We start from the raw sequence: 143482 nt of genomic DNA on the forward strand, positions 1-143482 counted from the left end.
ATAGAAAAACGCGATATTTTTGGCATTGATTTTCAATTTCAATTTTATTTATTCATATATATGTACATTAAAAAATTGAATATCTTAATTCATACATATAGAAATATATAAAATAATTAAGTAAAATTAGGTATATGTAAAAAAAACACCTAAGTATACATAATATCCATAGAATAATATGTTAAAAAAGTAAGAGAATCTTGTAACGAAAAACCCCCTCAGAGACGTGGAAAATGTCAATGTCCAAAGTAATATTGTTCTACATAGAGATAGCCCTTCTAACAGGCATACTCATTGGCAGGTTGGTCCTGTATATTGGAATGTGAAGCAGTCTATGCTGACGCTGTCTAAGGTAATTATCCGGAACATTAAAGCTAATGCTCCGCATAATTTCAGGGTTGTCAATAATACCGCGCAAAAATCGAAAGAAGTGCGTTGTTAAATACACATTCCTTCTAGTCTTCAAACTGCTATAACCAAGCATACCCTATATAGATAGTTGTGACGTCAAGATTCGTGACGATGTTCCATAAAAATTTGAATGGGTTGGCACAAAGTTGAAAAATAACATGAATCGTGACGTTTTAAGGGGCGTTGACGATGCAATGACCGTTTTTGCGGGAATTCAAAATTATTAATTTAAAAATATTTTTTTATTGGACAGTATTTTATTGACCCTTATTTCATTAAAAATCTAATCAAAACTTTACTATATTTCCCTGTTTCAGGGTATCACAATAATTTGTCACATAAAGTTATTTATTTATTTGACAATCGTAGTCTGCATTACCTTACGGGTGGTTGTTTACCCTTTCAAGTATTGCGGACTGTAAATATAAGATAGTAGTTAGTGAATAGAAAGCAACATATTATAACAGAGATGAAGAACATTTTTCAGAAGGGAATATAGAAGTCTAGGCATCCACAGGCCTTATGACCTGGCATTGCCTGGTTTGGGTGGCCACTTTACACATTGTGTAACATTCACCATTCTGCCTATATTTGAACATCTATATTCCTTTGATTCTTCCATCTTTTGACGTTTGTGAAGTTAAGTGCTGAAACCTTTATTGTTCATCTGATTTATATGTTTTACCTACATTTGGCGAAGAGACGAAAAGCTGGCAGATAGATTCCAAAGAATTCCAAGTTCTGTGACGAATTGACTAAGCTACACATTGTCGACATTGGGGCATAAAAAAATATTAAATCTTCTCTTAGAAGATTTGACAAATAGCAGATTTTAACTTCTGGTGACACGGTTGGAAACATGAATAGAAATTGACTGCAACGAAGGTGGGACATCACTTATAGCATTAAGTATTTTGAAAATGCACATACGGTCCATCTCCGTTTTACTTTAAATTCATCTAAAAATCATGTTTTGTTATTAATTCTTTTTTAAGGGTCTTTATGCGAGTCACCCCGCGGCCATGGCAGAATATTTCATTATATTGATAATATCCCAAGTAACAAATTGCTGGTATTCAACATTTATTGTGCCGGCAACAATGATCAGAAATTCCACATTCCGGTAAAGATCGAGAGCGCTACCGCCACACCCCGTAATTTGGATCCTAACCTCAATCGTAAATCCAAAAAGGCATCCATCATAGATTCCTCCGCAAAATAGGATACACCACAACTAATTACAAGAATTATTGCGGAGAACAACCCTTAGGGCCACGAGAACTTTAACTACCTCTAGATAATTTTTTATCGACTGTAATTTGGTAAATTCGGACCTTTGTTGCGAATAATATGCTGTTCTGTCGTCCAATTAATTTTGGAGATTAGTGTTTCTCAACGTGCGGCTCAATTTTTAGAAGAGGATATTTGAGGGTATTAGAAGAAAATTTAGAAATCTCCACCAAAAACGGAAAATTTGTTATCGATGCTCAAATGAATCATACATAAAAACCTACCTACCTAAATAATAGCGTAATTCAAAACCGTCTATACATCTTGCAAAAAAATATTTCAATTATACTACTTGATACCGCAAACTTAGCTTTCTCCATTGATTTGGTGAAGCATAATTAGAAATCTTACAATTCTTTTTTAAAAGTTTTTCGCAAATATCTCATTAACTCCTTCAATGGAGATTTTTAAGTTTACTTCTTATCCCCTCATTTAAACTAATGTTAGTAAATTTTCGTATATAACCACTTATCGTCTTTTTATGTCCTAATTTCGAGACGTACGAGTCTCTTCGTCAGGGCAATCACTACACAAACATGCAAATACTAAAATACACTTTCACCTTTTCCGAAGTATACATGGTATTAACGGAAAAATACATAAATTACATGCACAGTTATAGGGGAATGCAATCACCACCGCGTCCGAACATGCAATAAACATTAGATTAATGATATTCAGTGGTATGTTGAAGAATGGATGCCAATCTTACCAAATACTAATAAACATGTTTTTTACACTAAAAACAATATTTGATAATTATTAATAATCTGTAAAGATAAAAGTCATACATTTGACAACTCGGGGGTGTACTAACTACAATGCAACACGTGTCCATCGATGTATATTTTAAAGACGTCACGTAGCTTTAAAATTCACATCAAAGAACACATGAGACATTAAAATTTTTTTTTTCCAGAGTTCGCTAATCATCTCACAAATTCAAATCACGATTTTAATAAGGACGCAGGAGTAAAAAATTACTATTCAAATACTAAAAATGGAACAATGTTTGATTATGTCCAAATGCTTGCAGACTGGCTGGATTTCCTCCCTAGGAAGTTATTCACATTTAAATTTATTGTTTTCAGGCGTTGCCTGGTAGATGATTTGGTTCAGCCGGATGAATCTGACCCACGTGATAAAGGTTTCAGCTCTTTTACTTCACAAAAGTCAACAGATGGAAGAGTATAGGAAATGGGGATGTTCAAACATGGGCAGAATGGTGAATGTTACACAGTGTGTAAAGTGGCCACTTAAACCAGCCAATGACAGGTCATTAGCCCTGTAATTGCCTAGACTTTCATATTTCCTTCTCAAAAATGTTTTCCCTCTCTGTTAAAATAAAACTAAAAATGGACTTAAATGAAATAACATAGAAGTGTTTCATACTGAAAAAGCTTTCAAAAATAATAATCTCCAATAAATAATCTTTTTTTTTTTCAATATAGCCCCCTTTTTAAAAAAAAATTAACCAATCATGTAATTTTTGACCTCCCAGCCTCCTCTTACCAAATATCATTAACGTGTCTAATTTAGTACTTCCCTAAACAATGTTAACATCATCTCTTAAAGTGCCGATAACTATATACTTTTTAACTTCACAATACTAAATGGCTAAAATATTTCAATTAGCTAACGAAATTTCTCTGTAGAAAATCATTTATTTGTACTTTTGCAATTTTTGTATTATTTTTTTATACATAATAATGTTCTTTCACTGGGGTCCCGTGCGGAGGGAAACATTTTACATTATAATGAAACATGCCTTAAATTAGTTATTTAACATAGTTTAAATAATAAGAAAATAAAAACGTAATTAATCTAATTAACCTTATAATCATCGTTAACATAATAAGCAATGTAAACTAAAATAATCATAAAAAACAAAATAAATTCATATAGTCTTGAAGACAAAATCTCTTAATCAGGACACAAATTTTTACCTATTTGACTAGATCCACTCATCGATCCGTGCGCAACCCACCTCCACTATCCATTCCTTAAAAGCAATTTTGTATTGTGATTATTTATTGTAATTATTTATTCATTTAAATCCTTTTATAAAAAAAAAAGTACTTTGGCGGACTTATTGCCTAAAGCATATCTTCCAGGCAGCCAAAAAACAAGCTGGTAAGAAAAAGAGTAATTAATAAATATTATGTACGGGTACAAGCTTTATCTGCGCACTTAAAAATTGCTCTAATTAGCTCTCCAACTATGTAGATATATTTGCATTTTTTAATTTTGTGTAAATTTTATCAAAAAAAAAAATCTGGCAAGTCAGATTTTTGGTTGGCTGAAATAAGATGAATTATCCCGCTAAAATGCATCAAATAATAATAAAAAAATATAAATAATAGGTTCACACTACAATCTACTTAGTTTGATGGCCTCATAACTGGTTTCTAACCCCCACATACTTAAATTTCACAGCACATGTAAATAATGTATACTTTTTAAAAACCATACCAGTCCGACAAAGTCGCGAGAACGTTGAAACTGGTTATTGGTCCATCAAACTAAATCGATAAAATTGTCAGCCTGTGATTTATTAAATTTCACATTCATTTAAAAGTAATGGCCGTTTTGTATTTCATTTAACTTTATCATCAAAAAGCATGTTAAAATACAAATACATTCAGTCTTATATTCTGTTTTTTTGCCATTTCATAATGATTTTAAAAGCATTGTGTTGAATGACACAAACGAGTTTGAGAAACACAGGTGTAGATGGAAATAAGGCTTGCAATTAGGTGTTTACCAAACTAAATAAAAGGCCGTGGTATATGACAGGTTCACAATTGGCACTTGTAAACCGCCCCCGGCCTTGTCAGGTTCACTAAAGCTCAAGGTATAAAACCTCGTTTGTTCCGATTACAGTAATTTATTTTACAAAGAGCCAATTAAATTTTTACAGAAATGTGCTTTCGGTCGTAAATGGGATAGTTCAAAATGAATGCTTTTATACGAGTTTAATCATTTACACTTACTAATGTATGGTCTTGATAAATCATATTTAAAAACCCACGATTAACGATTATTAAACTAAAATATCTTGGATAATAATATTTAAGCATTTTATTTTTCAGACTTTGTAATTTTTTTAAATTAAAGTGGGATTTATCCTGTCGAAATACAATAAAACATCTTGCTTTTAAAACCTTAAATGTGACAAACCGACAATTTTTCAAAAGAGCTTTTAAACTGAATACCACTGTTTAAATTTGTTGCAATGGATAGAAAAAACATTTTTGGGAAGGGAATATAAATGTCTAGGCATTTATTTTTTAATCATCTATATGGTGTCCTCCCTAGTGTAGTGACACTCGACATACACGAAAGGTATGGGTTCGATTCCCGGGGAGATCATAAAAATTAAATGTAATTTTTCTCAGGCCTGGGTGTACTGCGTTGTAATTCACTACTATAATTGGACACCAAAGCCTGTTCAGGTGCAAAAAAAAAATATATATATTTTTTTTTTTCATGTGAAATTATCAATGTTTTATTGTAATGGAAAATTTTGATTGAAAAAATTAATCAAATTGAAATAATAGCTTTATATTCTAAACCAGACGTTGCAAAATCCTTGGATTTTACTATCAATATGAAACCCCGAATTACAAAAAGATAGCTGCTGTTTGTAATAATCAAAACTTATCGGTAATTCTGACAAAGAAAGCGTCCATTGCGGGATTAACACATTTTTGCAATATTGTCATCATGTCAGCCTCATATTGATCTTAATTCGCACCGATACGTTAAGCATATTAAAGCTTACATCGTTTTTAGTTCATTTGCGTGTTTTTTGGTTAACACATCGACGCATTCTAGAAAAAGCGTAAGTTTAAACTCACTAAACTATTTTTTCAGTACACCATCCAATTATTCTGCAGAGTATAAGATGTCGAAGTTTGAGCATAACACACGGTTAGTAAAGCAGTGCCCACCTACCTGCATTTAGGAAACAAACTTTTTAATTTGTGAATCCTGTTTTTGAACTACGAAATATTGGTTTTATTACATCCAAAATCTATTCAATGGTATTTTTTTTCATATCACAATATTGAAAATATGTAGGTACGTACGTTACACGATCTTTGCTTCTGGTTATTCATACACCCACATCACCTCAGAATTAGACGATGTTTACTTCTTTAAACGAATTTACCACATGTTAAAAAAGGTTGGAAAAAAGTACATAAAGGTACCCTTTAAATTATTAATTTCTAAATTGTTCACCCTTATTTTATAATTTCGACTTTAGTATATTATTTAAAAATAATTATGGACACGTGCCAAAACCTTTTTTTATTGCATTTTAGAATTGCTTCCAAAACTGAGATAAATACAGGTATGGCACGACCCAATATCTTTCAATATATTGTTAATCGGTCAAAATATAAATTTTATAGGTTACCTACATCTTTAAAAAAAATATTTTTTGTACACTTATCCGCGCCATTAAATACATAGGACAGTTGATACAGTGGTACATTAATGTTAAAGTTAAGTTTTATTAATTTATTCTGCATGTGTGAAGTATGACTACTAAATCTGAAAAAAATATTTTTTTGGTGAAGATATAGTTGTCGGAGAAAGTCCAGAGAATGGCAACGAAAATGGTAAATTTTCTAAGGAATAAAACATATGACAACCGCTTCAGATAGCTTGGTTTGAGTTCACTGGAAGAACGGAGGAGGCGCCGGCGTGGTGGCTTGATCGAAACGTTCAAAATTTTAACTGAGTAATATTATATACCGAATTTAAACTCAATGTTCTCAGATGTCATTTATTAAAATTAAACAATACCTCTTTCACATCCAACCCCAGGAAAAACTTTCTGACTAACCGAGTTGTAGAGCAATGGAATGGCCTTCTCGGGAAAGTTATTAGTGCATGCTCAGTTAATGCATTCAAAGTGGATCAAACAACTTTTGAGAAGCGCAGACGAGGCCAAAACATTTTGGAAGCATGAAACGCCTACATATGAACTAACTGGGGCTCTCTCGGGGCATGGATGCATGAGGGAATATCTGCATCGCTTTGGGCTGCGAGACGATAGTCGCTGCCCATGTGATGGCATCACTAAGCAGACTGTAGAACATCTTCTAATATACTGCCCAATGTTTGATGGGCCGAGATGGGATCTTGAATGCAAACTAAACACTCGGACAGCTGCGACAAATAGCCTAGCTGAGCTTCTGAACTGTAATGATACACGAAGAGAGACGGTTCGATTCATTACGGGGACGATCAAGCAGGCTAAGTTATTTAATGGTGGTATTTAGTTCCTTTTTTTTGTGTCCAACCTTTACGACAATTTTTTTATTATTTGTTAATGTAATATTTCAATTGTTATTTTATTTATTATGATTCTGCTTTTATTTTTAGTTTTGTTATCGTTGGTAAAAAAAATTTTAAAAAGTAAACTGAATATAACTTCAAGATTAATATATAAAACCTTGCATATAACTTCTTCCTCCAACCAACTGATAAAATAAAGGTGTTATTAAGATTATTTAAGCTTTCATATTGATCCAAAAAACGTATTATTTATAAAATCTTATTGTAGCATTATTTTTCTTTTTCATTATTACCTAGCTAAATACTAGTCACTTTATGTTTATGTTGGATTATTCTCAATTTTAATTTGCTATATTTATATTTAGATAACATAAGATTTTCTCACTTTAATTGTTATCTTTTATTTGTCGTCTTAGATTTGTATGTTTCTTTTTTACTTTTCTGTAGTTTTTAAAAATTAAAAAATTAAAATTTACTAGTTGTAATTATTTAGTTGAATTTTCATATTATATATTATATAATGAATTGTTCACTGTTGTGATTATTTCTGTAAAACTTTTTATTATAAAAGGTTCTTTGAACCGTTGATATATAAATAAATAACCTTCGATAGAGTCCCTGTCCGTAGAACTTGTCAATCTGTACTCTTTGACATTCCTAACTCAATGACTAAATATGAAAAATAGCACTCTTTGAAGAATAAAGATGACCTATAATTACAGTTTTATTGACATCAAAATATTACGCCGTAAATACCTATTGTTTATCAGATCTGTTAAAATCATTTTAAATTTATCTCATGCTTAACTTTCAACTTTTAATTTTGACTTTTAATTTTATCTTTCAATTTTAACTTTTTAATTTTAATTCTTAATTGTTACTTTTGATTTTAACTTTTTATTTTAATTTAAATTTTTAAGTTCAACTCTTAATTTATACTTATTCATATGCTCATCTACTACCTGCATCGAATGAATTATTGTTGGTTGTGAATTTTTACTAAGAAATATAAATATTCATGAAAGCTGAGAGAGAGGAGAGAAAAGAAAAGTTGGAACTATACAATGGCTTTTCCCTTTTATTGTATTTTGTGTATTTAAAACACAATGTATTGTAAAGAAAAAAATCGTTTGTCTAAAAGTTGCTAGACCAACCAAGTCTAACCAAGAAGCATTTTTATAAGAATTCCAGAACATATTTATTCCTTCGTTTCCACTTTGGAAACAAATTCCACACAGTTTTTTTTTACTTAAGATATACCTCGTTGTCGAAAGACTGAGAACGTTGAGTTCATAATACAGTTTATTAAATTAATGCATTTTTTAATTTTTCCATTTCAAAACTTCAGCTATCTTCAAATAAGGATAAATCCTCCTTCCGAACGACTTAGACTACCTAGAGGCAATCAGACAATACATTTTTTCAACACAATTAGACGGTTTTTAATTTTCATGTGAATGGAATTTAATTGGTAAAAGTATACAGAAAACTACATTAAAAGCTTCAATCTGAACTTGAAAACGTATTTTAAAGATTATTTTTTAAAAAACGGTAAAATTAGGTGATTCTTCCCACATTCTCATAATATTTAGAGTAATAAAATAAGTAACAGGTAAAAAGATACTACATTTTCTAAAAGTACACTCCATCAGTGACAGTTTTTTTTATTTTATTTATTATTAGTATTTATTATTATTATTTATTTGATCATATCTTTACATAAAACTATAAATTTATACACAATTGCTTTGCCTGTCAAACTATTTTAAAAAATATAAAAACAGTAATTAATACATTAGTAGGTAATTCTTTTTTGTGTTTTGATCCCATATTTGTGGTAATATACTCATGTGTCTGTGTCAACCAATTGCTCCTCCCGTCTCAACACAGAATTTTTAGTCCCATGGAGTTAATACTTATGTCTCAAATAATGTGTAATAAACTTTATTATTACATTTATGTTAATAAATAAATAGAAAAACATAAATAAAAGTAGTCGACGTAGTTAAAATATATTAAAAACATATCAAAATACATTTCAAAGCGGATGTTTATAAACCTCATAAAATACGTAAAAACAAAAAACATACCAAAAGACAAAGTAAAAAAATACATTTAAAGAAAAAAACATATCTTAATAAAAACGTAGTAAAAACAAAAAATACATAATAAAATATGTTTATAGTAAAAAACATATTTTAAAAATATGGTAAAAACACAGTGAGAATTAATTGAGGATCTTCGAAAATTCAATCAATAAAAAACTATTTAACATTTTTTTACTAAACGTTAATCAATAAAACACTACCATAAACATTGGGTTATAAAATGATAATAAATGTAAATCAATAGAAGGGCTTGTTTGCCGTTAGAATGCGACATGGTCAAATAAAACATCTTTTAAATCGATAAATATTTTTTTGTTTACTCAATTAAAGGTATTTAAAAAAGACATTATTTTCTCATATCAGAAATTAGCTTAATTAGTATTATCTTTCGCATAATTTCTCGATGTTGACGTGTGCGCACGAGGTTTAGATTTTTGCTGAAAATCTACATAATAATCGGTCAGTCACGATTTTAAAAAAACGTATCGTTATAATGTTCAAGGAAACATTATTAATAACACACAACACTCTACATATTAATAGGCAAGATGATCAGTTTTACGTTTCAGATTTAGCTTCCCACTTGTTTAAAGAGGTCGGTTACGATGAAATCCTGTCGTTGATCAATATAAAGAAGTGGTCAAAACTAAAAATATACATCTTTTTTATTTAAACAGGTTAACATTTAGGTACATCTCGAATCTGACCCAGAGCAATACTTTATTTTGTTTTTACGAAAAAACTTGTCAAAACATTACTCATAAAAATAAAATTAAAACCCTGGTCGGAAGAAACTCGGGATTCTACCGGTTAACATTTTAATTTATATTGTTTATTTATTTGTTTAATATTTTAAATATATTATTAATATCTATACGTATTAAACAAACAGAGCATATTATCATGCTGTGTCCGTCTACCACGATTCTTGGACCTTGATATACGGTGACCATCATTTTGAAAACATTTTGTGGAGACAAAATATCGATATTAAAATAGATAAACAAAACACGCCTTTTGTTATCCGATGTCAAAAAAATCTATGTTTAAAATTCATTAATCCAAATTCAACAAACTACGATCCCATTTGATTTTATTAACATGAAATTAGTCTTTCTTTCAAGTACAATTTATATTGAATCAAAATCTGAATTTGTTGATTCTATTAGAAAAATCCTCATTCATATATTTTATCTACATATTATTCGTTGTTTTTATTTCTTATAATACCATTATTTTATTTTTATATTTATTACCTATTACAGATAGCTCCTAGCCAAAAATACTGACAGTGCATTTATTTACATTTCTTAATATGTATTTTAGTCTTTAGGATAGTATTATTATTTAATAAACAATTAGTTAAGCATGGTGTCAAAAACGAGCGATATATGCAATAACAGCCCACGCATCGGAATGCCATATCCAATATTGCTTTTGTTGAAATACATTTTTTTTAAATTTTCTATATTACTAATAAATTCACGAACAGTGTATACTTGTAATGCCGTATTAAATAGACTTCATGAACTCGGCAATAGTTATTCCCACGTATCTGATATATTAAGTGTAGGGTATTGTTCCTATAGAACAAACCTTTTAAACTTTTTTAAAGATGGTGAATGGTAATTATATTTATTTATTCATGCATTTCATAATATATAAATGTATACAGTTTTTTGTTCACTTTGCCTAGCTGTGTGAAACAGTACTTATGATTTTCTTGTTGTTTTACTGTAGAATGTTTTATTATTTAAACTTTCTACTGAATATGCTGAATAATTGTTAGGTTAATTTTTAAAATATAAATCTTGTATAATTTTTGGTTTAATTTTTTTTAAATAAATCTTGGGTATAAGGTAATTCATGTTTTTAAAAATATATATAGTAAGTCAAATATATTAATATTTTTAATGTTTGTAAAAGGCAGATTTGCCGTTTATATTTATAAAAATAAAAAAATGAATAAATAAAATACATATTTAATATTTATAACGTTTCCCATTAAGTGAAAGAAAAAAACAATTCTTTTGTACACAATGGAGAGTGACATCTTACAATATTTTTTTTATTTTGTTTTTAATACTCATACTGTTTAAGTTAATGTATAATGTATCGCTATTTTACCGACTATAATTTTTAATATTACGAGGTCGGGAATGAAAAAGAAGTGGGATCATTTAAGGAGTTTGGAATAAATCGATCGTCCCAAGGACACCAGAACTAATGGTCACCCCACAACTAGCGCCACACCGCGGCGGTGCGTGTCCCCAGTAAAGGGTTCCGCCGACGTGTCGATGGTGCGCTTTAATTCATTCCATACCGTGAATTATTGTCGCCCTATACATTACCACACTTGTTCACAAACAACAAATCCATTTGAAAGATTTTTATATTCACTCACCATTATACATTTTTAAATTAATACTTTATCCGATAAAAAATAGTGCGATCCGTCACTCTAAAAGCAAAATTTAGTCGTGGAAATGAGACACGAAAAACAGTGCGTCGCTGCTGTACCCTGCTAGGTTAATTTTAGTCATTGAATTTTTAAAAAAAAGCTTTTTTTGCTCAGAAGAAGCTTTTTTATCGCATGGAGAGTATTTAATATTTTGGAAGCGTGCATTAAGCTCTATCTAATTTCTGGAGAGGAGTTCCGTAGGTACTGGATTTTCCTTGGGGATTTTAGTTAGAAACTCCTTGATTTTTTAAAAATGATTTATGTTGCTAATTTAAATAAATTACTGTCATTGTTTTTCTAAAATTATCTGGGTACTATTGTATTGAAATTTTATAGTATACGAGTATTATTAATCTCAACTCAACACAGCACACGTGTCCTAAGAAGGCTATAAATTTATTCAACGCCTTATACCTTTTACAAGTGGCCACTTTACACACTGTAACATTCCTCATTCTGTCTTTTTTTGAACATCCAAATTTTTTTAATTCTTCCGTCTGTTGAATTTTGTGAATTTAAAGAGCCGAAACCTTTAAAGCGACCGCTTAAGCCAGCTAACACAAGGAAAAAGTCTTGTAAATGCTTAGAATTCCATATTTCCTTTCATAAATATTTTCCATCTCTCTTGTGAAAAATCAATCTTAATAAGGATTTTTTATTAAGAGCTTTAAATAATTTCTTTTATTTTTTCTTGTTATGAGCACACTGAATTTGCGCCTATGTTCGAAGCTTAGAGTATGTGTACGAGACGCGTTTCCGCCTCGTATAAAGAATTGTGAGACTGTAAAAATCTCGGCAAGGCGCTGGTATTCTACTGCGAGCTGCGATAGGTATCAGTAGCCCGTAGGTATGAATATTTATTCCAAATACTGTCGGCTGACAGTGGCGGCTAGCAGGTTGTAAATCCGCTTCTGGATTCAGCTGAGTCCAGGAAAGATGCAGTGAAGATCTGAAGACGAAGTGGCGAAGTAATCGGGCAGAGTAGAGTTAAAAGAGAGTGTTTACTGTTTTCGATCGATGTCTTTATTTCTCACATGTGCACATATTTATACAAGATTACAAAATCTGACCCTACGGTTAACTTAGGTATGGGAATGGTGCCGGCCCCCCACTCCTGTCAAGTATTCTCCCGAGCGGCCAACGTAAATAGGCGCCCCCTAGCCAACGTATAAGCCCCGACCCCCGCCTCCGTCCCTCCATTGCACAATCGAGCGCCGACTAGAGCGGACGTGAAAGGGCCGCTAGCTTGACACGCTCCGCTCAATTCGTCCTTTATACGGCAGCGGCCGGTTAGGCACGGAATTAGCCTCGCAGACTCATACATACTAGGTTATATATTAAATACAAGTAAAATAATAATTGAAACATTTATACTAACATACAATAATAAAATAAAGGACTATGACGTCGGCTACAGTATGTATATACTCTAAGGTTCGAAGTGAATTCAGTTGTCATAAAAAGGCGCGCAAAACCGTTCACGTTCTTTATCTGCAAATTCTCTCATCAGTTAAAAGTTCCTTAGTGTTAAACGATCATTGGCCCACGCGAAGTAAGCCACTATTTTAATTCATTTAATTATGTCAGTAAATTATATTTTTTTTTTTTTCAAATCCCACTTCGCTGGTTTATCTTAGAGAGCCCTTTCAACCTTTATCACAGCATGGGCTATCTCTTTGTTCTAGTAACTAGAGAGCCCTTTCAATACCCATTCATCGCTTTTATTTGTTTGCCTCTTTTTTCACAGTAGTAGCTGCTCAATTCTGGAATAATATACCCACTAATCTCAAAAACAGACAGGGTAGATTATTTAGTATTTAAATCGCGTAAAATGTCACTTCCTTAATATTATATTTTTTTCTTTCCTTCCTATTTCCTTCCCTCTTTACCCCTCTTCTCTCAATAGTACAGTGTACATATTTAGTCAATTTTCTTTTTTTTTTTTTAAATATGTATGTATGTCATATCAATGTTTTGTTTTATAATAATAATATAACGATATACCTACAACATGTTAATATACCACTGATTTTCTCAAATTGAACAGTTTGGGTAGGTAGGAAGAAATTACCTTAAGGTAATATGCCCACCTTATGTATATGTATGTAAACTGTTTATATGTATAAGTTTTTTAACAAACTAAATAAAAATAAATTAAATAAACATTAAGAATTCAAAACAAAACGATCGGTTCGTTTATTTTAGCAAAAGCATACATTACACATTCCAGCAAACTCCACAGAATATGAAACCCAGTTCTTATCCATAATAATTTCGGCTTAAAATATTGTTTATTTTGTTGACAATCAAATCCTAGTGAATGCTCGTTTAGTGTGGACATATTGTTCGCAGCAACATATCATAACGCATTCAACGTCTTTTAGACATCTTGCCAACCCTTTCGACACCGATGATAAATATTATAAAATTTATAATTTATTTTCCTTATTAAAATTGTTAGAACAACTTGACTTTGCCCATTTTTAAGTAAGCCACCCGCGGGGTCAACCGGTGTAGTGGTCCATTTTCTAATTTCAATGGAACGATTTTAAACGCGCAGCCGATAGGAGTCCTGACATGCGATGCTTGTTAGTGAAAGATAATATTTTAAATAATTTATTGAATTTTTTCACCGAATTAATGCCATTTATTAATGCATTTTACATCAGCTAGAAAACAAATTAGAAATCTCCTTATTATAAATTCAAATAACATGCGTTTTGCCCAGTTCTTTTAATCTTGCTGAGCCGGATATAATAAGGAAGTTTGGCCATACGGGAAATTGGTTGCAAAAATATATTCTTACGCACGGTAAAAGTTAAAGCAATAAATTATACAGAAAAGTTTTTTAAAAATGTAGGAAAAAAAATTTCCTACATTTCGTTCTTCCGAATCAACAATGGGTAAGAGAGTTGTAATAAATTTCCGGTTTACTTTAAGTCAACTGCCAAATCGGCAGAGCTCATCGAGAAGAAAGAGAAGAGAACTCGAGACGTCACACGCGAAATAATTTCAAAAATACAAAACAAAAATGTGATTTTTCTCAAGCCTGGGTGTTATGTGATTCACAACTGTAATTGGGCTTCCTGACCTGTTGTAGCAATATATATATATATATATATTACAAAGGATTCACAAATAAACACGATGTAAAATTGCAATTTTCAAAAGGTTTTTCAAAAACTTGCATTGAAACCAGGGCTCGTATTAAAATGGGGAGTTTACATTTATCTTCAATTTTGTCTACAAATTATCCTTTTTTTCACAATAATTAATAATCCAATACAAATTAAAGTGTTGTGATAATTTTCGTACAGTAATTTTATTCTCATTGTAGTTTTGATATTTTTTTGCGTGATCGTATTTATTATTCTTGTGTTGAAAATATGAGAATTCGTTCCAGTTTTCATATCAAATAAATGAGACCTTTGTCATACTTTTACACGGGAAACATAAAACTTCATGGAACAATGACCCTTAAGGACTAAAGCGCTTTTACATAATACATCAAAGGACATAATAAACTTCTACTTGAATTCGTGGGGAGGTATACCCAAGACGATATTTAATGATACATGTATAAAGTTTTGTAGTATTTTTTTTTTATTATTTAATGAAATAATATTTGGAACTATATTTTCTAATATATGTTTTTTTCGTGACATAAACATTTTAATTTTGTGGTTATTCCGTTTTTTCTAAAAATATTTATATATAAATGCACAATGCACTGTTAAGAGTTTCTTTTCTTTAGTGTGTTCAAATCTTTTTAGACAAGCACTAGATTGAAACCCCAAAGAGTTTATCAAGATGAATAGATAATTCAACCGAAAACAAAATGTTTTTGATATACCTTTCGAGTTTTTTGTGCAAGATAATATTCTTTTTTGCACTACTAGACCCAATTACTGTGGTAGATTAAATCACAAAACACCAAGCCTTGAGAAAATAATATTTATTCTAATCTCGTCTGGAATCAAATTTGGAGCCCCGTACAAGATACAAGTCTTAGCTTTGTCTTTAATATTTTAAATCATAGTAAAATGTAATTTTATCAAAGATAAAAAGTAAACAAAGTTATTTCTAAACACAAGATAACCCTACTTCAGAAACATGCATACCACCAAATACGCAAAACAGATAAATCTTCCAAATTTGTTGAAAACATTTTTGAATAGGGAATTTGGAAGTCTAGGCATTTACAGGGCTTATGACCTGTCAGTTTTTTATTGGCTTGTTTAAGTGGCCACATACATTTTCTCAACTCTTCCACCTGTTGACTTTTGTAAGGTTAACGAATCGATAAATCTTTGATAACTATCTGGGTTAGCAACTAAAAATTTCGTAGAAAGTACCATTTTCAACTGACATCTATATATTTTTAAAGTGTACGCAATTTTGTCATTGAACTAGAATCTTAAATGAGTATTTCTGAGATAAAAAAAATCACGAAAAAATAAAACGAGTAGGGATAATTCCACCCCGTGGTATAATAGTTCTAAACAAGGCAGGCAAACGCGTCAACTATACGCTAAGATCAAAATGAAATAATGATTTAAAAAGGCTGAAATATTTTATTGTTCCAAGATTCGTATTTTAATGTGATGTTAAAATTTCGTCTTCAAAGGAAAATTGAGGTTTCGTATGGAAAATATATGTTCACATTTTTTCCTCTTAAAATTTTAATTACACGTTACCGATGAAGATACTTAGACATTTAATACAAATATATGCATTTTTGCTCATAAATATCAATATTTGTTTATACCGTCTCAATATGTATCGATGAAGATAGCATTCATAATCGCGGCCCTGGACTGGAGTCTGATGTGCAGGAATGCTCACGTTACCTTCAGATGATCAAGATATCATTTGATTTACCAATGCAATGCCCTAAGCACCATAGGAAGCGCATCATGATGATTTTTTTATCAATATAATATGGCGCTAAACTGTAATGAGCTGAAGTGTTTTTCGTAGTAAAAAAAATAGTATTCCTCCCCGGGTTAGAAAGACAATATATTATTGAAAATAGGCGTTCAAAAAATATGAAAAATGTGATCTTATGAAGGATTTGTCAAAACCCTTGTTGTTCCTTTATGGTATTTGAATACCCCACGTGATGGCTGTCATCTTCCCTTATGTCAAGTTCCTATTTTAGGGAATAAGTGAGGCAAACGGAAGGTACAGCCTTATGTCCATGTTATATGCTATAAAGGTGTGTTTGGGGGCTTGACGAGAAAGCTAGGAAGAGCTTTAAAGACAAAGCTACAGGGGATGTACATGGTTAAGAAATGTAATAAAAAAATTTGTACAAATATAGTAAAAAAATAATTTTTAAACTCGAAAATACATAGTAAAAATAAAATACATAATAAAAATAAAATACGTTGTAAAAGACATAGTAAAAATACATGAAAAAACTCAGTAAATATGTAGTAAAAAACAAAAATATAGCAAAAAACATAGTAAAAGACATAGCAAAAAATGTATGAAAAAATTGTATTTAAAACAACATAGTAAAACGAAGGCACTTAGTAAAAGATGTTATGAATAATGAAATTGTCTAATAATAAAATCATTTCAAAGGGGCAATGCAATACTTTCCTTTTTTATATGTATAATATATATTTTTAGGCGCATCTGGGCGGGTATAATAGCATTAAATAAATTTATTTCTTATTAACTTTGCCGTTTAATTTGAGAAAATACATCGTGAATGTGACCTTATGTACTGCAATAATTTACAAATAAAATAAATATAATTTTTAAAATAACAATAGATAAAAAAAAACAATTATTTGTAAAAAAAAAACCCAAAGTCTACAATATAGTATGTGAGTGGGGGGGGGGGGGGTAAATGTGTAAAGAAAAGGAAAAATTATAATTTTGGAATAGTAATAATATGTCAACCGTGATTTCAATGTGAACGACGTAGAGGCGTCTCTGGCATTAGAAAAAGGATTGTTACACAATGATTTTTATTCTTCTATCCCAATAGCTTTTTTCTACGTCCGCCCGGACACAGTGCGTAGCTTGGAAAAAACCGAAATAAGAAACGCTTTAAAAGTATGGATTTACATCATTTGTTAACCTAGGGATAAATTATATAAGTCTAATATTATTCATGTTCAAATCATTAACATAAATGGCACTGAATTGGCAAACCAATCGTAGGATATCTTGATAATTTTTATTACATGAAGGTAAGATGATCCGTCTTTCGCTTCAGGTACCAGTTTAGGTGCTATGAAATATTATCGTGTAAAAACATATTTTTAAATAAATATTTAATGTCAACCATGTTGGGAATCGAACCCGAGACCTTTTTCATGGTAGGCAACGCGCTGACCACTACACCACGAGGCAGACAAATGTTAGTTAATACTTACCTGACATATATTTTACCTGACGAACAAGAGCGTGTAAACTTGGGCACCCTGACAAATTCGCAATAGTGGAACACTTTATAGACACCGTTCATTTTTTCACCTTCGAACCAAAAATTTAACATAATTTAACGTAATTACGGTGCGCGAATAATAAAAGAGGCAATTGAAATACACAGACACCTAAATAACATAAACAAAGACGACGGGTTGAAATTAAACTCAACGTGGTTCCCCGCACTACATACTACAAAAACAAATAGAAATGTGCCTACTGCTGACTGCAACACGGTACAAATTGCTAGTACTTAAACACATGATTTTTTCTACAAAACACACAGTTTACCCTAGAGATGGCTCCTGCAATGGTATCCGAAACGTCGGAATTAACTTTTGCTCTGACAAGAGTCAATTTTTTTTAAAATATAATTATTGCACGTTAGTGATAGCTTCTAGTAGCACAGTATATTTCCTATCAGACTGTTGGTTTCATATTTATATATATATAAGGTATTTGGTGAATTTTTAATGGTAGTGTAGTTGTGTCCTGAAGAAGAGACGGGTTCGCCTCGAAACTGATAGGCATATAAAAATCGTGTAAATAGTATATACAAATATTTATTATGTATTTTTTTTTGTTTACTTTTCCATTTTTGTTTGCTATCATTTTGATGGTCACAAAAACCACGGAATATCTCATTTAAATCAATGAAAACCATCCCAAATTCTGGTTGTCTATAACGTAGACTCTAGGCGATGCATAAAGTACATTAGGAAACATCTCTTTACAATTTGATTTTCAGTCCTGAAAGAGGTGGCCAATGTTCTCGGTATGGTAAATGAAAGCATGAAAGGATCTGCTGCTGAAAGATCTCGTCCTGAAAAGGCTATTTTTATATTCAGGTTGCTTTTCTCGGCTTCATTATATAAGGGACTCTTCACTCGCTCGGGGCACTGAAAAGCCACCCCAACATGAAAGAATTTTCATCTTAACATGATGAATATGTTAAACAATGAGATGGAAAAGTAACATGTTATATACGTTCATGTTATTTATTCCATCCCTCGCCCGGAAACATAAATCTTGAAACATATTTATTTACACGTGTATTACCAGTAGGAAAATAAAAAAACATAATTTATTTTTTCCCTTTCCGCACTCAATAGTGCATGGGGCAGTGCGTTGATACACCAGATGCAACGTATTTCTATCATCGTTACATGATGTTAAGGTGATTAGTGTTACACTTCAGATGCCAGTCGAGAGACAGTGAAATACTGTAGTGAATCACCTTGAAAATAAATATTTTACTTTAACCCTGCAAGAAATCTTACACGTGACTTCAATTATTGTAACTGACCGTTTCCACCAATTTCAGCTTCGACCAAAAATTGAACGAAACTTCGGCTCAGTCGAGATCAGCGGCCTGAATGTGTCGGATTACGTTCGTCTGTACTCAGGTGCATCTTATGGCTCGTGATTCTGGGTGATATATTTCTGACATTCCTTTATAGTTAATAAGTTAATAAACGTTATATGAATAACGTAAGAACGAACCAAAAAGCGCTAAAAAACTAATTTACTCATTATACGTCTTTTATTTCAAACTTACTTCGAATGAATTCGTAACGCCTAATTTTTGGCGTTTTGAATTGACTTTTTACTTATTCAAATAAGTTTCGGTTTCATTTATGGCCGAAACTAGAAGAAAAGCCAAAATTCGGTTTAGGCGGAAATCTTGTTTCGGTCGGTCCCTATTTAATTATTTTTGGCGGACATGCCAACCATTTCATTACGAAGCTGAATTATTTTCACTTAATTTCCTTGTCAGGATACGAACCTTTGAGTAGCCATCAAATCGTGGAAAACAATCGTCTACCGTTTATAACAGATTATCGATATGCACCGTATTTTTTATGTCAATTTAGTGCCTTATGAAAATGGTGCGGATAAAGATATGATGGTGGTTATGATGATTTTGGCAGTTTTTGACTACTTAGATAGAAAATAAATTTAACTAAAGAGATTAATATATTCAATCTGTGCCTCATGTTTGAGAATGGTGATCACGCCTGACTCCAGACATGTCATGACATATCGTTCTCCATCTGGAACGGTTTTGTGCTCTTCTGTAGGCATTTGTCAGTGATAATTCTGATATTTCGGTGACTAAGCCTCTCCATCTTGTCAGTTGACGTCTACGCGACCTTGTCCTTTCGACACTTCCCAGGAGGATAGTTTTCTCCAAACTATCAGAGTTCCCACTGGAATTCGTCCAAAAAACTGCAGGATTCTTTTCTCGCACATGGATGTTAGTCTGTTTCTTATGTCTCGTTCCCGGAGTATGAATATATTTACACGTCTGGCTGACCACAGCATCCGCAGCTACGATTTTTTTTTCATATTCTCTGTGTCTAACGCTCTACATCGTACATGAACACTTGAGAAATCCAAGACCTTCACCAGTCTCTTTTTGGTATTAATAGTTTACTGGGATTCTCCCAAATCTTCATCAGCCGACTCATAGCAATTTTGCACAGTTTATATACATACACGAGTAAAGGCGGGCATATTGCCCTCAGGCTATTTCATCCTACCTACACAAACCGTAAGGTTCAAGTAAATAAGTAGTACATGAACACATTGTAGGTATATTAGAATACTTGTTTTAATTATAAAACGACGAAATTAACTAAGTATCTTTCTTACTAATGAACACAGGAGGGGGTGAAAATGTGAACGAAAGAAGTAGGAGAAAGTAAAAACTCAAACAGCAACATTTTAAACGTGATTTAAGGGACGTCTCTGACAGAGAGTAGATTGCTCCATAATCGAGCAACTGCTAACTTAACTAAAGCAAAGAGGACACAAAAAAAAACAGAGTGGTGAATAGGTATTGAAAATAATTTATTAGAAAATGGCTTAAAAACTTAAATATTCAAATTGATGATAAGAAAGTAAATATTTATTGTACGTTTCGAAAATATGTGCGTGAATACACTCATTCAAACATACAAATATACATACATACACACGTACATTCATACATATACAATACATATATCGAATCTCTGGTTTTCCCATAAATTATCACGTTTTGCTTTGGTATTCGTAAAAACATCCCTTTTCAACTCTTATTTTAGATAATTTGTCTAATATTGCCCTTCTGTTCCAAGCAGACATGGACCGTAGATAAGCCTCAGTGTCTGAAAGCCTTTCTGCTCCCCCCTCCCCTCCCGCGCCATTTCAACTACCTCCAACCAACCCTGCCACCTCCAACCCACACCCAAGTCCACCCAATCTTCACCCGAAATCGCAAACTGTTTGCACGAACCACACTTCAAGATGTGTTTGAATGCCATGTCTTTAAAGAAAGGAAAACGGTCACGATAAGAATAAACTTTTAAAATAGTTTTTTAAACATTTCCTATCCTTCAAAAGCTGTTCTTTTTTGCGGGTGTCTTTATTAGATAATAGTAAGAGTTAGGGTATGTTCTTGTAATCATTTGAAACCTTAATACTTTTGTGTGTTTTTTTTTCAATTACAAATGAAATGTTAGTTAATGATTTGGATAATGTAATGTATGTGAAAGTTTAGTGCAATGTAGAGTATTTAAAATTTAATTTAAATTTTTCACGTGTCAATCAAATGTTTTTCTCTACAATTTTCTTCAATAAGATTTAAAATAAATATTTTTTTTATCGGCCTCGTGGTGGTCAGCGCTAATTCCTACCATGCAGGAGCTCTCCGGTTTAATTCCTGACATGGCTGATATGAAATATTTATTTAAAAGGGTGTTTTCACACTAGAATATTTCATAGTCTCTGAACTGGCACTTGAAGCGCAAGACTGATCATCTTACATTTATCTAACAAAAAAATAATCAAGATGCCCTCCGATTAGTGTACCGACGCAGTACCTTATGCACCATTAGGTGCAGAAAGGGAATGATGATGATAATTAGTTTCTTTTAAACTGTTTACTTTATTGCATGGGGAAGAATATAAATATTGTCATTAATATTTGAAAAACGTAAGAACTTGCATCTGCATATCGCACCCCATTAAAGGTGCCATAAGGAAAAACGGTGTTTTTAGTTAAGTATGACATTGTTTTGTTATATATATAAGATAATTAAAGCTGTTGGTTATCCAAATAAATAAAATAAATTAAATTAAATAAAACAGAATTTGGAAAGGTAAGGCTCTTTTTCCGGGATAATTAATTATGAAAAAAATGCACACATGGCATAGAGAGTGGATATCAGTTAAGTACTGGAAATATAGGGATAATTTAATATTAATGAAAACCATTTAAGATTGCATAAAACAGTAGAATTTTTACATTAAACAGGTTCCTTTATATTTTGAAGTTTTTTTTAATGTCCAAGTGGTTTGAAAACTTAAAAACTTAATTTATCCAAACTACCTATTTTAACATTCATCCATTATGGATATAATCCTGTACCCTTTACGAGATATTAATCTAGGATCTTTTATAATTCGTCAAGACTGCCATTTAATACGAGATGTTACAGTCATAACGTCATATTTATTAACTGTCAAAATTTACAATTAAAGATATTTAATTAGTAATTGTTTTTATAGAATGTATTTTACAAAATAAATATATTGTTTTATGTTGATCTGTGTTCAAAATTTGCTAATGTCAAAATCATCAAAGTATCGTATTTTTCGGACCATAAGACGCACTTTTTTGCACTGAAAATTCAACCAAAAATTTGAGTGCGTCTTTTGGTCCGATACGTCTTATCGTCCGCAAAAAAGGGTATTTTTTTTTCAGTTCGACGCATTTAGATGGGGGTGCGATAGTTACACCAAAGTTTAAGTAGGTGCTCTTATTTGTATTAATTTATGTTTCTTTTGTTTCCGCAACGTATTACGTGGTCACCGTATCCTATATCCCTAGAATGTGGAAACTCTAACACCCTTCGCTCGGGTCGGGCGACCCGTTGTGACGTCAATACCCTCCCCCCTCCTCCACCCTGTCATACCCCCTCCCTCTTCTCCAGACTCCAACACAGACACGCCCTGGATATTTAGTCAAAGGATCCTAGACTTACGTGATCTGAGGATAACGAAAATAAACGGGTATAATATATAAAATAATAATCCAAACAAACATACGCATACAACAAAAATTTTAGTATTTATCGTGTGAAAAGGGGGTATTTTTGTATTTAATTTATTATTATTTTTACACAGATTATTTATTCACTACTACTTAGATTCGGGAGGAACGGTATCTCTTATATGTTTAAAGGAGCTGTCGCTCCCAAAATTACAGTGTAATGTATAAATTTTTTGCATGATCGGGTAAACAAGCATACAACCCACAAGTTCCCGATACAGAAGGCACAAAACGGTTAGCAACAGATTTAGTAAAAAAATATATTTATTTTTGAATGACTATCTGGATTTTTTAAAAGTTCCATATTTTTGAAAAACATTACATGTTTTCATATCACTTTTACATTTTATATTAACAAAAAACAATAACAAAGTTGTTTTATGTGATAACATGAAAATTAAAGCTAATTTTTACGAAGTTGACACAAAATTCATTGACAATAATGATTTTCATTTTTATAACTCAGAAATTACAATTTTTTTTCAGAAAGCGATTCTAAATTATAAAGGACTTTTAAATCTTGGAATCAACAAAGCTTCTGATCTGTTATTGGCTGATTTACTTAATCATATCAGATATATTTAGTGTAGGGTATTGTTCATATAGAACAAACCTTTTGAACTTTTTCAAAGATGGTGTTTGGTAATTATATTTATTTATTCACGCATTTCATAATATATACAGTTTTTTGTTCACTTTGCCCAGCTGTATGAAACAGTACTTATGATTTTATTGTTGTATTACTGTAGAATGTTTTATTATTTAAACTTTTTCCTGAATATGCTGTATAATTTTTATGTTTTTTTTTCATAAATCTTGGGTATAAAGAAATTTGCGTTTAAAAAAAATAAAAAATATACTAACCCAAATATGTTAGTATTTTAAATGTTTGTAAAAGGCAGACTTGCCGTTTATGTTAGTAAAATAAAATAAATAAAATCACTTAAAACATTGTATAAAATTTAATATGACACTGTCTACGTTTAGACATCATCACATTTTTTAAAAGTACAACTGCAAAACCACAACCAACCGAGTTAAGGTTCTACGGTAATGTCGCTAACTAACAGATTAGAGGTCCAAGGTTCGAACCTCACTCTATGAAGATCTGAGGTGTCATTTTTTTTGATAATTAGGTATTTTAACATTTTTTCTGTCACTCTTGCAAATGCTTCCCCGGTACTGTGCAAAAAAGACAACTGCACGTCGGACTAATTATGGCAGACTAAAATCGACGTTTCCTTTTCCAGTTTTGCGCACCTGAAAACTGAACCGATTTTGTTTTTTTTTTTGAGAAAAAGTATAAGAATGAAATTTTCTGTGTCGTTATTTTTTTTGTTTTTCAGAACACTTTATGATATATGTTCATCGTACGTCCAAAAAAGGAAGATAAAACTAGGCGCTTTTATGGGTTTTTGGATTCTTCTAACTCCCACAAGAAACAATTTATCAAAAAAGTAGCAAAATGGAAACACGCCAATAGTAAATATCTAAAATATGTAAAAAAAAAAAACATTCCTCTGAAGCCATAATCTAGGGAGAAAATGCGGAAATACGTTTGTAAAAAGAAAAGTCAGACTGAGTTTCCTCTTAATTACCATTTTCAAGCGTTCTTGTAAACGATTTTTGAAAATGGCCTCAATAGAATAAATTTTATAAAAATGGTACGAACCTAAACAGTTTTCATTTTTTTTTTAAGGAATTATAAATGTACCTGAAATACACTGTTTGGAAAAAAAGCACATGGAATTATTAACATATTACAACAGAGATAAAGAATATTGAAGAGAAGTTAATATAGAAGTCTAGGCATCTACAGGGCTTATGACCTGTCAAAGGCTGGTTGAAGTGGCCACTTAACACTGTGTAACATTTACCATTCTGCCTATATTTGAACATCTATATTCTTTCAATTCTTTCATCTGTTGATGTTTGTGAAGTTAAAGAGCTGAAACGTTTATTAAAACCTTTATGTTCTTCATCTCTGTTGTAATATGTTAATATAAACAGCTTCCCGGGGAGTTGAATCCAGTCCTTGTCTACAAAAATTTAGACAAACTCAAAATATTGTTGTTTATATGGAATTATTGTATATTTGAAAACATCTATATTTATTTTCCAACATTTATACTTTCTCCTTCAAAGTAATCACGATCGGAATATTGCCAGCGTTTCTTTAGATAATAGAAACATTTCTTAACTCTTGTGTGGCTGTGATGTCACACTAGTCGACATAGGACACAAGATTTGATATATCTCTCTTATTTTTTTAAATGATGAATTCGTATTTTTTGTAATCTTCAAATGGACGTTTTCACACCCGATTTGGAAAGTAAAATTTGTATCACTATGCTATATGTAAATACAACAAATATTTAACCTTGCTACGCGAAGCATGAATGTCCGCTAATTCAGCAACACATATATACAGATACCTTATACAAGACAGAGCACGAAGATAGAAGTCATAACTAGGAAGACTGAGACGCTGTTCTGCGGTGGGTGTCATCTAAAACAGATTTAGTCTTCAGTCGGTTAATGACAATGATGGGGGACGCACGCGCGTAACATGAGCGGCGTATTTGTGATTTTCAATTTATTTTGCTGTAACAGGATTAAATTATATGTTTATTCCCATAAATTACTGAAAAAGAGTTATTTAACAGTAGTCAACATGTTTCCCATTTTTTTTCAAATGTCTGAACTTTAGAATATTCCGTCTTTTACTAGTGGTAACACGATGTTACATCATCGCGCGCAAAGGGATTATTTACCACAGTCTTTTAAGAGTTAAACACACTTATACATACGGCCTCTGTTCTTTCAGCAATTCGGTCTTTATCTCCACTTTCCTTTCATTTCCTTGGTCTTCATTTTTACAGTCCTCTTTGCCTTTGAGAAGAGGAAAAAGACACAAAAAACCTAGTCCGGAAAATTCGCCGATCACACCAAAATGCGTCTCACTAATAACCAACTACGCGTCCAAAATGGTCGTAAAGTGACAGATTAATTATAAACGTGTATTCCTATCCTCGCTAGGGCCCAAAACAGCCAAATCCTGAGTTTTGACAATAGTTGTCTCAGAAGAATTTTGGGCGTGCGGTGGTTTAACTTTGTAAGGAATGAAGTGAATAGAGAACAGACGTAGCAAACTCCCTTGACAACTGTCAACAAGCAGAGCCAATACGTTTAGCTTGAGCATGTGCTGCGGATGCCTCCTGAGAGCCTTAACCGCGCTTGCCTACTTTACAAGGCATCAGGTTCTCGACGTCCTGGACGTTCGCTGCTGACTGTTCGTCGGCAGTTCGTGTCAGAACTATGAGACGCGAACCTGATTTAGGGGGATGCACAGGAGCTGCCAGCCGAAAGAGATGCTTGGAGGATCATCGTGGGCACTATATGCTCTATTTAGGGAGTGGACATGGAATTATGTTACCAATCTAGGAAAAAAATAGGTTATTACAAATATTTAAATTCTAAATTTAAATTTTCCGGATATTATTTTATCGAACTTCGAGTTTTGCAACTAGGAAACACTTAAAAAAACGTTTTTTCATTAATCATAATCGTCTTGTCATACTTATCAAATTGTTACCAATATATACAGGAATGCTATATTTGTTTAGATTTTTATCGTTTACTTTTTGTGCTGATACATGTTCACTAATTTTCCAGACTAGTTCTTTGCTCAATGTATTATTATTGTGTTTTCTTTATATTTATTGTATTTTAAATTATAAATTCCACTCGTCGATGCGCTTTGTAGCTGCAAGACTTTTTGTGATGTTAGCTATCAGACTATATAAATCATATTATTTTAATGTTATCAACTATCAAATATCTGTATTTTGTAAATGAGGTCTAGAATTTCAACCGTCCATGCGCTCAGTAGCTGCAAGACTTGTTGTAATCTAACTTCCATTTATTTTTATTTTTTTAATATTTATTTTTATTTTTTTAATATTTATTTTTATTTTTATATATTTCGTTTTTTAAAATATCACTTAAAATCTAAACTTCATCGTCAAATATAATAAAAATAAAAAATGTAAATAGGGGCTAGATTTCTTACTGCCCATGCGCTCTGTAGCTGCAAGACGTGCTAGGATATTTATTTATTGTACAGCGCCCTTGAGGTCATTTTCACAAAAATGGCGCTATATAAATTATCCAAACATATTTATGTATGTACATTTGTTTACATCTCTGGAGACAAGTATTAGATTTGACCTTCTTGGGATATTATCTAGTATCTAGTCAGACAGATCTCTACAAAGACGAAGAAGTTCTCAGAAGTGGAAGCACATTCGTACGTATTATGTTACAAACGTGCTTTCTGTGTGTAAAAAGAAAAGAAATTCAATTTGAAATCAGAAACGAGATTCGAGAACGTATTTTCAATTTCACGTCATCCAGAAACAAAATGGCAGAAACACGTTCGTTTCGTGTTCTGGAAGTAAAAATGGCGGGTAATTTAAACTGAGAATGATGTCCGTCCCATACAGGTGGTAAAACAAGAGAATCCGAAATCACGATATAGAACTCAGTTAAGGAGAACAATAATACAATTGCCCGTTTATCAAATAATGTTGTCAGATTTTAAAAATATTAAAATGAAAATCTTTGTACCTACGCGTAATTAGAAATATGCGTGTTCATTTCGAATTTTCTAAAATTTCCCCCTGGAATAATATAATATTTTTCAAGTTATAAATACTATATTAATAAAAAAATATTGTATTTTTTACATATATTATTCCAATTCAAATACATTCACATAAGTTTTACATATTTTTTTTAATTTTCCACGTATATTTTAATAATAATTTAATCTTTCTAGCAGTTTGACCTTTCACACGCAGTAAAAGCCATACTGTGTTTCAGTATTTAGTAGGGTTTTTTTATTTTTTTAAACATTTTTATACGCAGCCTCTTACCCATTCTAACCCATTCTTATATACGCACATGCACCTTTACTCTTTATTTCCACTCTCACAACCTGTTTAACATCTAACAATTATTTATTTATTTATGTTTTGCATCTCATCAGGCCAGGAGGCCCAATTATTATAGAGCTTAATACAGTATAAAACACCCACGCTTGCGAAAAATAACTTTTTTTGTTTTCTTACCGGGAACCGAACACAGAATCATCCGTATGTGAGTCAAGCATCTTAGCCATTACAACACGAAGGCCTCCAATGCTTTGCTTATTTTATTTTATTTCAATTTAATCCCAAAGAAATAAATGAAATAAATTAATCGTTGTTAATGTTTTATAATAAAAGTAATTAATTAATGTAAAAAAATAATTTTTCAAAATAAAATTCATATTCGATTTTAGTAAATCAATTCGTCAGATAGTTAAGTAGTCAATTATAATAGTGTTTTTAATCAATCGTGTGAGATTATTTCTTTTATGATTATTCATCAATATTAAGAACTCTTTTGGTAACGTAATTAAGATTATAACAATGGGCAAAGCTACGCAAAAAAATAAACAAATAGGTAAACTATCAATTCACAGACCAATTCATTAATAAATTCATTTTAATATTTGTTCATAACCACTTAACGTTTTTTTTTATATCTATCGACTTCGCGACGTACCCGTCTCTTTGTCAGGACTGTAATTACATTAAACATGCAAATCCTACTTTTCACCTTCACCAAAATAGTTGCTCAAAAATAATAATATTTTCAATTGAATAAAAACTGACACCATTTTTAAGTAATTCTTCCATGGAATATTAATCAAATTTTTTTAAAAAGAGGAATTTCAAAAACATTCACTATTTTCAATGGCGTGAGAGATGCTAAGAAATAAACAGACGTAAATATACGAATTCATTATTTGTGTTGTGAATATGAAGTCCAGCAATGACTGATCCGATAAACCTGTCATTTGTTGGTTTAATTGATAATTTTACATACAATATAACGTAATAACCACTAGGTCATTGTTTAGACCTTTCATCTGCCTTTTTATATTTGTTTAGCTAAAACTTCTGAACAAATCTAATTTGCACAAATTGCAATTGCAAAACAGGCCTCCACACTCCGATAGCCTTCATACTCGTTATAGGCGAGATGCATCTGCCAATATAGCGCTTTATAATAAATGTGAGGTTCCCGAGGAGTCACGAAGTGCAGGCACGTTTCAGTAGCTGCCAATTCCCGGCTACCGCTACCAGGAGCACAGGATTCGCCTGGGACGAGATTGCGCGCCTAGCGCCTAGAACAAGGTCGGCTAAGAATCCTGACCGCTAATCTTTGTATCAGATTCACTGATATTCTTTATGCTCGTCATGCCCTGGTAGATACTCCGCTACATTAGCTTGCAAAAAAATTATCGAGGATTATCTCAACAGAGACTGCGATTTATACACAAAAATATGGCGTTAGTTGCTTTTGTAAACTCTCATGTGATTTTCAAAAAAATAATCGCCCCTAAAACTACAACACGATCTCCACTCGATTACCTTTTTCGGGATTTTTTCCTGAAAGTAACTAAAACACTCTTCTAGGTTTTCGTTCTATTTCACATTAGGTACAGAGTTATGCAATAACGACTTAAATACTGACTGTAGCTCAATCACCAATACCCATTGACGTGCTTAAAAACCTGCTTAGCATTCAAGCGATCACAACGAACAATAATGAACATGCCTAAGTTATCGCAGTCATAAGTCAACGCGTGTGTAATCTCTAAGTCAACGCTTGTGTCGGTTTGTTTTTTGTTTTTCTTGTAAATAAATACAGTTCATTGGTGAAAAATAGGCGTTTACTATAAAAAATAATATATTGCGTTTGCAAAAAAGTATATATTATATTAGTAGTAGTAGTATCTGCTACAAAAAAGAGAAAATTAAATTACAATTACTATGGCGACGGCTTTTCTTGACATTTGGCTTGCCAACCGCCGGCTTGAGGCAACAAAAAGTATGATAAATAATAAATAAAAATGGCAGTTTTCGAATATTTTCCATATTAACACCGGTGAAATTCGAATATGTAAATATTTTCACATTTAATATTAGATGTTCACGGATGTTGCATTGTGATAGCGAATACGATAAACAACCGGGGTGCGAAATTGTTATCTTTATATGGCACGTTGATAGTTATTTGTGATTGAGCTACTGGTTTGAATGTTTAATGTCTGATAAATACGAAGTTGCCATTTTATAATGCCATTCTTTCAAAATCGCGCTATTAATTTAAACTAAACTTAGGTTTTATTGGTAATCATCTGAAGACAAATATATTTTTTTTAAATTTGATTATTTAAAGATAATACATTCAATAAAAAAGTGATCGAAGGAAAGTTTTTAATTTTTTGTTTTTCAAAAGAAATACAAGCATTTAAAGTCACACAAACTTTGTGATATTAATCTTAAATTAAAGGTTAAATTATGACTTCATCATTAAAATAAATTCACTAATATATCCTATGAATAGTTTAAATTTCAAGAAGTGTATCTGCCAGTCGAAAGTTAATTATATTTTAGCTACACAAAACTTCTAATTTCAATTATATCAGGAACTCCTCAGAAAATTATTGTTATAATCGAATATTAATTTGTGAAAAAAAAGGCAAAATAGTATTATTTCTTTATATTTTATCAGATTACAGACCTAAGATGTAATTTTCATTATGTTTTTAATGTAGTGTAGGACAGGTGATACTAAGGTATTCTCTAAAGAGTAATAATACGCCACTGGTTAATAGAGCCCATACCGACAAGAATTACTCTATAAAAATCAACTACGAAGTTAACTACAGTTTACAAGAATACAACGGGCTGTAGGTACTCAGGTTGAGAAAGGCAAGCGCAAATCGAAACCATCCGTTACACGTTTTTTTGTTAAACTAAAAACCAAACCAAAAATTTGGTACGTTTTTGTTCTACGCTATAGATTTAAAGGGATTCTTTAGAGAATTATTACTCCGAGGATTATGCATTATTCTTTCGAACAAAACAATGCATTAAACCTTTTAATACTACTAAAGTTTACATAGATACTTTTGGAGTATTACAATATTTGTATTTCCGTTACCTCCAGTTTTCCATACCGCAATTTTCCCAAATGCAACCTAATCCACCTTCCGTACCAAATGTAACATCATGCACTAAACTTGACCTGCGAACCCTTTAGTTTGCTCGAGGGCTGGGGAGGATTATCTCCCTGCGGATGTTTACTTGTTGAGACAGGAGTGACTCGACCGATCAACCCCTATTCCATTCCCACATCCCTTTCAATATTGAACTACGTATCTTTACTTTAAAACGGGCACCTCCATAAGATGAATGCCTGAAAATTGCAGAAATATACCCATAATAGTGTATGCCAAGTACTCTGTTTGCTGTACAAAATTTTAGAAATAATGTCGGCTTCTTTTCCTACTACGCCAATATAATGTAATGTATTCTTGTTTATGACTAATTATTAATTAATATATTTACATTAAATGATATATATACTTTTCTATGACAATTTACTGTTATATATTGGGTTTATGTTATAACAAAAAAAGAGACCAGCTCTTGTGCTTGGAGAATGACTTACAATATTACAGCTATTTAGTAATTTGAAGTTATATCATTTCAAAACAAACATGAGAAAAAAGTTTTACGAAATAAAAAGAAAATAATAATACAGAAATACTAATTAAAATGAAATGTTGTTTTTATTCGAGTTCAAAAAATATTTTTTAATTTACTTATTAGTTTTTAGTTCATTGGGGAGATTATTATAATATTTTATTCATTTGAAAACAAACTGTATTGACCATGACTTACTTGGAACTTAGGCATTTAGATGTTATTTTGGTATATATGTGACTTCATCTCAGATCAATTTATTTTTTCTTCCATAGATATTGATATTATTTTATTTTTTGTCATATAGAAATTGTGATTTATTACAAGTTGTTTGTTTTTTTTTTATATATCCCAACTCAGCACAGGACAATGGTTCCATGAAATTTGCAAATAGTTTATTTGGAATCGTTACTAAATCGTGATAACATACATTCTGTTTTCCTTAGAAACCATGTTATATTATTTAAGACATGTTTCATATATATTTTTTTAATTAACTGAGTTTTACTAAATACACGTCCTTATCCTGGCACAGTATTCTTTTGGATATTTACAAAAGTAATAAGAGTTATACAATTATTTATCACATAGAATCGGTAATTTTTAAAACGGAATGTAAAAAAATTCTAGAAAAATTTACCAAAAAAAATGTTTGAGCTTTTTATTTTCATGTTTTTATTTAAACGGGTTGTGGCCTAATAATAAAAACTCAAGTATTTCTCTTTTTTTAACGTAAATGACAGATTAAAAATATTTGGTTCAGCAAAAAAAACATGTTTTTGACAATGTTAAAAAGGTACTTGGTTTTTTAAAATGAAGTTCCAGGTATAGAAATATTTTTAAAGCTTAATCAAATAAAACGTAAAATAAAACAAACCATCAAAGCGATCGGATTTCTTAAGAAATAGTGCAAACGTCCATGGCACAGGGAAAATATTTTTACATAGGACAAAAAAAACACATTAGTCTCATAACCGTGGAAATGCTGTAAAAGCCTTAAGATTTAAGGTTACTGACTTCCGAAGAGGTTGATGATAGCTGACAGGTAGCCAATCTAGTTTGAATTGTTATTTTAGGTCTATTGATTTTTAATGTTCTTTAAAACTTTTAAAATAAATAGTTATTATATTAAATTTATTTAGAATAAAACACTTTGTATTTTTTTACTACATACGAGTTTAATATAATAACACTACTATAAACTTATTATAAACTTCATATTTACACCGGGAAGCGAGATCTGTATGCAAAGATAGAGTGATGTGGCGTTCTATCCTCTCTGCCTACCCTTACGGGTAAACGGCGTGATGGTTTGTTGTTGTTGTTCTAGTTATTATTTACAGCTGATGATGAGTAATTCAGATTAGTAACAAGTAGTAATATTATATAATATTAAACTCGTATGTCGTAAAATATTACAAAGTGTTTTATTTGAAATAAATTCAAAATGTTTTTTCACAAAGCAAATGCTGAAACAATAAATAATATATATATTTCATTATTTTTTTTATTGTGTAATCACATTTGTAATACTAAAATACTTTTTATTGTTTTTCATATATATATATATATATATCATATTGCGTTTTAGACTAGTAAAAAAAACATATTTTTTATTGTCATAGAACAAGGTTACTAAACCTAGTAATAGAGCCAAAGTAACTTCATATTAATTTGACAGTTTTATGTTTGTATAACAAAAAAATACTTAATAAATAATAATACACATTTGATTGTTGTTTTTTCAAATCTGATATTTTTGTACTCTATTTTTCGTTGATTTACCTGAGTCAAGAGTTTTTTGTCATTGTAAAATTGCAATGAATTATAATTTTCACGGTTAGTTAACCTTTAACTGGCTGATTCACTCTCATTGTCCACCTGACAGTGACACAAAGACCACCCGAACATTGGTCGTCCAACAACCAGTAACTAACCCTCTGATCTCAACCCTTAGATCTGTCATTTGTAATAGGAGCACTCGTGTCCAACGGACCCTTTCTGTACATTTCTACCAATAATGGTCTATTGTACGCCTCAATAGAAGTAATGCCCAAATAATTGCTAATCGGTTGGAATATTGAGAATTAGATTTCTGGTAATATTAATAATATTTCCATGGAGATTTATGCATACAAACGTATTATGATGGATCGAATCGGGATCCCACTTATGTTTCATGTTTTTATTTTTTATATAATTTTCTTTATTCATTTCTTATTTTTTTATACAATCAATCATTTTAAATTTGGGCCCATTTTCAACGAGTTAAAAACATCTCAATATTGAAAAATGGGAACTTATTGGAACGGGGTTTGATCCTGGAATCTTTGATCCATAAGTCCGCGACACTAACCACGAGACCCCGACTGGGTTATTAATTATTAAGAAAAATTTATGTAATGGTGTCCCGAAATTCATGCAACCGTATGTTGAATGAATAAAAAATAACAGTTTTTAATAAAAAACCTGTGTTTTGTTTCAAAATTACTTATTGCGTGAATTTTGGGACATCCGTTGTAATCATTATTCTATATTTCAAAAATTTCAAGGCTACACAAGCTTCCTTTCCAAGGTATAATTTACTAAATAATCTTGTTTTATTTTATTTTAATAGTTTCTACTAAATATTAAATGTAAAACACATATGGATAATATTTAGAGATTGTCCAAATTTCTTTAGACAAGGACTGGATCAACCCTCTAGGGAGCTTTTTATATTAACATGTAACAACAGAGACGAAAAACATTTTAAAGAAGGGTAAACAGAAGTCTAGGCATCTACAGGGCTTATGACCTTTCGTTGGCGGGTTTAAACGGTCAACTTACACATTGTGTAACAATCACCATTATGCCGGTGTTTAAATATCCACATTTCTTCAACTCTTTCATCTGTTGACTTTTGTGAAGGAAAATAGCTGAAACCTTCATTTATGTGGGTAAGATTCATTTGGCTTAATTATTTCACTTACTACGAAAACACCTTATATTTATATATTTTTTATACCAGTTGGTTTAATCGACAATATTCTGAGTATGTCAAAATGTTTGTAGACAAGGCTGGATTTCACTCCTTAGGGAGCTATCAAGAATGAAATTTAAATAAAATATTGAAATAGCAGAATAGAGGGTCTTAATGTAAGACTTAATTACTTAATTTAAAGAGCTGAAACATTTATCGTTGTGAAGAGATTCATCTGATCGAATCATTTTTATTATGTCATTGATATTTATCTTATGTTTTCCAAAGACTGAAAAATATTTTAACCAATGAAAAATTAAAAATGGTATATTACGCTTGATTCAATCTTCAATAACATATATGGTATAATGGGATGGGGAGGAGTCTTGGACGTGCATAGTCGCTCAATAGAAATTGCACAGAAAAATATAATTAAGATAATGTACAAAAAACAATAACCACTATTTCCCAGTAATGAATTATATGTAACTATACGTAAAGAGTGGACTCCTTAGTTTAACTTTTTTTTTTTAAGTGCCTGAATTATGTTAACTTAAATAGGGAATCATTTAGTAATAATTCAAATCGTATTTTCAATAGATCCGATAGTGTACTGTCAGTTCCAGGATGCAGAACAAAGTTTGCACAGAGGCACTCCTTACATGTTGGTCCAAGATCCTTCAATCTTCTACCTAAGGAATTACAAAACATAAAAAGTAAGTTTGAGGTCGTGGATTAGCATGAAAGAAACATATAGACACCTTTTTAAAAAAAAAAAATTAAAAAAAATTGCACACTGCAAATAAATCCTGTTTTCGTAATATCAGCAAATGTTAATTTTCTTTGTCTTTTCTTTTTCTTTTCTTTTCTTTTCATGGTCATATCATACCATATTTATATGCTGTAAACGTATCAATCATTAAAAAAGGAATGTCCCACGCTCAGACGCTGAAGTCTTTGTGGACATTTTTTCCAAATTATGTTATAGCTTAACATTTATTTTTTTGAAGTGTGTTTTTGTAATTAAAACTCTATGTAAATATGTATGGTAAAATAAACTTTTTTTTTTAATTCACATACTAGGCAACGACTGAAAACAATTTTAAACTTCTTCTTGGACCAGTTGGTTTGACTACAATATTTTGAGTTTGTTTAAATTTTTGTAGACAAAAGACTGAATTTCACCCCCTAGGAATCACTAGGACTTCTCTAAAATGTTCTCCATCCCTGCTGTAATTTGTTAATCTTTATGACCCCGTAGGGGGTGAAATCCAGATTTTTGTCTACAAACATTTGTACTTACTCAAAATATTGACTATTTTTTTGTTAAATAATAAAGAGTAATACATTATTGAATTATTCGTTGTATTTTTTTATTGTATTCTCTTGTTCCCCTCAACAGGAAAAAAACAGACACAATTTATGTCAACACCCAATATTTTTAAACCTTGAAGCATATCCAAAGTATTTCAATTTAATTATAGGAAATTGAATATTTGTTACAAACTGCCACATAATTATATACTTGGAATGTCTTATGTCTTTACTTGGTGTTGTTTTTAATTAAATAAAAATAATTATATTTTAGTTAGGTTAGTTATCCATTTATTCAAAAGTTATGACCAATATACCATTATTAAAAATAATTACAAAAACTGCTTTTTTACGAGAAAAAGTTTCAGTGAGAAAAATAAATTGGCAACTTTGGTACTTGGTAAGAGAAATCGTCTTTAATTATTTGGACGTACTAAATAATAATGTTACTGAAAATAACACTTTGCTAGGGATCGAACCCAGGACGTCATGAATGGTAGGCAAACAAGCCAACCATTATACAACGAAGCCGAAGTATCTACACTCGATTTCCTTATAAATTATTATTACCTGCGAGCAGCCATCGAATCGAAAACACTCCTCAAGGGTTCTGGTTCTATTTCACACACAGAACTGTATTCTTCATCCGAATGGATACAGAAAAATTAACTTTCACTCGTCATATATTTCAATTATACTTAAACAGTAGAATAATATGTTCAAACAAATAATTTTGCTAATCAATTTTTTGACAAAGGACGCCACCCATATTGTCACGGCTTTTGGAAACACAGGTAGTTTTGTCGCTAAACGGATTAAAAGTAAATCCGTTGTATTCGTTGGATTTACGCACCGTTTGTAACGAAACACGAAATGCCACCCTTATTCTCTGCGGGCGGTCGGCGCCTACGTCACATGACAATATTCATCCCTCAATAGGAGAGAGAGCCCATGCGTAAAAGTGGAAAATAACCGCCGAATTCGGCAAACTTTTGGACACAGTGTGGTGTTTGCAAACTTGATTCTACACGCCTTCTGGCATTTTATAATTCTATGTTTAAAGTAACGTTTTGAAAAAGTTTTAAAAAATGTATTAAAAATTGAGATGCTTACTCCCTGCCTATCTTTACACGAGCATATTTGCTTTATTTTAGCGGTAGGAACGTAAAATCAATGTTTTTATTTAAATATTGATCATAAAACCTATTTTTTATCAAATATAACATAAAATGTAAGAAGAGACTATTTAAAATCATAAATTTGTTTTTAAAGTATTGTATTTTGAGTATGTTTAAATGTTTTTAAACGAAGCTGTGTTCCGCCCCTTGGAAGTTATCACGATTGACATTAATTGCGACAGGAAAATAATATTTTGAAGAAATGACAAGTCATAAGCCCTTTAGTGACCGGCCTTCCATTTTTCCTTCTTCATTTTCCCCTTCTTTGTACATATTTTATGTACATTTAAATAACGTTAGTAATATTTTGATTTTGTTAAATGTTTGTTGACAAATATTTCATTTTACCCCCTAATGAGTTTTTAAGACTAACATATTGCAATAGATATGTAAAACGTATTAAAGAACAAAATATTTTGTCACTTTTACAGGGCTTATGACCCGTCATTTGCTGGTTTATGTGACCTCTTTATACACTGTGTAATTCGTAACTTTTACCTGTATTTGAACACTCATACTTCTTCTCGCCCATATCAATAAAGATTTCAGCTCTTTGACTTTGTGAAAATCAATAGTAAAAGTACATTCCTTCACATACCCGAAATCGTTTTAAAGACCGTGGGTCTTCCTGTTGGTTTCACTCACCCAAAAAAGCAAAGTTTTTTTGTCAATAAACGAGTTGCTCTTATATTTATTTTACAATTGTAGTCTGCATTTATTTGAGGGGTATTTTACCCATCACATAATGCAGACGGTAAATATAAATGGAAGTTTATGAACAGAAAGCAGATAGCTGCTAAACTGCCGATGTGTACAGAAAAATAGATCCATATTATCAGCAGAAACCGTATTCAGCAAGCGAATGGGTGAATTCAGACTTGCATTTGTACGGCTTCTGGGTGCGTAAAACAGTGCGTGAGATCTCGCTCTAGTATAATTATTGGGAACATATAAACTGATCTCTTTCAGTATTTAAATCAGCTTATAGAAATGTTTGTTGAAAAATTTGACGACGAAATTCGAGCGGCATGGAGCTCTCTGGATAATATATAAAATTTAATTTACCAACCATTCTGCATTTTCTCTTAAAGATGAGAATTTCGCAAGTATCGGTTACTATATTGTGGGGTACCCCTGAGAATCTCTTATTTTTCACCCCAATAGATGACAAACTGAGCGAATAATCTGAAGTTCCTACTGTTGGCTAAAACAACAAGTAGAAGTATTAAAAAAATATGCATGTTCAAACGTAGGCAAAATAGTAAATGTTCACATTTTTTAAAGTCGCCTCCTTAACCAGCCAATAATAGGTGATACGTATTGTAAATAACTAGATCTTCCTATTTCCTTCTATAAAATGTTCGTCATCTCTTGTGCAATATATTTCAAAAATATATTTTAATTATTAATGTTTAAAGCGTAACTTTGTGTTCAAACACTTTACTAAATGTTATCAAATATGTGTACATAACCAATTACCGACTTATCTATGTTTACCGGTTTTGAGACGTATCCATCTCTTCGTCAGGACACCAATCAAACTAACGTGCAAAACCCACTATACACCTTCAACATAGTTGTTGCACAAAAATATAAAACCAACATGCCGATTTGTGACGTGCTTCTAGCAGGCAACCCTTACATGCTCTAATTAGTTTTGATGTAAGGGTTTTAAACTAAAAGCTTCTGGTTTTTAATCGGCATGTTGGTTTAATATTAAATTAATTAAAAGTCACTAAGTTGTTCTATACAAATATTTAATAACTTTTAGTTATATTTCATATTTTTAATTTATTTTCAACTACCGCAGTCACTACTAGCCACACTCACCATATCATTACTGGCCACAATTTGGATCGGCCACTATTAACCCGATGCGAGCCTATTACTTTGCGTTGTGGTCGACGCACCTGCAATCAGCCGATGGGTACCGGGTTCACGACACGGAAGGAACCTCCGAAATCGGCGATTACCGACAATTAGCCGAGATTAAGGGGTGAGCGAGGTAAGGAGGAGGCGTGGGAAGAAAGGTGTGCGTGTGTTGAGGGTGGCTGCGATACACCTACACACACCCGCACACACCCGCACACACTCGCACACACCCGCACACACCCGCACCCGAGTCCCGGGAATTATCAGTACGCGATCGCTTTACTTTATTTTCCCAAGATCAAGTTCTCCGGAGATGGAAGGAAGACAATGAGAGCGAGTGATGCAACCTCTTTCGTTAATCAAATCACACGACGACAAACTATTACAGTAAAACTACAACTAATAAAAGAACGATAATATTTAGATTACCAAATGACAACTGGAATATGGAAACCTAGACATTTACAGTGCTTATGACCTGTCATTGGCGGGTTTAAGTGGCCATTTTACACACTGTGTAACATTCACCATTTTGCCTATGTTTGAACATCCATATTTCTTAAATTCCTCCATCTGTTGATTTTAGTGAAGTTGTAGAGCTGAAACCTTTATTGTTGCGAAGAGATTCATCTGACTGAATTATTTCACATACAAGACAACGCCTGAAAACAATTTTCCAATTTTTAAACTTCTTCTTGGACCAGTTGGTTTTATTACAATATTTGAGTTTGTCCAAATGTTTGTAGAAAAAAGACTGGATTTCACCTCTTCGGGAGTCATTAAGATTAACAAATTACAACAGGGATTGAGAATACCTTAAATAAGGGAATATGGAAGTCTAGGCATTTAGAGGGCTTATGACCTGTCATTAGCTGGTTTTAGTGGCCACTTTACACACTGTGTAACATTTACCATTTTGCCTATGTTTGAACATCCATATTTCTTCAATTCCTCCATCTTTTGATTTTAGTGAAGTTGAAGAGCTGAAACCTTTATTGTGTAAATGCCTAGACTTCCCTAGACCATGTAAATGCCTAGACTTCCATATTCCCTTATTTAAGGTATTCTCCATCCCTGTTGTAATTTGTTAATCTTAATGACTCCTGAGGGGGTGAAATCCAGTCTTTGGTCTACAAACATTTGGACAAACTCAAATATTGTAAATATTTAGAATCGGATCAGATACTTTCATAATCAACTATTATGATCGTCTAGAGTACTACGTCACATTTTAAGCTTAGAATTCAGAAGGATTTTAACTGGTTTGATATTCTTGCACAAATTAATATCTAACTTTATAGATGCCCATGATATCCTTGCTTAGATAAACATTAATGTACCTCGCCGTAACTTGCGTACCAATCTTGTCTTTGCTGTGGAAAATTATAAAACTAACATTTAACATTTCTTTCCGCTCTGCCAAGGATCCTCAGAACAGTAAACGAAATCTCACTAAACGGTACTGTCGATGTGTTCCTACAGCAAGGGCAGGCATTTAAGAAGCAAGCGGTGTTATCTCTCCTGACTCGCGATGTCACACTTGCCATTTCCGCCTAGATTATGCTATATACTTACCTTTTGTTAATAATACACTTTGTTGATTTAAGTAGATTTTATGAATGTTTAGATTAAGTATTACTCATTAATGCTAATCTGTTATATAAAAAAAAAAAAACATCCGGATTTATAAGTGCGTGATTTTATTGCTTTTGAAATACTACAGCTAAGAGCAGTGACGGCTTTCCCTAATGTCCATTAGGTCAATGACCCCCAAAATTTGCCACTAATTAAAATAATTTACCTAAAATACATTTTAGATCAATATTATAATATAATTCAATTAGGTTTTATAATATTTTTAATAAAATCATTCATTGAAATATATATAACGACCTATTAATCTTCATGTTTTTATAGGTGTTATCTGGTATACTATTCAGCACGCGCATCGTCAAATGTTCATGCTATGGCGAAGGTCATTTTTGTAACTGTCTCAAAGCTAATGTCTTATTTCTAGATTTTTTCCTGAGAAAGAAAGAGATGAAACGTTCCGTACGTACTGAACATCGGGACATTTCACACAAAATTAATTCGATCGCGGGCATTGTCCCGGGAGATAACAATATGAAACAAGGAAGATAATAATAAGATTGATAATAATAATATGATATTGACATTGCTCTAGACTGGAAGAGATACGATGATAAATGAATTCCTATGTATTTTACACACTTACACAAGGACAAATTCTTAATGGAAAGGATTAACATTAGCTTATATTTTCTCGTCCCTTTTTACAAGATTTGATGAACTTAGTAAATTAATATTACATTGTTTCTTGCACGTGTTCAATTACTAGGTGTTTGTCCTGTTTCGTATGCACTTAACTCATATTGACTGGTAAAATTTAAATCCTGTACATTTTTAGTAATTTGTTTGTGTTTTAAAAGTTAAATTTACTAGTAATTTTTATTTGTGGAATTACAATGACGGCAGTTGAGAGTGAGGGATGTTTTCCGACGCTAAAGCGAATTAAGACCCTTTTAAAAAACTCTATGAGCCAAGATAAAAAGCTAGTCTACTAACTACTAGTCGAGTAGTTTCTTTACACACTTAAACCAGCCAATGACAGGTCATAAGTCCTGTAAATGCCTAGACTCTCATATTCCCTTCTCAAAAATGTTTTCCCTCTCTGTCACAACAAACTTAAATATGAACAACTCCCAAGGGAGAAAATCCAGCCAGTCTGCAAGCATTTGGACATACTCAAAACATTGTCCTTTTACTCTAATTACCGAGTATTTTTGTTTTGCCACTTTTTCACGTGCAAATTGTATTGCTAATCGTGTTTGAATATATTTTGGAAATGTACATAAACGTATAAAATAATTCAATTTAAATCAAGTGAATCCCTTTTCAATTGAGTGTACCCGATTCATATTACACGAGAAATTACATAAAAAATCCAGCGTCGCGCGTCTCGTCCTCTCTCGTCACGTCAGCTCGCAAAAAGCAACGAGAACTTGCACGACCGGACTACCAGGAAAACGTGAAACGCAAAACCAAAGTACAATGCAAAGCAGATCATCGACATCAACAATTTGAAACCAGCGAGTTGCGTTATCCTTTCCCACCAAATGAAACACTGCGTGAAAAAATGACAAAACAACCATCCTTAAAACTGATATTTCACTTCGATTGACAGGAATTGAACCCAGAATCTCAAGCATGGTAGGCGAGCGAACCAACCGCTTATTCTTATTATTAGAGGTGAGGGTCAGTGCTATGCAAGCTCCTGACGTCACTGCGACCTGTGAAGATCTATTGTGGGGTCCCCGTGAATATTTTTTTATTTATGTTTTTTTTCCTTTTTTTGCACTAAAAATAGATGATTGATAACCTTAGATCATAGAATTAAGATTAGATATAATGATTATACACCTCATGTATACTTACTTCATAAAAGAGTTCTGGTACCAACCCTAATGTATGGAAGCGAAGCATGGAGTTGGAAAAAAAGGGACGAAAGTAAACTAAATGCTGTTGAAATGCGATCTCTCAGGCGAATGTGCGGAAAAACAATGTATGATAGGTGCCCTAATGTCGAAATTAGAGCAGAATGCAAGGCTGAGTTAAGCATTATCGACAAAATTAAGAAAGGTCTTTTGCGATGGTTCGGTCATGTGGAGCGAATGAATGATGAAAGAACGGCTAAAAAGATTTATGATGCGAATGTGTCTGGTTGTAGAAGTCGAGGAAGGCCGAGAAAGACATGGCATGATCAAGTACAACAAATTCTTGAAAGTGGTCATGTGAAAAGTCGGAATAATCGACGTGCGTGCATGAGAAGATGTATGAATGTGAAGGAAGCAAAGGAAGTGTGCCAGGACAGAGTGGTGTGGCGTTCTATCCTCTCTGCCTACCCCTCCGGGGAAATGGCGTGATGGTTAGTTAGTTAGTTAGTTATATATACTTACTGTTAACTAATTTTTATTATTTGTTTTTAACAATAATTTGTTAATACCATTTTTTTTATACATATAAGTATTTGTAAATGTGTTTATTTTTTTGTTTAAATTCTTTACAAGATATTTACTATTTGCTTTTAATTCAATTACTTTTCTTATATCCATATTTTTTTTTTCTTTTTTACTATGTAAAGTTTCACTTTTTATTTTACATAGCAGTATACTTTTTTTTGTTTCTACAAGTATACAAAAAAGCGTTGTTTATCTTTTAAATTATTACTTACTATGTTTGTACTTACCTGTATATTTTTTGTAAATGCCCCTTGGGCGTATTGTAAAATTAAATAAATAAATAAATATGGAAACTTCACTGGTGCATCAGAATTAAGTCTAACTGTGTATACTATAAAACTATGTTATTGTACTGAATGTTTCCTCAATAAAAAAAAACGAAAAAAGATCTTCTCCTTCAAGCCCAGGTTTATAAAGAGCCTTGCTACTGTGTGGAAGGCGAGAAGCTACATTTTGCTAAATCTTCCCCTCCAAGCTCAGATCCATAAAGTATCGGGCTATTAGGTACGGGGCAAGATCTTTAATATCCTAAGGTTTATCCAGCGATTCCCCGAGAATAAGGCTCATTTTGTGATGTCAACTATCACATTCGCAAAAATGGAACAAATGTAAAAAAAAAGTTAGTTAATATAATGTTTATAAGTGTTTCCTCATCTGCACTGCAGAACCTACATCTAGAAGTTTCGGAAAGATTTATTCTAGCAAGGTGTTTGTTCAATCTGCAGTGCCCTGGGCGGGCTCTAGTGATAACCCTCACTTGATGAGGCTGAGCCTATTAGGTCAAAAGCAAAACTTTGCAAGTACACTTCTATCAGATCCTTTGCACGGAGCCAACCGCTACCCTATGAGCCAGAATTATTTCTTTCGAATCCCCTTTTCAGGATATTAAGCTAAAAGTAGCCATCGGGTAAAGAATTCTTCTCTCTGCTGCCAGCGTTTAAATTTAGAAGTGTCCATGAAAAGACAAAAATCTCTCTCTCTACTTCTCTCTCTATCTCTCTCTCTCTATCTCTTTCTCTGTCTTTTCCACATCTGCTCTTAAGTGGAACATGTGGACATCACCAATTCCCTCCAGGAGACCCTATCGCCATCCAGTACTATTGCCTCCTTCTACGTCAATCCAGCGCTCTTTAGTTCCGCCGAATAGATTCGAATGATCGTCATCCACGGCCTTCCGGGACGGCATGAGCCCGCAGGTTTAAAGAACAGGCAACTTGGGTTTAGGTTCTCCTGGGGCATGCGTAGCACGCGTTCAAGCCAGGTCCACCGCGGCATCCTCAAGACGCTTGTTATAGGAAGCTGCTGCGTCCGTTCTCGGACTTCAGTGATAAAAATCATTCCGTATAAAACTATTATTAAAACAGTGGTTTCGTACGGGTGGGAAGCGTGGACTCTAACAGCAAAGTCTACTGAGATGCTGCGTAAAAGCCTGGGTTTTCAAAAAAACATTTTATAACTACCTTCCCAAAAATCGAGCCCGGGACCTCAAGCATGGTATGCTAACGCGCCAACCACTTCACAAGAAGTGGACTTTTCTCCACTCAATTTCCTTTTACAGGATTTTACCTGAGTACTGCAATCGAATCAAAAACACTCGTCCAGGATTCTGGTTCTGTTTCACACGCAGACTGGTATTCTTTATCCGCCCGGACACTGGCAATAATTCGTCATCATCATTCCATGTCCGCTTCCTAGTTGGAGCGTATGGTATTCTCAAAGAGCCTCCAGGCATCTTTGTCGGCTACCAGCGCATGTGCGTCCTCCCAAGTCAGGTTAACGTCCCGTCAATAACATTTATCTTCAATTAAAAATTAAAATTATATATATAATATACAATAAAATGTATACATTTTTTTTTAAACTTTTCAATTACCGGTTTTTTGACGAAGATACGTTAATTTTTTATACAAATGCACACGTTATTGTACATAAGTATCGATTTTACTTTCTAGGTAGTCGAATATTAGGCAGCCTTCATGGTGTAGGGTTAAGATGCTTGACTCACACACTGAAGGTTCCGAGTTCGATTCCCGGTGAGAAAACATGCATATTTTTTAATAATGTACAATGTACATGCTTCCACTTTCTATTATGTTAATAATAATAATAATGTTTGGATAATTTATATAGCACCATTTTTGTGAAAATCACCTCGCTGTACAGTAAATAAATATCCCACCACGTCTTGCAGCTACAGAGCGCATGGACGGTTGGGATTCTAGTTCCTCGTCTCCAACTATGATAAATAGGAGCTAGATAACAGCACGTCTTGCAGCTACAGAGCGCATGGACAGTAAGAAATCTAGCCCCTATTTACATTTTTAATTTTTAAAAAATATTTTACAATTGAGAAAAGAGTTTAAGTGATATTTTAAAAAACGAAATAAAAAGCAAATTTATAAAATTAGAAATTAGATAACAAGTTTTGCAGCTACTGAGCGCATGGACGGTTGAAATTCTAGACCCCATTTACTAAATTTAGATATTTGATAGTTGATAACATTTACATAATATGATAGCTAACATCACAAAAAGTCTTGCAGCTACAAAACGCATCGACAAATGGAATTTCAACAACATAAGAATGATTTTAAAAATTAACAATAAAAAATTATAAAAAAACACAATAATAATACATTGAGCAAAGAACTTGTTGTATCCCAACTCAACACAGTGCTCTTGGCCTCATCGATTTAGGGATACGTTATTATTTTTTGTATTTTATATATAATATATTTTTGTATGAATAAATAAATAAAGTAAATAAATAAATACAAAAATCCAATATGATTTTTCTCAAGCCTGAGTGTTCTGTGATGTAATTATCCACTCTAATTGGGCTTTCTAGCCTGTTTTGCAAAATAAAATAAAAAAGATACCTCTGTTAACTTCTGATTATAATTTCCCTTCAGATTCCTCGAAAAGTGAGCAAGCTCGGTTTAAGCTCTCAGGAGGCATTCGCAGTATATGGCCAAGCCAGTCTTATCGCCTTCGCTTGATGACAGTTGTCACCGGAGTTTGCTGCATTCGTGCTCTTATTACTTCATTTCTTAAAAAGTCAAGCAACAGGCAATAAAAGTACAAAACATAAATCAATCAACCCTTACTTTACCGTGTCGTGTGGATTTGTATGACCGGTGTGAAGTCGACCGTACACTTAATATAAGTTCGCTTGATATTCTCCAAGACTTAATTTCTTGTACAGCATCTACTAAATATTCAGTACCTACACCGGGCCTGGTCTCGATAATGGTAATGACGCCTCTCCGTGGGAATATGCAGAGGTCGGCGGTGTAATTAGTAATTAGTTAGTTACGAGATTCACTACTTTGTTTACAATAACAAAAAACAAATCTTATTTCTTGTAATTTCCGTGATGACTATGTTCCTACATGCACACATCTTAATTCTGCACTTCATTAATTAAAACTGTAGTCGGAAGATGAAAAAATTGTAAGCGGTGCTCTTTTTCGTTTGAAATTACTAGGTACTACTCAAATTGCAGCGTATCAGTATTAATTTTATCGCATAGAAGGTAAGGTAATCATTCTTAAGCTGCATGTGCAGATCCAGAGACAATGATTTTACTAGAGGAAGAAATACTGAGAAATTTTCGAAAGAAGGGTGAGTGCCGGAAACAGGGTAGATGTTGCACTAAAATCTTAAGGTGTATACATCTAAAGTTACATCAAACTCATTTGCGACAGAAAAATAGTAACTATACTTTTATATTATAACTTATTATATTCATAGAACTGAAATGGTTCAAAAAATCCAGTATACAATACATTAAAACAATAGCTAACATAATGATATCTATAGTGCAAAAAGCACCACTTGCTTACTTTAGAAGATCGCCGTCTACTATTAGACATGGGTGTGCTTCATGACATACTTAGTAGACGCCTTGATAGTCCGGCTCTTTTGTCGGAGTTATCATTAAATGTCCCCGGCTACCGCACCCGTCACACGTCGAGCTCTCTATTTCATGTGCCAGCAGTTCGCACGAACTATGCTCTCTATAATAAACTCTCCACTTATACGTTTTGCTCGTGAATATAATTTGAACTTTCCCCTTATTGATCCATTTGACTGTAAAAAAATAACATTTAAAATGCGCGTCTTAAAACATACTTTTTTGTCTTATACTTAGTTTCAATCATAAAGTCTTATTTTATCTTATTTTATTTTATTTTATTATTTTTTATCTCTAATTCTTAATATTTTAAATATATTTATATTTTCGACACTTGACACTTGTGCAATATTTACACACATGTCCACCCTCATTCCAATATAACACCCACTCACCCACCCTCTCACACACTTACACTCACACAAACACACTAGTATGTATTGTACGTGTATTTAATGTATTTCTGTGGATATCTGTCATTGGTTATATTCTCTGTATATTTTATTTGTTATAATTTTGTTATATATGTTGAAAGAAGAGTGAATGCGGGCAACAAAATGAGCACTAAGCACAGTAATTTCTAATAAAAATATGTCAATCGAAGCTAAACTGGCAGTGCACAACGGAGTTTTAGTCCCAACACTTATGTATAGAAGTGAAACATGGAACTGGCAGAGACGAGTGTGTGGGAAATCAATGTATGACAGGGTTACGAATGATGAAATCAGGCAAGAGTGTAAATCTGAGTCAAGTATAATTAATAAGATTAGGAAGGGTCTCTGAGATGGTTTGGTCACGTAGAACGAATGGACGACGAAAGAATGGTAAAACAAGTACATATGGCCAAAATTAACGGTAACGTGAGACGAGGACGACCAAGGAAGACGTGGCATGATCAGATAAACCACAATCTTCAGTCTGGTCATTTCAAAAGCGGACAGAACCGAAGGGCATGTATGACAAGATGTATGAATGTGGAAGAAGCTAGGAATGTATGCCAGGATGGACGTGTGTGGCGGTCAATTCTCTCTGCCTACCCTCACGGTGAAATGGCGTGATGGTAGTAGTAGTAGTAACTGTGAATTTATTTCGTAATCTGCTTTTAAGAAGTCAGATAACAATAATATTGTCCAAGTTTTATTATTAAGAAAAAAGTAGAAACACACTACAGGGCTGACACTTTATGATTTCTGAAAATCACTTAGATAATATATTTTTTGTAAAGAGTGTTCGAATCAGTAATGTTTTGACAGAAGTATTATTGTTAAGTATATCAATAGATGAAAACCAATGATTATAATTTGAACAAAAACAATATATATATAATCAATGTATTCTAGCATAGTTGCTTATATCAGAAAGTTGGCATAGGGTCACTCAGATTGATTAGCCACACCTTTGACCCGAAACCACCGTAAATACTCGTATAATAAGGGCAGGTACGTTGGTACACTTCCTTCCTAACTCATAATGTTATCAAGTCTCCTAAAAACAAGCACTACATTATTATTCTTTGTTTTAAATTTAATAAATATTTATTTTTTCGTACCTTCGTAGCTTTTTGTTTGTAATTATTTTTATCTTTCTTGTTTTTCTATCGTCATTAAACATTATTAAATACACATCAAATTCATATAAAACTTAATAAAAACACATAAAACATCTTTTTCCCTATTTTTTTTCCCTCATCAATCCATGCGCATCCCACCTCCATTATCTATTTCTTAATAGCGATTTTATAGTGACAGTATTGACCGATTGTCTTTATGGACAATGGAAATAGAGGACCAATCCTCTTTGACCGAAAGTTGTTTTAATTTTCGGTTGCTTTTGCAGCATCGGGGTAAAATGTCTGGTAACTCTAGTCGTTTTGTTTGGTGTCATGGGAGATATTGAATAATTTCTGTATGCATACATTAGTAAAACTTCTGCTAAAATTTGTTTTCTAGTCATAACCTTAAGTGTTTCATATATGTCGAGGGAGTTCGTACGGACAATTCAGGATATTTTTCATTAAAGCTTTTTATGCAGGGATACGTTGTTTGAGTAATGTGTCATTTGCACAATTATGTTTGGTAAGTATTTGAGATTATGAATTCTTATATTTAATGTAAAAAAGGTAATATATAAATTGTAAAAGAAAAAATAAAATAAAATAAATTATTTTCATTTTATTATCGACTGTTTTTTTTTCGTTTTGTAGTTTTTAGATCCATACATATAAATTATCGTCCCCGTTCAGGCGTCAAGTAAAAGACACTTACTCGAAAAACGCCATTTTAAGAAATCGCAATTCGAATGTTTGTAGATTCAGGAAAAATTTGATTTTCATGTTTCGGGTGTGTTATGTGTTCAACACAAGTCTTCCGGGTATTTTTTATAAATTCCAATTGATAATATTTTCTTTCAGATATATTTTCATATATCTGGAAGGCTTTTAATGTGACAGCGTAGGTAAAATTTGGTTTAGAAACTTGCTTGTTTGTAATCTGGACAATGCGAGCCAAAAGAGTTAGTTACGGAAGGAAATATTGCAAATAATGATTAACTTTTGTGGTCAAAAATATGTTACATATAAATAAATATTTTTTAACATCTTTATTGTTAACCTTATTGTTAAACTTTATTGTAACTAAATTCCGAATATTAAATGTATTTGTAAATCGTTGGACAGAGTAGATTCAATTAAATATTTGGGAATTTATATAGATAGGAATTTAAGATGGACTAATCAAATTGATCATATTAAAAATAAATTGAAAAATCAAATTTACTTTTTAAAAACTATAAGAAATATAATAAGCTTAAAAGAACTTGTAAAAATATATTACGCAATAACTCAATCAGTTTTAGAATATAGGATAATTTGATGGGGATATGCAAATGACACACTGATCAAGCAAATAATAATTGCACAAAAAGCTTTAATAAAAATTATCTTAAGAGTCCCAATCAGAACTAGCTCCCTCGGTATATTTGAAAATCTTTATGTAAAATCTATAAAACAACTTTATGTAAAAGCTTTGTTACAATACGCACGTAAACATTATTCTCTACCTTCCGTTATATATACAAGAGTTACTAGATACTCCACCCTGATGCTGCAAAAAAATAAATACAACCTTCGGTCAAAGAGGATTGGCCTACTACTCGGTTAAAGTGTACAATCTACTTCCATTATCCATAAGGACAATTAGTGAGTTCTCACAATATAAAATTGCTATTAAGAAATGGATAGTGGAGGTGGGTTGCACACGGATTGATGAGTGGATCAATACAAATAGGTAAAATGTGTGTACTGTTTATGAAATTTGTTCTATTGATCTTTATAAATTTGTTTTGTTTTTCATGATTATTTTCGTTTTTGATTGTTTATTGTGTTAGTGATAATTAGGTTAATTGGATGAATTGCGTTTTTTTATTGTTGAAACTAATTATTCCGACTTTTAAAATGCTTTTCATCTCATGAGACATTTTGTAAAAATGTAGCTTGCAAATACCATTCTCCGAAGATTTTATACATTCGCATCATTGTCTATGGAAAAATAATTATCTTAATTCTAAACTAAGGGATTTACGTAGGAAAGTACTTATGACTATAGGGAAAATCTCTTTTCTGCATTTGTTCAAAAAACATAAAATAACATAACATAACGTAACATAATCGTAGCAAACGAAACAAACTTAAGTATAGAGAACCATCTAAATTAAGATTTTAATCGAATTTTGCACACCCAGTACTTAACCTAACCGTGACATGACATGTAAAAAATGGCAGTCTTTCTGCGCGCGCATCCACAGAGATCTAAATGGATAAGCATGTTGAATTAACCGTATTTACGGGCTTTATCTTTAGCCAAAACATTAAAACACACACTGCAGTACTAGAGCCCCTTACAAAAAGAAAATAAACACTGGCTTCCCCGCAAAACTCGGAGCAATATAACTGAATCTCTTTTTACGGAAGGCTGTTTTTTGTTTAACGTGTGGCGGTTTTTTCGTGGATTGCGAGCGTGGTTTGAAGATAATGTCTACCGAAGAGCGGAAAACCCACCTCGGGGTAATTGCTGTGTACCAAATACATAATTATTATTTCGAGTTGCCGCCTGAAATTAAGTGCCGCCTTTTTAGAACACGCTAAAACCTAAAAACAAGAGATAACGCACAAGGATTTTCACTCAAACGTTTAAAAATAACAGTGAGTAAGTACTTTTTGAGTCAAACAACATTGACTTAAAGCTCCGCAAGCAAATTGCCAGGACATATGCATGGCAGGGGCGAATCGTCAAAACAAGCGATTACGCACAGCTCACCATTATATTTGACTTTTGATAATAATGTTTTATAGTAACCATGTTTACGGGAAAATAAATTAAATAATTGTTTTATATAATAAAACACCACCACCGTTTATATCTTCCTATAAAAAAACATCTATGAAGTGCGCTCAGCGCCCAGCCTTTTCTCAGTGAACGATGAAACCAGCCGATTACTTCGGGTCATTCCTTCATACAAAAAGTATACTATATTTCACATCTTCAACCCAAGTCAGCTTTTTAGTACTAAAACAAGATTACAAATTTAATTAGAAGATTCTCTATTTGGAAACTAGTATTTCGAACATTATATCTGAAGGACTATTTTTCTTTGATAGGATACCGTTGACATATCATATATAATGTAATGTAATATAATCACATAGGACATGTGGCGTTCACAGTAGCCGTTTTTGGCATTATTAATTTTAAAAGGAATCGGCCAGTGCTCAGTATTGACAGTTACTGCTGAATGTCATTGTTGTATTTGTTAATAAACTTTTGTGCAAGTATTGTATTAAAATAGTCCAGAATAAAGCTACGTGTATCGCGCGGTTAGTAATAATTGTTGTTTGAGTTGATTTTCACAGAAAAAATATTCATTTATAATTATATTACTAACATATTATGTACTTATATGAAGGTACAAATTAATGAACATTTTTTGTAGATTACCTATAAAATATGTGTTTGGGGCTATTTGATGTACGGCTGTAAGACATGGCGCCTTACCGAAAGAGGTAGAAAAAGACTACAGGCCTTTGAGATGTGGTGCTAAAGAAGAATAATATGAATTTCCTGGAGAGGCAACATCACTAATGACAAGGTTCTCAGTATAATCAAAGAAAGGAGGCACCTGATTAAAACCATCTCAGAAAAGCGAGCCCGTTGGATCGGTCACATTAAGCGCCATAAGGGTCTCCCGCATGACATAATAGAGGAAATGGTAGAGGGGACTAATCACGAAGAACGCCCCCGACGGGAGCATCAGGATCGAGTGTGACAGGACTTGACTGCGCCTCATATGTTAAGCTGAAGAGGGCTGCAGAGATGCGGGACTTTGCTGCAAACTAATTCCTAGGATAAAGACTAAGAAGAATTTGGTAGATCGTCCTAGCAGTGGTGTAGTCCTAAATAAAAAAGTACCGGAGCGCACCGCCACCACTTTGGTGAAGTGGTACTGAAGTGGGAGGGGGGAAGAGGGACACATGTTTAGACTTTTGCCAGTTATAGGCAATGAATACATTTGTTGTTATTTCGAATTGTTTGAAAATACTTAAGTAGATATATTTTTGAAAAGTAATATTTGTTCCTGACCAGAGCCGGAGCGCCACTCCGCTCAGATAAAAAGTGGCGGAGCGCCGCTCCGGTGCGCTCCGGCCCTACTACACCACTGATTCTACTCCAATGTATCTATTTTATTTTCTGAAAGGCAGCACAAGATATGTAGCAAAAATATTAATTTGACTTTGACAGTTCGCCTGAATGACGCATTTTTTATAATAATGTGTAAAGATCATTTTTTTTTTTTTTTTAATAATTCGTACTCTTCTTAATTCCATTTTATTTTTTGCTACTTTTGTGTTAAATAAATGTCTGTCTTTATATTAAAAAATGCACTTCTGTTCTTTCCACTGCAATATATGTATGTATATGTAAAGTATACCCATATATTATTTATTTTATAATAATATATTAGGAATAATCTAAGGTAAAGATTAATAGAACAGAGGTGGAGAACATTTTAGAGAAGGGAATATGGAAGTCTAGGCATTTACAGGGCTTATGACCTCTCAATGGCTGATTTAAGTGGCCACTTTACACACTGTGTAACATTCACGATTTTTCCTATGTTTGACCATCCATATTTCTAGTCATAGTATTTTGTCTACAAACATTTTGACAAACTCAACGTATTGTAAAGTAAAGATTTTTTTTTTTCATATTTTAGATTTTTCTTATTCGTCTTAAAAACATTTTTTTTTTTTTTACTTTTGTATAAAATACATGTCTGTTTTTATATGTATATATGTACGAGTATGTAAAACATGTAAAAGTCTACGAGGGGTTTAAATAAATAAACAAAATAAATAAAATTAAATAAACAGTATATTTTTATATATATATTATTATTGTTTGGACCCCTGTATTTAGTAGCCTTACGTGTTATGTACAAGACTAAGGTACTCGGAAATTCGTTATTTTTTATCTTGGAAATAGGATTTTTGATCACTGATTTTGGTTTATAACCTTTATGAGTCCAATCACCATTGTTGCAAAGTCTAAGAACAATGGCGCGTGATAACTACTTTTAACTACAGCGTGGATATCTGTTAAGGATATTCCATCTTTCCTGCATTCTGCTTCAAGATTATGGCGTTGTAGACTGAAAATAACAGATGTTCGATACTCCATGAAAAAATATCATCGCATGGACAATAGTCATCATTCTTTTATTCAAACCTATATATGTAGGTAACTTCTCATAGCTCGGTGTCCGGTAAAAAATTGGGTTGTTTCGGAAGTACTTAGGTGATGACGACGGAAGTTTGCTGCATCAGCCAGCGTTGGGAATAATATTTTAGTGATTTTACCTGTAGAAGAAGACTAAATATTAAACAGACACGTAATTTCTTTACTGGATACATCTTAGATATAGCTAATATTTCATTACTTTCAACAGTTTTAAGATAAGAGATAGCAAATCACGATACACATGCAATCATGCATGTATGAAGAAGATGTACATATTTCTTTGGTTCACATTTATTTATGTGAAGCTCGTTACCATAGAATCGACAGTAGCTGGCAGTTGTCGAATTTCCAGCTTAAAAAAATATTTATCCACTTATTCCATAAACTGGATTGTTTTTACTTATGAAACGTTATATCTGTTCTGTTTTTCACAGTTGCAATGTAATTAAAGCATTTTTTCAGCACGCACGACGGCATATTTCTGCATAGCATCACGTCTGATTATGATGAGAGTCCGTTAGAGAATGAACGCACGGAAGGCAATTACCCACTAATTGAAGTACTAATTTATTTGCGCTATTAACATGTCTATTTAATTATACGTCATTGACGTGAATATAAAAAAATATATTTGTATTTGAATTTATACATGCTTATCCAGACACAATTATTCATAATATTCCTGAAATCATCAAATTGCCCATAAACATTCAGCATTTTACTCTACATAGGTTAATTAATGTTCCACTATATGATACTAATTTTAAATAAAAACTTAATACAAGAAAACAGATTTCTAATAATAATAACTGCATATGTTAATATTAACAGCTCTCTAGAGGGTTAAATCCAGTCCTCGTCTACAAAAATTTGGAGAAACTAAAAATATTGTTGATAAATCCACCTGGTCCATGAAGAAGTATAGAAATTGAAAAAAAATATTTAAGACGTTGACTTGTATTGAAGGTGAGATAATTCAATCAGATGAATCTCATCCACATAAATAAAGGTTTCAGCTCTTTAACTTCACAAACATCCACAGATGGAAGAATTGAAGAAATATGAAAGTTCTAATACAGGCAGAATGGTAAATTTTACACGGTGTGTAAAGTAGCCACTTTAACCAGCCAACGACAGGTCATAAGCCCTGTAGATGCCTAGACTTCCATATACCCTTCTTTAAAATGTTCTTAATCTCTGTTATAATATGTTTATATTAACAGCTCCCTGGGGAGTTGAATCCAGTCCTTGTCTACAGATATTTGAACAAACTCAAAATATTGTCAATATGTTTACTTTCTGACCTTTCTCTTGACGCTCAAATTAGTAGAACGATGAGTTCATGCTTCTACCAGCTGAGACAAATTTAATGCATACGCAAAAATTTGCCGGTTGATGCCGCCCGTCAATTAATTAATGCGTTTGTAGTGTCTAGAGTCTATTATTGTAATGGTATCTATGTAGATCTACCAATGAACAAAATGACTCACCTACAATCTGTATTGAATGCTGCAACGAGATTTATTTTCGGAATCTCTAAGTTCAGTCATATCACTCCACTGCTTCGAGAGTTGCACTGGCTGCGTTTTTCACAGAGGGTCAAATACAAACTCTGTTTGCTTATGTATAAATCACTGCGCAGCTCTGCTCCGGAATATCTAATATACATTCCAGATGAACTAGCTGACAGGCGTCTCACGCTTAGATCAGCTACGTCTACGGCGAGAGGAAAAATTATTATACCTCTACGCAAACAGCGCACTAAATTTGGTGAGCGCGCATTTGCGGTCGCAGGCCCTATGGCATGGAATGCTCTCCCAGCAGAAGTGTGAGGCTGTGCAAGTGAAGTGATGTTTCGGAAAAAAACTTAAAACCCACTTGTTCTCTAAATCATTTGAATGAATCCGTAGCATGTGACAACAAAATAAATTGTTTTAATTCAATTACAAATTTAAAAGCTTCAATTAAATTCATATAACTATAGAATCACTATATAAAGCGCCCTTAAGGTATTATATTACGAAAATGGCGCTGCATAAGTTATTTATAATAAAAATAATAACTTTATATTTTAGTAGACACTGTTAAAATTGATTAAGATATAATTCATTGGTAAATTATACCTTAATAAAGAAACTTGGGTAGCTTTAAAACCAGTCGGTATAAAAAAAGTGGATTATTTTGACGATTTGTTAATTTATTGCTTTTTGCATGAAATAGTACAGATTATGTTTATTTATAACCTTTATTATATTCGAGTTCAATAGATGTACCTACCTCAATTCTCAAATAACTAGATACAATTCCACAGTGTATAATAATATCAATAATATCCATTCAGTGTAGTAACGAGATAGTTTCGTGTCACTATTACCAGATCTCAATCATGTCGAACCCTAACCTTTTACTTGAAATCACTTTAGATCAGTAAACGGGATAAAAAAACTGCTCGCAATTTGCACAGCGCAGCGCCATAACTGATCGTGAGCTGTGAATTTTCTTTGTCCACCATTATTAGTCGGCCGTTTCCCGCGCCCGGCGAGCGGCTCCCTGCTCGGATACTGTGATAGTGAATATCTTTGGCAAATTGGAGGGAAAATTACGCGGGAATTGACTTCTGTAACAATCCGATGGAATTAGGTGCTGCCAACAAAAGGATCGGCATTGCATAGAGATGTACCTGCCTCGGTAGGGTACCTGCCCGCTCGTAGTTGCGAGAAGACGGAATACACACCTCGTAAAGGCTCGCGGAACTTGTCTGGTCGAGTAGAACAGTGACGTTTTAATAATCATTCGAATTTCAAACTGTTCATGGCTGAAGTTGCCAATTTATTCGTCAAAAGCTGCACTCCTTGGCATATTAATACACCTAGACATGTCCTGAGCCCTCAAAAACGATGACACTTAATTAATGCCTAAACCCTCAGTCGAAAAACGAACTACTTTGAATGACGTCACAAGTTCTTATGAATCAACCAATCAATTATAGCGTTAACATGAGTTGTGATATATTTCCGGTTTCCGGTTATTATTTGATATTTTACTTTATTTTATTTTATTTATTTGGATAACCAACGGCTATAATTATCTTAAAGTTAAAAAAGATTCTCGAACATAAAATGAATTTAATGTAAATTCAAAAGAAAAGAAAAAATACTATGAATTATTTCGAAAGCAAACGCCGTACGTCTTGCAAATAAATATATGTTAAATGATTTATTTATTACATTAATTTTTTTTAAAGTTTGCCATAAATATGAATTTTGCCTATAATTAAATGAAACAAGAGGCATATGAAGAAGAGGGTTATTTCTTAAAACTTTGGAAGGAACATTGATAGAAAGTTTGCATAGTAGTTCAGGACAGTCGATTGAACCAGAGGCAATTTTTAGTAAATATCTACGGGGTTGTGTTTAAATGTCACAACAACTCATCGAAGAGAACTAGTGACGTCACGAGCGGAGTAATTTCAAAATTACAAAACTTAAAAAAATCATAAATATGAGAATACGATACATAAAAACAAAAAATATTTAAAATTGGCTTAATTTGATAGTCGAACTATAATTTAAAAAAACTACTGAACTTCCTCATTATTTGTGACAACCGGTTTCAGATAAACTAAACAATTTTTAATGTTATTTTTTTTATCAGGAAAAACAACAGATGTTATTTAAAAAATAAAAAAATGTAAAAAATAGTACATACGTACTTTCAGTTTAAAAAAATCACAAATTTAATGAGAGAACATATTACACGATGAAGAAAAAAACATAAAATATTAAATAAGAAAATAAAAAAAAACACTGGAAAAGGGTTGGCGATGAGGAAAAAAGTGGAGGATTGAAGGAGAGGGATTTTTTAAATATAGTTGACCAATTCGAAATTTACTTACGAAAGTTAAATAAACATATTAATTGGTTTAAACATTAAAGATAAATGTTTCTCTTTAGAGTGTTTCAAAAAGTTCTTTTTTAAGTCACAAAATTTAGTAGATATTAAAATGTTAATAAAATTTTGTTTAATGCTTTATTTAGTTCATTGCATAATATGAACTAGTGTACACTTATATTTTAATTACATTAAATTATTTAACTACAAAATTTACCAAGAACATACAATTTTTTTTATTGATTTTAAATATTTTTAGATTCTCGACTTCTTTTTTTTTTTTTAATTTTTGACTCTCGTACAATGAGGTTTGAAACTCCGTTTTTCTACTCATTGATAATACTATGTTTTTTTACTCTTGTTTCATATGTACAGCATTGTTGATTAAATATTAGTTTATTATTTATTTTATTTAACCACTTAACTATTTTATGAATTAAAATTTAAACATGATATTATATTTATTTTTGCACTATTTTTATTACATTACGTTTGTTAACCACCAGGCGAGTGCCAATATTAAAAAAGTAAAGATTGATTGAAGAATAAAAATGTATTTTCCACACCACTGGCACTAGATATCGTAAATTGTAATATCTAGATCTAGTAGGTAACTACTGCAAATTGGAAAATTACTTCGGGACACTGTGAAAGGACTCTAGATTATGACGAAGGTTGGCGAGGTTAGGCAAGGCTGATCGACTGCATGTTCCATGTGTTCTGTGGCTCTGTGAAAATTGATTATCGTCTTAAACCAACCGCTCCGTTATTGCCCGGCAATAAAATTAATTTAATGACTGACATAATACCGAATAACGGAACAACAGAAGACGAGGCGTCTGCAAGGAAACCCGCGGATGCTAACAAACACTTCTTACTACCTTCTTGAGAGATTCTGGCCATCAGCTATTAATTCCCTACGTAATAGTCTTTATATTGGACGCAATAAAATACTATCAATATTACTGGATTATCTGGTTTCGTAGTTACTGGGAAATTATTTTTATGATGGCGTTACGATTCTCAGCTTTCTATATGTATTTGCGTTTTATTCGTTTATTGTAAATATAAATTTACAATCATCACGTTTTATGATTGCATGTATCTGTATAAATATTTAACTGCCTATGTAATTAGTTGACAATCAGTGAGATGAAAGAAATACCTACCTGTTAAAAATACCTATATAATTCATATTATGTGTTCACAAAACCTATCTATCCTTTTTTTTTTCTCAAAAATTTCTCGAACAATACATATCTAGCGGGGTTTAAAATTTCACCGAGGTATTCTGAAACCGCATAACCTTCCTTCACAAAAATCCTGTTAAGTACCTAGTAGATATTTTTATTTTAACATCTTTTCCCTCACCCGGACTGGCATCTAATCTATAAAAGTGAACCACCTTACGAAAAAAAAGCGTAGCTATTCAATACCAAACGCCATTATGCATAATTATGCATAACTATTTATTTTATTTTGTTACTTTTTGAACAAACTAAACAATTAAATGTAACTGAACCCTTTAAACTAGAATCTTTAAAATTTATTCATAAATTAGCCACTGATGTAATTGTAGACGAAGAATTAAAACTTGAAAAAAACTGTAGTAAACATGAACACAAAAATATCATATACAATCTTTTAAAACGAGAAAAGGACAATCGAGACTAATAAACCATGGACTGAAATTATACAATAAACTACCAGACAAAACTAAACAAAAGACTCAGACAACCTATACAAAAGATGTTAACAATATTATTATTAACAGTAGACCGTGAATTTTAAAAATGAAAATATTTTGTTAAATGTATGTAATCCGTAAGGGTTTATCAATGAAATTTAAATTTTAAAAAAAAATTGATAGTGCATATTGCGGTGTTTTAATACCTACTTGTACTAATGACAGCGTATCTTGACATTTTTTAAATGTAAGAAGAGTTTAATCTAACGTAAACGCTTCAAATGACAATCCAATAGAATAAAATTGAGTTTTCTTTAGATGAGTGTCTAATTTGGTTAAAGTGTGACGTGCATTACATATTCTGTAAATTTTGCATTGTCGTAACGTGTCATTTTAAGCACACTGCACCAAATCGGTAAAATCCCGAACATTGGAGAATCGGCATGCGTAGAAAAATTACCCGAATCGAAGACTCTAACCTAACAATGAGTGAAAAACAACCTTTTGAAATAAATTATGCAAGCCGATTTTGTAGTGAATTGAACCTGTTACCCCGCACTTCCAAATATTTGTATTAATACACAAAGCAAATTAAGGAGAACTTTATCAAATCCAATAACATCCCATTATATACATAGGTATTTCAAGATTACGCCTGCTATATAATATGTAGCTGAAAATAAAGACTACGCGTTACTTGTGGGTGTCTAATTTAATAAAGAAATGTATGAATTGTATTATGACGAAATTTTGTCGATCTCCGACCTTTCTTTCTGTGTCGTAATTTCTTTTCTCACAAAGACCTCCCTACTCTAAAAAATAACATAATAACGATCGCTAACGACCCATCTCTAACGACCACCGGCGCGGTGCGGCTAATGCAGTGGTACCAACCAAAGCAAAAATAAATTTGGCATCGTAATTTTGATTGGGTAAATACCTTTCTGCCTTGCCTACGTACTCACGGCTTACAATTTTCAAATAGCAAAATGTAACACAATACATACTGGTTACCAATAATTCAATTTAAGACTGTGGATTCGCGATAAAATCAATTTGCTTAAATCACACTACGATCGTATCTGTTAAATCTGATGATTATCGGCCAATATGTTTTTCAATAATTTCTGAAACTCTAAAAAGAGTAATTGACCAAATCGAAATGGTAGGAAGAAGTCAAAAAAACTTGATTGAATGACATAATCCTTAAATACGGTCTCGAAAAACAAAGTTTAACGATCTCATAACTTAAATAGTTAAAGGATTTTAGCAATTAATTTAATGGGGTTATAGCAATTTACCAGTTCGTCAATGAATTTAGAATGTTAATAAAAATATCCTTAATTACATACGTCTTTAGCAGGATAACATTTACCATCTTAGTTTTTCTATGAATTTCTTTAATTTAAATGCGTGTTAAACAAAAGACGATTAATACAAGTAAATAATCGAAAATCATTTACGCATTAACTATCATTCTTTTTAAATTAAAGTAGGTACCTACAAAAATGCTAAACATTTTCAATGTTTTGTTGAATGCGTGGATTTTTATCCCGAGTGGAGTTTTTTCAGAGGGCTTAAGGAAACATTTTTTGTCAAAAAATGTAATATCATTTTTTTATGTGTCGATAATAGGCGCTATTTTCTTGGCACCTTTCTTGCGTAAAACGGTATTACTAACGACATCTATATTTGAGTAGAGTTACAACTGACACAAGCACTTATTATTTTAGAATTGAACCACTTTGCGAAATTTTAAATAATGTAATTCCTGTGTTATCGACATTACATCAAACGTCAAAACAATGTTTTCAATTTTCAAGTATCTATAGAAGTAAACATTACTATTCGGTGCTTCTAAAACCATTAAAAATAATTTACATTTGAAAAGGTGTTATAAATCACATGATAATTATTTTTTCCACTGAGAATTATTACTTTTTCTTAAGAATGATTAATAGCAATTTCAGTTGGTTCTGTTGTCAGTTAAGTGAGGTTATCTAACAAGCAGAAATATTTTTTGTGAAATGGAAGGTCATTCAAGATCTAGTGGTGGAAGTCGAAAACGGAGACGATCAAGAAGTAGCCATAGAGAATCTCAAAACTACCGAAGATCTCGTTCTAGAAGTAGATCCAGAAATCAATATAAACAGCCTACCAAACAAGAAAGAAGAGAGAAAGGGGATCAAAGATCTCAATCCTATGATAAAACTGATAAACGAAATAACTCTGAGTTTAGTTTTATTGATTTCAAATCTGAACTAAACCGCTTGTTGTTCTCGGGAACTGGCAATGAACAAATAATTCAAGACTTAAACGATTTCTGGCAATTTGTTGTAAAGTACGAAGGATTATTAAAGAAGAATGGAAAACCTGTATTAAACGAACGAATAACTGATACTTCCAAATGTGATGGACAGGGAATGCCATCGGAATATAGCAAAGTTCATTGCATCAATTTCAAACTTAGAATTGGATTAGAGGAGTTGTATTCTCGAATTTCGCCTTATGATAGAGAATGCGATAGACAGAAAAAACGACTCACTAAAAATATTGTACAGCAGTTTGTAGATGTGGTTATGTTGTATTTGGATTTTAAGAATAAGGAAAAGTTCCAAAAACTGAAAACTCTTCGGAAGTTCCAATCGGAATTGCCAGTTGCGGAATTCAGGTGAACACTTTGTAATTTTCCTATTACTTCTAGAAGTAGGTACTTAACATTTAACTTTTTTACATATAAACATAATTTGTAGAAGACGGAAAGATGGGTATATTATAATCTCTTGAAGTAAATTTGGTGTGCATGTAATTTCTGATTATTGTGTACAATTAAGAACAATACTCATCCTTTCTATCGGATAAATTATCACTTTTTTTAAGTACTTAATTTTGTTTACAATATTTTGAGTTTGATGCCTAGACTTCCATGTTCTCTTCTCTAAAATGTAACTCCTTTAAATATTTAGGTACTGAAATGACTAATGATAACAATTATAGTACCGAGATTAGAACACGGCTATCAGCAGCAAACAGATGTTATTATGGCTTGTTTAAACATCTGAGATTCAAATTGCTCACTAGAAAAACTAAGACCATTATTTACAAAACTCTCCTCAGACCGGTCATTGCATATGGTGCCGAATGCCGGGTTATGACCAAAAGAGATGAAAACATGGTATTAGTATTTGAACGAAAAATATTAAGGAAGATATTTGGTGCTGTCAACCAAAACGGAGTGTGGAGGAGACAGTTCAATCATGAATTAGAGGCACTGTATGGCGAACCCAACATTGCACAATTCATAAAAATAGGAAGATTATAATGGTTGGGCCATGTGCACAGAATGAACAATAACCGTACCCCAAAGAAGATTCTTTATACCACTCGGGAAGGCAGACGAAGCAGAGGCAGACCAAAATTAAGATGGCTGGATAATGTGGAAAGTGATATTAGAGCAATTGTTCTAACGAACTGGAAAAGAGCCCCAGGGTGCAGGGGGAATGGAAACAGATTCTGGAGAAGGCCAGGGCCCACAACGGGCTGTAGCGCCACTGATCATGAAAATGTTCTCCATCCCCGTTGTAATTTGTTATTTTTTTTATTTAGGGAGAAAATTGTAGAAGCGGTGAAACAGGAACAGGTTGTAATTATAGCTGGAGATACCGGATGTGGAAAATCTACTCAAGTTCCTCAATATTTAAGTGATGCTGGATTCATAAGCATAGGTAAACATTTCTTTGTTTTATTTAATTGATTATATGCAGAATTTTGAAAAGTAAATCACTAGAATGATAAGAATCTTACAATAACTTGTCTATAATAACCTTCCCGGCGCTTTTAAATATAATGTATGGATGTAGAAATAAAGATTCATTGAATACAAAAACATGCAACGAATGCTTATAAATATATTCAATTGTTTTTGTATTTAATAATGCTTATTTCTAGCTTGCACCCAACCTCGTAGGATTGCCTGTATATCTCTCGCTAAACGAGTGTCTTATGAAACTTTAACTCAATCCGGAACTGAAGTGGGATACCAAATAAGGTTTGAACGCAACAGAAACCAGGGAACTAAGATATGCTTTATTACTGAAGGTCTTCTTCTCAGACAGGTATTTAAATAAATAATCATTTATTTTCGTATTCACTTGAAAACAAATTGATGGTTAAAATGGTTATATTTTAACATTACTTAGAATCATTTAATATATCACAAGAAAAAACTACACACAACACTACTACTATGCAAATGTTTTTCATTTTCGTCAAAATGGACAAAATAGGTTGCATAAAAAGATAAAACAATCCATTTTGACAAAAATATAATAGAACTTTCATTTGGATTTACTTGGTATAACATGGGATTGTTTATATTGTATTATGTAAATCATTTGACATTTTTCCATGTATCTTTTGTAGGTGGCATCAGAATCAGCACTATCAAATTATGATGTCATAATTTTAGATGAAATTCACGAGCGCCATTTACATGGAGACTTTTTACTGGGAATACTAAAGTGCCTCATACAATCTAGGAAGGATTTGAAATTAGTTCTTATGTCTGCAACTATTAATATTGAACTGTTTTCTAATTATTTTTCAAATGAAAACGCAGTGGTTATAGAGGTTTGTTAAATATTTCTCTCTCTTAGGGCTAGTTGCACCAATAAGCTAAGTTCTTCTTCCTTTTCCACATCCGCTCCTAATTGGAGCATGTGGACATCACTAGAAGCCTTTAGGAAACCATATCGCAAGCCAGCAGTCGCCAAATAAGGTATCTCCGACAGATCATCATCGAAGGCCTTCCAGGATGGCGGGAGGCTGCTATTGTAAAGAAGATGCAACTTCGGGTTAAGGCCTTCCTGGGGCATCCGCATCATGTTTCCAAGCCAGTTCCATTTCCACACCCTCAAAACGCTCTTATAGCGGGCTGCTGCGTCCATTCTCGGACTTGGTAATGAAATCTAACCAACTTATATCTAATATTCTCCTCAACCACTAACTTAACTCTCAAAACTAAGTTAACAATATCTTGAGTTTGTCCAAATTTTTATAGACAAAATTCTGGAGACTGACTAGACTGGGATCCAACCCCCTTTGGATTTATCAAAATTAACATATCGCAACAGAGATGATAAGTGGCTTTTTAAACCTGCCAATGACAGATAATAACCTCTGTAAATGCCTAGACTTCTATAATCCCTTCTAAAAATGTTCTTCATCTCTGTTATAATATATTTAAACTAAGTTTTTAAATATTCAAAAATATTTCATTATTATTTAACATTAATCTTTTTTTCAATTATTTTTTGGTAGTGCAACTGACCCTTAGGTCAGATGTTTGATCGTTAGTAATAGTTAAAATACAAAAGTAATAGTAACAATTTCAAAAACAAAATAAAGGAATTCTTTTTCAAAACATTAACTATTACTTTTCATTTTTAATTACTAATAATGATCAAACAACCCAACCTTAGATGTTATTCACTATTTTACTTATATTTTAAAGACAATAAAAAAATGGTTACCTATATAATCCATGAATACAGGTTTGAACTGTGCAATTCAAGATAAGCTATGACTAAGCTGCTAATCTATAGCATGATAAAAGTACCCCGAGTTAAAGATAATAATCATCATCATATCCATGAAATATTACAATTTTAAACCACCCTTGTAAATAATCATTTTGGTAATGGTAGGTGATTGTCATTCCTCTCCACTTGATTTCCCTTTTAAGGATTTTTCTTGAGTAGTCATTAAATCAAAAACACTCGTCCAGGATTCTGCTCTATTTCACTTACAGGGCTGTATTCTATATCCAAAAGTTAATTATATGAATCATAATTCATAATGAGTACTTATGAGAAATCCGTATTTTTATTTCAAATAAATTTGGTGTCATATATAAATTGATAAGTATTGATTTTAGGTCCCTGGAAGACTATTTCCTATCCAGCTAATCTACCGACCGATATTTGTAGAGGGTCGTCCGAGTAAATCAGAACGTCTCGATCCTCAACCTTATCTCCAAGTGATGCAGCTAATTGATAGCAAATATCCCAGTAAGTTCAATTAAATAACTTATTTTTACATTATTGAAAAAATCTGTATTTGAATTCTTTTAATTTACCCATGTATTTCAATTTTGGGGGCATTTTTGACTAGTAAATAACTGTGCTAGAAAATGGGAATCAAGTTGTCGCAGAGCGAGGGTTCACTGTATTCCTCACTGCGAAATATTGTTCTGAGGAATAAATTTACAAGTTTTTTTTATGAAGAATGATTTTTGTTATAAATTATTATTTTATATAAGGAATACATGCAATATTTTCTATTTTTCATAAAGAAAACTTAATTTTACTTTGTAGATAAAATTGATGATAAATGTTAACTTCCCATTGGAATACAGGCCCAGGTGGGATCCCATACAACAATCCCCTAATCGCATTCAGCAAACGGTGGACGTTTCTTGTTTGCTGAGTATAACCTTTTTAAACCAATGACTCTTTGGTATATCTGGTTGAATCTGAGCGTAGTGTTTCCCTTTGTAAAGTTTACTAATGCTCCGCTGTTCACATCTATGAACTAGAATCCCAACCGTCCATGCGCTCTGTAGCTGCAAGACGTGTTGGGATATTTATTTATTTTACAGCGCCCTTGAGGTGATTTTCACAAAAATGGCGCTATATAAATTATCCAAACATTATTATTATTATTATGGACATTTGACCGACATTATCTTTAAAACATAAAATATTATTTAAAATGACATAAAAAAATCAGTTTTATGTAAAATAAAATTTGTTTTATTTTTAAGTTCAAAGTTTTTTTTTTTAAAAGAAAAAGAAATATTTGCGTTCTTATGATTTACCCAAATATTTAATTTTGACGGCCATTTTCAACGAGTTGTAAATAACTCACTATTAGAAAATGGGAATCAAGTTGGGGTAGAGTGAGATTCGAACCACGGACTTTTGGTCCGTGAGTTCGAGATACTAGCCACAGGACCACAACCCGATTCAGTTCATTAATTCAATTACTATTATTAAATTAACCTTTACTTATCCTACTCTGTTGCGTCAACCAATGTTTCCGCATCTACTATAAGATTTTAGAGAAATTAACAAATTGCTTTTTTTTAAATTTTTATTAATTAATCTTATATTTGTGTTATGGTTATATTTTTCGCGATCTGGCAACATTACGCGGCGACTTCAAGCATGCGTGCGGTGAAAGTTGGGCAAAGTGGGGGGGATTTTTGGACACAGTCCGATGTATTCAAATATGATTCTACGCTCCTTCTGAACTATTCTTAATTCTATGCTTAAAACATCAAAAAAATACCAAAAACTGAGGAGCACTTTGATAGACTGACATCAACTACCATTTATGATTATTTTTGCAATCGCAATACCCAGAGATAATGTAGAAATATAACAAGTTGTAATACCTACTTATTGTTAAATTTTATTTACAGAAGATGAAAAGGGAGATTTGTTAATATTCTTGTCAGGTATGCAAGAAATTACATCAGTTGTGGATGCAGCCAAGCAGTATGCTGACAAATCTCATAATTGGATCGTTTTACCTCTTCATAGTAGTATGTCTATCGCTGACCAAGATAAGGTGAAACATAGTTATACTTTTCATCAATCAACTTTATGAATTTGATTAATTTGTTTATTTATTTGCATTATACGCTATATCAAACATTAAAAATAATGTGTCCTTACTGGGGTAACCCGTGCCGAGGACACTTCACAATATGCTTTTTTTTACATGTGGGAGTACAAGAAAACGTAATATACAGAGAGAAACTTACAAAATTTCAAAACAGTATTACTCACAATTTAAAACACTATGCATAATTTATTTATTTAATTTCTAAAAATAAAGTATGTACTTTACATTTTCTCAAGTATTGTAATGGAGCAAATATTTCAAAATTGATTTGGCCAAATGACACAATCCATTTTACTTCTACTTACCTTCACTGTCAATTTTATTATCGACTTTTTAAATGTTCTTTCCTTACTAATTGTTTTAATGGACAATGGAAGTAGGTTACAGATTTTAATTGCATAATACTTCAAGTCTCTGTGACCAAAAGTGGTGTAAGCTTGTATTTGTTTAACCCGTTATAGGACACATATTTTTTTGTCTTGCAAACTTACCTAAAACCTAACCCACGTTAAAGATAATTAATCTATTGTATTTGAAAAAACTGAGTGGAAAACTGATCTACCAGTGGTTATTATGATGCTCTTGTGTCATAAAACTTATTATGAATAGAAAATAAATACCTCAATTCTAACGGTATATTTATGTACCACTTTGTTCTAGGTGTTGAGGATCTAGTGATTATATTATTGAAATATAATCACAATATTATTATTATTATCATTATTATTATAACACAAGAAGTATGTTAGGGTTATGTGATCATTTGAATGTTGCATAGTTACGTGTTCTGAGGAAGAGTAGTTTTTTAATGTGTGTAAGAATTGATTTGGTGGCATAAATTGTGATTTATTTAATTTGCGTGAAGTTTTGATCATTAAGAGTATTCGACTCAAATGTAGATGATAATTGAGATTTTTTTCAGGTATTTGACTACCCTCCGGATGGAGTGAGAAAATGTATTGTCTCAACCAACATTGCTGAAACTTCAGTTACTATTGATGGTATAAGATTTGTTGTGGATTCTGGCAAGGTATAATATTATTATCATCATAGCATTTATTTAATTATTTTTTGCATTAATACGTATACATATTTAACACCAGAAAATCTATATAAAGCTAGTGAATTAAAAAAATAATACGGAGCGTCCTTTGGTTAGGATAGTTTCCATTTTACATAGCTCAGCCTGTTCTAAGATGAAGATTTTGCATGTTTTAAAGTATAAGTAGTTCTATACTAATATAACAGGTATAAGAATGTAATAATCATTATTATATAAATAAAAAGTAAATATATGTACTAAGAATACATAATGTTACTCAAACATTAATAATATTGTAACATATTTATATATAATAAAAAATAAATAATGTATGTACCAATTATATAAAGTAATACATTTATAAGTCTTGATATATATTCATTTATTAAATCTCTCGCTCTACTATATATATGTGCAGTTATTTTTATTTTAAAATTTGTTTTACATTTTAAATCCTTTTAGTCCTTTTTCCTTCCTTGATACAAATCTTTTATTTTCTAGGAAAAAAAAAATATTTTAATAATAATATATTTTTTGAAAATTTTCAAATTTTGGTTTCAAAAAGGAAAACCATTTTTTGAATAAAAATATCAATTACTAAAAAAAATATTATTATTACTTGTATCTTTTTAAGCTAATTTTGTCATTGGTTTTTCATTTTTGTTTTAAGTTTTATAATTTATTTAATATGTTTCTGAATTTTACAATTTAGTCTTTTGTATGTTTTATTTTATTTCATGGTCATGTGCTTATAGACTTATTTCACATTTTTAATAATTTTATATTTATGTTAATAACTGTAGGCAATATTAAAAGAAAAAAATGTATTTCATAAAAGCTTTGGTAAAATAAGCATGGTTCAATTTCTTCTAAAATAATAAATACTCCATTTTGAAAATTTATCTGATGCAATAATTTTTTAGGTAAAGGAAATGAGTTATGATCCGTCTTGTAAAATGCAAAAGTTGAAAGAGTTTTGGATTTCTAAATCAAGTGCAGAACAAAGGAAAGGTCGTGCTGGTAGAACAGGTTAGTTTATAATAATACAAAATGTAGGTAAGTTACCCAGTGGTGCATAGGGAACTGCATTGACACTCCAACTGCAGCTTATCTGGTTCATTTTGTTACGTGGAAAGTAAAATGTACCCTAGTAATAGTGCCCTCGGCATAAAACATCCCAATAATTTATTTATATTTCGTACATGTATATTACAATTTTCAAAATAAAACAAAATACTAAGTTTTGAGAACAAGTGTCTCAAAAAAATCTTGGGTGTGCGGTGGGTTGACTTTGAGAGGGTTGAAGAAATAAGAAAACAGACCCAGCAAACTCCGTTGGCAACTGTCATCAAGCAAAGGCGATGCGGTTGGCTGGGCCATATAATGTGGATGCCTGCTTTACAGGGCATCAGTTTCTCAACGTCAAATAAATAAATAATATTTTACAAAATCTATTTTATTATTTGTTCTAGGTCCCGGTGTTTGCTATCGTATCTACTCGGAGAAAGAATATTCTGGTCTCGAACCATTTAGTACTCCAGAGTTACTCAGGGTTCCACTGGACAGTCTTCTTCTCCTAATGGTCTCCCTCGGCCTGAATGATGTGCGGAAATTTCCATTTCTAGATGCGCCACAGGAAGATAGTGTGGAGAATTCATTATTGGAACTGAAGCAACATGTAAGTTATCGGTAATTTTTGGTTCTGTCTCATAGACGGTCAAATTGACACAATGTGGTACTAATGTTTTATGTAAAAGTGAAAGGCTCACATGAACAGCCATATCAACCAATCATGCATTTTGTTGAAACTAAAAATACACAGTTGCTGTGTGATTGCTATTGTCATAATATGATATATTATATTATATTGATTTTGGCACATTATGATTTAAGTATTTAATTGTACAGCATGTATGAAGCCCCTAGTATCTCAACGCACATAAAACTGCTCAGGTTGAGATGGGCTGGACTCATACAAAGAATGCCTGATGCGCCAGTAACTAAGAGAGTCATGACTGGACATCCAGGGGGTAAAAGAAGGATCGGAAGACCTAGACTGAGGTGGGAGGATTAAGTAAAAAACGATGCAGCACAGCTTTTACAAATTGCAAATTGGAAAATGGCTGCTGAGGACAGGGGGAGTTGGAGGCAAAAGTTAAAGAAGGCGAAGGCTCAATTTTGGGCTGTAGCGCCATCGAAGAAGAAGAAGATGATTTAAGTGTATGAATAAAAATGATTTATTTAGCTATTATCTTAATTCATGGAACAACGTAGTGGTGCATAGATTTTCATTGACACTGTTATCAATATATATTGTCTTTTTGGGTGATCCCGTGTAAGTTAGACTCGTTCCGATGTTTTGGCTATCGTTCCCGGAAGCATCTATAATCTACACAGTTTACCCTTTACTCTTGCAACGGTACCCGAAACGTCAGAACGATTCCAATCTTCACGGGATCACCCAAAAAAGACTATACATACAGCAGGCCCTCGATAGTCCGAACACCCAAAATTTATACCCTGTTAGGATGTACGTAGCATTTGTAATAGTATGCAGATATTTTGAAAGGCAGTTTTTTAAATAAAACAAAAAAGTTGTGACTGAAAGTATGTTTAATCGTGCAAAATGTTATATTATTAAAGTATAATCCTATTAATCACACCTTTTAAAAGAATTCCAATATAGTTCTTTGACGAGTGTTATTTAGCAACATAGAAAACGATTAATCTCTTAATGTTTGTAAAAGCATTTTTCTGGAATTCAAATCCCACTCTAACCCAACTTTACTCCAATTTTATAATAGTGAGTTATTTACAACTCGTTGAAAATGGCTCGCAAAATTAAATATTTGGGTAAATCATAAGGACGCAAATATTTCTTTTAAAAAAAATTATATGTAGTATTTTTCTATGCTTATTTCAGTATGCCCTTTCAAGCGATGAGCGACTGACCCCCTTGGGAAAAGCACTGTCCCGTTTACCAGTAGAGATAGTTCTGGGGAAGATGCTTATTCTCGGTTCTGTGCTACTGCAGTCCGAGGCTGTTCTGTCTCTTGCCGCCGCCCTCTCTGTCCAATCTCCCTACACCAATAGAGCACACAGAGATATTGACTGTGAGGTTAGTAATAATTATAAATATAGCCATAATAAATCAATCCCACTATATGCACCACTGGGTACATTTAGGGAAATGATGACTGCTTACACTGGAAGCTTACATTCTATGCTTAGTTGGTGTGATGTGGCATTTTGTGTAACATATTTTGTTGAATTTGACGACTAGGAATATTTATTTTACTCCAGACCGCCAGAAAACCCTTGGATTCTGACCACGGTGACCCATTGACCTTGCTAAACACATATGCAGGATGGCTGCAGATAAAACAAGAAGGTTCCTACAGCCGACATGATCGAAGTGGCGACCATCACGCTACTAACTCGAAGCACTGGTGTAAGAAAAGAGGATTGGAGGAACAGAGGTTTTATGAAATCACCAAATTAAGGACCCAATTCAAGGACTTACTGCAGGTTAATTCTCTATGTATTTAAACTGCGTACATAAACAGATGATCTTTCAATAAAAAAAATTACATGGGAGTTGCATTATATTATTAACCTTGTTTGTAATGTACAAGGTTTATACTTCACAAGTGGATTTTGTTTCTTGGCTATCTTTAGCCGAGTAATGTGTAGCGTCCCTTTGTGAGGAGTGTGAAAAATGACAAATTTTCATAAAATAAGATAATGTCAATACTCAATGTATCAACAGATTTTAAAGATTTACAAAAAAAAATGAACTTCAATTATTTAGAAAAATTAAATGGTGCCTTTATTGGTTAACAGCTTCGCTCTGTGCATTGTAGTGAGACAATGCAAAAAGTGAGCCGAACAAATAAATGCAGATCATATCCATCACAAAATATACGCTATTCACCAGTGTCGCTTAACCGATAAAGATGAGAATCTCTCCAAAATGTGGACAGTAATTATGTCCGACCTTCACACAAGATGTGTGAAGAATCAAGATAAAAAATAGGATTCAAAATTTTAATAATCTCGGAGCCTCAATAATCACTATTGTATTGAGTATTGCTAATTAAAATATGTACACCAGGTAATTGCAAAATAACAAAGGCATTTTCTCGAAATTACAATTTTATTCTTACGAGCAAAAATTATAAAGTTTTGTGTGTTTCTTCTTCTTTCTGTGCCATATCAGGTCTCCCCGACGTTGGCGATCACTCTAGAGTAGGCATTCCGGTCCTGCGTCAACTGGAACAACGCCTCAACCCCACGCACTCCCGTCCAGTCGCGGATGTTTCTCAGCCAGGACATCTGTCACCTTCCAACCCCACGCTTTCCCTCGATCTTTCCCATCATAATAAGCTGTAGAAGCGTATATTTGCTTCCGCGCATGATATGGCCCAGATATGCGAGTTTTCTCTGTTTTATTGAGGACAGTAGTTCTTTTTCGGCACTGGCTCGTCTCAACACCTACACGTTGGTCACTAAATCTGTCCACGGGATTTTCAGCATTCTCCGGTGAAGCCACATTTCAAAAGCCTCTAATCGGTTCATGGAGTTCACCTTGAGAGTCCATGTTTCAACCCCGTAGAGCAGTATTGACCACACATAGCACTTGACCATCCTCTGTCTCAGTTTTAAATTAAGACTATCACTGCAGAAGAATGATTTCATGCCATTGAATGCTGATCGTGCTATTTCTAATCTGCATCTAATTTCCTTATCCGGATCCAGATCAGAAGTGATGACAGAAAATTCATTCAAGAGAAGCCGGACGGAATATTGATGGACATCCTTTCATTTTACTTAAAGGGATCACGGCATTTTGTTCTTATTATCATTTATTGTCCTTATTACCTATACTATTCTAACCATGGAAGATGCTAACTACCTCTTGTGATAAGATATTACGGAATGGATGTGCCTTAGATCCTCACCAATGCTTCTGCATCGCTCCTCCGGGTTAAGTTTTTTGACATTGAAATGGGGGCAATGCGTCAATAAGTGAGGAACATTTTAAGGGGTTTCATCATCACATGAACAGCTATTGATCTCGGAAAGTTTAAAACGGTGCAGGTTGCACATTTGTGTGAGTTCGAAGATCATACGCTGCTTTTAAATAGATCACTCACACAAAGCTTTATACCATTTATCAAAGTTTGATAACATGAAAGCATAAAGCGCTGGCTAGGAGTATGTTTTTTAATGCTTAAAAGAATTAACTTACCGAATCACAATTTTGTAACTGTCTTTTTGTAAATTTTATAAATAAATAATCAAAGTTTAGTGTTGTTTATATTTTTTAGGACTGTGGGTTATTGCCAGTTAAGGAAACACAAAGCATGTCTTCTACAGAGAGAGCATTAAGACATGGTCAACTTAAACATCTTAAAGACATGAGAAAGTAAGTGAGTTTGAAATTATGGTATCAAAGCACACTTTCTTCGATTGAATTCATTATGTTACACATTCAATTACAGTTTCTCTGTGTGATTTTATTTAATCAAATAATTTAATCGGCTTATTTCTTATTAGACAACACAGAAGCCAAGCAGCTGATGAGAGCAGAAAGCGGAAAAGGCTGAAGATGGAAAGTTGGGAAGCAGAGGGAGAAGGAGTAGAAGGGATCCCTCCTGATAGTGATGCCATAGACATTAAAGATGTAGAGTTCCAAATGGCGAATGACATGAAGAAAGTTCAGGTATCTATTGTTTCAACTTTAAATCTGATGAACAAATAATAAAAGTGATACTCAGGATGTCAAGTTTGACAAAACAGTATAGTACATAAAAAATGCTATTTAAAAAAAAAACAAAATGTGAGAATAATACCAAAGTACATTTACGGAGACTGGACTGCTGTACATGTGCGAATATTTCACACCATGGCAAAAATCCTCACTGCATGATAAAATAACAAAGAGTAGATTGATATTTATTGAAGTAGGCTCTCGTGGTCTTGACTTTCCTTTTATGACAACACTTTAATAACAGCAGTACCATCAGAACCAATCGCTAAATAATATTTTTATCATTTGGTGTTGCCAGTATAAAAATCTGTTATAGTTAAATTTTTACAGTTTTCTGCTCATTTTTGACAAATAAGTACTTTATGCGATAGATACTTATTTCTGCTTAGAATATGTTTTCTTTATTATCTTATAATTAAAAAGAGAATAAATCTATCAGTGCAAAAATTATTATGCCAGTATTTTGATAAATATTAGCTGAAGTGATGGAAGGATTCTCGTTTTCAATTATTTGATTGTACAACAAACTTACAATTTGATTTTAGGATTTGATATCTGGCAGCAGTGCAACAAGTCATAGAGATATGTCAACTTTAAAACTTATTTTATGCCGAGCACTTTACCCGCAAATAGCTGTTGCTGATGAATTTAATCATTGCAAGGTGTGTTCACAAAAAATTCTCATATTTTTCTAGATTTCTATTACATTTCGTTTATTGCATAATACAAATTATATTTTCCAATATAACATTAAACTCTCTGTGTTAGAGAATGAATAAAATGAGTGGAGGTAAGTCAGCTTCGCAGTGTATTGGTTGGCGCGTTCGCCTACGATGCTTGAGGTTGCGGGTGCGATTCCTTGGAAGGTCGGCATGAAATATAGATCGAAAAGGTGATACTACACTGAAATATATTTAATGTTCCTGGACTGACACCTAAGGCGAAAGGCTGATCACCTTACCTTCATGAAACAGTTGATCGATATACAATGAATTTAGTGTATTGGTTGATTTTAGTGTAGTTTACATGCAGTGCCGTATGCACCATCGGGTGTGGGAAGGCATATGATCTCAGAGTAATAAGGTGCCTTAGCTGTACATACGGCATTTCGCTCTATTGCATAGAACAAAAGCTTTGCAAATTTTTTGTTTGATTTTGGTTTAACAACAAACGTATAATGGACAGTTATAGTTTACGCTTGCGATTCTCGACCTGAGTACCTACGGCCCGTTGTTTTGGTGCAAACTATAGCTAATTCTGTGATTGATAATCCTTTAATGATTTTTGATAATCAATCACGGAGTTAACTGACCGATGCCTGGGAGATGTGGCACCTTATTTTGTTGATTATTTTATACTTTAATATAAAATTGTGCTTATCTTTTTTTCAGTCAGTGTCGGAACAGTTATTCCATACATCAAACAAGGCATTTGTCTCCCTACATCCCATGAGTTACTTTGGTACTCACCCCCAAGTCCTACAATTGGAAGAAAATGATATGGAAATGGACAATACAAGCTACAAATCCAGATTACCACTGAGTTCCAAACATCAGATAGTGTGTTATTTGTAAGTTGCCTCTGTAGTACATTTTTTTATCTACTAAACTGATAATTTGTCACCTTATGTCAAATTTTTGATCATGAAACATGGTATTTTAATTAACATAATTTTTGTGGACTTTAAAATTTGTAAAAGTTTTTTATTTCCTTTAAAGATCTTTGCTCGAAACTACAAAACCTTACTTGATGAATTCTATGCGGATGCCGGCAGCTCAGACGTTGTTATTGTTCGCTCATTGTATCGACACAAATCTCTCATTTTCAAGGTTAGTTGATGACAACAATAAATAGCCTGTTCATATTTTGTGATAGCTTGTAATAATGTGTTTACTTTTTTTAAGATTGGTGTGTGATTCATGGCTACAGCTCGAATTCCCAACTCCAGAAGCTGGACTTAACCTCCTCATTAAAGCTTCACAATTAAGAAAGCAGTGGGACTACTTAATCAATGATAGACTAGAAGGTAAACTTATGTCTTAGTTTCCATAAAATAATTAGTTATTAATATACCCAATTTGCGGAGTATTTTTTAAAATGACATGTTGCCAGTAATCTACTAAAACACTGTTGGTCTTATTTATTTAAACGACAAAACTATTTTTGAAATACATATCAAGTAAAAAAAGAGAAAAATTACTTTCCAACTTGATTCCTTTTCTTCGACTACAATGTTAATTATGTATTTCCTGTTTTGTAGTTTTTCAAATCTCCCATTTTATTTCATCTCAGTTATCTCAAAAGTAGCATTTTTATCGATTATTATAACACGCAGATGTTGTACTTTAAAACTGAATTTATTTATTATTATGTTAATCTTTATTTTATTAAATGCTATATCTTAAGCTGTGGATACAAGTGTGGAAAGTAGCTTGGAAAAGGCTAAACCAAAGCCAGAGAAGAGATCGAATCAACAATTGCAGTATGAACTATCAACTGGTCTAAGTGCGTACATGGCTACTGAAGTCTGCTATACAATCAAGAGATTACTACCGGCCGATATGAAGAATGTGTTTAGTGGAACGGAACAGGGAACACTGTTTCCTGATTTGAACCCTAATCCGTTTGATGAAGATTTCAACTGCTACCCGCATGACAAGAAAGGAGGAATATGGATAACAGACCATGTGGTGCTTGGAAGGTAATATTTTAATTAGCATTATTAAATTATAGACAATCGACCTTTGCTGCTGCAATTAACACAGGAAATCATCCCCGCAGTTTTCAAATTGGTTAACTGTAGTAGAAACGATAGCTCTTCTTTTTAAAATTATTCCAGTTGAAAAGGACTCTGATGGAAAAAAATATTTTTTTTGGGTTAAAATGAAATTAGGAACAAAAGAGCTTCACGTAATGACTCCACTAATAGGCGCTTGTATTGCTACATATTATTATCTTGGTTTATGTCTATTTTTTTATTTGTTAGGTACTTTTTCGAAGATTGGTCCAAAATAAAAATAATGAAATATTCATAGTACAGTGAGATTTGTGATGATTTTTTTGTTGTTGTATTCATTAGAAATTTGTTTAAATATTTTAATTTCCGATATATAAATACGTCCTTGATGGTTTTGATACATATAATGATCGATAATATGTCGAGTTAGTCTGTGAAAATAATACTTATTTAATCTCATGTTTATTTAGACTTTAATTTTTTTTAAATATACTTGCAGTCTGCAAGAGACAGAATGGAGTCACAGTTTGTATGAAGAGATATTACAAACCCCCTGGACTTGTGAAGCCTGTGGAATTACAGTGTGCCTGTCACCCATAGAGAAACTTCAGCATACCAAGTTCACTTGTTCACAAAACAGTGAGAAAAAATCTGATTCACAAAGCACTTCGGAAGATACCATTATAATCTCAAATAAGCCCAACGCTCAGAAATATGAGTGTGAAAATTGTAAATCAAAAATGATGCTAACCCCCATTGAAATATTGCGACATAAGAAGAGTTGCAAATCATAGTGAGTTGCAAAACATATTATATATGTTTATGTACATACGTATTTTATTTCAAATAAAAATTCCTACACAAAAAACATTTTATTGTATTCCTATCACAAATTTAACAACATTTATGGTAGGTAATTTTTTTATTCTTAAATAAATATTTACATTGTTATAATTTTCAAATATGTATTTTAATCTTGGGGCCAATTTTGGGATCATGCTGGAATATGGAAATCAAAGTGAATTTCGAACCCTGGGCCACAGATTTAGTTCAAGAAAAAAAATATCATTCAGTTGTTGAACTTCTTATGTTTTTCTTATATTTTAGTTTTTAACTTATTTCCAAAGAGAATCTCTGTCCGTTTTAATTTCTTTTAACTAAATCAAATGATTAAACTAAAATTTTATGTTTGAATAAATTTATTATTCATATACAGAAATCGGTGGAGAAATACACATATAAATAGGTACACTTAACATGCCAAGGTTTATACGAAGATTATAATGTACAAGTTGTACAAACACATAATAATAAAACAATGAAAAATAGCTTTCAGTAAATGTGTATATATATAGTATATTGTATTGACAATATAAGCTCATGATCCCTCATTATAATCAGTCAATATAAATATTATAGAAAAGGTTATAAATTATATTTGATTAGTGAATTATTAAATAGATTTAACACATTTACACTAATATATTTAACCCTCAGTAGAAGAATGGTTTGTATTAAATTACATAGTATGTTCATTTTCGAGTCAATTTAATTTTGGAAGGTAAATTTCCATCGTAAATTTGCCAAAAATAATTTTAGTATGAAATGATTAAAGAGCTCTTTTTACAAGAAATACATTATGTACAGAATTTTTATTTAATTTTTCCAATTCATTGTGATTGTCAGATCAATCAGGATATATTTTCACCTAATTATCTTGATACAGAAGATGATTGTAGGGTATGACATGTCACTTCTACATATCACTGTGCGAATTTAACACTAGCGTAAGTCAAAATAAATTTCTAGTTTTGACATAAAGCTTGGCAGATTATTTTAACAAAATTCAACATTTTGTTTAAACAAATAAAAAAGCTGACAATATACTTTTAAAATAATACTTCTGTTAGTTTGTGTATATTGTACTATTTTTTTATTAACCCTTTATAACACCATGTGACAGTTCTGTTACAAACCCTTTCAATGCTCACAAAATCCGAAATAAACACCTAAGTTCATTTTAAATCAGCATTGCATTTATACATACCTTTCTATGCAAATAAAATATATTTTGTTACAAGTAAGTGACGTCAGTTGCTAGTTAATTCATTCAACATTCACTCGCCGTTAAACTGACAGGGATTTTTTTTAATGCGTACGTGTTTTATGATTTGTAGAAAGCTATTCAAACACCGGGTATTTTTGTATTTTGAAGACGTTGAGTTATAAAGGGTTAAGGTCATAAATTAACCAATTGAATTTGTTTTGAATATTTTTAGTAGTTTGACATTAAACATAAAGTAATAAAGTTTATCTCAAAGATTTATTTGACTCACATTAGTGTCGCATTTGCACAGTAATATATTGGGGATGGGGTAACATCGAATTAATTTAGTACAAATAACTATTAAACACAATGTACCTTTGTTTACACTTACATTACAACACAAGAACCATTTAATATTTGAGAAGATCAAAATTGAGAACCATTAAAGGAATACTAATATAAATAGGTTATTCAATTCATAATATTATTTTATCGTTAACAGAAATGGACTACATTTTTCTATTCACATTGATAATTATTTGATCAGGTTAAAGGTCAAGAAAATTACAACTGCTGTTAGCCACTATGTGTATGTTTTATAGGCGTTACTTAAAACAATATTCTTTTGTTTTCGAACATTCACTAGAAATAAATAATACACGATGCATAAAATAATAAAAACAATTCATATTTCAAAACCCACACAGGGGATGGTCTATTTTAAGTCAATTATCTTTATTCTAGAACACAATGTCTCGGTGAAAAAATTACATTCAAATTGTGCCAGATCTTTTTTTTCAGTGCAATAAACAACCATTCGAAATTTGTTAGTGAGTTGTACGGTACCGACTTAATATATGACATAACAGTTGGACTGTTTGAATCAGAATTAAATCCGTTAAGGATCATACATTGTAAATACGCGTAGAAGTGATGTTATATTCAGATACTACCTCTTATTTAAATCATTTGACCAATTTTTAAAGAAATATACGAGATAAAAACCATAAAATATTCCATTTCATTGGTTTTTACTTAGATCTAAAAAATTAATCAGTACCGATGCAAATTTTACAACACGTGTTTCATCGACAAGTTTAGCAAAATCAGAATGGCTGAATTTTAGTCTAGTGTATGGTCACAATATAATATTACATTTAACTGAACCTGAGTCATACACATATTTTTATGTTAAACAGTAATATACTATTTCAAGGTATTTCTATTACTAAGAAACACAGATCTACATTCACTTACGTAATACTTTTAATACCTTACAAAATAACAGTTATGGAAGAATACCAAACAAATACATGAAATAGATCGATATGTATTTAAAATAGGTAGTAATAAGGCAATATTTGTTTTGAAAATAAATCATTCGGAAATGCTTAAGTTTCCCGGTCCTAAATTGTATTTTAACTTAGTAAAAATACAATGGCAGTGTTTAAATAGTAAAGTAAAGTATGTTTTTTAAGCCTTATTGCAAAATATAATAATACGGATTCTAATTCTATGCAAAAATGGATTTTTAGGTCTCAGAGTAGAGTTTATTTGCTATGAAGTTGATTGGTAAGTTATAATATCGGTGATAAGGAAGCAAGAATGTTATCATTTTGTGATAATGAAAAAAATATATTTATCACACTTCAACAGTGAAATATTTCCCGGAAAAAAGTAAAAGCTACTCAATACTAGATACTAAACAGAATAAATAAAAACTATTTTAATTATCAGGAAACTACTAATTGTATAAAATAAATTCCTTTTTCTAGACTAAAACATTAGAGGTAAAAGGTTGTCTCTGAATTTTTAGATCATTAAAAAAAGCGAAATTCCTGCTATTCAGTCTCAATTAATTTATTAATCAATTTTCTTTTTTTTTTATTCATACAGAGGTCGTACAAAATTATGCAAACATATGTATGTGCAAATCAGACTTAAGTAGCAACTTACTGTCTTAACTCGGCTGGTTAGATAGTAAAAAAAACTATTTATTTTTAAATAAAAATATACCACTAACCTTTTACCTCCTAGATGGAAAAATAATTTTGTTTATTTTACACTGTAATAATTTATTAAAAATAATTAATGTAATAATACTCAAATTTCATTGTTAATTTTTATGTGCAAATAAAATAAATATAATCGTTTGAATTATGATATCACAGAAAGTTTGCAGAATTTTATAATATAATAAATGGATAAAATACTGGTCTTTTAAACTTTTCACCTTAAAAATATTAAAAGTAGGTTAAAATTATGTATAATTAGTTGTAATAAAATAAAGATATCATTTTATCAAAAAAAAAATGCACGGATAATACTTAATCTAAACAAACACTTGTTTTTCAATATTCATGGAAAGATAACTAGTTTGTGCGAAAAACATAATGGTATGAAAACCACGCCCTTAATTAAGGTTGCTCTATTTATCACTTGATAATTACCCTTTCAACTTGTCTTAACTTCATTTTTGCATTGATGAGAAATTTTAATTTAAAAGAAACAGTTTCAATAAACTGCAAAACAAATAAATACTAAATGATAGATACAAAAGCATTAGGGGCTCTATTTACGAAGCAATATTATTCGGTATTAAGTTTAATTTGAACTTTTTATGACAAATTTTCATAGTAGCTATAAAAAATTGTGTAGAAAAAAATAATATATATTTTGATTATCATTATATCAGAAGATGCAACAACAAAACTGTTTAAAAATTATTTATGCTTTTAAAATGATTGTAATACTGAATAATAATTTCATCTTAGTTTACAGTATTTATTTTAAAGCAAAATACATAAATACGGCAATCTCATAATTTAAAAAATAGATAGTATTGTATTCTAACAATGGAATTGTCATGATTCCAACAGCATACATTATGAGGTTGTGGTAATATCTAAGCATAAATATTAGCTGCTATAATATTGTGTTTAACTGTGCTTATATTTTTAAAGATAGATTATTTTTAGTTTCCTCTTCACAACCGTTTTAATTTAAATAAAAATACAAATTTTGAACATTTAATACCACAATACAATCTTTTATAATTATCGAAAAACCTTAGTTTAAATAAAACATTCAGCTTTTAAAATAAAATAGGATTGAAATATATTAAAGATTGAACAATTGAAATGAAATGGAAGGAATCAAACTAAGATCAATTCAATTGTTATTTTTTAAAATCTTTGATACATATTTGACTACATATTTATTGTCTAGGACTAACAGCTCATCAATTAAAGACTAGTTTCAAATAACTGAAGTGACTCTAAATTCTAAAGACAAGCATAAAATTAATTAGCATCACTAAAATAAACTAATGATGAATGAACATCACAGAGCAAAACTCAAGAATAACAAGTTTATTTTTATGCAAATTTTTTAAGTCAAACATATTATGTGATATGATAATTTGATGTCAACAAAAGAAGACAACTTCACACTCGAATATTATGTTTGTTTACTAATCGTTTACTTGACTCTCAAGTACCCTTGAGTTTTAAAATAAGCATAGCTTTACACTGTGAATTACATAATAAAATATGCAAACTGCAATCGTGCATCGAAGAAAAATAATAACAAATTATAAATACTCTAACTGAAGAGTAATAAAAACTCTTTTTTATATTAAATTTTGCCTAAAACAATAAAGGAAATGAATATATTGCACTTAATAATAAATTTACTTAACCTAAAGGAAATAAATAAAATATATATACATAGTATAAATGTTTGACTGCATACATACTTAAATAGACACATAAAATGGCATTAAAATTTCTAAAAGCAAATAACAATAATAAGAAAGAATAACATTTTGTAAATACTAATTGTTATAAGCTATTAGCAAACAATATTATATTATTAATCATAAAGTTAGACGAGGAAAGCACAATTTAAAAAAAACATATTCTCAAATTTGTATGGTTTACTGGACTAATACTCTACGGCCAAGATTTTATTTGTATATATGAGGCAAGATCATTTATTCGCAATGATACAAGATTCAGTTTTGTACATAATCTCCAAACAGAGGTATCCAAAAAACACATTAAAAATGCAATAACTGTAAGGTTTGCAATAAAATAATATTTGTTTTGCAATACTGTTTTATATTTAGTACATTAATTTAAGCTGCTGAATTGATTTGAAGTGAAATCAACAATATATTTGATTAAATCTATATTTAATGTACTATCTTTGTGATTTTTGTATTAAATCATTTAACTATGTTTTTTTTTTATTTTGAGTAAAATCACTATCTATAACAACCCCTAAAAATGTTTAGTGATGGTTTGTTTCTAAGCCTTATGTTCTGAAATCGGTCGGCATATTAAATTTATTTTAGTGATTTTACACAAACTATTATAAATATTAGGTGTTAACATAAGTTGTGTCCGTTTTTCTGAAATTTAAAAATGAGCACCAAAAGTTAAACAAAATGGTAAACATCATTCAAATTTTTTTTTTTTCTAAGATATTGTGTTTGCTTTTACGTTAGATATATGTATTATTTTATTTGATTACAAGCCTTCAAAGTGGAATGAAAATGTCAAGTAGACGAAAGTGAGCATTCTCGACACCTCCTTCTGTTCGCGTTCAATCGAGAATTATTGACTAGTTTGTTGTAATTTTTTTTGTTATGTCCTCTTGTTCTCTTCATTTGGAAAAAAAAAACACACTATTTATGTTAACACTACTATGTAGCTATTTAAAATATATAAATTGAATCGTTCATAGAAAAACAATACCTTGTACCCCACCTATTTATCAAAAAATATTTGGTGGTTTTCTGTTCAGAGTTTAAAAACAGGACAAAAAAATCTTTAATTTCAAAAATATTTTTTATTCGTTTATTTGTCATGATAAATTATTATTGAGATATAGTGTAATTGTTTTACCAATACAGTACTATATTCTTTATTCAACATTTTTAGCAGCAATATATTCTATAGAGAGAAACACGAGGGTTATTGCATAGAGCGACAATCAAATATGAAACCAAAGTTATATAATATGGTAATATCAAGACAAAACACACAAGCATTCATAATCAAATTTGTAAATACTGAGTTTAGATTAATAAAAAATCATGTAAGATATGAGGTATTGTTTTATCATGAGCATGACTTCTGTGAAAATCTGTCCGCTAAAATTAGGAGGCAATCAATAAATTTTTTATATTAAAAATGAAAATAGCAAAAGGCGTATTATTATATAGGTATTGTGTAACATGATAAGTCTTTTAAGGATACCTCTCCATGTTGGAGTATTTATTTCTTGCTCGGTGTAACTACTCTAGCCGCTGCAGCACCAGTGTTGGTACAATTGCAGATGGCCTCGAACAGTCTGACGATGAATCCGCGTGCTCTTGTTCCGATGCGCCTTTTCAAACCTGAAAACCGAAGAATAGGCTGTTATGAATATTGTATATAAATATGAAATACTGAAGTAAAAGTTCACCTATTATATAAATATTTTACGTCGACCTTGCCAGGAATTGAATTCGGCACCTCAGACATGATAGACATACGCGCTGACTACTAAACCACAAGGCAAATTAATATCCACTAAATTTCCATTCTCGCCCAGGATTCTGGTTCTATTTCATACACAGAACTGTATTTAAAAACTGTACCCTGTACTACAGGGTGCTCATCTTGCTCTTTTGCTATTCAATCTGTTCATCAATGATATAAAAAATTGCTTTTCTTACTTCATCAATTTGGCTCTTTGCTGATGACACTAAAATTCTCAAACAGATTGACAGCCCTTCCGATTGTTCACTATTACAATCTGACTTATTGTCTTTTAGCACCTAGTGCTCATCCAATAATCTACATCTCAACTTAAGTAAGTGCAAGGTTATGAGATTTTTTCGTCTGGAAAATCCAATCATATACGACTATTCACTGAACGATGAAATATTATCATCTGTGTCTACTATACGAGATTTGGGTATTATACTTGACAGTAAACTTTCTTTTACAATTCATATTGAACATGTTATCAATAAATCCTTAAAACTTCTTGGATTTACTAACAGAAGCACAGCTGACTTCAAAAATATCAATACCCTTAAAACTCTCTTCTGTTCCCTAGTTCGCCCGCACCTAGAATATTCCTCTGTTATCTGGTCTCCATATTATGATGTTCACATCAAGAATATTGAATCAGTTCAACATCGATTTTTAAGAAAGATAGGCTGGAGGTTGGGCTTATCCAGAGACCTATATACGTATAATGAGTTAGAAACTACCTTAAATATATCTTCTCTTCAAGACCGTCGAAATAAATCCGACCTTATAGTCCTATTTAAAATTCTCAACTCACTCTATGATGCGCCTGAACTACTGAGCTCAATAAAATTAAATATCCCAACTAGAAACCTCAGACAAAACTCACTCTTTCATACCGATAAACATAGAACTAACTATGGTTTTCATTCCCCTATGCCCAGAATTCTTAGGTCTGCCAACAAACATACCAGTCTTGATTTCTTTGATAACAAGTTGTCTTCTTTCAATCGATCACTGAATCAAATTCAATTATAAACACCTCTCTCCCGCTTCCACTCCCACAAAGTCTACTGTAAACCATTGAGTCTTTCTAATTTTGTTATAATAATTTTCTATGTATAAATGTGTCCATAAAAATGCCCATTGGGCGTATATATAAATAAATAAATAAAAGACAACTACAATATTTTGTTTTTCTATAAAATTCTGTGTCCAGGCGGATGAAGAATACCGTTCTGTATGTGAAATACAACCAGAACACTGAATAAGGAAACTGAGCAGAGATAAATTGATTGACAGATTGCATGCACCAATGTCCCGATTGTGTCGCATTGTAAACTCGAGACAAGATCTGGACTTTTTTGGTGTAAGTCATTATAGATTAAAAAAACCACTAAGATAGACCAGATCTTGTCTTGAGGTAGTAATTATTTCTTATTTTTTATCCTAGCTTCAATTTTATTTAGTTGTATTTTATTTCATTTGTACATTTGGACTGTATAAGTCCGTCAATAAATAAATAAATAAATAAGTTCGCCTCGTGTAGTGATTGACGCATTTGCCTACCATTCTTGAGGTCCAGGGTTCGATTCCTCGAAGGGTGGACGTGAAATATTTTGAAAGATTTTTTGAACTGCAATATTTCATTGTTCCTTGACTGGCACCTGAAGCGTAAGACTGATCACCTTACCTTCATGTAACAGATGATCAACTATGCTGCGTTTAGTTTACCAATGCAGTGCCCTGTGCACTACTGGATGCGGAAAGGGGATTGATGATTATATCTGAGTAAACTCATGCTAGTTAAAATACTCAACTGACACTTATCAGTGTCCAAATAAATTGTATTATTAAAAAAACACATTTCATTGTATTGTTTACCGATAAATTGCTGTCAGTATTACCTAATACCATAGAATTAAGAATAGTCCAGAAATTGCATGCGCACATAAAACAGAAGACGACTAAACTACTCATAAATGAGTAGATTTACATTTTGACCCATTAGTTTCTTTGTAGACGTCGCTCAGTACGCAACTCCTGATTTGAATTCAACTATGCCGTGTTGTGTCCCTTTATAGTGTAGAAATACTGCTAGGATCTTAAAGAAACAGGATGCAATCACATTTCATAAGTAATTAGCAAATAAATGTGTATATAATAAATGCATTACTTAAAAATTGAATTATTTTTCCATCTGTCAGATTATCGAAGAAACAAAATGAACATTTCGTTAGTGTTGCCAGGGTAGTAATTTTTTTTACCCTACTTTGCTCATCTAATGGACATTTGACCGACATTATTTTTTAAACATCAAATATTATTTAACATGATATAAAAATATCCGTTTTATGTAAAATAAAATTTGTTTTATATTTTAAGTTTAAAGTTCATTAATTCAATTACTCTTATTAAATGACCCTTTACTTATCTACTCTGTTGTGTCAATCAATATTTCCGCGTGCACAATAACATTTTAGAGAAATTAACAGATTGCTTTTGTTTTACCTTACATTTGTGTTATAATTATATTTTTTCTCATTGTGCAACATTACGCGACGCCATCACGAATGCGCGCGGCGAAAGTGGGGCATGGTGGGGGAATTATTGGACACAGTCCGATGTATTCAAATATGATTCTACGCTCCTTCTGGACTATTCTTAATTCTATGCCTAATACTTTATTACGATTAAAGAATATCATTGCTATAGTTTTGAGAAATTACTGTTTCCATTAACAAGTATTATAAAACTTATACATATTATTTAGAATGCAAACATTAAATGCGATAGAAAATTATGTTAAATAACATAATATTACACGGGGTAGAAAAGGGGCTAAGAAAGGCTAACGAATTCCGATTCAATCAAAAATATTTTCACTGATGTTACCCACAAAATCTGTTACAAAAAATAATCTACTATGAATATTAATGAATTAGTTGAATGAATATTTAATTGTTACCAGAATTTACAGGAAACAGATAACAATAACATTAGACAATTTGGAAATTAACAGATGTGTGTTATTTTAGATATGTATTGACCTATTTTTTAAGAACTGACATTATCACAACTTGCGAGTAATACTAACTATTTCAATATAAGTATCATAAAATTCATCCATATTCATGGTTTGATTCAATACTTAAACATGATAAATGTTATTCAATTGAAAAATTCTTGGTATCCACATTATGGTTTTGAGTTGCGCAGTAAAACAATAGCCTTCGTAGCAGAATGCTATAAACAATAATTATAACAGTGACTAACTTGAAAACTTCTAATAAATTACTGATAAATTCTTACACACCAATCAAATAATACATCAAATATTTCAGTCATATAATACTCATAACCTTGTCTGCATGTAATTCCGTGTCCTATGCAAAATAAAATTTGTTTTTTGGATAAGAGAATGATGATTTTCAACATCATTTTTTTACTTTTCAGTAAAGCATATAATAAATTATTTAAAATTAATTTTATGACTAAATAGAGATACAATAAGGTACAATTTTACTTTTTTTTTTAAAATACTATAATAGCTTTATTGAATTTTGCTTTTCATATTTAAAGATAAAAAAAAGATTTTATCACTGTTTTCAACATTTCATTAAGTAAATTTTAATAAAATTTATTTCACATTCGAAGGGTAAGTGCAGTACGTTCAAATGTTTAATGATAATAAACCTAGTAAACAATTTTTGTTTGCGTTTTACACACACTATTAATAATTTAATTTAAAACTCTCTGCCACGCACACTTACACAAAGGCTATTAATGATTTGGGTGGACTGTACACAGCAATTATATCATTCATAAGACCAAAAACTATAATTCAAACCAAAATAAATACTGACTTGTTCTTACATTTATAAACTACAATGCACTTACATATTTATTTAAACATTTCTGTTTATTACAATATTTGAGTTTGTCCAAATGTTTGTGGACAAAAGACTGGATTTCACCCCCTTGGGAGTCATTAAGATTAACAAATTACAAATCCCTGTTGTAATTTGTTAATTTCTGTTTATATTTTTTAATGGATATTTTAATTTTCTTTCGACATAAATTTAATTTGTTTATGCGTAACCACCTAAAAGGCTACATTAAAACGTAATAAATAAGGATAACAATATAAAGTAAATCAATGTAATAAAAACTACAATTTTACTGCAACATCAATAAAGGTTTCAGCTCTTTTACTACATAAAATATTTTAAGGGACTTTTGGACGTGTGTGTAATTAAATAAACAGATATAGATAAGAGAACAGAAGAAATATGGATGTTTAAACATTGGTAGAATGGTTAATGTTAAGAATAATAAATAAAGGGTATCAAAATAATAAAACCAATTTTTGATACCTCCGATTTGTTGAAATTGATTTCCTTCTATGTACCGCCTAGGTTGAGCAGAACATCTACTGTATTTTACTCTCAAAATTCTCAAACGGTAGCTCAATATAATATACCTATTAAGAGAGTACAAAACACTGCCATTGAATATGCTTCATATTGTATTGTTATATATTTAATTTATCACTGCCCGACTACAAAAACAAAGTTATCAATATTTTTTTGGCAAAAAGAGGTAATCAACTTCAATAGATCGGGTTAAAATGGTTATTATTTGCATAGTGTAGTTGGTTATTTTATCGGCGATCATTATGTCTAAAACCGCCTAGTATAAAATATGTAGGTTTTTGTTTATATATGTACATATATTATGTATTAATATCTCATATTTTATTATTATTTTATAAACACTCTACTCTTTCAAAAATATATCATGTAAATGGCAAAAATACCATATATAAATAAATAAACCATGTGTTAAGTGGCCTCACTTAAACCAGCCAATGACGGGTCATAAGCCCTATTAATTCCTAGACTTTCATCTATATTCCCTTCTCAAAAATGTTTTCTGTCTGTTGCAATAAATTTGAAAAATACAATTTTGAAGATTTTACAAAACATGGGTTTGACTGCAAGTTTTACATTTTTTCCTGTTTGTCTTTTTTTAGCTCGATTTTATGATCTTATCAAGAGTTTTATTTCTTTCTTAACATTTTATTAATTTTATTTTATTAATAATTTCATATAAATTACAAAAAAAAATAACGCATTCCTAATTCTATGAGGCCAAGAGCCCTGTGTTGAGTTGGGATACAACATAATGGCAAGTGGAAGCATGCACATTATTAAACAATACCAAAAATAAAAATTATTCCATATACATATATTTTAATAAACATCTGGACAAAGCACTTAATAGTATATAAATCTATGCAATATCTCGCAGCAGTCTCCTACAATTGGTCTCTTTTCTTGGACAAATTCCAAACTTGTAGACTTCTCGTGAAAATGGCTTTCATTTTGGAGAACTTAATATGTTCATCCAGGACATTGAACACTCTTGGGGCCACAAAAGATAAATTTCTCTGATAAAAAGGCGTATGTGTTTTTGGTATTACTTTTTTTTTTTAGTAGACAATTATACTACTACATATATTTTTTTATAATATCATATATAAATTTAATACGTATATTTACATTGATGATTCCCATTACGTAAAAGAAAAAACTATTTTTGTGTACATAATGAGGAATGACGTCTTACAATAATTTGTTTATTTTATTTTTAATTATTAATATTTTTAGTATAACATATAAATCACAAAAAAATAATAAACGGTGTTTTCAATCAGTGCTACACAAAAAATAATTATATTTTCACTGCTTTCTTTATGTTATATTCCTGATTCCATTTTTTATTTCCATTTTTATTCATTAAAGAAAAATATTCCTCTGTAAGTATTATGATGTTTTGCTGTCATTGTTTTAAATTTTTGAATTAAGATGTTACCAGTTGATCTAGGTCGCACACTTACATTTTGTGACATAGAAACACTACTATTTATGTTGTCTTTATGGATTTGAAGTAAACAATTATTTTTAAATAACGATTTTATATCTAAAACCTTATTTTTTTAAATAATTGGACAGTGGGAAAAGTAGACGGTTTTTTTAATACAGCTTAGGTAATTAATTTTTGTATTTTTTCAACCTGTAAAATATTTGTTTTAAAAGCACCACCCAATTATTCCGTACTGTAATATGGATTGGGCTAATGCAAAGTAAATTGATTTTAATTTTTCGGTAGTTAATATATTTCTTAATTTAATAAATACATATATAAGTTTCGTCATTCTATTTATAATATTATTTATTTGCTCCTTCCATTTTATATTTTTATCAATTATTATGCCTAAATATTTTATGCTATTTTTTTTTAGTGATTCGGAGGTAATTATCATTATGAAACTGATATCCTTCATTGCATTTTGTAGTGTGGATACAAATATTTATAGGACGTATAACTTGTTCTTTCAATGTAAAAGTGATGTAATATGTTTTTTCAATATTCAGAGACCAAATATTGACATCGAACCATTCTTTTAATTTATTAATATCTATATTTGATTTCAAATTTATTGCATCCCATGAAGATCCCCTTATAATGAGTATGGTGTCATCATTGCATACATTAAAATACTGTCTAGCATAAAATAGCAATTGAAAATAAAACTTATGATTAATATTGATAAACACAATCGCCAATTAACCCTTCATTTATTAAATAATACTTGTTGAATTTCATAAACATGTTATAATTTTTTGTAAGACTATCTTTGCTAAATAATAATTATGTAAAAATATAAGCATTTTGAATAGATGATAAAAAAACATACCTTGTTCAGCAGCTAATGCCTCCTGTAACAAAATAAACACACCATTTAAGTTAAACAAACAAGATAAGATAAAAAATTGTTTACACGTAAGCAATCGAGTATAATTAATTTTTATTTTTTATTTTTGCACTTTATTTTTTATATATTTATGAACATAATATGAACTACATAATCATAAACCTTGGTCATAATTAAAATCGGACTTAAGATATTTTTAATAACTTATTTAAAAAACAGGTTCCAATGAGGCTCAAACGCAGATAACGTAAGTTTTTACCATGACATCAATTAAGAGTTAAAAGAACAAAACAATGGTACAAAAAATACACTTTTGCATGAAATAAATTGGAATCTAAAACATAAAACAATTGATTGTTTAAATTTGAAAATAGAATATGCAGTCGAACTTGGTTATAACGATCACGGAAATAGCGAGATCTCGAATGTAATGAGAAAACATCCGTTGACATTTTAGTTTATAATTTCTCCATACATTTTATTCACTTCTATAACAAGTAGAGATGCCACGAATAATGATTTGGCCAAATACTAAATGCTGAATATTCGGCACTTCTTGGCGGCCGAATGTTCAGCAAAAGATCTGTCCATTCCGCGCATGACAGGTTGCGACCTGTCTCATTGCGGTGCGTGCGGGGGTGACGGAGCGGGCGTATTTGTTTCATTTGCGAGTAGATCATGTCGTAACATGCTGCGTTATTTATTCATTATTAAACCACATTGTGTTACTAATAGACCTTATTAGTAATTAATAATTATTAGTTCTTTGCCCATCATGGCACCATTTGATAAAAAATTGCCTATTTGGGAATATTGTGAGATTTGTAGTCAAGATAAAAAACTGGATGTGAGTTTGCTGTGTATTTATGAAGAAAAGCATGATTGTTTGCGACCAAAAAATGCTGAAAAAATTGTTTTCATTCATCACAACTTACCACTGATAGATTTTAAATGTTAAACTATTCATTTGTGATTAAAATAGATACAATTTTTAGTAATACGCACATTTTTTTCATGATTTGGTATTCGGTATTCGAAATATGAACCTAAGTAATAAAATCCAAATGGGCGGGCTAACTTAGGACCGATGTCGCTGGGCGTCAGGACCGGATTACGTTTATGACACTATGCAAGTGTCTAAGCATCTAATGGTGTTTTCGCCAACAACATTGAAAAAGTACCACATATGTTATGGTTGAAATTGTGTGTAAAAAATCCGAGCTTTGCGAAGTTTTCCTTAACAGGCTTATTTTCAAATTATCTGTATGAATTATATGTATATTTATTTGTTTACTTAAAGAAAATATGCGATTGAATTGAAAAAACCCCTCTGGTTTTTATTTATTTTGTTCATTAACGCCCAAGGGGCATTTATAAAAAACATACATGCTAACATACTTAAAAATAAAACACAAATAAGTAAATGTACAGAAAAAAAGATGTGAAATTATAAAAGATATGATAGCAAAAAATTAAATAAAGCAAAAAGAATCAAGTTAAACACAAAAATCAGTAAGTATATGAATGAAAGATGAATAAGATATAAAATAATTAAATGAATTCTGGAAAGCAAACAAAGTAAATAAAATGTTACAGTAAGCAAGAAAGAAAAATGTGAGTAATGTAAATAATCAAGCAAGAATATTATCACAAAAAAAGAAGAAATAAAAAAATATGAAATGCGTGTTTGCCAATATAATGCGAATAAGGTTAATTAAGTATTATAGCAAATAAAAACAAGTATAAGGTAATAAAAATATTACTAGTATAACAAGCGAATTCAGTCGGTCCCGTTGTCTTCGTAATAACCAAGTTCGACTGTAGTTTTATTTTTTGTAATACTGTACCAAAGTGAGTGTTTACGTAGACAGCAATAAATTTAAATCCTAGGAACTTATCGTGGAACGTGTTTCAAGTGACAAATGGAATGAACTCCTCAAATAGTGGAATAAGTCATGCGATTGAATTGTATTTCAACAAACACTATGAGAATGTTTTATTCTACAGGTCGTAGGTTTCTCCACATGGCTATTTATATAATTTCAGAAGCCTTTGAAACATATCGCTGGCCCAAAGCAACAGTGAGATAACTCTGAAGAACCTATTCTCAGATAAGCGGACTTTGAGGTGTGCGAAGGGTCTGACGGAATTTAATTATTTAAAATAGATTATGATTACTATATTTTCACATAGGTTAACTATCAAACTTCAATATTTTACTATTTGAAAACATAAATTTATTTAAGTTATTAACATATCTGCGTGTGTATTTCAAAATCGGAAGTTTCGGGTTTATCTCACTGTTGCTTTGGGCTAGAGATATTCCATAATAAGCTCCCATCTAATATCACAGTGAGAAAGTACCTAACTAAAAAATTCCAAATACTCACAGCCTTCGCCTTCTCCTTTGCTATAAGCTTGAGTTCTGCGTCCGCTTTTGCTTGCTGTATCAACTCATCGATAAATTCAGCAGCCTGGCGCAACTTTTCTGGATCGCTTTTAAACGATGCCACTTTATCCTCTAATAGTATTTGCTCAGGATCCACCAATTCTAAATTTAATTCGGACTTCATTTTCTCACTGTTTATTTACCCTTTTTGAAGCATACAATTATCAGTATAACCGGATCTCTAGAACATTGTCTGTATATTTTTGAATTTTTGCTAGTATAACATACGAAACTGAACAGCTGATCATAAAGTAACTTGCGAATTATACTAATGACCGCATGCACTCATTTATTGAATTTAAACTTATACATTAATTATTGATTTTCACTGACAGCCATGATCGTACGATGTCAAGTAATTGCATTTAGCTGCACTTGACTAAAATTAATAAATTGACACCACTTCTTCACTTTAATTAAGAAGTTTATTCAATTGTGAAATAAACCTCTTCATTCGAGACACACAAGCGCTCTTCACTTCACTGCGAGAATTACAATAATTCTTTACAAAATTACCGAATTAACGTATTGTTAGATATTTTCTGACAGCAAACAAACAATGTTGCCAAAGTTTTTTAAAATGTGAATTTTTACCGACGTAAAAAAAAATATTTTTTAAATCTTTTGACAAACAAGTGTTTTACAAAGAAGAAAGTTACGAGCTTTACACAAAAAATATAATGTTCACTGATTTTGGAAACTTACTTTGAAGGAAAATGTTTTTAAAATCTTATGGTAAATATATGACTTTTACTAGACTTATGTGAAGCTACATCCCAGCAGTATATTATGTCGCCACTAATTCAATGAGCCACTCAATTGAATGGCTAAGGTGTTTATTAAATTTCAGTATTCAATTGAATGGCTAGGCAGTTCGTTGAATGAATTGAAATAGCTCAACGTTCAACGTGTTGACTGTTTGAAAGCTAGCTTTTCGGAAACGGCTTAACTAATAGCACCGGATTCGATTAGGATAGATTGGATTAAATTATGTAAAAAAAAAATTTTTTTTAGAACTTAAATGCAAAAATAAAACAATAATTACTGTCGTATCAAAATTAAAAAGGCAAAGTGGCGTTTAGTTAACACCTGTAGAGGGGTTTTAGTTTAACCCTTTCATTAAACGTTGCTTTCAACATTTTGGCTAAGTGACCGTTAGTCATTCATTTGAATTCCGGGATTTAATGAGCAGCCTAGCCGTCCAAGTGAGTGGCTTATTCAACTTATTTATTTATAAATTTGTATAAACCACTTTAATTTTTTTAATTACACTTTGACCGGTTTCGAGGTTACTACCTCATCGTCAGGAATTTAACTAACTTATAATTACGCGCGTTGCTATTTATAAAATAATTTTTTTTATGAAAAAGACAGAAAATTGAAAGAAAGAGAGAGATTAAAGTAAATTTAAAGTTAGAATCAAAGAATATATAAGATGTCTGATTAATAATAATTTTTCAGAATTCGCAAATCATCTTATATCCGAAAACCATGAATTTAATCAAGAAACGGGTGTAGAAATTTCGCATGTCAATAAAAATGGTTTTCATTTAGATAATTTAGAACGATTCGAAATTAGTAAAGCCATTTATCAAAAACTTTAAATAATAAATAATTAATTGAATTTAACTTCGAGTCCTCTTTTAAAACAATTCCCGTTATGATTTATTTTATCTTCTTTCTCTCTCTTTCATTCAATTTTCTGTCTCTTTCATACAATATTTTATTTTATAAATAGCAACGCGCGTAATTATAAGTTAGTTAAATTCCTGACGATGAGGTAGTAACCTCGAAACCGGTCAAAGTGTAATTAAAAAATTAAAGTGGTTTATACAAATTTATAAACAAATAAGTGTAAAATGTCATACCACAAAGTGAAAAATGTTTTTGATAACAATAATAGCTTATTTAACTATTTGGCGCAACATATACATAAATATGTTAGGATCTAACCAATTTTAGCTTGCCTTTTTTTACAAGTTTGAAGTTTCGTTTCTTGTGTATTTGTTGTAATCTCTCCAACTCTGAAGGCGGTCTTACCCTTGGCTATCAGTGGCTTATAGCCGTGGGCAATTAGGTATCTAGCCGTGCGTTTCAGAAAGGCGGGAATAAACAAACATGTGCTTGACATTTTGATAAAGATCAATTAATACAGACCCGAATTATCGGTTCATAAAATTATATTATCTTTTCTGGGAAATAGTTTAGTTCTAAAAATAAAACGTTTCACTTACATTTGTCCTCACGTATTCATAAAAATAGCCTTACTTGCATAATGGAAGCGATGGAGGCATTTTGTGCATCTTTACCTAAAATTGTAAGTCTCCTTAAAACATACTTTTTAGTGCTCATTTAAGCTTATTTTATGTTTTTACAAATAAATTTGTTTTCAGGAACTTCACGCTCATTTAAATGGTTCGTTAAGCGATTCGACGTTTGAGAAATTACAAGAACTAAAAAGTAATAAAAACTTGAATGAAGAAAATGATACATCCCAGTTTAAAATAATTCAAGGCCATTCCCGCACACTCTCACAGTAAGGGTTTCACTAAAACAAATAAATGTTCTGTTAATTTAGTCTAAATAATATGTAAGATGAGGGCTTAAACCCATACCAAATAAATTTTAATTTTGTCAGCTCTGAAATAAAATAATATGGACTTCCGGGCATTTACAGAAATTATGACCTTTATTGACTGGTTTATGTGACCAATTTACACACTGTCTAATACTCACTATTCTGCATATGTTTAAACATTCGGATTTCTTTTATTCTTCAATCGATTAATTTTGGTGAAGTCAAAAAGCTGAAACTGTTATTGATGTGGGTGAGATTTGTTTGACTGAATTAATTCGCCTACTAATATAGGCAATGCCTGAAAATAGTTTTCAATTTTTATACTTCTTAGACTAGTTGGTACTTTGAGCTTTTCTATTTTTTTGTAGAGAAGAGTTGGATTTCATTCCATAATTAACATTTTGCAACAGAGATAAAAAAAAGAAAAGGAAATTAGAAGTGTAAGCATTTACTTGGCTTATGATCTGTTCTTGACTGGTTTAAATGGTAACGTTATACACTGTGTAACATTTACCATTTTACCTATGGTTCAACATTAATATAATATTTTCTATATAATGAAAATATTAATCTTTATTTGTTTTTTTTAATCAGATTTATTAGTAGGTACCTATTTAATATAAAATACATGAAAAAAATATTTATCTATTATTTGAATAAAATATTTGATATAATGCAACGGTTCTTGAAAAGTGTTCCGCAGAACCCTGGGGTTTCAAGAATTAGGGCGTGTTGTTATAGAATTGTATAATAATTTCACTCTTCACTAAATTAATAATATGTGCAGTAAAGATTTTTAATTCAATATAGTCTTTCTTTTCAAGTTGAACATTACAACATGCGAACAATAAGGTGTCATGGGTCTTAAAAATATCATTTTCGTCAATTTACTTTTTTATTGTCGAGATGGAGTTCTGCCAAAAAAAGGTAGATCAATTAGGGTTCCATAGCTATAAATAAATTGGGAACCGCTGATATAATATGCGTACTATATTTGTATGCGTTTATTTAATTAGGTACATACATGCCCAGGGCCAGTATATTTAACTTTTCTAGTATCTCCCTCTACCTCGGTATGGCAAATTTTGATCTACCAAACTGTCGATACGCGCTTTCATTATGTCATCTCAGACGTCAAATGATCAAAGTCAATGAATAGGTGGTGCTGAAACATTACTCCGCATTCAATGTTGAACTAAAATGAAGGAATTTCTCTTTTGTATTTTAAATAGGCTTCTGTAATAAAAAGTGGCCACTTCAAAACGATTTAAAATTTAAATAAATCGTAATGAAAGCAAATTTTGCTCGGCGGAACAACATTTTTGTCACTTTGAATGCGTAGATATGTGTGCATACCGATGTGCTTATCTCAAAACTTGAAGATGGGAACGGTAGTAAATCTTCATGATCACTCATGAGAATTTATCTTTAACTATACCATCATAATGGGTAAGGTATGTTACTTTAGTGTGTAGATGTGTGTACCGTGTACCTACCGATGTACCTATCGATGTACCTACCCAAATCTTGAAGATAGACGATCGGTAGTGTATCTTCATAATCGCTCGGGAGAATTTATCATTAACTTTACTGTCATGGTGAAGATATGACTTCTGTATCTTCCGATTGTAATTGCCTCCCTGGCAACCCAACATCTGCCCAAATACTTATATATACAGTCAAACTCGGTTATAACGAGGACAATGGGACCAACTGAATTTGCTTGTCATAAACATTGCTCTTTATACCAGAGACAGGTCTTTTTAAGCCCAATCATCATTGCATATTGTCATGTAAACAAATTAATATACACTTGTAATTCATACAGATAATTAAAAAAGTAAAACTATCTATATGGATTATTTATTGAAAAGGGTGTTTTTACACTAAATATATTTCATAGTTCCTGGACTGGTACCTGAAGCGTGCGACTGATCATCTTACCTTCATGTAACAAAAATGATTAAGATACGCTGTGATTGGTGTGCCAGTGGTGTGCAGTGCCCTATGCACCATTTGGTGCGGAAAGGGAATGATGATAAACATTGGTGGGGTGACCATCTCAAGGCAGTTTTTGGGACCCAAATCAAAATTAACTTTCTTACAAATAATAAAATGAATCGAATAATATTTTTTTTTTTTAAATCGCTCTATGTTTATATTGGTGTTTGAATCAAGTGGTATTATAAATGTACAAATTAAAATTAATTATTTTATTTAGTCAAACTGTGTTTGTCTTTCATTACAGATGCTTCGCTTTATTTGGTATAGCGCACGCTTTGACAGACACACCGGAAGCCGTGAAGCTCGCCACTGTTCTGACCTTAGAAGAGTTTGATAGTGATAATGTGGTGTACCTGGAACTGCGATCTACTCCTCGAGCCAACTCCAACATGACCAAGGAGCAATACGTACAAGCTATGGTGGATGCTATTTTGTATGTTTGAACATCTCTTATAATATACATAAATTTTTTGTTTTTTTTTTCTTCAGTTACAACACGGAACACTCAGGCTTGAGAAAAATCACAATTTAATTTTTGTGTTCTCATCGCAAATCGGACCTGGAACCTTCCGTGCGTAAGTCAAGCATCTTAACCGCTACACCATGGAGGCCGCCTTATGTGTTGTATTTATTAAGACTTTTAATAGGGTTTTTTTACGTTTTTCATATTATAATTTTTAAATAAGCCAAAAATTATGATGGTAATAACATTATTATTTTTTCCATTTGACATTGAATAAATTTTCTACACAGGTTCAAAATATGCATATTTAGAATTACTTGAAAACGAGATATTTCGCGCCCTATGTATGTGAAATATATGAAATATTGGTCAGTTGAATCTTACCCGCATCAATAAAGATTTCAGCACTTTAACTTCACGAAAATTAACAATTGGAAGAATTTAAGACATATGGATATTAAAATATAGGCAGAATGGTGAATGATACACAATGTGTAAAGTGGCCACTTAAACCAGTCAATGAAAGGTCATAAAACCTGTAAATGCCTAGAATTCCATATTCCTTTCACCAAAACGTTCTCCATCTCTGTTCTAAAATGTTAAAAAATGTTAAAAAATGTGTTTACTATATCATTTATTTTATGGACAAATTTTGGCAGTATACCAACTATATGTACATACAGTGCATTCACATGTTTAGTAATGCTATGTCAATGAGTTGACGACAGAATTCAAAAAAATAAAATATTCTAGTGTGCCTACTAACACAAATAAATCTGTATGCTTACTTGGTTCACCAAAAGGCACTAACACATTAACATAGGGTTATTAAACATTTGAACACACTGTACATCAACATCTCTTTTAACAGCTTTACAAAATCAGGAAGTTCAATGATTTTTAAAACATTTTTTTGTTTGTTTAATAGACTATCAAATTTGGCCAAACATTTAAATAATATATTTTTATGCATCGTATTATCACTATGATTTTTTTATGTTTTGTAATTTTGAAATTACCCTGTGTGTGACGTCACAAGTTCTCTTTGATGTGTTCTGCTGTTTGGTGGATAGGCTTCCCGTAAACCAGAAATCTATCACAACATTCTATCATTGTTTGATTTGGAAAAACTAGTGACGTCGTTCAAAGTAGTCCATTCATTCATTTCATTTTCATTTAAATACTTTTTTTTTCCATTAATGTTCAAGAAATCCATACAATTAAATGCTCTTAGTTTTTAAGAAAATATTTTTATACTAAATTTCCCATAGCATTGAACTTCCTCGTCGTAGTTCTGATGAGTTAGAAGTCATTTTTTGTTTTGTAGGGAGTGCTCGAAACGTCTTCGGATGAAAACATTCCTCTTGATTTCCATTGACCGGAGAATCTCTCCAGATCAGGCTAAGGAGACTGTAAAAGTTGCCATTGAAATGAAAAATAAATACCCCAATCTAATTTTGGGACTTGACCTGAGTGGTGATCCCAAAATTGGCAACTTTAGAGACTTTGCTGATATTCTGGATGAAGGTCGGAAAGCTGGTTTAAAGGTAAAAACTTTAATATATAACTTACAACATGAACATCAATTTCAGCCTAGTGGTTAGCGCGATTCCCTAGCATGCAAGAGGTCTCGGGTTTGAATCCCGACGTGGTTGACATAAAATATTTATTTTGAAAAGGGTGTCTTGCACATTAATATTACATAGCTCCTGAGCTGGCACCTAAAATGTATCACTCACCGTATTACCTTCACTTAACCAGAAAAAAATTGAGACATGTTGAAATTGAAGTACCAATGCAGTACCATATGCACCACTGACTGCGGGCAAGCAGTCAGCGATGATGATGTTCAGGGTTCAAACTGTCAAAGGGGACGCAGTGAGTCACATCTTGCTAGAGAGTGTGATTCTATAAAATGCTGCGAAACACCCAAACATCGGTAACACTACTGACTAGTTTAACTCGTTAGCGTCCACGTCGCAAACCCTGGCAAAAAGATCCCAGTCATGATGGTGTGATCACAGCAGATAACGAGAGCATGAAAGCCGAGTTTCTCTAAACCAAAACCAACCAGCTAAGGTATGATAACCCTGACAGAAAAATCCACCGGAGAAGGCGACGGGAGACCACTCCCAGGATAGTTGAGGACTAGTTCTCAGTAGCACATGATAGAGATGCTTTCACTGCAGTGATCGCCAATGTTGGGAGACCTGACAAGGCAACGGAAAAAGAAGAAGATGATGATGACATGATTTGTTATAATTTTCAACTCGATAGATCGTACAAGGTTTTCCTGTAATTTAAATTATTTAATACCAAAAACACTTACAACTTTTACTCAGAGAAATTTCTCTTTTGTGGCCCCAAGTGTGTTCAATGTTCTGGAGAAACATATTAAGTTCTAACATAATAAATTTTTAGGTTTAATTTTTTTTATAAATCTTGGGTATAAGGAAATTTATGTTTTCAAAAAAAAATATATATATTAAGCCAAATATGTAAGTATTATAAATTTTTGTAAAAGGCAGATTTGCCGTTTATGATAATAAAATAATTAAAAAAAAACAAAGTCATTTTCAGGAGAGGTGTACAAGTTTGGATGTTGTCTAAGAGAAGAGACCATTGCAGGAGACTGCTGCGAGATATTGCAAAGATTTATATACTATTAAGCGTGTTGTCCAGATGTTTATTTATTTATTTACATACATAAGGTTATTGTTTTTTGAGACAATAAGTCCCAACTCCATGGGACTAAAAGTCCTGTGTTGAGATGGGAGGAGTAATTATATGACACAGACACATGAGTATATCACCACAAATATAGGATTAGAAACATAAAAAATAATCATAAAAAATATTTTTTAAAAACACAAATATATAGCACATCAATATGGTAAACAGTAATATATGTTTATGTAATAATTTTTATTTGTAGTATTCTTTAATAATATGCATACTTACACTTTCTATTATGTTGTATCTCAACTCAACACAAGGCTTTTGACCTTTGGCTTTTGGCCTTTGGCTTTGGACCTTTTAGCTTTTGGGATATGTTATTATTTTTTGTGAATCATGTATCTTTGTATGATAAAAATATAAAGCTTCTCTTATTATCGTGTTCAAATAAACTGCAAAAAAAACTACCACAAGAATACCTTAAACAATGTAAAACTCAATGCCAAATAAAATTAATGGTTAGTTCTTAGGTCTGTTGTCCTATTTTCTTTAGCTCTTGCGTCTGTTGTCTTTTATGTCTATTTTTATTTTTGCTTTTATTTAATAATAAACATACTTTCACTTTGCATTATGTTGTATCCCAATTCAACACAGGGCTCTTGGCCTCATAGAGGGAATACATAATACATATGTATTTGCATGAATAAATTAATTAAAATATTTTTTTTAAATAAAGTTTTGCGCTGCAATATTTCATAGTCTATGGACTGACATCTGATTAAGTAAGTCTGATTACCTTACTTTTTTGTTGCAAATGATCGAGATACACTGAATGTAGTGTACAAGTTATCTACAAAGATTTAATAGTTAATAGAAATCATCTCGTTAAATTGAGAGTTAAAATTCTCGCCGTTGTCTAACTTGAAAACCAATCCAATTTTATATTAAAAAAAAAAAAAAAATGCTGTCTACCTCAGAACAGGTATTTCCTATACCTTTTTAGAATCGACAGTACCTAATATGTTTGCTTATATTTTTATTTTGCTTATTTGTTTATTTTTTACTTTCTTTACCATTTTGCAAACAGATCGTAATAATAAAAATAAACGCTCTACTTATAATAAATGGCGATTTTTTCGGCACTGAACTGAACTGAAAGATTTCTGGTCTATAAAAAACTTAATCCTTTCTAACGATATATGTCACTAGTTTTTCCCATACTTTTATTCTCTATTGTGGGCCAACACGCATGCAAAATATAATATTCAAACAAAGCGTATATAGAGAATCGAAAAAATGCCATTGATGAATATTCATATGAAGTAGGTGCATAGAGTATCTGTCGAATAAAGTCGAAAGATCTTCATCGATGGCCTTCCAGGACGGCGAGAGCTCGCAGGTTTAAGTAGAGGCAACTTATGTATAGATTTTTTTAACATTTGCAATTCACAATTTGTCACCCAAGCAAACAACAAACAAACCATCACGCCGTTTACCCGTAAGTGTAGGCAGAGATAATAGAACTCCACACCACTCTATCTTTGCATACAGATCTCGCTTCCTCTACATTCATACATCTTCTCATGCACGCGCGCCGATTATTCCGACTTTTAACATGTCCATCTTCAATTATCTGTTGGATTTGGTCATGCCATGTCTTTCTTGGTCTTCCTCTATTTCTGCATCCATCAACATTTGCATCGTAAATATTTTTAGCCGTTCTTTCGCTGTCCATTTGCTCTACATGTCCTAACCAACATAGAGCTCCTTTCTTGATTTTGTCGATAATGCTATCTCAGCCCTGCATAATGTACGGATCTCAACATGTGTGCATCTATCGTGCATAGTTTTACCACACATTCACCTGAGAGATCGCATTTCGACAGCAATTTGTCACCCAACTAGACAATAGTCTGTTCTAAGGCTAACGAATTGTGAATTTACTGGTTTTCAATGAAACATAGTTATAATAAATGAATATAAAAAAAAAATACACTAAGCATCAATCAAGGTTTAGATAATTGTAGAGTGGATCACAGATACTCAGAACTCCTAAAAATCATGAACAATAATGCCACCTCTATTGTACAGCTCCATGAACCAAGCGAAAGTTCCGCATAAGAGGAGTAAGACAGGGTGATACAATATCCCCAAAATTATTTACACTAGCTCTGGAAGATGTCTTCAAAACTCTTGACTGGGACGACAAGGGTATTAACATCAACGGCAAACTCATTAGCAATCTCAGATTCGCAGATGATAAGTCCTATTTGCTAAAGATGAGAAAGAACTTGAAAACATGATAAACAAAGTTAATACAGCATCCCTGAAACTAGGCTTGAAAATGAATGCTCCAAAAACTAAAGTAATGTGTGATGCAAACCAACCATGTAACATCTTAGTAAATGGATAAATCAACTGAAAAGATTAATAGTCATATATACTTAGGACACGAAATAAAGCTCGGGAAAGATAATCAAGAGGTAGAAATAGAAAAGAAGGCGAGGTCACCATGGGCTGCCTTTGGTAAGCTCTCATATATCCTAAAATCTCCAAAGTATTCATAATACTTAAAGAAGAAACTTTTTGATGCTTATGTTCTCTCTGTACTGACATATGGCTCTGAAACTTTTGTGTTCTTTATCTTGTATGTGTATTTATGTGTGTAAATTATCAGTGACACAGAGAGCCATGGAAAGGAGAATTCTGGGTATTTCGTTGAGACAGAAAAACCAATACATGGATCAGAACAAGAACAAAGGTCACCGATGTGGTCCATAGGGCTGCCAACCAGAAATGGAGCTGGGCTGGTCATAAAGCCAGACTCACAGACTCTAAATGGACCAAAAAAGTCCTAGAATGGCGACCCAGAACGGGTAGAAGAAGTGTCAGCAGGCCTCAGACAAGGTGGTCGGATGACATAAGACGAGTTGCAGGAAGTGGTTGGATGCGGTTGGCTCAGGATAGGGAGATATGGAGATTAAAGGGGAAGCCTATGTTCACCATTGACAAGAGACGGCTAATGATGATGATGATGATGATGATGAAGCATCAATGAGAAATATATTTTATGTTGGATTCACTGCATCATAGCCTGGAGTATATCATAATTTATTTTTTTAGTACTGTGCAGCAATCCACTTGGTTATATTAACTTTAAATGTATTTAAGCTGTTTGTGGTTTTCAAAGAACTGTCCAACTGACTATCCACTCTTGGTGAAATAACACTATATTGCCTTTGGGCGAAGCTCGTTCTTGCAACAGCGGTTATGTAATTTTCAGCTAGAGCACATCTCGTGTATCTGTTTTGCTGGGATCTCTGTTCACTAGTTTTAGTTTTGTAAAACTGGCAAATAGCTGACTTGACAAGCAACTGCTTGACACACAATATATTTTGTTTTGCAAAAAGTATAGAAGTAGGTACAGTAGGATAGGGGTGATACTATTTCTTAAATAAAAAGCAAAATGGGTTCAGTTTTAGGGGGCAGAAAATAGAAATACGAGACTTCGATTTTAATTAGATATAATCAGGCCGTTGTTCTTTTCGCACAGTATTCGGGTAGGCATCTGCGAATGACAGAAAAACCATATTCAAATACTTATTCATCAAACTGCTCTCCCGCTGCATATTCTCTTGATAAATGTTAATGAACATATGAAGCATTCATGTAAAAAAGTTTCTTCCGTAAATACTCTTTTTAGGCCACCATACATACAGCAGAAGTGGAGGCATTCGAAGAGACTTTTGAAATACTGAAGTGGGCGCCGAGTAGGTTGGGACATGTCGTTTGTGTGCCAGAAAACCCTGATTCTCAAAGCCTATGGAACACTCTGCTGGCATCTAAAATTCCAATAGGTAAATTACATGCATATTTGTTTTTTTTTTAAATTGCTGTTATTTACAAAAAATACATGACTGCTCTCATATTCATGTCCTGACTATAGAAATAAAATTTATGTTAAATCTGTGTTTATCAGATGAATCAAAAAGTAAAATAATTGAAAAGTAAATAAACATTTCATCTTTTTTTTAAATGTGGTCAGTTATAAATAAATTCACTGAAATATCAAATAATGTAAAGTAGTTGCCAGATAAGAATGCCTACGCTCACATAGTGACAGCAGTGTAAAAGATGTGTTAGCGTAGGCATTCTTATCTGGCGACGACTATACTTATGTTTTATGACTTTTTCCCTTTTTACAGAACTCTGTCTCAGCAGTAATGTCAAGAGCGGAATAGTAAAGTCATACAATGATCACCATTTCCAAAGCCTATACACAGCCGGACATCCAATATGCTTAGCTGTAAGTATCTTTTAAAAGCATTCATGTTACTTGTCAAGAAAACAAAGATTTCTAATTGATTTCAAAATAAATAAAATGGTAGTAACCTTAAGTCTAATAAATAAATCATTAATTGTATGTTAACAACAGTCAATAAATTCTTGGCTTGGGCCAATAGTAATTACCAATACTAATTAGAAGAGTAATTATTTAGCCACAACATACATACATACCTCCATACACATATATGAAAAATACACAATATAAATATTTTAGTACAAAAAACCAAAAAGTAAAATATTTTGCTACCAATTTAGCTCAAGAAATTAAGTACATCTAAACCATTTTTTATTATGTTTTTAAAAAATGTAATCGGTTAAACTTTTTATGACTCACATTATTAGTAAATACATTGTATACTCAGGGAGTGAATTAGAATATTATTTATTATTATATTCACACTGATTACTCAGACTTTTGACATACCCAATTTCATACGAGACATGTTAAAGAAAAGATGACATTTTCCACTTTTCGTTTTGAGTAATATACATTTTTGTTTTTAGTAATTTTCCCAGACTAAAAAGATAATTTATTATTTTAGTTCATAATTGATGACAGAAGTAACTCCTATGTATATTTTATTGCGGTTATTCAGTAAATTATTGACATATTTTAAATAAAAAGATGGTTTTGATTTTGTAACGTAACGGAGACTGCCAATGTTGTTAGGGACATTGAATTGTTGACATTAAGTCAAAAATGTATGAGATATTGCCATTTATTGTTGTTGACATTACGTCAAAAATGTACGAGATACTGCCATTTATTGTTGTTGCCATTTATCGTTGTTGTTGACATTGAGTCAAAAATGTATGAGATACTGCCATTTATGCTACGAAACCTTTGCAGTTATGAATAGTATTTTTGTTTCTCTATCCATCGCCAGCAAACAGATATTATTATAGCTTGTTTAAACATTTGAGATCCAAATTGCTCTCTAGAAAAACTAAGACCATTTTTTACAAAATTCTCCTCAAACCAGTCATTGTATATGGTGCCGAATGTTGGGGACCAAAAGAGATGTAAACATAGTATTAGTACTGGGAATAAAAATATTAAGGAAGACATTAGGTGCTGTTAACCAAAATGGAATGTAGAGGAAACAGTTTAATTAAAGGCACTATATTATGACTATATTCATAAAAATAGGAAGATTACGATGGTTGTGCCATGTGCACAGAATGAATGATAATCGTACCCCCAATAAAATTATTTATACCACTTCAGAAAGATGACTTAAAACTATTCTTAAAGGTGACAACTTCTGACGATTTTCATCTTCTCCAAGCGGATATATCTAATATATCTGAATGGGGAAGGTGAAACAAACTTAGGTTTGATGTTTCCAAGTGTTCGGTCACGTCCTTCACTAGGGCCCAAAGAACTCTTTTTTTTCGCTACAAAATGAATGACCAGAATCTGATACGAACATCGAGTGTTAAGGATCTGGGCGTTAGATTTGTGAGCACTCTGACATTTCATGAACACATAGAGACAATCAGTGGTAATGCATTGAAGATGTTAGGATTTGTTCTGCGTACTGCCAGGGTTTTCAAAAATACCCGCATACTGAGAACTCTTTACAACTCCTTGGTGCGAAGTAGACTCGAGAGTGGCTCGATGATTTGGGGGCCACATGAATTGAAGTACTCTCTTATGATAGAGAAAATCCAAAAGAAGTTTCTGAGATATATCTACATGAGAGTGCGCGTATTATCCTTGGCTCTACCCGACCGAGTTTCTCCAGGGTATGCTTGGCTACAACAGTTTAGAGATTAGAAGGAATGTGTATTTGACTACACATTTTTATTGATTGTTGCGCGGTATGATCGATAATTCTGAAATTATGATGAGCATTGGTTTGTATGTTCCTGATAATTACCTAAGACAGCGTCAGCATAGATTGTTTCATATTCCGATATTCAGGACCAACCTGCCTATGGTTATGCCTGTTGGAAGGGCTACCGCTATGCTGAACAACATCGCTCTGGATGTTGATCTGTTCCATGTATCTGAAGGGGTTTTCCGGAGCAGGATTCTTCTACTACTTTGACATGAGTCTCTTTCATGTATTTCTTTTTCTTTTTTATAATATGTACGTATTGAATGTATTTTGTAATGTATATGTCATATTTAAAATAAATTAATTGAATTGAAAGGCAGACCAAAAAATTAAGATGGCTGGATGATGTGGAAAGCGACGTAAGAGGAATTGACCTGACGAACTGGAGAAGAGAAGCAGGGTGCAGGGGCTGTAGCGTCACCGATGATGAAAATGAAAATGAACATTTCCTTGATTATACCATGCCTCGGTCAGCTCTACATAATTTTCCCTGAAACCTTTTTAGTCACAGGGTCATCATTGACCTGTTTCTACGTTAAATTTTCATCATTTGAAATTTTTGTTTTAACAGACGGATGACAAAGGAGTGTTTGATACTTCTCTTTCCCAAGAATTCTACATCTGCACCAAAACCTTTGGACTAACCAAAGCGGAACTGTGGTCCCTGTCTTTTGACGCAACAAACTTCATACTTGCAAGTGATTCTGTCAAAGAAGATCTCAGAAAAGTTATGCTGAGTTGTAAACCCAATATTGACTAGAAATGAGAAATAAAATGCTTTTTCAATGCACGGATTAATATTTAATTTCTCCAATATGACATAAATTTTTCCAAACACAAAAATAGATCAACTCTTTACAATAAAAATAATTTAATACAGTAAAAACAAATACGCATGATAATGAACTTTATACAAATAATTTTGACCCCATAGATCTTTGGCAAGCAGTAATTAAAAGTGTAAACAAATAAATCAATAAAAATGGAAGGAATATAGATGTTCAAACATGGACAGAATGGTGAATGTTACTGTTAGGATTTTTTATTAAGATTATTTTTTGTGTTAAGCACACTGGATTCGTGTCTATGTTCAGATTGACTCATCTGTCAATAAGTTCGCTTGCAACGCTCCATTTGAAGTTCCTTGATTTAACATATTAATTAGCTCCACATGAAGATGGCCATTTTTAATCATAATTATTCAAGTAAAATATCCACATAACCAAATTGAAGGCCTATTATTTTACAAATCAAACAGTCCACAACACACCACAGCCGATAACAGGTCATAAGCCCTGTAAATGCCTAGACTTCTATATTCCCTTCTCTAAAATGTCTTTCATCTCCGTTGTTAAATTAAGAAAATATTTGAAGTTCAGAAAATTCAATAACACAAACACCTTGATTATTAATCAAATATTTTGCAATCTGTTTTGTTTGGAAAATTATTCCACAGGTGATTTAGTAATCTACATACTCGGAGGTATAGAAATGCGCAATCATTTATAATGTAGCATGCTTATAAAACTAATGTAATTTTATTATTTACAATATTCATTAGAAAGAAAGTACTCCAATGAAAAATGTTAAAATTTTAAAGTCAATCACGCAAAACAAAAAATATTAAATAATTTGATTTTTACAATTCAATGTAAATAGTTGTTTTATGCATAATCCATACATCCTACAATAATTCAATTTTATTTAATTTCACGGTAGTATACAAACTTGGGTCTAAAAGAGGACCATTTTTTAAATCGTCAGTCATTTACACGTAAATAATTGATTGGCATGTATTATGGAATAACATTTAAATCTTAAAATATGATTAAAAAATCAGTTCATACAAGTTGTGTGTGTTGTGCTTTAACAAATAAAGGAATGTTCCTGCACTCCTAAGTCTATAAAGTGTATTGTTATTATTTATTATTCAAACAATAAATAATATTAGAAATGTTATTATTATTATCAACCATTTTTCGAATCCCTTTGAGACGTAGGAAGAGCCATGAATTTAAATGCAAGGAAATTATATTAATTTGCATTTAAGTTTGCACTTAATAACAAAAATACTTCAACTAATTATCGTAGGAGGAGCAATGATGTCTTGTTAACGGGTGATTTTTATTACTTGTAAATATTGTGATAAAGAATGGACAGATAATATCCCAAATTTGATGATCTTAGATTTACAATAAATTTACTATTATTGCTTCCGGAAAGAGAAATATGCTATTCATTTATGTTACCTTTAAATTCTAGCAATGAAATATAGGTATTTCTATTTGCATCTATATTCATACCAAAGGAATTCTTATGCTGGTTGGAGTCTATATAAAAATGTAAGAGGAATTATTTTTACAAACAACAAGTACATATTTATTCAAAGCACATAAAACCTTATGTAAAATTGTATTGCTTATAGAATATATCATAATGTATACCGATATTAAAAATATTTTCTATCATAATCACAAATCATTATTGCGTGCTGCCAAAAACTATTAACTCACCGTCTTATCCCGCTTTTTTCTGTAACACTTAAATATTTGTATTGTGATACGATATGAAACTTGGCAGCAAACGACGTTTCATTTTATTAGTTGAGTTCGCCCACCACGCTTGAGGTCACGGGTTTGATTCCCGTCAAGGTGGACATAAAATGCTTATTGAAAATGTTGTTTTTCACTGCAATATTACATAGTTCCTAAAGGAATACACCATGTCTGGTGTACCAATACAATGCCCCCTGCATCATTGGGTGCAATTAAGGGGATGATAAAGTTCTTGTACAGGAGTGTTATAGTCATCAAGATAGCAATATACTGATTTTTGAATGTATGTGATTTGTCTTAGCCTAAATACTGTGGCAGTGAATTTTTATCAAAATTATATTATATCTTCTATAACAGAGATGGGCAAACTTTTTATAGTTTAAACTCTTAAGTAGTATACTGCCGTTCCGAACAAGAAGGCAGTAACCAACATTTTAAAAGTTTTGAGGAAATTGAGGTGTTATGTATTTGGTATTTTTGTACAGTAAATTTATCAAAACAGTTTTTTTAATATTTTAGATGTATTTATTAGAGTAAGTTGTTTAGGAGGATTACAATTATTTATCAGATGACATGAAAAAAACACATTTTTTAATTTTTGTTAAATACTGCCTTTTTGCTTGGAACAACAGTATATTCTAAATAATATCTTCCGTTTTTCTTCCTATTGTTTTAATTTTTAGAAATTGAAATATAAAGGTAAATATGTACATATATTATAGTTTAATATTTTTATTAAAAATAAATAAGCGTATTATTAATTTTAAGCATATTTGAATTATTTTTACAAAACATTTAAATAGAAAATTTGTGTACTATTATTTAAAAATCTGTGGCGAGCCCGACCTGTAATCGGGCCGCAGTTTGCCCATCACTGTTCTATTACAATAATTAAAATTACACAATACGATTAGGATATCCAACAAGAGTGACCGTGATGTACAATATATTTTAACAGTAGGTAAATTGGTCGTGTTAAAATGAATAATCAAGACTAGTTTGGTGAAAATTATAAATGGCCGGACCGAGTAACAGCGTGTGAATATTTAAACATAATAATCTAGATATGCAAAAAGAATGCAAGCGACTTTGTGTGATTTCTGCACACATTTCATATGACATTGTATTCTATTGAGTGTCAAAACACCGGAATTTCTTTTTACATGGTACAAATATCAACTTTAAAAAAAAACATTCAGATATTTTACTCTTTTTTTTTTACACGGTACTGTGTGGAACGAATCCACCATGCAAAAAGAGGTTCTGGTGTATTGTAGAATCTAAATCTTATCATATGAAAATGTGAAAACTTTCATACTGCTGATTTGAAGTGATTCATGCATGTATATAGTTCAGAGGTCAAAATAGTGATTAATCAATGAGTTTTGGTACTAAAACAAACACATTAATCTTAACAACATAAATACATTAGTGTTTAAATAATAGTTACAAAGATATTGTTTTACTTTTAAAACATGTCAAATCAATAGTTATATAAGTAATTAGTATTCATGATTATATTTGAGGTGATTTTATTATTTGAATATAACCAGAAATTGTTAGGTTTATGTAGTTTTTTTTTTTTCATTAAATTTGGTTCCGATATCGTTAATTTATTTTTATACATATAAACAAATCATCACACCGTTTAGACAAAGAGCCTCTACAACTCTTATCCATAAATTCAGATTCACTTCCTCTACGTGCATCTCCTCAAGTAACCGATTATTCATATTTTTAATAAGTCCATTTCGGGTATTTGTTTGATTTGATCATGTTATGTGTTTCACTGTTAATAAATTTAGCCATTCATTCACTCTTACACATTTATGAAACTATCGCAACACTCTTTCCTTAATTTTGTTGTTAATTACTTGTCAGCTTTGCATTCTATACAGATCTTGAGATTTTTATACATATATGAGAATATTAATATAATAATATATATTTGGAAATTTGTTCGGTTACATGCTCTTACTATTTTTGTAATGTAAAAGTAAAAAAGTAAAAGTAAATGTAAAAAATCTATACTAATTTCTAAGTGGAGCGGGCTAATAGGTCTTTAAAGTTTATTGTAATAAATTTTTTACTAAAATTATGATTTTTAGGATGCAATTTCATAAATGTAAATTTTTACAAAACATGATAATAATATTGTATTTAGCTCAGTTGGGTAAATAAATAAATAATACCCAATGCCACATAAAAGTTTTGATAAATACTCAATACTTGTACTCAAATTTTTTTTAAAAACATGATTCACATAATTAGAAATTATTGATCACCAGCTGGATTCTGTAAATAATCATTATTTTAAAAATACTATGTATTCGAGTATACAGATCTTAAACTAGTTTAAACTATGTGAAAATCCACAGTTCCGGTGGAGGAATTATGGGGTTCCATTTGACGAGTTCAATTTAACGATTATTATCACAATAATCCTAACACGCACCCGGTGTGGTAAATTTCTAATGCACTGACTAAATGTCCCGAGACTGCATAAAGTATGTACAAAGAACTTTGTCATCGCATCAGGATATACACTAATTCACTTTGTATTAACTATGAAACTTAATACTTAAGTTAAATTTAGACTACAAACCGACGTCTCGAATGTACAATTACACAATCTATTACACGGGGAACGGGATGCGAGGTACTTAAGATTCCATCTTCAAGCGCTTACGACGGTCGTCGCGCTCATCGTCGTTAGCGTTCTGCGAAGAGTCGTGACTATCTGCGGTAGGGGGAGCCGCAGAGGAGTAGCGCGGTTCCTCAGCCTCCAGGACCTTCATGCGGATCCCGTACAGCTCGGCTCCGTGCAGGACGCGGCGAGCCTCCAGAGCAGACTCCGCCGCCGCATACTTAGCATAGCCCACGCTCTTGTTGGGGAGGGTGTACACGTCTATCAGGTTGCCGAAACGGGAAAATGCATCTCGCAAGATGGCCACGGGCGGAGGTCTCGGCTGGCACACGATGAAACAGCGCTGGACGACTGGCGCGTCTATACTGGCTAGGGGTTTGCCTGGCGGCAGCTTCACGCTGCAAAACGAATCCTCGGGGACCTTGTGCGCGCCCAGCGTGCCTGCAGCGGCCGCCTGGATGAGGGACGTGGCTTGCGCGATGGTCTCCGCCAGCTGCGCCAGGTCGGCCCCCTTTTCTCCGCCGGAGAACACCTTCCGTAGACCGAACTCCGGGGACTGATCGCCCAGCGAGGGGAAGGAGTTGTAGCAAGGCTTGACCACGAGCTTGGAGCCCGGCGGGTACTCAAACCCGTGCAGCTTGTCGCGTGCGTACTTGGCAGACTGATGGTTGGTGTACAGAACCTGCGCCGTGGCAGAGTGGCGGCGCGGGTCTGTCTTCAGGTGCAGGTAGTCCAGTCCGGGGATGATGTCGAACAGCTTCTTGATCTGCTCCTGGTGGCACACTGGGCTGCAGGTCACGCTGAGCGCAACATACCCGTCGCCCACGGACCCGGGGTGCGCCATGGCAGAGGGGAGAGGCGGGGGAGCTTGAGAGAAGTAAGGATCGAAGCTGTTGGACTCGTTCTTGTATCGTTTTGGCTCAGCAAATATCGCCTTGTACTTTTTGTCGGCATTCTCGAAAGCGTTAGCCGCCTCCGAGAAATACTTGAACTTGACATAGCCATATCCTTTGCTTTCCCGCGTCTCTTTATCCTTGACGACGGTAGCGTACTCGACTTTCCCGTAATTCCCGAATTCCTCTCGCAGCTCAGAGTCCGTCATGGTCCTCGGGATGATTACGAACAGCCGCACGTACTTCTCCTCGTTGTCCTCCCTCACCGGTCCCTCCTGACGGCTAGAGGCCACCTTTACCTTGATGGGTCTAGACACGTTCCCGACCGTCTTGCCGTTCATCTTTTCCAGAGCGTTTGCCGCCTCTGAAGTCTTGGAATACTTCACGTACACGACCCCTTTGTACTCTCCGGTTGCTCGATCTTTAACAAACCGCATATCCTCGATCGTTCCGAACTTTGAGAATTTGTCGCGAAAGTCATTTTCGGAGTGAGATTTGTCGCACAATACGAAAAGCCGGGAAAAAGGAGGATATTCCTCCGACGTCTCGTGATCGTGCGGACCCCTGCCAAATCTTCTTTCGCCCATCGTGAGGCGTTTTTTAGGCTTTTTAAAAAAGTGGTCTGATAGATGCGAGAGATATTGAAATATTCACTTTCACTTTTCCGGATTGATTACTTCGTGTATTCACTCTCACATACTGGAACTCTCGTTTATAATTTTATGTGTACAGTGCATCACGCGTACAAAAACGCGATAAAAAATCCATCCAGACGAAATAATATGTAGATTTGACAAATATTGCTTTTTGATGAATTCAAAATAATACAAAACGTGCACAATTAACACAGCAAACGATAGTAAAAACACAAAACACACGGCGACGACATGTTTTCCATAGAATACGTCGTAAAAGTCAGAGATAAATGTAATATAATATAACTTTATAATTTAGATATCCTGACATGCATAATAATTTGCCAGTAAAAAAGAATTTACAAAAAAATATCAACCAAGTAGCAGATTATTGTAATTTGTGCTTGTATGTGATATGTATTTTTTTGTGCGGCATCAAATTTAAGGACGATATTTGAGTACTTTTGAATCTGGTCAAATAAAGAAGTATCTGCCGTGTTTACAGTATTTACCATATGGTAACATTTTATTTTCCATGGTTTTCGTTTGACGTTTGACATGAACTGTCAATACTCTGTCAACGTAAAACCGCTAATAACCAACAATAATAAGTTCGAAGAGAATAACATTCAAATGTCATTTAAAAGAAAATCCGTAGAGCTAACAAATCATGAATAATGTATCTCAATCAATTTTTTTGGATGAAGACTGCACACAGGGTATTGGACCATCTAAGGATGATTACTTTTGCAATGACCGAATTAAGCCAAGAAAAATTAAGCCCCAAAACATTGTTATTAGACTGATCAACCGCGAGACTTTAGGAGCTAGGAAGCCAGGGTCGCACTTTCATATCGCTAGGGAATTTTACCAAAATGTCTTTCCCAACTTTACCATTGTAAATGTTGAAAAGCCACCTTGTTTTTTACGCAAATTTAGCCCTGATGGTAAACATTTCATCGCTTTCTCTGCGGATCAATCATCATTAGAGGTAACATTCATTAAAATAAATATGGGTAACCTGTTAAAGATTTTAATGGCATGAAAATTAATTTTGTTTGTGAAAAGTCAAACGTTTGGTCCATCTGCAGCCTGTTAGACCTACTTTCCCTCTGTCGCGATTCTTATTTTATCTGTGGTTGTTTTTGTAGTATTATTGTAATATAATTTCGAAATGGTTAAACATAAGTTATCTTTTTAATAAAATATATTCACACTTACTTAAAGCACGGGCTTTTTAATCAGGCTAGTTAGAACAAAGGGGGGCTTTTGCAATAATTTCAATTGATCCAATTTAAGGTTTTTTTAGAAACAAAGCGTGTTGTTTAGTGTTCATTCATTTTTACATTTTTTTAAATTTTTTATTTACATTTTTTTTTGCACCACAACAGGCCATGTGGCCTAATTACAGTGGTGAATTACATCACAGAGCACCCAGGCTTGAGAAAAATCACATTTTAATTTTTGTGTTCTCACCGGGAATCGAACCCGGAACCTTCCGTGCGTGAGTCAAGCATCTTGACCACTACACCACGGAGGCCGCCCATAGGGCTTTTATATACAATGATATTTATTGAATTGTAATGAAGGTAAAATTCATTGAAATAAAACCTCACACTGCAGTTTTGCACATTCTTCAGCAACTGCAGTCTTTGGTTCAATTCGGGACTTATATTTATTCTAAGTAATTATTAATCGTAGTATTGATGGCAGCTACAGAAACTATCAAACTTTCAAGACAGCCAAATAAAGTCATTTAGCGATGGTTATAGATGTAATTTTCTAATGTAATATGTTTTACTCAAAATTTACTAAGTATCTATAATATCAATACTCTAGTAATCATAAATTCAACAAAATCTCCTGAGAATTATACTGATACCTACTGATCATCATCTTAACTGTCATCTCCTTATCTCCTTCTAATGGTGCATAGGGCACTGCACTGGTTTACCAAATGCAGTATACCTCTCAATAAAACATAAGTGGATGAAGGCATTATGTCGCAAATGTTAAAAAATGTGCTTTTTTTTTACATAGATGACGATTTATATACACCTTTTCATATAAAACCAGCTTTGCCCTCAAAAGGTAACAGAAAAACAATTTTGAGAGCGAATTAAAGTGTTATATTATCAGTAATTGTACTGGTGTTCAAAACTTTGACCTCAAACATCTCTGCTTTCTGTTTTTGTCACATAACACCTTTATCCACTCATGTCTTGAATTGTTACATGAAAGTAAGATGACTGATCCTATGCTTTTGGTGCTAGTCCAGGGACTATGAAATATTGCCGTTACAAATGTCATTTTAATAGCTAACCGCGTCGGGAATCGAACACAAGACCTTTTGTATAGTAGGCATACACGCTAAACACTAGACTACGAAAGGGCACCTAAAAAAACCAAGGCGGTCACTGAGAGAAAAGAATCACATATTTAATAAGCTTTAACAATTTTTGTGTATACTGCCCATGTAATTTCAATTTTTAAACAAACGAACATCACCATTTCACCATATGGGTGAGGGAGAGAGGATAAAATGCCTTATCACTCTGTCTTTGCATACAGACCTCGCTTTCTCTAGATTTATGCATCTTCTCCTGCATGCGCGTCGATTATTCCAGTTTTTGACATGTCCGTGTTCAAGTATTTGTTGGATCATGGGCATGCCATGGTTATGCCATTTCTTTCTTGGTTTTTCTTGTTTTCTGCATCCATCGACATTCACATAATAAATCTTTTTAACTGTTATTTCGCTGTCAATTCACTCTACATTTTGAAACTACTAACGCGGAACTGCTTTCTTTAAATTTTTTTAATTTTAGAAATATTTAATGGCAAAAATCAATACTATTTATACAATTTTTCTCTTTTTATTTTAGGTTTACAGTTATTTAGGAGCAGGAGCAGCGGGAGATTTAGTGAAAGGTTTTCCTTCAGATCTAGTTCACAATGATGCCGATGGGCGGAATCAACATATACGAACCAATATATTTAATAGATTTTTTAGGGTAATATATTTTATTTATACAATCAATGTTGCTCAGTAAAAACAAAAATGACCTTGGTGATATATTTTAACCGACTTTTAAATACCAAACCACTTATCTATAAAAATGTGACCAGTAACCATCCGAAAATTTTTTCGTTTTTCATCATCGATTTAGTAAATTTTCTGTATGATCCATTTTGTAAAATCAATATTTGAAGCACAAACTTTTCATGTTATAATTAAAAATTAACTTATTTTTAAGCCTTAGCGAAGCAGTCAAGTTCTGAAACCTGTCAATGTATAATATTTTTTATTCTAGTGATTTTACATAGCATTGTTAAATTATTTACATTTTATGTTTCAGTCCAAATTTGTAGTAACAGTCTGCCAGTTCCGTCCAAACAACTTGAGAGTTGATCAGCTAAACAGAGAATGTAGTCTTTTTACTGACGATGGAAGATATGTTATAGTCGGCTCTGCTTCTCAGATTCCCGATGATCTGCGACCGCATTTCTACCAGATTCACAGCAATAATGAAGCCGTTACTCCCACAATGAGGTGCGATTGTCTTATATAAAGAAAAATCATACTGATATTTTTCAAATTAATTTTTATTGGACCAAAATAAAATTACAAATAAAACAAAATGTTTGAGGCGTTAAATTGGGACAACTTATTAGGCCAGTAACCCTTGAGCCATGGCTTAATATTATGAAGGCATAATATTCTCCAATAGCAAGAGTATTTACTACTATACTCTATTTTTTGTAAATTTATTGATATTGTTTTAACTTTGCTGGAATTCCTCTCATCCATGCGCTTTGTAGCTGCACGATGATTGGTTATCTAGCTTTAATATATCAACTTTAAAATACCTTAATTTTGTAAACGGGGTCTAGAATTCCAATCGTCTATGCGCTTAGTAGCAGCAAGGCGTGTTGTAATCTTACTCCTTTTTACTATTCATATTATTATTATTTTGTAATACACTATTTTATTTATTTATTTGTCAATTTTTTAAATGTGTAAATGGGGGCTAAATTTCTAACTGTCTATGCGCTCTGTAGCTGCAAGACGTCCTGTAATCTAGCTCCTATCTATTATAATTTTTGATTGATCTTAATTGAAAACGAGGAACTAGAATCCCAACCGTCCATGCGCTCTGTAGCTGCAAGACGTACTGGGATGTTTATTAATTGTACAGCGCCCTTGAGGTGATTTTCACAAAAATGGCGCTTTATAAATTATCCAACTATATATATATATATTTGCAATTTCACTGTTGTGAAAGATGTCAATCTCCAATGTGATCATGTTCAGCTTCATGACTGCTCTTCCAATCAGCCATAACCAGAGCCAGCTGATTCATAATGATGTAGACAACAGAATACGTGTCTGAATTAATTAATTACCTCATTTAAAATGCATTCAGAGATTTTGCATCCATGATTCTTAGTTGCCAACCCTACTCTGTTACAACTTGGTTCCTTTTTGTTCAAACCCTAATTTCTTTTCCTAAAAGTCTTTCTTAAAAACGATATGAAAGTATCGACAAATATATATTAATTCATTCATTCATTAATTATTCCCGTCCTGCACCTAATGGTGCATAGGGCATTGCATTAGTACAACATATTTTAATAATTTTTGTTACATGAAGCTAAGTTTATGAATCAGGTTGTGGTTCTGTGGCAAGTGTTGCGGACTGATGGATCAGAGGTCCGAGATTTGAATCTACTCCAACTTGATTCCCATTTCAAACATAGTGAGTTATTTACAACTCGTTTAAAATAGCCCCAAATATTTTAATATTTGGGTAAATCATAAAAACCCAGATTTCTTTAAAAAAAAAAACAAATAACAATGGTTGATATGAAATATTTATTAATAAAGGTGTTTTACCCAAGAATGTTTCATTGTCCCAGAACTGGCGCCTGAAGCGTAAGACTGATATATTAATAACTTTGCTTGTATAATAAAACTTTTTTTTTCAAATATTTATTTACATGAATTAATAGTATTACTTCTAATTTCCAGATCGGCTTTAGAAGACTACTCGTTACATTTAGTAGACTTGGTAAAAGGAAAGCTATGTGATACAGTTAATTTCAAAGTAGATAAAATATATCTCTCGCACAACCAAGGAATTTATCTTTACAAAGATATGCTAGCAGTTCTTTCAGTTCAACACCAAACAATACATATATTTCAAATTCTCGATGGAATGTTGTTAGAAGTACGAAAAATCGGACGCTTCTGTCACGAAGATGACGATTACTTAACGTCAATACTAGCTCCTCCGGCCAATGTGAGACCGTTTCTCGATATTTCCATAAATTCTTTAAAACACAGACTGCTAGTTTTTCTATATAAACGTGCCAAAAATATCAGTGACGAAACTGAAGACCCTTTGGAGTTGAGAAAATTTTATAAATATTTTGACACATTTAGATTTTTAAGAATGTGGAAAATGCAGCTGCTAGATGAGGATCACCTGCTTATTAAATATGCGAGTGAAGATGTTGTTACTCTACGCGCGTCGGAGCCGAACAGTCAACCTTCTTTCTTTGTCATTTACAACATGAGTGAAAGCAAAATTCTTGAAGTTTATGAAAATACATCAGAGAGCCTTTTACAACTGTTTGAGAACTTTTGCGATTCTTTCCGCAATGCGCGGTTGTATTCTGAATCTCAATTTACGTGTTCTCCGTCTAACAATTTGTACGCTAAGCTAAATCAACAGAGATTTAAGCAGACAATAGTAAGAGCCATCTATGGCGGAAAAACAGAAGCCACTAAAAGAATTCTCGCCCAACTTCCTATCAGCGCTCAATCCTATAGCAGTTCACCATATTTAGACTTGTCTCTCTTCAGCTATGATGACAAGTGGGTTTCGCTTATGGAAAGGCCTAAAGCTTACGGAGAATACCCAATAAGGTATATTTATAATTTTACTTTTAAAAATAGTTTTCCTTCTTATTAAAAAAAAATAGTGCATCTTTTACCTTTGCCATACTACTATCTAAAGAATGATCTGTATGGCAAAGAAACTGATGCAATATTGAAAAATATGTACATATCTGCTTTTTATTGTGTTGTATAATAATATACTGTACTAGTTCAAACAGAGTAGTCTAATAGGCATGATAATTTATTTTATATATAGATAATAACTTATGTCTTGATTATAATAATTCAAATGTGGGTACTATGATATTTCATGTTATTAATGGATATTATTTAAATTGGGTGGTGATCCCGTGGGTAGTATCGCGGACTCGCGGATCAGAGGTCTGAGGTTCGAGGTTCGAACCCCACTTTACCCCAACTCAATTAATGTTTTCTAGTAGTGAGTTATTAATATTTTGTTAAAAATGGCGACAAAAATTGACATATCTGGGTAAATCTTAAGAAAATCATATTAACAAGTGCTTTTAAAAAAAATCCTGGTGCATGTCTGGAATCCATGATTTAGATCAGTGTTTCATTATTTCTGTATCTAGGACAAGAAGTATTAAGAGGAATTTACTTAAGGATTACAGAAACATCAATTAAACAATGTAATATTTTTATGATGCTAATATTGATTTGTATGTAGTTATGAAAAATTTATGTATCTTTTTTAACAGGTAGTTGATTGCTGTAATCAAAATTTAGCAGTATGACATTTAAAACTTAGCAAAAATGTATTTTTTATGAAAATTCTGGTACTATCTATTGTTTTAGATTTTACGCCAGGGATTCTGGTCTTCTGAAGTTCAGGATATATGCAGGTGTTTTGGGGCAGTCTGCTCCCGCTACAGCGAGGAGGCTCGTGGCATTTACCTTCCACCCGACAGACCCATTTGCAATCAGTGTGCAAAGAACAAACTCCGAATACATTGTCAATTTCCATATCAGAAATACAGTCTACAGCTGAAACCCCACCTCGAAGCAATGTCTTCGTAATATTTATATGCATAAGACTATGATTTTTATTTGTTTTTATATTAATAACTTGGTGTCATTAACTCTTCGATTACCTAAATAATAAATAAATCTAAAAAAACACTGACAATTTCAAGATGGGAATAATATGAAAGCCTTGCCATTTACAATGCTTACAACCTTTCATTGAATAGTAATATTTTATATTTCCATCTTGAAAAAATGTTCGGCTCTATTAGGATATCTATTTTGGTTAAGTATCAAGAGTTAAGTCCAGTATTTTTGTCCATAAAGATGTAGACAAACTGAAAATTAATTATGTTTAATACAATGATCTCAAACTGGCCTAATGTAGTATAAAACAGGTGTTCTTAATTGGTTATCGAAATCATTATTGGTTTTTGTATGTAAAATGTTAATTGAATAGACATTTTAGACATTGCTACATATTTTTTTATATTCTGACGTCAGTTGACAATAAGTAAAAGCACAACAAATTACATTGTGATATTTTAGGTAATATAAATATAATGTACAGTTTTGTAAAATAAATTTATTTCAAATTTCTTCTTTATTTAATGTCTATTTGTAAAATAACAGTGGATTTACAAACTGAACTTTTTTTAGGTTTATTTAACCTATCTTAATTAATGTTGGTAGTGATTAATTAGTGCCAGGGTTATGATTTATTTTGTGATCCAGTCAACTTTATTCTTGATATTGCAGACCCGTCTGTCAATTTAATTTATGAGACTTTTCTTCTTATGGTGCCACTCCACGGTGGAGGTTGGCCAACATCATGGTAATTTTCACTTTGTCCGCAGCCACTCTAAATAAAGATTTGGAGCTACAGTGGAACCACTCTCTTAAAGTCAGGAGATGCGTCTTCTTTCTACACTGCATTTTTCTTCAACTTTTTCTTGCAATATGACACGGACTATTTCGTCCTTATCCTTCTGCATAAAATGTCTAAAGTATTCTAGCTTTCTTTTCTTAATTGTATTTATTATTTCTCTTTCTTTTTTCATATGTTTTTATACTTTTTCATTGCGAACCTGTCTTCCCATGATGTTATAAGCATTCTTTTACCCCTTTCGCTCCTGAAATATTTTTAAAAATTTTCTTTACTCTCCTTTTTTTGGACCATCTCTCCACTGCGGATACTGGAGCTATCATATAAAAAATATGTTATGTTCTAAGTGGCCAGTAACATGAACAATCGTTGTGGCCAGGATCTAACAGAATATGGAAGGCATTTTGAATTTTTGTTTGTACCCACACAAACATGTTGGCCAGGAGCGAAAGGAATAAAGCACCACATTTTTGATTCTTCAATTCTCTTTGTGGTAACTTGGTAAGAGTTCAGTTTTTGACGCCTTATAGAATTACTGAAAAAATTACAAAATATGTATTTCAAGGTGTACACAATACGAGAAAAATTTACAATATAATTTGAATATGAAAAATGATAAAATAAAAATACCCAGTAATTATAGTAAAAGGAAGCTATCCTTTCTGAACTTTCTTTCAGTAACATGAAAGATGAATGATATCTGAAGAGGTATGGTTGAGCAAAGACATCGCTCTTCCTACTGGCATTATTATTGGCAGGCTAGTTCTCCAAGCTGGAAGATAAAACAGCTTAAGCCGCCGATGTCTATGGTAGTCATTAGGAACATGCAGAAAAATACTCTCCATTACACCTAAATTGATTGTAATACCACTTGTCTAGCAGAAAAAATACACTAGCAAATATGCATTTCTTCTTTTCTCCAAACTATTGTAGCATTCCCAGTATGAAATCTGACAGGTACAACCTCAGATAGTATCAGTACTCTCTTAAGCAAGATACCTCAGAAATTTCTTCTGAATCATCTCCAGCACAACAGAGAACTTGAATTCGTGGGGCGCCCATATTAGAGATCCAAACTCAAGTCCGATTCGCACCAATGAGTTATAAAAAAGTCAAAGAACACAAGTATTCAAACCTTAGCTGATACATATTACATTAACACACTTTATGCAGGAAAGGTAGTTCTACCCGCGTGCCAGATGTGTGCTTATCAGTGGGAAGGGTAGAAATACTTGCTACACCGTCTCCACTTTAAAGGCAGAAATAGTAGATCTACTAGATTATTTTGTCTGAGTATTTTATGTCAATGTTTCATGATACTCCGAATTACACACACACATCTATCGTTTCATCGACATCTTATGAGAAACGTGAGAGCTTGTGCATAAAATGATTTGTTTAGTCAATGAGTTGATAAATTATGTCTGTATTCTTTTCACACATTTTTGTCATATGATTGGTGGGCAGAACTGCGACATTTTCAGATTGTATATATATTTTTTAAATTTATTTACACCTTTTATCAAAAATACAATTTTACGTTCACTTTGCCCAGCTAACAAGGGTACATACCCCGTTCCAAGCTAGGCAATTACATTAGGATATATGATAATAGTTAACAAATTAATAGAGAGAAATGTATATTATGGATTGCTTTTTGTTCACCATTCTGCAAATGCGAATATAGACATATACCAATGTATTTTACGGTCGTCTTATATATGTATTTGGCTTCTACTCTTACCTATTATTACATGATCATAAGCAGTATGTGGTGAGTGTGTATTCAAAATTTCATTAAAAAATAACTGATATTTTAGGATAGTGATTTTTATAAAAGTAGTAATCATTTTTTTTTCTGATTGCATAGAACAAAAATACGTTACACCATTTAGATAAAAATAATAGAGGTAACATTATATTATTATAGTAGAAATATCAATAGTGCCTAAATAACAAAATGATAAATTTGAAAATTGGAGTTGTGAAACAATAATTTTCATCCTATCTGCCAAAAAAATAAATGACAATGTGAATTTTGGTTTAATATTTGAGGGTTTTAGGGGGTTTAAATTTTAGTTTATTTTATTTTACATACTTTTGTTTATTATTACAATAATTTCAATTTCAATTTTCTCGCCCAAAATTTACAGCATGTTGAAAATGTGAAGGCGAAGCATTTTTCGATTAATGAGTGTGTACCGTTTAGTATCTGTATTAATTTCACTAAAGCATATCTCAGTTAATCATTTTATTATGGTTGATTTTTACTATTTCAGTGTCATCTTACTATAATCAACCAGCACCTGCGCAACCAGGTAGTATCTTAAATTACTAATACTGAATTTTACATAATGTCTAAAGTGTTCACTCAAACCAGCTGATGTCAAGTAATAAATTATGTTGCTTAGACTTCCGTATTAGGTACCATAACTTGATTCCCATTCTTTAGCAGTTAATTAACTGGTCTTAATTAAGACTTTATAAAAATTGGCATTAAACAAACATTCCATCACGCTGTTTTCCCTAAGGGATAGAACACCTTTTTACCCTGCCTTTTTACTCATACAAACCTCACTTCCTCTACATTTATACATCTTCTCATGCACTCGCACAGATTATTCCTACTTTTAACATGTCTATCTTCAAGTATTTATTAGATTTGGTCATGCTATATCTTTCTCGGTCTTCGTTGTTTTCTGCATCCATCAACGTTGGCATTGTAAATCTTTTTATTATTTCTTTCGTTGTCCATTTGCTCTGCATGTCCAAACCAAAGCAGCACTCCTTTCTCGATTTTGCCGATAATGCTTGTCTCTCAGCCTTACATAATATAAGGATCTCGGCATTTGTGCACATATGTATAATTTTATCACACATTCACATGAGAGATTGCATTTTGACAGCATTCAGCCCACTTCCATCCTTATTTTTCCGATTCCATACTGTGCTCCCATTGTACATACACAGGGCTCCATTGTACACTCCCAATGTTGCCTCCTGCGACAAATATTTATTTGCCAAGGTTCTCAAATAAATTAAATATTCTGGTAAATAAAATAGTAAGAAATTATTTATGTAATTTATATTATTATCAAAAAATACATGTATGAATAATGTTACAGCATGCATAAGAAATCATTTTATCTGTCAACAAATACCAGCAGTAGTACAAAATCCGTGGGAGAACAATGTTTACACTTGTTCAGACGGTCAGGTAGTTCCTATTGAATATCCTGATGGAAGTATCAGATTTAGACTTGCAAAACAAGTCTCGCCAGCCAAAATGTTCAACCCGACAACAGTAAACAATGTCTATTCGAACTCTCCGTGGCAAGATTCTACAAAAATATCGTTAGTATTTTACATAGTTATACTCAAGATATATGCGCATATATTATTCTTTCTTTGATTATGTTTTATAATGCATTTTAGTAACCTGAATCTGCAGCAGAAGATTGCCTTAAAACAATTGGAAATCAAAATGTTGGAAGCTCAACTTCAGGGAGAGTCCATCCGGAATTTACCGCCTTATCAATTACACGTATGTAAATGGTTTAATATGTACATTAAATACATATATTTATGTACAAATATAGTTATTGATTTTATTGAAAATAAAACAAAATGGATGAATTATAATATTTTAGAGATGGAGAACATTTTAGGGAAGAGAAAATGCAAGTCTAGGCTTATGACCTGTCTATGACTGGTTTAATTATGAAACATTTTCCATTCCCCATAATAATTTGCTTGCATATTCAAACTTTGGGCCATTTTCAACTAGTTCTAAATAACTCACTATTAAAGGAATGCAAACAAGGTTGTGGTAGAGTAAGGTTAAAACCTCGAACCTTTTATCTGCAACACTACCATGTGACCCCAATTTGGTCTTTTCATTCATCATTCTATGTATGAATACATTTTTCAAAACTTCTTGAACCTATTGATTTTATTTGAAATCTATATTTAGATTCTACCGAATTAACACATTTTGGGTTTGTGTCCTTTGACATACATAAAATATTGTTATTTATGATTTTCATCATAATTATGCAACCATCAACAAAATATGTCAATCAATAGCTGGTTGGAAAACTATTGCAAAACTTTCACTCTTATTCTGAGTCCTATCTTCTTCTCTCCCTGTTTCATCATTTATGGCATGCTTGTTAACAATCTTCATCAAGCCATATTAAATAAATTTACCTTTTTTGTAGTTTCACAATGATGCAGCAACATCTACTACAGATTTACGTTACTTTAGTCCAACTCTAGACTCGTCTCCATGGTTTAATCAATCAACAAATATGAACAAAACAAATCGCTGCAATCAAGATAGAAGATTCCCAGAAGAAATGCAGGTAGATATCTGTCCCGCAGGGTCAAAGTCTGAACCAAATCCTGCGCCTATCCCTCAAGTAATTCGAGATGAAAATGTAGAAAAAAACAATTATAAAGCTATTTTCGGCGATATTGTTTCACTTTTCAATGATCTATCCGGGAAATTCCACCACACGGAATGCAAGTCTTGCAGTAGTGATTTAGAAAAAAATAGAACAATAGAAGAGCGTAAAACAAAATCGAGGATAGTAAAGAAAGAAGAAAAAGGTTGTCAAGTAACAAATAGGAAGTACAGTTGTCAGTATTGTCACTGTGATGATGAATAGCATATTAATTTTAACCTTATGATAACTGTAAACACCATCCATATTTTTCATTGAACATGAGTATTTTTTGTTGTCTTTCTAGTAGCTTCTTAATCTATAAAGATCCTTTAAAGATCGCGTTTTCAATGTAGCGCAGAAATAAAAATTCGATTTTTCAAAATGTGTATTTATTATTAGATTAAATATATTTTTTTTAAACTACAAAAAAAATTATGTACACACACATTTACATCAAAATCAATTAATTATACAAAATGAGATTTTTATAATAAACAATCATTTCTTCTTCATAATTAACAAAGTAGTTCCCTCAACAGACCGAAATCAATAATTAAAACATATCAAAACAAAACAACACTTAACGCTAATATTGCAAATTTCACATAAATTTACACATACACACACGCTTGCAATCAATGAGAAATATAAGTTAGAGAGATTTACGGCTCCACTCGGATAAAAGAGGCGAATAATGCTTAGGGGACTGCAATACATTGCCGAAATAGCACCATATTATTAACATAAGTCTATAGTGACCACGGCGGTTAGTAGTGAACACAATTTGAGCGCTATTTCATTTGTATAATACATACTAAGTAGTAGTTAGGATAATCACAGAATATGGAACCTCTTTTATCATGAGCCCGATGCAAAGTAAAGCCCTCTGCACATACAGATGGCTATTAAGGCCGTATGGCAACACCAAACAGCATACAGACGTCAAATGTGTATGCACGTCCTTACATAACATTTCTCAAACAACTATTACTTTAAATTTATGTTTACGATGGAATCTGGATGCCTTATAAAATACGATGCAGATTATAATTACATTCAAGCGACAATTATAATACCCGAAAGAATTTGGTGAATATATACATTGGTTACGAAGACACCGCACTATCTTACTTCATAAACATTACAATATATAATTAATATAAAAATGTACACGACCATACTTGCACAAGCTTCGCAGACTAGTATAAGATGCAGCCTTAATGAAAATAAAACTTTACTTATGGATACATGTTCTCATTTAATAACATACAAAATGTATATATTCTGTTTTTGATACGTTACACTAAAATAAACAAAGTGAAACAAAATTATGGTTAATCATTTTACTAACATCACTAATTAATTGTAATCAAATGAATGATTTACAACAGCTGAAACATGTCAAATTTAAAAACTACACATTTTAAAAATAAACTTGTGCCAAAGATAATATGTATGTACATATAAATATATTTTCTATGTGCAATATTTCAAATCCCGGTTTAATTTTATTTATCAAATGATGGTTTTAATTTTATTCATGCAAGACATATTTCAATCTATAAAAATTTCAATAAATTACTTTAAAACAAAGTGATGTTAAAAAATAACCCGTAATAAATAAACACCCAATATTTGTATTTATATTTAAACTGTATGAATTCTGGCGAGTTATTTCCTATACCAAATACTTCATAAGATGTTGGTTCAATATATTATTTTGTATGAACTACATTTTAACTAAATTATTTAGTTAATTGCCAATAACCTATTTTCCCTCTTTGCCAAATTCATTTAAGTATACCAATCAATAATATAAACATGATCTGATAATTACGTTCAATTTAAGTAAATTTGACCGCATATTTTGGATTGGGATAGTCGGAAGTCTAAAATTTGCTAACACTTATATAAATATATTCTAAGTCAAATAAATATTATAGTATTTATGTAAACCGCTAAGTTTTAAATTTATCATAACCACCAATCACAATATGTATGTACTATGTTTATAATTTTTTTTCTACAATTTGTGAGACAAGACATACTATTTATTTTTAAATATCTCATAAATGTTGGAATATTGGCATTTTTAATTTTTACATTCATCTAAATTACATATATATATTTTATTTGTATGAGGTTTTTTAGTTTTATTTAAAATTATGAAGTCAGGTTGGAGAGCTGGAGTTGGTATATAATATTTGTGCTACGAAAATCTATAGAAAAATGTTGTAATGTTACATTATATCTTAAATTTAAAATAAAATAATTTTTAGTACGGATTAAAAAATATAAAAATTTAATTATATAAAGGATAGATTCAGTCACATTAAAATATTCGAGGGTTGGTTCAAATAGCTTTTATTTGTGGATGTAATAATTTAGTTCGGCTAGTGAATATGCAATATATAACACAGTTCAAATCGTAACAAACTATAATAAAAGTTTTTTGAATGAATCCTCTTTTAATTATTGATAGTGGAAGATTTTTTGTTTGGCAAATTTCACAATTAAAACTTTTCAAATTTACCTTTTCATCGGTGTACTTTATTTACGTAATGAACTGAACATTCGGAGCTCTTTTAGAATATTTACATATCGGACAAAATATAGTTGGATACTCTTGCGTAATATATATATATATATATATATTATTATGTAAAACCATAACAAGTAGAATTAAAATTATACATACTCCAAGTAACCGGTAACAGTTCATAACAAAAAAGATACCATAAAATATTTTGACTAACAATTTGGTGGCCAAAAATTGTACACTTCTCACCTCGATCGACATACACAAGTCCTATATAAACACACAAAATATTCACGTACAAATGTCTATCAATTACCATCAACAGACAACGGAATCACAACCCGCATAGATTATTTCTACAAATATAATAAAAACATCACTTCATACGACATTGGAAGAAAGAAACTGTACAAAGCTGCATGAGACTGACATCTAGGAAATAAACAATCCACAAATTATCAAGATTGGTCAATTCATGACAGTCAAGTTCTAATGGCAAAATTCAATGGATTTGGAATATACATGTCAACTTGGGAGTAACAATAAAAGAGAGCCTGATTCAATAACCGACTAGCATAGAATCTAACATGTTATTGGGATGTTTCCTAAAAGTCCTTAGTCCCATTTAAGACTGCTTTTCATTATAAATCTTCATTTAAAACTATTTTATCCAAGTTTGCAAAAGTAAAGATGAAAACATTTTATGTTAAATAATAACAAGAAATGTACTAATTCTTCAAAATTCCGAGCGTTCTGTTGAAAAAACATATTCGGCTTTTTTGCAAAACGAAGCTTCAGAATTTATTAACCACTTAACTGTGTGGGAAAATATTCTTTCACCTGCTGGGAGTATTACTCCCGAGCGTCTTTTGGGCAAATTTAATTTTGAATTGTTTTCTCTGGAATATTAATATGTATGTATTTTAGAACAGAATTTAGTTTTTCACTTTTCAAATTTTAGGACATCCTTTCTCACTAAAATCCAACTGTTAAGTTGTTAAATATAAAACAATATATTGTTTATTATTATTAAAATACCACTGGTTTTCTTTGATAGGAGAGTACAGAAAGATTCACTGCACGGGGGTGCTGGCTTTGAGTTGTGCGAGTTTGGACTTAGCTTGCGCGAAGGTGGGGCGAGTTTCAGGGTTCAAATCCCAGGCTTGACGCATCAGTTCATACAACTCCGGTGGACAACCTTCCGGTGCCTCCATTTTATATCCCTTCTCCACGTGTTTCACCACATCTGCTAACGGCTGGAATTCAAAATTACTCAGGTTATTTATTAATCATCATTGTCTCAATTCGTATATCACTTAAAAATATGGAAAGCATAATGTTGCATTCTCGTACTTGTCCTTTAGAATAAAATGATTATTTTCATTAGTTCCTTATCCACACCTAAAGGGCGCTGCCCTCTTAATTCAAAGTGAGCATTTGGGTTTTTATATATTATATATTCAGAACAAAACTTACGATTCGAGGATAAGGTACTCTTCCAAAGGAATATATTTCCCACAGCAGTATACCAAAACTCCACATATCTGATTTATTTGAGAATTTCTGCAAAGAAAAAATGCAAACTTTTAGTTACAGAACTGATTATTTACACGCTTAAATAGATTTAGGAGAATGTTAGACAGTGTAAAGTGGAGTCAACAATGAAAGATTCCTGGAAGTGATTTTATAAATTATGTAGAAACTCTGGAAACTATCACAGGTGTAAAATAGTTAGCCTAATGAATGAACTAAACTTGGACGTCAATAACGAAGATGTCAACGAGTTGATTGAATCTCACCTCTGTCAAATGAATACTTAATTGAGCAACAGCTGGTAAATGAAATACACAGTGAAAGTGAGGAAGAAGAAGCTGATAAAATCGTCAAGACTTTGACAATAAAAGATATGAATGAAGATTTCATCCATGTTGACAAATTGTTGACTATCATGGAAGAATGTGATCCCAATGGAGAACACATATCCCTAGTACATGATTGAGAAAAACCGCATATTATAGAACTCTTTATCAAAAAAATAAAAAAATAAGGTGGCATTTAACTAACTATTGACAAATTTATAAAGAAGCAACCTGAAAGCACTTAAACATGCCTCATCAATTATGTAAATTGATAAATAAATATTTTTAAAGTACATATTATTTAAAAAAAATATTTTCAAATACAATTTTTGATGATTTTTTACATCCTTCGATTTTCGAACATCAACATGCATACATTTTACGGAACCAAATTTGTGCAAAACTCAAGGGCCTACTGTATTCACCATTTTCCATGCGTCTCTTATCTTTATTTAATTTAGAAAATACATTTTAATAGGTTGTATACATATCAACTCTTTAGGCACTTAAATATTTATCAATGTTCGTTTCACCGGAGTCAATATTAAGTGAACCTACTAGCAACCAATATGGTGTGTTTGCGAGGAAATGTATTTTAATTGCATAGAATGCATTATATTTTATTGCATCTGTGGTGTAACATTGATTTAAAATGAACTTTGGTGTTTATTTTGGACTTTGTAGAACTGTCACATGCTGCAGAGTTAAACATTAAAATTATCATGTCACAAACAATATACACCAATAGAAAATAAGAACTATCTAAATAGATATGTAAATACATTGTGTTTGAGGGCCTCGGGAGCCGTCCACTTGATGGGCAGTTTGGCTGCAGCGTCAGGTCCGCCCTCCTCCCTTGCAAGTCCGAAGTCAGCCACCTTGGCTCTGCCACTGTCTCCCACCAGCACATTCCTGGCTGCGAGGTCGCGGTGCACGACGCGCCGGGCTTCAAGGTACTCCATCCCCGAGCATGTATCACTGAGAACAAAATTAATGATATGATAATAACGGGATACTAATTATTATATAACAACATAAATGAGCCAGAAAAACATCTAGAAAATTATTGTTTTGGGATAATCGCCGTTTTATGTTTTGTATAAATTAATGTATATTATTTGTGCATTTATAGTATATTTATAGAATTTAAAAAAAAACATTTATGTGTAAAAAAAAAAAACATGTAAAATGTACATAGTATATTTTGTAAACTAAATTTTATAGTATATTTATCAAATTAAAAAAAAACTGTTCTTTTCAAAAAACATATATGATCAAGAAAATGTTTTATCAATAAAATATTTCTTTATTTTTACATATACATATCTGCCCATTCTGGCATTTTTTACAAATTACATAAGAAATAATAAACAAATTCCACATATCGTCCCGCGTTGTCGTGGTGAAACCTACCCCTTTCCTCTTCACTAATACTGATCTGACAATTTGAGGAGCCGTATTCAATGTTGTCAATTGATCACAATATCATTATTTTCACCTATTCAGACCGCTACAGAATTTAAAAATGAAAAACAATTTTACTCTATATTTACAATAGTGGAAGTCAAAACATTTCAAGACTTGTTTTTTTGCATCAAAGTTTTATGATTTATATAAGCTTACCTATATAAGCTTATTTATGTTAAACTGTTATAGATAACAATAGTCATTATAATAGTTTGATATGAAATTTTTTGCAAAAAATCATTGTTTATTTCTTTAAAAAATATGTAAAAGGTTTTGCATAACCTAATAAGGTTATGCAAACACAAGACAGGAATAACATTAAAAATATAATATTTATTGAGAGTGGATTTTTACTAATCTAATGATATAACTATCAATGTATTCAAAACAAGTTTTCATTTTAAAAAATCAGGTTTAAAAATGAGCAAATACAGCTCCCAGTTGCACCATGCCGTTTTGGGTAATTCAAAATATTTCAAATGAAATCATTCTTTTGTAGAAAATTTATCCGACATTGCATGAAAAAAAATAATAGTTCTGTCAGCATTGTAATTTTTTGCTTATTTAAAAATAACAATATTTTTAAAATGTGAAAAGACCCTATTATATTAAAATTGTACTCATCTGTGCTTAAAGTCATATCTCTTTTAAAAGAATAAAAAAACAATACTCACAAAGCGAACATGATTTGATCTCTCTTCGTGACATGTAACCGCCCTCGACTCCTCAGGTAATCCACCAAACTCCCCTTGCTCATGTACTCTGTTACGAGACATATGTGCTGCTTGTTGAATACCAGTCCTAATAATTTTACTAAATTCTCGTGTTTCAATGATCTGAAAGAAAAATAAAGCAATCCATTTTACTGTCTTCATTCGATTTATCAGATTAAAGCTGAGTAAATATAGACAATTGAATATAAACATTGAGAAAAAATACACATTTTTGAAGAAAATCATTGATATATATACAAAAATATATACGTATGTATAGTACATAATTTAAAACCTAAATATTATCCTATAGGATGTACCTATTTTATAACATAGGTACAAAAACTAGATACATTTACAGCAATAAAAATGTAAGACTTTAATCAATAATGTTTTGAATATGTCCAAATGTTTGTAAACAGGTTGGATGCATAGACCTATTCCCTTTTTAAAAATGTTTTCCCTCTCTGATGCAAACAAATTTAGGTGTAAAATTTTATTAAAGTTTAGAATATTTGAGTTGGTTTGATCAATAAATCTGTAAAAAGGTATTCACAATTGAGAGGATAAAAGCAAAAACGCAGTGGCGTTGACAGTGAACAGTGGTTCATGATCATTGTTTTTGGGAAGACCAACAAAACCAGTAGCCAAGAGTCTATTTCTCTTAAGTTCAATGTGCACATCAATTTAAAAAAGAATAGTATTTTCTCTACCTGTTATACCACACACAAGATGAACATTGAGTTACAAAAAAATTGCCTTTTCACTACTGGTTTTGTTGGTCTTCCCAAAAACAGTTATGATGGACAGTGACATTTTTGCTTTTACCCCCTTAATTGGTCTACACATTAAATATTACAGAGAAAAAAAACATTTCAAACAATTCAAACATAAATAAGGCCAATTTTCATTACCATCATCATTCCCTTTCCGCACCTAATGGTGCATAAGGCACTGTACCTAATGGTGCGCAAGGCACTGCATTGGTACATCAATAGCAGCGTAGGCCAATTTTCAAGATTTGGTCAATTAAATTTCAGTGCAATTTTTTAATGAACTTAAAGGTTATACTTAAATCTACAAATTTGGAATAACCAGTGACCGGTTTCATCGCTTCGGCGACATCTTTATTATAAAATTCAATGTATAATATAAACTCTCATATTAAAAGGTCCTTCAGACAAAAATAATTCAATTCAATTCGTATTTAGAATTCTCTATCCTTACTGTTTTTGTAAAAACACATTGAACTTTATACTTAAGATACCAGTCTCGAAAACGTCGCAAAAGCGATGAAACCAGTCACTTAAGTATCACTCGTCTTTTATTTCTATAATAAATTATGTACAATGAACTTCCACAAAGAATTTTCACTAGCAAACTTGAATATTCTTAAAGTAATTAAATGTTTTGAATATACAATTGTGTTTCTTTTAGTGTTTATACACATGTTTTACATACACATACTCGTACATACACAGATAGGTTTTTATAAAATATATGTCTGTATTCATTCTTATGACGAACCAATTTACATAGCATTTATGAAATTCTAAGAATGTGAACAATAAAGAAACAAAATAAAGACATCTGTTGATAAAAATATTCTGTTGACAGAATGAGTTTACAGCAAAGTATTTTGCTGATGTAAAAAATCTTTTCTATTGAGATGAATTAAAATAGCAATTACTTTTAAAATCGCGTATACTCACGTCATAAGACTGGCTTCTGCTAGAAATTTGCTTGCTGCTTCAGAGTCTTTGAGCATTTTAACAGCCACCCTTTGGCCATTTAGTATTCCCAACATCACATCGCCAAACTCTCCTTTCCCGATGTTTTCTCTGATTTCCAAATCTCGCTCGGCTATCATCCAACCTAGTACAAAATTCAATCGAGTAAGAAGACCAATATTCAATTAAGTCGGCTCATTCGACCATAGCAGAAGGCCAAAATTGTAATAAGCAATTTTAAAATAAAACAACTTTGGATGTTTTAGTGATTTAAAATAAAAATTATTACTTCCCATGCAAAATTTATTGCAAAATAAAGATGGCATTTATCTCCGAATTATTTTAATACTTTCGAGATATTTTAACAAGATATAGATATACATATAAAGGTTTCAGCTCTATTTTTTACTTTACAAAAATATGGCAGCAGAAACTTGTTCGAAACAAGAACAAACCACGTATAAAAGTTTTACATATTAAAGTACACTGCTGGACAAAAAAAACTACAAGTCTACCTGCTACTGCAATTGACTTTTCGTTCATTATTTTAATTAATGTCATAATACAGACACTGTGTTTCACTTTTAAAAAATATTTATTAAAATGTCGCAACAGTCCTTTACGCCTTAGAGTGAAAACAAATAAAAATCATGGAAAATGCTAAAAAATAATCATATTTTCGCAGAAAAATATTTCAAATTGTCAAATTTCTCATCGAGTTGGTTTCAGAAGGTGCTGTGAGGAATTTATTTTTAAAATTTCAATAAACTGGATCTGAAGAATGAAGGAAATTAAGCAGACAGGGGCGAGTAACTCTGGTACAGTTGACTGTTTGATAAAAAAAATTGTTATGCGCAATCGGTTTTTAACGGCACCTGAAATGCACGCATAGATGCAATCTACCAGTACATCAACGTTTTCAGTAAAGACCGTATCAAGGAGGCTATTTAAGCACGATTTCTAGGCACAGAGTTCGAAAAGAAAAGTTGGAAAACTGTTGTGCTCTCCAATGAATCTAAATTCAACCTTTTTGATCCAGACGAGAGAAAAATAGTTCGACGAAAACCTGGGGAAAGATATCATCTCAAGTGGGTTACTCAAACTGCTAAGCATTCACCCTATATCATATGGGAATGCATGACAGCATATGGTTTGGGACCACTAAATTTCGCACAGGGTAGGATGAATTCAATTCAGTATAAAAGTGTTGGAAAATCATATAATTCTAATGATTGAGGACATCAGACGATTCTGCCCCGTGCCATGGAGCTAAGACTGCAAGTAGAAATATATATATCCGGCCTCCGTGGTGTAGTGGTCAAGACACTTGATTCACACACGGATGGTTCCGGGTTCGATTCCCGGTGAGAACACAAAAATTAAAATGTGATTTTTCTCAAGCCTGGGTGTTTTGTGATGAAATTCACCACTGTAATTGGGCCTCCTGGCCTGTTGTGGTGCAAAATAATAATAATAATAATGCATTTTGTAACTACTCGACAAATAATTTATTGCTTTTATTACAGATCGCTGAATTAAGGCATAATATTGGAATCAAACTGTTGAAATAGCCCGAAAATAGATTTTAACCCGATAGAAAATTTGTTGCCAATTATGAAAAGAGAAGTTGAGGAAAAAAAACAAAATACGGAAGAATAAAAAAAAACTTGATTTGTGTTTGGGAAGAAGAAATATCCTTATTTTATTTAAATTCACTGTACGCTTTCCTAAAAAAAACTAATTTTACAAATTAAAAAAAACATTGGTGGATTCACTTAATATTAAATTATTTCTAATATTTTTAACAAGTTTTAATGTAAAATGTTCAAAATAAACTAATAAGAACTCACTTCACAAATATGTAATTAAAATAACATGTCTCTTGATTATTCTATTACAAGTACTCGGCCATAAATGAAACGTTAAGAGTCGGAAGTTCGGGTGATCCGATACCTGATATAAATGCCAGTTTATGAGTAAAATTCACGAGTAAGATTTTATATTTTTACTCAAAATTGAAGAGTAGCCATCAAATATGTCAACCTGTATTAAAAGAACAATTTAAATATCAAGAATAATGAATTATTTATAAATTTTATATTTTTTGACGGGCTCGTAGTTTGTTTTGTCCAGCGGTGTCTATATCTGTAAATGTTCAACCATGAGAAGAATGCCAGGTGTTGCAGCGTATAAAATGATCACTTAAACCAGCCAACGACAGGTTATATACAAAACACAGTTTATGTTCTTAAAATTTGTATTATTATAAAGGGCATTACGAGTAGTTTTCATTAAAACTGAAGTAAATAATCAATTAAATTTGAATTACCTGCATCGACAAATGCCTGAGGTGCTAAACAAGGCGGCATGTGATCTGCATTGTTGGTTTGCTGGGAGTTGACTTGTGGGGGCTGTTGCATGACTTGAGGTTGCTGCTGGAGTATCTGCCCTTGCATTATTTGTCCCTGTATAAAATATTTCATTAATAATTATTGATCTTGTTTAAACAAGATATTTAATAGATTGAGTTTCTCTGCTGACATTTCTTGGTGGACTGCATGTCAATTATACAAATACCGCCTTTTTTTTCTCGACAAACCCGGTCACTGGTGAAAATTATTTCAGAATAACTTAGCATTGGTATAATATTTATTCGCCATATTATTTGTATTAAATTAACCCTTTTCATCCCAGTATATTTTGCATTGAATACACAATAGATCATAAGCATTTTTCCAACAAAATGCATTAGTTTAAAATATGTTTTTTATCTTAGCTAACCCATTGCAACACAAAGCCAGCGAATCGCCGGCTAAGGTCAATTTGTCACTGACTCACAAAGCCAGCGTTTCGCTGGTTTATCTTTGAAGTGATTTTTTTTACATTAAAACTGAATGACAATAACTTTATTCATAAAAATGATATGAATAAGTATATTTCGGTTACTGATTTCATAATAAAATGTAATAATCACAATTTAATTTCACATTATTTATTAAAAAATAGTAATTTAATCTTAATGTTATTGTAATAAAAAAATGTGTCAAAATTAAATAGTGTGTTGTATGAACAAATTATGTCATCTTTATTAGTGGTGCAATAAGCCTATTGAGTTTCAATGAATTGACTTAGATTAGTTTACAAAATAACACTGAACTCAACATGAAGACTCGGGTGGTATGAAAACTTTGAGGCTGATAAAGTTTTGCGGATTGTTTCACGTGCACCAGTTGGAACTGATGATCGACATCCCGTGGAATTAAAAGGGGTAATATCTAAATGGGAGCCCCAGGCAATGTGTCCACTGACATTACCATCAGTGTCATAGCAGATAGTAAGAGGGCGAATGGTGAATGTTCGGCTCCAAATAACAGGACCCCCCAGATAAGGAAAGGCGACTCCTACAGAAAACTCATCGGAGAAGGCAACGGAAAATCACTCCGATTATTATTTCCTGAGATATCACAATATAAAGTGATTCCTAACCTGGGAACACCTGATAGGTGATAGGGCACAAGAAGAATATCTAAATAGTTAAACAATTGTACAAATTATATATTTTTTGTTTCCTATTTTCTAATACATTTATTTATGACTAAAAGAAAATGCCCTCAAAAGTGAAATATTTGGATAAATCATAAAAACAATACATATATATATATATAATGTTTCTATCTTTTGCATAATTTATGAAAACTTAATTGGTCTTTTTATGTTAAAAAAATGTTGTTTTTAATACTTATCATGTATGACTATATTTTCTGAATAAAACAAAATAAAAAAAATAATAAAAAAATATATATTTTGAAATGTATCTATTTCTGCACAGGTTTGCCTACTGAATGAGACCAATAGAAAATAAGAAAAATTAAATAGAAGTAATCAAATGAACGAATTGATAAACACGTAATGAAAAGCTAGACATACGATTTGTCCCTGCACGGACTGGCTCTGCTGTAACATTTGGTTTTGCTGCTGCATCATTTGGTTCTGCTGCTGGAGTAGGGGTTTTTGCTGTTGCAGGGCTGGGGCAGCCTGCTGACTGGGAGGGGCCTGGCTGGGCTGGTGGGGGGGGACCGAGCTACTCGGACTCTGGCTGGAGCTCATGGAGATGGGCGTTTGCTGCTTGGAGAGACATTTCACTAGCTGCGTACATAGCCCGTCGGCGTCTTGGAGGTAATGCTACAAGTAAAATACAAATTATTTAAATAATTGCTTAGTACCTTGTCTTTGTTATTTGTAATTTATCTACAATAAGCCCAACAAAATGTAATTTATCAAAATGGAGGGGGAGCAGGGAGCACACAGGGAGGCTGCGAGGAGTAGTACACGTGTGAAGAGAGAGTACCCAATAAGATGCTTCATACAAAGCAGTGGCGAATGGTGATTTTATTTACAGGTAAGCTATAAAAAATTATCATAAATTTGTTATACGTAATATATACATAAAAATTTCTATTTTTTCTGTGGTTCTGTATGATACAACAACATCTCTAATATATGAAATCAACTCAAACGACGATTATTATTAACTTCGTGATATATTACATTATGTAATTATATTATCCATTACTTTAATACATAACTTACATAAAAGTTTATAAAAAATAGCACAATGAATGCAGTAGGTATTAGGTATTCCCATTAGGATTGAAATGTCAACTGGCTGATTTGTTCTAGAAATTAATAATGCCAAAAACAGCCGCATTGAGCGCCACATGTCCTGCAATATGACTGCATGAAAATAATGGGGGCCATATGTCAACTGTATCATCTCAAAGAAAAATAGCGCTTAAGAAATAATTTGTGTAATCTGAAAGCTTACTCCGCGACTAAACTACCATGACTGAGTTTAAGATGTTCAAAATATAGTATTTATACTTATTTGTATGAAGAAATAAGCTGGAATAATCGGCTGATTTTTGGCGCTGGGCGCGTTTTATTAATATTTATATTTGGATAAAAATACAAACGGTGCCAATGATTTATAAGAAATAATAATAATTTGTTTGTTTTTCTGTAAAAAAAAAAATACCCTAAGACATTATTACGGATAGTCAATTGTAATCTGCGCATAATATAGACGATTCGCCCTTAACACAAAGCCTAAAGTAGACGTAGCATCAATAGATCCAAACTCCGATGGCTAGATGGAGTGCAGCGGGATGTGGATGCTATTGGCATCAGGGGCTGGAGGAGTACGATTTCATTTTCTACTATGTAATAGACGGAAATAGCCACTAGTACATGTTATTATCATTGATATTTTTTTATAAAACTCTAATTTTTTTTTTTTGTTTTACTTAAGCAGGTATCTTTAAGAATGCAATGATAATTTTTTTGTGAGAATTACATATCAATTTATTAAAATTAATCTATGCTAAAGTATTTTTACATAAATATGGTAATGTCCTCTGATTAGGTTAGTCTTACATGGCTCACCCTTTTCCAATATGGAGATAAATTTAAAGACATAAAATTAAATAGTAGGTAGTTGTCTCACATCTATCAGTTGCGGCAAGGTGTGGAAAAACTCCTCATCGTCGATGGTAAGTGTTGCATGCGCTCCGCACTTGATCCGGTAGTGTTCAACTCTCCCCTGAAAGCATACACACAGGGTCTGGTCTCCGGGGAAGTTAGTGCTCTCCCTTACTAGGAACAGCCCATCTGAGCGCGGCTGAAGAAGCTGCTCGGCTCGCTCCCGACTGATCTTGCCATGGTGCCAACTAAAAGGAAACAAAACAAACATTAAACAGCAATTCATCATCAGCTTAAAACAGTTTCAGTTCAGGGACTATAAAATTTTACAATATCTTATCAAATTTGCCGGGAATCAAACTCAGGACCTCATATATGGTAGTCTTATCTCCACTCGATTTCCCTTTTCAGGATTTTCACCTAAGAGTGGCCGTCGAGTTGTATACACGTTTCCAGGGTTATAGTTCTCACATACGAGAGAATCAAGAGAAATTCTTACAATGAGGTTAAATATAAAATCAACATAATTTAAGTACGTCCAAATCTTTACCGACAAATGCTGGATTGAAGTCTCGGGATTTGTTTAAGATAATATGAGATAGTTGCAGAGACAATCTCAGCGAAGGAGGGGAAAATTGCATAGTAAGTTTTTCTAGGCTATTTGGGTTGGTTTAGGTTTCTAGGTTGGAAAGAGTGTGAAGATAATAACCTAGAAAAACACATTGTGCATCTGAACAGGTGTGAAAATCCAAGAAATTTAAATGGCGAAAAGTATTTTTAAAGTAGAATATAGAAGTCTAGAAATTTATATGGCGTATGTCTTTTCATTGACGATTTACACAAGTCAATAAATTCTTACAGGTACAACATCTGTTGTGGTTTACAATATAATCGGGTTATGGTCATGGACTCACGGATCAAAGGTCTTAGGCACCAGCTCTATCACAATTTGATTCCCATTTTCTAATAGTGAGTTATTTACAACTAGTTGAAAATGGCCCCCAAAATCATAAAGTTTGGTTTATTTTTTTAAAAATAAATAAAAAAATACAGTACACTTTGTAACTGACACTAAAGTACCCTTCAGGCATTAGTCTGGTGAGTTTAAGTTAACACTTGAAGAAAATAATTGTTTTGATACAAATTACACACAACATACACGAAAAAATATTACCCCATACATAGTGGTGTATAATTGAACATATTACAACAGAAATGGAGAACATTTTAGAGAAGGGAATATGGCAATAAAGGAATAGGTCTAGGCATTTAAACCAGCCAATGATGGATCATAAGCACTGTAAATGCCTAAATTTTAATATTACCATCTCTAAAATATTCTCTCTGTTGTAAAATTATGTACTATCTTGATAAATAACTCCCTAGGGAGTGAAATACAGTCCATGTCTACAAGAATTCGGACAAACTCAAAATATTGAGTATAATAATTATTTAAATCAATACAAAAATTATTTGTAAATTACAAAAAACATTTTTAAAAATGTTAAAAATTCAAGAATTATTAACTGAAGATAGTGTCAAAATGTTAACTGGATGATTGATCATACCACAATCTGAATAAATGAATGCGAAAATATATTTTATTTATGGTAATTATTGTCATAAAAACAAACTGAGTAGCGGTTTTGGATAAAATATAAATGTTTTAAATTGTACATTTGGGAAGAATATGAATAAGTAATACTGAACAAAACCAATACGCGTCTTTTAAAGTATTTAGAAATTTTAGATTTATGTACATAAAAAAGGAATACATATTTTTTTACAAAACTTTAATGGATTGGACAACTCACTAAATAATATAACTCATAAATTACACTCACAATGGAACATATTCAGGTGGAATAAACAGTTTCACTCGCATAACATTGCCCTCAACTACATTTTCTTCTACTGTCTCATCTTCATCGTTAATTTTAGTCATTTTGAGAACGCTGCTATTACAAGATGATGTCAAAATCACTAGCTTCTTCCATTAGCAAGCAAATTACACAGTATTATTTACATAATTTAATAAATCTAATTTTATTTGTCAACAAGAAACCACAGATATGTTGGAAATGATGGCATGATTATTATTTTACTAATACCAGTTTAATAGTTAGCACATTATCATAATGATAAGAAAGCTGAGACAACAATTGATAAATTGCAAACACAGCGACAGAGGTGTAAGACTTAATCACTTGGCTATCAGAATGAGAATCTAGATTCCTGATAACACTAAAAATATAATATATAAAAAAACGCCATCTGTTAGCTTCAAATAGAAAAACACATTTCATGAAAAATAAATATGAAAACTCACTTGACATTACAATGAGAATTATTTTCACAGATGGCATTCTACCTAATGAAAACATTATTATAAAATTAATATATAAAGCACTGACTTTGTAAAAAGTCCTAAGGGCATTAAAATAAATAAATATACAATACTAATAAATTTTCTGGAGTAATTCGGAAGTCAGGTGGCAGAAGGGACCATCTGTAATTTTCAAAAATGTTTAGGAGAGCTGAAATAAGACTCAATTTCGAGACTTTAATTGACAAAATAAAATATTTTAGTGTTACTGTTCAATAATAAATTACCATTCTAAATGATGCGGTTTTTTTTTTCTTTATGTAACTGAAATATTTATTAAAACTTTTGATAACTAAAAAACTGAAAAAATTCCAATATGGTCCCCTTCTGCCACCTGGCTACCGAATCAATCGGAGCTAAAATTATTAATCAAAAATAAAGTATGGTGAATAAAATAAAAAAAATAATACTATTGTTATTTTTTGTAGATATTTTTTGATGACTCCATAGTTAATAATTTTGATAAAAGTTGAAAATGTTTGTAAAAAATTTACCAGTCCTGAAGATGCCTACTTAGGCGAAAGGGCTCATTGATTAAATAAAATAAAATGAAACTAAACCAAGGAGTTTTATTTACAATTTTATCAAAATTATTTTGTAAATTTACAAAAAGTTAGGACAGTGTTTTTTGTACAAATCTTTATGGCAAGTTCAACCATGAACCCTTTAAATGCCAGGACTAATTCAACATATTTTGGAATGCTTTTGGGGAAGAAAAACACTGTCAATAGGAATAAGTTTTATTAGGGGATATCATGCAGAATCAAGAGTGTAATGGTATCTTTCTTCATTTTAGGCAGTTGTTAAATTGGCGGTAAAATATATTCTGGATATTTTACTTGTGAATTGTTACACTGTAACATGCGTGAGATATTTCACTTGTAGCACTAAAAGGGTTAACCAATGTTTATCAAGTTTGTGACATTATACCATCCAACCTCCCGTTGAAGGAATTCGATGTTGGTAGTTTATGTAATTTGATCAATAAAATATAAATCTACAAATCTAGTTATCCATCAACAA

The 143482-nt window shown here is 32.0% G+C and overlaps 6 protein-coding genes and 1 long non-coding RNA gene across 15 annotated transcripts in view; 4 read left to right on the forward strand and 3 right to left on the reverse strand.

The window, feature by feature from the left end:
- Window positions 1-61163: 61163 nt before the first annotated feature.
- On the forward strand, window positions 61164-77488 carry LOC148281877 (putative ATP-dependent RNA helicase DHX34). 2 transcript variants are annotated; one of them, XM_088225928.1, is made up of 19 exons: window positions 61164-62050; window positions 62986-63104; window positions 63328-63494; window positions 63802-64008; window positions 65315-65447; window positions 66863-67011; window positions 67991-68098; window positions 69034-69139; window positions 69583-69788; window positions 71034-71228; window positions 71414-71638; window positions 73441-73538; window positions 73670-73835; window positions 74429-74545; window positions 75275-75453; window positions 75602-75712; window positions 75788-75909; window positions 76290-76584; window positions 77120-77488. In XM_088225928.1, exons 1-19 carry the CDS (start codon window positions 61407-61409, stop codon window positions 77412-77414), a joined length of 3642 nt encoding a protein of 1213 aa, XP_088082054.1. In that variant the 5' UTR covers window positions 61164-61406; the 3' UTR covers window positions 77415-77488. The 2 variants fall into 2 exon arrangements, with proteins under 2 accessions (XP_088082054.1, XP_088082053.1); XM_088225927.1 differs by having other exon boundaries at window positions 61279-62050; window positions 66899-67011.
- A 5701-nt stretch (window positions 77489-83189) lies between these two features.
- Window positions 83190-93989, reverse strand: LOC148281878 (uncharacterized). The gene is made up of 3 exons (XM_088225930.1): window positions 93364-93989; window positions 90956-90977; window positions 83190-84071 (listed from the first exon to the last, which is right to left on the reverse strand). Exons 1-3 carry the CDS (start codon window positions 93544-93546, stop codon window positions 83950-83952), a joined length of 327 nt encoding a protein of 108 aa, XP_088082056.1. The 5' UTR covers window positions 93547-93989; the 3' UTR covers window positions 83190-83949.
- A 1192-nt stretch (window positions 93990-95181) lies between these two features.
- Ada (adenosine deaminase-like protein) lies at window positions 95182-108124 on the forward strand. Of its 2 annotated transcripts, XM_088225941.1 has the most exons (7): window positions 95182-95739; window positions 95816-95958; window positions 98249-98437; window positions 99795-100014; window positions 104847-105000; window positions 105349-105449; window positions 107906-108124. In XM_088225941.1, exons 1-7 carry the CDS (start codon window positions 95698-95700, stop codon window positions 108092-108094), a joined length of 1038 nt encoding a protein of 345 aa, XP_088082067.1. In that variant the 5' UTR covers window positions 95182-95697; the 3' UTR covers window positions 108095-108124. The 2 variants fall into 2 exon arrangements, 1 of the variants encoding a protein (XP_088082067.1); XR_015822241.1 differs by lacking the exon at window positions 104847-105000 and having other exon boundaries at window positions 95563-95739.
- Window positions 108125-112418: 4294 nt separating this feature from the next.
- LOC148281880 (RNA-binding protein 45) lies at window positions 112419-114146 on the reverse strand. Its single transcript, XM_088225940.1, has one exon. It carries the CDS (start codon window positions 114014-114016, stop codon window positions 112553-112555), a length of 1464 nt encoding a protein of 487 aa, XP_088082066.1. The 5' UTR covers window positions 114017-114146; the 3' UTR covers window positions 112419-112552.
- A 455-nt stretch (window positions 114147-114601) lies between these two features.
- abo (de-etiolated protein 1 abo) lies at window positions 114602-121558 on the forward strand. 2 transcript variants are annotated; one of them, XM_088225939.1, is made up of 5 exons: window positions 114602-114783; window positions 116950-117078; window positions 117424-117617; window positions 119097-119996; window positions 120786-121558. In XM_088225939.1, the coding sequence occupies exons 1-5, from the start codon at window positions 114742-114744 to the stop codon at window positions 120976-120978; spliced, it is 1458 nt and encodes a 485-aa protein (XP_088082065.1). In that variant the 5' UTR covers window positions 114602-114741; the 3' UTR covers window positions 120979-121558. The 2 variants fall into 2 exon arrangements, with proteins under 2 accessions (XP_088082065.1, XP_088082063.1); XM_088225937.1 differs by having other exon boundaries at window positions 114628-115055.
- Window positions 121559-125052: 3494 nt separating this feature from the next.
- Window positions 125053-126200, forward strand: LOC148281882 (uncharacterized). Its single transcript, XR_015822242.1, has 3 exons — window positions 125053-125193; window positions 125275-125383; window positions 126060-126200. It is a non-coding gene; the product is annotated as an uncharacterized LOC148281882 (long non-coding RNA).
- Window positions 126201-129773: 3573 nt separating this feature from the next.
- Csk (C-terminal Src kinase) overlaps window positions 129774-143482 on the reverse strand; it is a 125427-nt gene continuing 111718 nt past the window's right edge. For 5 of the 6 annotated variants that reach the window (XM_088225931.1, XM_088225935.1, XM_088225932.1 and 2 more), the window contains exons 8-15: window positions 140099-140321; window positions 138523-138777; window positions 136925-137060; window positions 134578-134740; window positions 132827-132988; window positions 131468-131663; window positions 130303-130389; window positions 129774-130082 (exon numbers count right to left, since the gene is read on the reverse strand). In XM_088225931.1, the coding sequence (XP_088082057.1) occupies window positions 129900-130082; window positions 130303-130389; window positions 131468-131663; window positions 132827-132988; window positions 134578-134740; window positions 136925-137060; window positions 138523-138777; window positions 140099-140321 (1405 nt within the window). In that variant the 3' untranslated portion in view covers window positions 129774-129899. Of the gene's footprint in view, window positions 130083-130302; window positions 130390-131467; window positions 131664-132826; window positions 132989-134577; window positions 134741-136924; window positions 137061-138522; window positions 138778-140098; window positions 140322-141917; window positions 142290-143482 lie in introns of those variants that run through there. The other variant, XM_088225936.1, reaches the window with a different exon arrangement.

Source organism: Micrasema longulum, unplaced genomic scaffold, assembly GCF_059751315.1.
Source record: "Micrasema longulum isolate JH-2025_06_02 unplaced genomic scaffold, ASM5975131v1 h1tg000402l, whole genome shotgun sequence".
Classification (NCBI taxonomy): domain Eukaryota; kingdom Metazoa; phylum Arthropoda; class Insecta; order Trichoptera; family Brachycentridae; genus Micrasema; species Micrasema longulum.

Excerpts from the sequence above, each read along its gene's own strand:
- LOC148281878 (XM_088225930.1), bottom strand. The coding sequence starts at position 93,546 with ATGAAGTCCGAATTAAATTTAGAATTGGTGGATCCTGAGCAAATACTA. Across the intron at positions 90,978-93,363 it reads CAAAGGAGAAGGCGAAGGCT|GAGGCATTAGCTGCTGAACA; the intron begins GTGAGTATTTGG and ends ATTTTGTTACAG. Across the intron at positions 84,072-90,955 it reads GGCATTAGCTGCTGAACAAG|GTTTGAAAAGGCGCATCGGA; the intron begins GTATGTTTTTTT and ends TTCGGTTTTCAG.
- LOC148281877 (XM_088225928.1), top strand. The coding sequence starts at position 61,407 with ATGGAAGGTCATTCAAGATCTAGTGGTGGAAGTCGAAAACGGAGACGA. Across the intron at positions 62,051-62,985 it reads TTGCCAGTTGCGGAATTCAG|GGAGAAAATTGTAGAAGCGG; the intron begins GTGAACACTTTG and ends TTTTTTATTTAG. Across the intron at positions 73,539-73,669 it reads CATCTTAAAGACATGAGAAA|ACAACACAGAAGCCAAGCAG; the intron begins GTAAGTGAGTTT and ends ATTTCTTATTAG.
- LOC148281880 (XM_088225940.1), bottom strand. The coding sequence starts at position 114,016 with ATGGGCGAAAGAAGATTTGGCAGGGGTCCGCACGATCACGAGACGTCG.
- Ada (XM_088225941.1), top strand. The coding sequence starts at position 95,698 with ATGGAAGCGATGGAGGCATTTTGTGCATCTTTACCTAAAATT. Across the intron at positions 95,740-95,815 it reads GTGCATCTTTACCTAAAATT|GAACTTCACGCTCATTTAAA; the intron begins GTAAGTCTCCTT and ends ATTTGTTTTCAG. Across the intron at positions 95,959-98,248 it reads CATTCCCGCACACTCTCACA|ATGCTTCGCTTTATTTGGTA; the intron begins GTAAGGGTTTCA and ends CTTTCATTACAG.
- abo (XM_088225937.1), top strand. The coding sequence starts at position 114,735 with ATGAATAATGTATCTCAATCAATTTTTTTGGATGAAGACTGCACACAG. Across the intron at positions 115,056-116,949 it reads CGGATCAATCATCATTAGAG|GTTTACAGTTATTTAGGAGC; the intron begins GTAACATTCATT and ends TTTTTATTTTAG. Across the intron at positions 117,079-117,423 it reads TATTTAATAGATTTTTTAGG|TCCAAATTTGTAGTAACAGT; the intron begins GTAATATATTTT and ends TTTATGTTTCAG.